The sequence below is a fragment of the Aquarana catesbeiana genome, linkage group LG05 (genome assembly GCF_042186555.1).
Source record: "Aquarana catesbeiana isolate 2022-GZ linkage group LG05, ASM4218655v1, whole genome shotgun sequence".
Taxonomy (NCBI): Eukaryota; Metazoa; Chordata; class Amphibia; order Anura; family Ranidae; genus Aquarana; species Aquarana catesbeiana.
The window spans coordinates 79,271,776-79,415,954 of NC_133328.1; positions in this window are offsets into that span (position 1 = coordinate 79,271,776).

Below are 144,179 nucleotides of genomic sequence, written 5' to 3' on the forward strand. Positions count from 1 at the left end.
CTCATGCCACTGTTTCCCTGCAGACAGGCTGGGAAAGAACTGGGTCATGTGACAGCTGTATATCAATTAGGAAAAAGGTACTTAGAAGGGTTTTTTTGTTAAAATAATTACAGTGCCGTCATCCATATTCAAAAATAGAAGGGACAATGTAAATTTAACAGCATGTATTTAGTATTACTTTAACTTTCATCATTACAAATGCCCATATTAATTATTGCAAATGTGCAATTGATTCTCTCTAGCTGACCCTAATGCCCTGTACACACGCTCGCACATTCTGACAACAACAAAATCCATCGGATTTTTTCAGACGGATGTTGGCTCAAACTTGTCTTGCATACACACGGTCACACAACGTTGATTGGAAATTCCGAACCTCAAGAACGCAGTGACATACAACACATACGGCGTGCCGAGAAAAAAGTTCTATAGCCAGTGCTGCTCTTCTGCTTGTTTCTGAGCTTGCGTGGCACTTTGTGCGTTGGAATTGTCTATTCATGATCAGAATTTACGCAAACGGATTTTGTTGTCGGAAAATTTTAGATCCAGCTCTCAAACTTTGTGTGTCGGAAATTCCGATGGAAAAAGTCCAATGGAGCCCACACACGGGCAGAAAGCTCCGATCGCACATTTTCCGTTGGAAAGTCCGACCGTGTGTACAGGGCAATAGACTTGCATTGAGATCAGACCAGCAGTAAAGCACCATTACTGTGCTGCATCAAGCTGGAAAACAAAATTGCAAAGGACATAAATTCCCTTTAAAAATATGTGTAATGAAACTCCAGGTGTCATGGCTGTTACAGGCCTAACAAAGCCTACCTAGGTTTAGAAAATGATGGCTGCCAGTTGGCTAACTTCTTCATTACTCAATTCAGGTATTTCTTTTACGCGTGCTTTGTTGAAAAATACATTCTCTTTTAACCTGCCAATTTCGTGTTAACCTGATGCTTTGCAAAATGTGATTTATAGCCGGGGTAATATAATAACAGACAAAAACATTTTAATTTATTAATGAAGTCTACTCTTCGAGAAAAAGATTGAATAGTCAATTGAACAACAGTTCACTAAAATACATTAACATTAGGTCAACTACTTTGCATTTCAAACAATATGCTCACATTTCCATGGAGGGTAATCTAAAACTGTATTTTTTTTCAGAGCAGCCAGTGCATCTTTATCTTAAAATTCCAAATGTTTTAACAATGGAAAATTGTTAAGAACTAGACAATTATTTTTCAGCATCAATTGATTAATGACTTAGTCTTGACACAGAGAAAGTATAGAACAAAGGAATCCATTATAATAATGCATAGGCATAAACTATCTTCATTAATTGGGTCTTTTAGCATTAGCTTCCCATAAAACAAAATATGCTATGAAGAAGACGGACAAATATTAACTTTAACTACATCCTAAGATGCCCGTGATGAAAGTGGAAGAGAAATAGTGCCGCACTCAATTAAAATACTTTCTCCATGCATGACTTGAAATGCTGGTACTTAGACAAAATAAAATGTCAAATGTATTTAAAGTGTATGTAAACCCTAACAATGGACTTGGCTGCTCCTTTTTGTCTGTTAAATATGTCCTTTAAAACATTTTGTTCTATATGTTTTATAAATGCAAACAAATACCTGTTGATCCTGCCAGAAATCTAGTTAAGTCATAACTTTCTGTGTACTATTTCCATGCTGACTATATCACTTATATTGTTCTAAGGACTACAGGACCCTGCACATCTAAGCTATGTAAAAGATGACAATGGGATTTTCCAGTATTCCTTTCCTGTTGTTGTTGTCATGATACAGAAAGGTGAGTGAAATATTGTCATCTTAGAACAGAAAGAATGTTACTCTCAGAATCAGAAGGTGAAGATAAAAACAAGAAAAAGATTGAAAAAAGAAAACTACTGCAGCCACTACATCTGGGGCTGGTAAGTTGCAAACAATATGTTTGTTTTTAGGTTTAGATACAGTTTAAAATTACTTCAGGTTTAGTGTTATAGGATGAGTTCCCCTTTGGGAATATGTTGCATGTTCCACTCGTTTTTTGGGTGAAACATGTGACATGTTCTCACTCTTGTCTATCCGATCTGCTACATCTAGTGATAGCAAGTGGGGGGGGGATCTTCTCCCCCTGCTCGCTGTCACTATTTGAAAAAAAAATGTGGCCGTGCAGGGCTCCGCCCGCCAGGCTGCATCATTCATGAATGGGGGAACTACAAGTCCATCAAGTCCAACCTATGTGTGATTATGTGTCAGTATTACATTGTATATCCCTGTATGTTGCGGTCATTCAGGTACTTATCTAATAGTTTCTTGAAGCTATCGATGCTCCCCACTGAGACCACCACCAGTGGAAGGGAATTCCACATCCTTGCCGCTCTTACAGTAAAGAACCCTCTACGTAATTTAAGGTTAAACCTCTTTTCTTCTAATTTTAATGAGTGGCCACGAGTCTTGTTAAACTCTTTTCTGCGAAAAAGTTTTATTCCTATTGTGGGGTCACCAGTACGGTATTTGTATATTGAAATCATATCCCCTCTCAAGTGTCTCTTCTCCAGAGAGAATAAGTTCAGTGCTCGCAACCTTTCCTCATAACTAAGATCCTCCAGACCCTTTATTAGCTTTGTTGCCCTTCTTTGTACTCACTCCATTTCCAGTACATCCTTCCTGAGGACTGGTGCCCAGAACTGGACAGCATACTCTAAGTGCGGCCGGACCAGAGTCTTGTAGAGCGGGAGAATTATTGTTTTATCTCTGAAGTTGATCCCCTTTTTAACGCATGCCAATATTCTGTTTGCTTTGTTAGCAGCAGCTTGGCATTGCATGCCATTGCTGAGCCTATCATCTACTAGGACCCCAAGGTTCTTTTCCATCCTAGATTCCCCCAGAGGTTCTCCCCCTAGTGTATAGATTGCATTCAGATTTTTGCCACCCAAATGCATTATTTTACATTTTTCTACATTGAACCTCATTTGCCATGTAGTTGCCCACCCCATTAATTTGTTCAGATCTTTTTGCAAGGTTTCCACATCCTGCTGAGAAGTTATTGCCCTGCTTAGCTTAGTATCGTCTGCAAATACAGAGATTGAACTGTTTATCCCATCCTCCAGGTCGTTTATGAACAAATTAAATAGGATTGATCCCAGCACAGAACCCTGGGGGACCCCACTACCCACCCCTGAGCATTCCGAGTACTCCCCATTTATCACCACCCTCTGAACTTGCCCTTGTAGCCAGTTTTCAATCCATGTACATGAATTGACCAATCCTATGGTCCATGCAAACGGACCTTATTTTGTACAGTAAACGTTTATGGGGAACTGTGTCAAATGCTTTTGCAAAATCCAGATACACCACGTCTACGGAGCTTCCTTTATCTAGCTGACAACTCACCTCCTCATAGAAGGTTAGTAGATTGGTTTGGCAAGAACGATTCTTCATGAATCCATGCTGATTACTGCTAATGATACCGTTCTCATTACTAAAATCTTGTATATAGTCCCTTATCATCCCCTCCAAGAGTTTACATACTATTGATGTTAGGCTAATTGGTCTGTAATTCCCAGGAATGTATTTTGGGCCCTTTTTAAATATTGGTGCTACATTGGCTTTTCTCCAATCAGCTGGTACCATTCCAGTCAGTAGACTGTCTGTAAAAATTAGGAACAACGGTCTGGCAATCACTTGACTGAGTTCCCTAAGTACCCTCGGATGCAAGCCGGTGATTTATTAATGTTAAGTTTCTCAAGTCTAATTTTAATTCTGTCCTCTGTTAACCATGGAGGTGCTTCCTGTGATGTGTCATGAGGATAAACACTGCAGTTTTGGTTACTGAAGCCCCCCAATTCCCTCCCATCTTTTGTAACCAGATGTCCTTCCTCATTCTTCATGGGGCCAATATGGTCTGTCCTCCCTTTTTTACTGTTTACATACTTAAAGAATTTCTTGGGATTTTTTTGCTCTCCTCCACTATGTGTCTTTCATGTTCTATCTTAGCTGTCCTAATTGCACCCTTACTTTTCTTGTTGCATTCTTTATAAAGTCTGAATGCTGATGATGATCCCTCAACCTTGTATTTTTTGAAGGCCTTCTCCTTTGCTTTTATATGCATTTTTACATTGGAATTAAGCCATCCATGACTTTTGTTCGCTTTTTTAACTTTATTACCCAATGGGATGCATTGGCTAATGCCCTTATTTAATATGCTCTTAATGCAAACCCATCTCTCCTCCGTGTTCTTTGTTCCTAATATTTTATCCCAATTTATGCCTTTTAGCAAGGTTTGTAGTTTAGGGAAGTTGGCTCTTTTGAAATTCAGTGTCTTTGTATTCCCTTTATGTTTCCTATTTGTGTGATTTATACTGAAACTAATTGACCTGTGATCGCTGTTACCTAAATTGCCCCGTACTTCCACATCCGTGATCAGGTCTGTATTGTTGATAATCAGTAGATCCAGTAATGCTTTATTTCTAGTTTGTGCGTCTACCATCTGACCCATAAAATTGTCCTGCAATGTTCTCAGTAAACTACCAGGTTACTGTTGAGTGCTCTAGGTTACTGTTGAGGCTCTTCCTGTCAATGTGTATCTGTCTGACCCTATGAGGTACGAGCAGACAGATACACTGATAAAACTGTGAGTGAACAAGAGAAAGGCCCCCAAATCTCGTCCTACTACCACTGCGCTCTGTATACTACAAATGTTCTAATGCTAGCTGCCACTTTAAAAATTGAAAGATAAAATCTGAGTCATCTCTAAGGTCAAAGCACAAGAAACAAAAAGATGAAGAGTGGCGCTACCCCCCTACAGTGGGGTTTGAGATGGGTGAACACACTCCCTCTAATATAGAAAGATCCTAAATCACAGTAGTTGAAAGTGGATTACCAATGTTCAATAATAGTAATCACACAAAAACATCAATTGCTTAATGTAATAGTTATTCCTAATGTGTTAAAAATAACCTAAAAGTGTAAAATATAATATAACATAACCTTAACATAAAGTGACATGTAAATTATTACAAGTGACACCCTGTGAACAGTGAGAAAAACCAATATTATAATAACAGAACCCTAGACCAATTGATCATAAAAATAGGAGAAAAACCTAACATACACAAATCATGTGCAAAATATACAATGGACAAATATGGAATAAAACATGTGAAATTATAAATATAATAAAGAGTGAGTCCACATCTGTTTAGAATGATGAAAAATAAATATATTGGATAGTGAAGAAAAAAGTTCATAAAGTGCAAGTGTCTTCAATCTGCAAATGCTGTTACACCATGTACACCACTCAATGCCGTGATTCCACTCCCCTGTGAAATGCTCACTCACCAGCTGATAAGGCCTCGCACTCTCGTGTTTGGCCGGAAACAACCTCAACCCACTATCATGGGGGTTATCATGCGACCACCGATATCCAAGGTTAAGTATGCTGAACACTTTTCCTTGAGAAAATGACTCCACATATAAAGGAAGAAATACTCCAAATAGCGTGATACCGTTTTTTCAAAACATTTAATCAAAACTAAAACTCACACATATACACTCACATGGTAATTAAAATCAACTTGGCACTTCACAGCAAATAGAACTGTATCACAGCAAAGTATAACATGGCATGCAGTAACACTAGCAAGGGCGGCCACAGCGGACCCAGGAAGTGTGGACACCGGCGATCGTCTCACCCGTTCACTGCTTACGATCTCAGCTGGTCCCCGCTCCGTCTCCCGTGAAATCTCCCTCTATCAGACTTGTACGATTGCCGCGTAGTCACGTGGGGCAGCAATTTGGAGTATTTCTTCCTTTATATGTGGAGTCATTTTCTCAAGGAAAAGTGTTCGGCATACTTAACAGTGGATATCGGTGGTCGCATGATAACCCCCATGATAGTGGGTTGAGGTTGTTTCCAGCCAAACACGAGAGTGTGAGGCCTTATCAGCTGGTGAGTGAGCATTTCACAGGGGAGTGGAATCACGGCATTGAGTGGTGTACACGGTGTAACAGCATTTGCAGATTGAAGACACTTGCACTTTATGAACTTTTTTCTTCACTATCCAATATATTTATTTTTCATCATTCTAAACAGATGTGGACTCACTCTTTATTATATTTTTCATTTCACATGTTTTATTCCATATTTGTCCATTGTATATTTTGCACATGATTTGTGTATGTTAGGTTTTTCTCCTATTTTTATGATCAATTGGTCTATGGTTCTGTTATTATAATATTGGTTTTTCTCACTGTTCACGGGGTGTCACTTGTAATAATTTACATGTCACTTTATGTTAAGGTTATGTTATATTATATTTTACACTTTTAGGTTATTTTTAACACATTAAATGTTTTGAAAAAACGGTATCACGCTATTACATTAAGCAATTGATGTTTTTGTGTGATTACTATTATTGAACATTGGTAATCCACTTTCAACTACTGTGATTTAGGATCTTTCTATATTAGAGGGAGTGTGTTCACCCACCTCAAACCCCACTGTAGGGGGGTAGCGCCACTCTTCATCTTTTTGTTTCTTGTGCTTTGACCTTAGATACACTGATAAGTCTGCAGGAGTCCTGCATGGCACCTGTGATCTGCTGAAAGGAGGGAACAAAGCCAAGCCACGCTGTGTGAGCCCACATGTCTGCCCCGAAACAAGTTCTTGCTAAGCTGATGCAAAAGAGGAGAAACTCGGATTGCTGGCGGAGACCCCAGAAAAGGAGGTTCGGGGGGTCAGTCTGTGCAAAACCATAGTTTGTTTATTATTTTAAAACATATAGATATATTTTAAAGGCATAGTAAACCATCCCATCTGCACCTTGTGTTTTTCACCTGCATAAGATGTACATTAAACATGTAGTGTCATGGTGTCCTTTGTTGCCCTGTATGCACAACCTATAGTAGAGTAAGCTTCACATTTCTGTGCCAGCAGTTTGTGTCTATGTACAAACTTGAGGGAGGCATGGCACTGCACAGGTTAATGTATAATCTTTGTCTGCAGTGTAAGAACTGACATTTCCTACATATCCCACAATCCCTGGGTCTAACTTGTTAAAGGAGGCTTTCAGATTCCGATAAGCCCCCCGCCCGCAGACTCCCAAAACCACCGGGCAAGGGTTGTGGGGATGAGGCCCTTGTCCCCATCAACATGGGGACAAGGTGCTTTGGGGGCTACCCCAAAGCACCCTCCCCATGTTGAGGGCATGTGGCCTGGTACGGTTCGGGGGGGTGCTCTCTCATCCCCCCTCTTTTCCTACGGCTTGCCAGGTTGCGTGCTCTGATAAGGGTAATGCGCCCTTACGTAACCGGGTGACCCTGCCCCCTCTGACGTCACAGGGAAAGCCATAGGGAAGTCCCCATCAAGCCCCTGTGCATCAGAGGGGGCGTGGTCACCGAGTGGCCCCGCCCTCCATTATATAAGAAGTGTCAGAAGAAGAGAAGCATCACACAGCGGGAGTCTCCCATATATGTGGAGCGGCCCAAGAACAAAGCGGGGAAGAAGACGCAGTGGAGCAAGATGCCGGACGAGAACACTGGAGCAAGAAGCAGAGGATTGGAGGAAGATGCAGAGGAAGAAGAAGATGGAGGAAGAAACCGAAGGAAGAAGGAAGGAAGAAGGAAGGAGACCCGAAGAAGATGGGAAGAAGTCTTTAAATAAAGGAATTGTCAAAAACTGTCTCTTGTCATTTTTAACATTTTTTGACACTTTTTTTGTCAAATGGTAGGGGTACTTTTGTACCCCATTACCATTTTACACAGGGGGGCGGGATCTGGGGGCCCCCTTGTTAAAGGGGGCTTCCAGATTCCGATATGCCCCCGCCCACAGACCCCCACAACCACCAGCCAAGGGTTGTGGGGATGAGGCCCTTGTCCTCATCAACATGGGGACAAGGTGCTTTGGGGGGCTACCTCAAAGCACCCTCCAATGTTGAGGGCATGTGGCCTGGTACGGTTCAGGAGGGGGGTCGCTCTCCTGTCCCCCCTCTGTTCCTGCGGCCTGCCAGGTTGCATGCTCGGATAAGGGTCTGGTATGGATTTTTGGGGGGACCCCACACCATTTTTTTTTAAATTTTGGCACGGGGTTCCCCTTAATCTCTATACCAGGCGGTATGGAATTTAGGGGGATCTCCACGCCATTTGTTTTTAAATTTTGGTTCAGGGTTCCCCTGTGGGGAAATCCCATGTCGTTTTTATCAATGAACTTTTATGTGTATTGTCGGACTGACAATTCATTAATAGCCGCGAGTAGTTTTAAATGACTTTTTTTCCTTTGAATTGTCATTTTGCTGTCAGACTGTTCTAAACACGGGAAACATGCGCCCCTTTACAGGCATACTATAGACACCCCCCAGGTACGAAATTTAAAGGAATATTACACTTTTATTGTTTCACTTTAAGCATTATTAAAATCACTGCTCCTGAAAAAACAGCTGTTTTTAAAACTTCCTTTTGCATTGATACATGTCCCCTGGGGCAGGACCCAGGTTCCAAAACACTTTTTATGACAACACCATGCATATAAGCCTTTAAAATTAGCACTTTTGATTTCTCCCATAGACTTTTAAAGGGTGTTCCGCGGCTTTCGAATTTGCCGCAAACACCCCAAATTGTTCGCTGTTCGGCGAACTGGCGAACAGCCGATGTTCGAGTCGAACATGAGTTTGACTCAAACTCAAAGCTCATCCCTACTCCTGATTAGCTGCCTAAGCCAGGCTGGTTCCCAATTGGCTGTGGGACGTTTTTCAGCCTCTCACCACTGAAAGAGGTGATCCATGTGACATCTGATGAGAGGGCTCTGGGACCCATTTTAGCCCAGGAACCACTTGGGGAACAGGAGTGCCTGGCCAGTACAATATATTCTCAGGAAGTGTTCTATGAGTAGAGAAACAGAATTGAGAACTTTCTGTGACTGCTATTACAGAGTCTGGGAGCTGAACTGTACTGTGTATGCCAAGAGAGTGTTAGCCTGGAAGCTTATGTTACAAGGCTCAGGGCTGGAAGAAGCCACAGGACTGTTGTTGTGACCTGCTGACCACAAGCTGTTGCCAGAGGATCTCTTCCGCCAGGTAAAGTGTGCTGCACCTGATTCACAGGGTTCAGGGACCAGGCTGTGGGCTGTTGCTATGCTTAACACTACTTAATGCAGTAAGGGAGGAGAGACTGTGCTTCTATTCCAGTGCTTTCCAGTTGCTCCCAGTGACCACGTGTTCCAGCTACCTGCTAAAGCTGCAGAGAGCTGGCTCAGGAGGAAGGACCCTTTCACCAACCACAGAGGAACCCCCCAGGACTTGAATCAGTCATCAATGGTGAGAGGTTTCCAGCCACCATCTTGTTTACTTTAGTGAGCACTCCCACGCAAGGGCCCCATAGCTGGCAAACTCTCTACATAGTCCCACTGGCCAGTGGTTAGGCAAGACAACTTTGCATTAGGCAGTAGGTAGGCTGTATTACCTTTGCAAAATGCCGTTTGTATTGCCGTACTGTGTTGGATTGTCATTATTCTGCAATTACAAAGCAGTATTGCTCACTAGCACCTGCCTAGTGCACAAACGAACAGTGACACCCTGTGTTGGGTGTCGCTTAACAAGGTGCTTCATTGCTATATTGTAAATTGTTGTTATTTAACCCATTCCTTTCAAGGACTTTACCATTAAATGAAGCCCATTTAAACCCCTTTGAGGTGTGTCAGTGTTCACGGGTCCAGGAAAGGGGTGAGTCATCACAGGTGTAGGGCAGAAGGGACCCAATAAAAATACCAGCGGCTCCTAGGGGGGGTTGGCGCTACACTTACCTGCCCGGTGTAATGGAATTGCACAGAGTGGCCACAAACCTCCTCTTCTCGGGTGCCCCGCTGGTGCTCCTGGCCCCTCCTCTCTGTCTGTTTCCCATGGGGCACTCGTGTGTGCTTGCTCCCGAGCCCCACTACTGCGTACATTGACACAGACAGCGGGACTCAGCCCTGTCCCCCGCTCCCTCATCACTGGCTTTGATTGACAGCCATGGGATTCAATAGCTCCAGGTGCCCCAGCAAAGCCAGTGAGACCCAGAAGTGAAGGAAGAGGAGAGCTGCAGATGCGCATGACGCTGGATTGAATGAGGGCTCAGGTAAGTATAAAGGGGGGTGAGGGGGGATGCTGATGCCTAAAAATTTTACCCTAATGCAAACAAACACAGGTAAAATAACTACCCTAATACCTAGTTAAAACAGTGAAAACATTTGAAAGTGTATAATGCCTTTAACAGCGTCATTATAATACATGTGGAACTATGGAAAAATTTGAAAATGACCTGTATGATACAGCCTATCATTATCATTCACACTAGAGGTGCACATCTTCACTGGTCTCACGATTCGATCTGATTACAATTATCCTGTCAATGATTCCATTCAATTCCGCGATTCACCACAATGCATCACGATTACTGCCCATGCGCCTTTTTTTTATTTTATCCATTCTTAAAAAAAGACAACACTCTCTGCATGTAGCAAAATCTAAACACAGCAGACAACTTAAAGAGTCGCTCCAGGCTCCCCCAAAATACTAGAGGAGATGGTCAGAGACTGCGGACATGATGCAAGAGATGGTCAGAGACTGCAGACATGGTACAAGAGATGGACAGAGGCTGCGGACATGATACAAGAGATGATCAGAGACTGCAGACATGATACAAGAGGTGGATAGGGACTGCGGACATGATACAAGAGATGGACAGAGACTGCAGACATGATACAAGAGATGATCAGAGACTACGGACATGATACAAGAGATGATCAGAGACCGTAGACATGATACAAGAGATGATCAGAGACTGCGGACATGATACAAGAGATGGACAGGGACTGCGGACATGATATAAGAGATGGACAGAGACTGCAGACATGATACAAGAGATGATCAGAGACTGCAGACATGATACAAGAGATGGACAGAGACTGCAGACATGATATGAGAGATGATCAGAGACTGCGGACATGATACAAGAGATGATCAGAGACTACAAAACATAGTAGTATTACCTGTTCATCCTGCCAGTATATCTGTTATTTTTAAATTTCGCATAACAGGACAAGCTCTCCAGCAAAACATTTAGCAATAGGTATTGGGAAAAACCTAATTATATGGTTTAAACATTTTTACCAAAAGAAGAAAAGACATGTTTCTATAACTGTACCATAATAGTGCCACCCTATACATTGTGCTGTGATATGATGACACTTAACAACACAAAAAACAAAAATATTAAAAAAATATAAAAAACTAAATAAGACCACCAAAATTGTGCTAACAAATATCAATAATTAATAGTCCATAAAAAAAAGGCCCATCAACTGAATCCGTGTTTTGGTTGTGGAATACCATACATAAGGCTATTACAATCTTCAATGTTCAACTTGCTATATACAGTATATCCACCACTTTGTGCACAAACTGCATGCAATTGATTGCTCCCTCCACCGGATGGACTTTAACCTTAGGCTTATGACCCCCACCTAAGTTGGGTCACAATGCATTGTGTCCCTCTTTTGGGGTCTGATATAGCTCTTTATCCCATTCCTGGATATGCAACATGTCTGGCCAACTTTACTTCATGCTGTTACTCCCAATAATGCCTGGCTGGTGACATTCTTGGTGATTCTCTTGTGCTCCTCATTTGCCAACTTAGCTTTAATCTTCTCAAGACATGCCTCAAGTTCTGGGTTTCGCTCTGGCAGTTCCACTACAGGTAGACAGATAATGAGCTGCTAGAAGACAGAGAGATTGCATACCTAGGAACGGTATAAAGAGCTATCTCGGCCTAAGGTGAGTCTATCCGGTGAAGGGACCACTCAATTGCACACAGTTTTTGCACAGTGGTGGATTTATATAGCAAGTTGAACACTAAAGATTGTAATATCCTTATGCATGGTATTCCACAACACGAACACAGATTCAATTAATGTGACTTTTTTATGGACTATTGCTTATTGATATTTGTTAGCACAATTTTGGTGGTTTTATTTTGTTTTTTGTATTTGTTTTATATTTTTAGTTTTTTTGTGTTAAGTGTCATTATATCACAGCACATTGGTTAGTGCGGCACTATTAAGGTATAGATAATAACACCAGCACATATGAGAGTGTGTAAAGTGTGAGCGATACACATTATAATTTTGAGGGTTATAAAACACACACATAGCAGCGCACAAGATTCTACCACATTTTGTTTCTATAACTGCTTTAAAGTGTTAGCTAAGGGTTAAGCCTTGCTCAATTGTCTCCGTCCCCACCCACCTCCTAGCACTGCCCACTTTTAGAGAACAGGGAATCAAGTATAATTTTGTTAGTATATACAACTAATTTGTATGGAATTTGTTGATAATAGTTCATAACAGCCCCAATGCATGCACGCACTTCATGTTGTGCACTACTATCCTGTGTCTGGTGGGTGAAAGATGAAATAAGTGCAAACAGGTGCTCTGAGCCATACAGCATAAAAAAGGCCATATTTTGGTGCCTGTAAGTTACAGGTCTTGCATACAGCAAGCTGCTAGCAGCTGGTAGAAATCAAGCAAGCTGAAATTCATAGTGTCTGCATGCATATTTATGTACATCCCAGCTGTGCTTGCATACAGGGATGGATGCGTCGTACGTCCCGGCATGCATACATCACTGAACGCAAGTATGGCTAGGGATGTGCATCAATATATGTGTACAACCACTGTGTATAGGGTTGCCACCTTTTCTTCAAGCCAAACCCGAACACTTTAGGGGCGCACGGCATGGCACCGCGGTGTGATTTTGCCACGATTGTCACCCGACAAATCGCGGCAAAGTCATGTAAACAGAATTGTGGGATGCCTGTCACCCAAAAGAAGTTTTGCTTTGTGATTGGAGTGCCATTATCCCCATTCCCTCCTATTACAAATCTTACTCCCCTACCAGCACAAATCCTCCTACCTCCAATACCCCCATGGCAGCCGAAAGGGGGTATCACAGGGCCCCAGCACACAGCGGGGCCCGGATAGCAGGGGGTTCAGAGTGGCGGGTGTGGGGGACAATTACAGAGGAGGGGGGACAATTACAGAGATTGGGGGGGCAATTAGAGGAGGGAGGCAATTACAGAGGAGGGGGGTGCAAGAGGGGGGCAATTACAGAGGAGGGGGTGCAAATACAGAGGAGGGGGGTAATTACAGTGATAGGGGGGCAATTAGAGGAGGGGGGTGCAAATACAGAGGAAGGGGTGCAAATACAGAGGAAGGGGGGCAATTACAGAGAAGGGGAGGGCAATTACAGAGGAGGGGGGTGCAAATACAGAGGAGGGGGGTGCAAATACAGAGGAGGGGGTGGCAAATACAGAGGAGGGGGGGCAAACACAGAGGAGTCAAAACATAAGGGAGAGAGAGGTGACAGGCAGCTGCTGGTGCAGAAGTTTTTAATAAAATAAATGCTTAAATACAATCCACTCACTCTTCATGTCAGAGCTGTATATGTCAGTCTGTGAAGTCGGCTCTCCCATTCTCTCCTCCAATCCACGCTTCTCTTATCACTGAATTGCTGGAGGAAACAGAGAGCCACGGGAAACTCATGTGAACTGTCAGCCTCTGATGATGGAGGCATGGTTAAGCCTCCGGAACGCTCTGATTGGTCACAGCATCCCAGGCTGACAGCTCACTGCAGTTTCCCCACGGCTCTGTATCCTTGACTTCCTCCAGAGATTCTGTGATAACAGCAGGATGGATCGGAGGGGAGAATGGGACAGCCGAATTCACAGACTGATATACACATCTCTGACATGGAGAGTGAGTGGATTGTTTGTTTTTAAGCATTTATTTTAATAAAAACTTCCGCACCAGCAGCTGCCTGTCGCCTCTCTCTCTCCCTTATGTTTTGATTGCTCTGTAATTGCTCCCCCTGCCGCTCTGATCCCCCTGCTGTCCAGGTCCCCCTGTGTGCTGGGGCTCGTAAAAGGAGGCCCCATGGTACCCTCTTTTAGCTGCAAATGTCCGGGTGTGAGGCAGAGGGAAACCTGGGCACAGCCCCCTAAACCTGTACTAAACCCGTACTGTTGGGTCAAAACCGGAGAGGTGGCAACCCTAACTGTGTATTTCAGTTTTCAGCTTCTACTAACTGTATGCAAGTTGTATGGCTCATTAGTACCGAAACATATACAGTTTTGATACTATACAGCTCTAAGCACCTGTGTGCATGAGCCCTTGGAGCGCAATATTATAGCAGCAGCAACAATAACCTCCACTGCCCCCAACAAAATGGACCCCCCAGTAACAATATATCTACCAGCAGTATTAATAGATTCACAAGCAGCAACAATCAATATCCCAGCTACAAAAATGCCCCCCCTCCACAACAAGAAATCTACCAGCAGTAACAATAGATTCACAAGCACCAGCAATAGATCCAACAGCAGCGGCAATCAATACCCCAGCAACAAAAATGGACCTCCCCAGCAACAAGAGATCTACCAGCAGTAACAATAGACTCCCAAGCACCAAAAATAGATCCACCAGAAGGGACAATCAGTTCCCCAGTAACAACAATTTGAACCCCCTAGCAGTAACAATAGCCTCCTCCAGCAGCAACAATAAATCCCTATTCCCTCCAATCCTATGCAACATTTACAATCATAGAGGTCTTGTCAATTGCTCATTTACATGTGAGGTTGGGGGTCAGTAAAACTCTGCAGCTGTCAGGATCACTTAGTGCTCCTGCTCCTCATTCCAGCATCTGTGTGTTGGCTGTTGTATTCCCCCTGTCTGTGTTCACCTGCAAGGTGATTGATCTGGTCAGTCACCTGATATAAGCAAACTGAACACTCTATCTCTTGCTTGTGATAGAGACAGAGTTACCTGCGTTGTTCTTGATCTAGCCTCCCGTTTGTCTGCCCTGCTTTGCTGTTGGATCGCCCTGTGCATGACCCGTATTGGATATTGGATCATTCACTGAACTTAGCCTGCCTTTTACCTAGACTGTCATTGGATTGGATATTGGACTATTCCCTGAACTCAGCCTGCCTTTTACCTGGACTGTCATAGAACCACGCTATCTGTCTGCTAAACTGCAAGTAGTTTGTTGTTGGCTCTGTTCGTGTCTGCCCTGGTGTGGTGGCCAGGCACTATAGCATTGTTTATAAGTCCTAGGGGGAACCAAGTACCGGTAGACCTGCTTGCCTTAAGGGAAAAGGGGCTGCTATAGGTGAAGCACACAGTAGCTAGCTATAGTGTCTGACCACCTGCATTGAGGTAGACGTGACATTCATGACAGCAGCAGAGCCATGCTTTTGGCCTCCCATCCAACTGCTACCCCTTTAGCTGCAGAGGCAGAGGCTGAGGGTGCACACATGCCATGGCCACATTGCTTTGCATTATTGCATATTATTACGTATATTGTATTAAACTAATGACATTCTCTATCAGCCTAGTTTTTTAACAGAGATCAGGATTGTCTCAGGATGTTTCCCAAACAAATGCCTTGGTAACAATGGGAACTGTTGGCAGTTGGCAGTTGGTTGTTAAGGTAAACAAGTTTGTAACCATTGTCAACAAACTGGTAAACAGCCTGACATATATAAGGGGTTGTCAGGCATAAACTGAGAGCCTCTTATCATGCCTTAACCACTTAAGGACTAGCCTCGTTTTGGATTTTAGGTGTTTACATGTTTAAAACAGGTTTTTCTGCTAGAAAATTACTTAGAACCCCCAAACATTATATATGGTTTTTCTTCTAACACCCTAGAGAATACAATGGCGGTCATTGCAATACTTTTTTTTGCACCGTATTTGCGCAGCGATCTTATAAGCGCACTTTTTTTGGAAAAAATTCACTTTTTTGAATAAAAAAATAAAACAACAGTAAAGTTATCCCAATTTTTTTTTATATTGTGAAATATAATGTTACGCCAAGTAAATTGATACCCAACATGTCATGCTTGAAAATTGCGCCCGCTCGTGGAATGGCGTCAAACTTTTACCCTCAAAAATCTCCATAGGCGACGTTTAAAAAATTCTACAGGTTGCATATTTTGCGCTACAGAGGAGGTCTAGGGCTAGAATTATTGCTCTCGCTCTACCGGTCACTGTGATACCTCACATGTGTGGTTTGACCACCGTTTTCATATGCGGGCGCTACTCGCGTATGCGTTCGCTTCTGCGCGCGAGCTCGTCGGGACAGGGGGGTTTTAAAAAATTTTTTTTTATTTTTATTATTTATTTTACAATATTTTATTTATTTTTACACTGTTTAAAAAAAAAAAAATTGTGTCATTTTTATTCCTATTACAAGGGATGTAAACATCCCTTGTAATAGAAAAAAGCATGGCAGGACCTCTTAAATATGAGATCTGGGGTCAAAAAGACCTCAGATCTCATATTTACACTAAAATGGAATTAAAAAAAAAAAAAAAAGTCATTTAGAAAAATTACATTTGAAAAAATATGCCTTTAAGAGGCGTGGACGGAAGTGACGTTTTGACGTCGCTTCCGCCCAACAGTGTCATGGAGACGAGTGAGCGCCATCTTGGCCTCACTCGTCTCCAGACACACCACAGAGGAGGACGCAATCGCCTCCGCCGCTACCGACGGCTCTGGTAAGCGTCGGAGGGCACCGGATCGCGGCGGGAGGGGGGGCCCTCTCCCGCCACCGATAAAAGTGATCTCGCGGCGAATCCGCCACAGGGACCACTTTTATCTGAAAGCCGGCCGCCGCACGAAAACGGGGATACCGGGGTTATGGCAGCTAGCTGCTGCCATAACAACGATATCCCCGTTCAAACTTAGGACGTACATCGTCGTGCGGCGGTCGGGAAGTGGTTAAACATCAAGGACAGTCTGTAAGACCAGAAGGCTCCATAATGCATTAACACCAAAAGACTCTCATCTGTAACCAGCCAAGAAGAAGGTATCTGATCTCCAGAAGAAGCCTGAGTTGTCAACGGAGATCACGAACACACAGTAACTGGAGTTAAGTAACTTTTAGGCATATTTCTACTGCTACAGACCATAGTTTATGCTTATTTGCTAGGCATCTTGCTTGATATATCTGTCAGTCTTGATACTGTATTCCTAATATTGTAAAAGTTTTGTATGTACAGCATTTTTGTTTAGTATAAGCACATCTACACACTGCAGAGGTCTGAGTTTCCTTGCTTATACCACAAAGTAACCTTGCTAGATAAATGCAAGCAAAACAATTGGGGGCATGTGCCGCAATCTGCGCTATAATTCAACTGAAGAAGACCTGTTTTTTTCCTGTGGTGTGTTGTGTAGCTTGTGCTAGGTAAAAATGCTGCTTAAGCTGTTTAGGAAAAGCAAGGCTGCAGAGGGTTCTGGTGGCCAGAAGGAAGTGTGCAGCTTACCCATCTGGGCCAGGGACAATGAGTGCTAGCCTCTTGCTAAAGAATTTGTAAAGTATGCTCCTCCCTAGAATATGACTTGGGGTGATAAAATCTCAGATCATTTTGTGGATTTTAGCCTTAAGGTGTTGGATTTAAGTTAAAAAGAGAATAGGACAGTGTCCACAGTGGGTTGGTACGTCCTTCATGTTCTCTATACTGAATCACAAAGGAGGGAGAAGGCAGAGGCAGAAGTTAAGGTATTAAAAGACCAGACAGCAGTTGCTTCAGAGTGTGTTCGTTCAACTGCTAGTCGGGCTGATGATTTGCAAGAACGGTGTGCAGCCTTCATGACCAAATCAGTTAATGCCTTAAGGAAAAGGAAGGGCCATAAATCTGTTAGTAAAGCCAAGGTACGTGCCCTTGTCACATCCCAAAACTAGGATTGTGAGGATGTTCTCTCCTCAAATGATAGTGAGGATGAGGAGATAGAGTTTGATGTTTCTGATGATGATTATCCAATCGGAAAGAAAAAGTGTGCCAGACCTCTCATTACTAAGCATAGCAAAAGGCAACATGATAGAGAGGATATGGCAGATGGGAAGGTGCATTATCGCAACCCCAGAGATGTGGAATTTGAAGACGTACGGGAATTTACACAAACTGAACTACATGAGCTGGCAAAACAATACAAACAAAGGTCCGGGGAGATCCCATTGAGTTGGCTCCTACGCTTGTTGGATGAAGGGGCAGACAGTGTTGTTTTGTCAGGTAAGGAAGCAGTGGCTGTTGGAGTGTTAACCCATGATCCACAGGCCATGCAAAAAACCCTGAGAGTTTAGTATGAATTTTTCACTGTTTTGCCCCGTACACACGGTCGGATTTTCCGACGGAAAATGTGTGATAGGACCTTGTTGTCGGAAATTCCGACCGTGTGTAGGCTCCATCACACATTTTCCATCGGATTTTCCGACACACAAAGTTTGAGAGCAGGATATAAAATTTTCCGACAACAAAATCCGTTGTCGGAAATTCCGATCATGTGTACACAAATCCGACGGACAAAGTGCCACGCATGCTCAGAATAAATAAAGAGATGAAAGCTATTGGCCACTGCCCCGTTTATAACCCGTACGTACGTGTTTTACATCACCGTGTTTAGAACGATCGGATTTTCCGACAACTTTGTGTGACCGTGTGTATGCAAGACAAGTTTGAGCCAACATCCGTCGGAAAAAATCCTAGGATTTTGTTGTCGGAATGTCCGAACAAAGTCCGACCGTGTGTACAGGGCATTAGACCTTTTGATAGATAGAATAGTCCAAGTGTACGCTAATCCTAGCAACCTGGAAAATACCTACTCTTGGAGAACAATAGTAGAGGGTATTTCCAGGTTACGTGAGTAACCTGTAGTAGAGTAGTGAGGTTGTATAACCGGATTAAATACTTGGAAAGAAGAAATAAATGGCTGCACATCCAGAACTCCTAAATGCCTTTTATTGTTCACAAGGATCACACCAAATACACCAACAAATAGTCACGTACGTGAGACTCCCCTAATCTCTAATAACACACCTTGAGCAGTAATTCTTTTTCTTGTTAGGAACACTACTCCTAGTGAAGATAAAATCAGCCTAGATTTATAGAAAACAGAACACACCCTTCCTGTTTTCCTCAAACCTCTTTTCTAATTCCCAAAACTGCACATTAACCAAAACCCCAATCCCTTTATCCTAAGGAGGAGTTAGAGAGAATCAGAAAAGAGGTTTGGGAGGTTCCTTATCCTTTATAAAGGGAAGGTGGGTCTCCTGTATAAGGATGAGCCGAACACCCCCCGGTTCGGTTCGCAGCAGAACGTGAGAACAGGCAAGAAATTTGTTCGCACATGCGAACACCATTGAAGTCTATGGGACACGAACGTGAAAAATCAAAAGTGCTAATTTTACAGGCTGGTATGCAAGTTATTGCCATTAAAAATGTTTGGGGACCCGGGTCTTGCCCCAGGGAACATGTATCAATGCAAAAAAAAAGTTTTAAAAACTGACCTTTTTCGGGAGCAGTGATTTTAATAATGCTTAAAGTGAAACAATACAAATGAAATATGCCTTCAAATATCATGCCTGGGGGTATTCTTAGTATGCCTGTAAAGTAGTGCATCTTTCTCATGTTTATAACAGTGCCACAGCAAAATCTTTCTAAAGGAAAAAATGTCATTTAAAACTGTAAAAGCTGTAATGTATTGTTAGATCCCGGCAATATAGATAAAAATTTTTTAAATATGGTGTGGATGTCAACCCCCAAAATCCATACCAGGCCCTTCAGGTCTGATATGGATATTAAGGGGAGCCCCGAACTCATTTTTTTTAAAAAGTGGCGTGGGGGTCCCTCAGGCCCCCAGGCACTATATACTCTGAACAGCAGTGTGTGTATATATATATATATATATATATATATATATATATATATATATATATATATATATTACATACTCTGCAGAAAATTGGGCCTTAGGTGTTGGTGGTACCAGAACACTGTAAGCCCTCACAATTACTCTTGTTGGGCACAGAAGCGGGCCCTGCTTTGAAATATTGTATCAAGGATTGTAATTACATGCCCCTGTTAAACAGGGGCAGAAAAATTGGGCCTTTGGTGGTGTTGGTGGTGCCACAACACTGTAAGCCCTCACAGATACTCTTGTTGGGCACAGGAACTGGTCATGCATTGAAATATTAGATCAACAATTGTAATTACATGCCTCTGTTAAACAGGGGCAGAAAAATTGGGCCTTGGGTGGTGGTGGTGGTGGCCCCCTAAACTAAAAATATTGTTGGAAGCTAGCATCATCAAGATTGAGGAGGAATAGAATAGTCAGCATAGGCTGTCTTGAAGGCAAATTCAATCCGTTACATCAGCATCAGGTGCTTGATAGCTGCTGATCCAAAACTAATTCATTTTTATGAATGTGAGCCTATCAACGGAGTCTGGGACAGGCGCACTCTTTGATCTGTTACAAACCCTCCAGCAGCACTGAATATGCGTTCAGAAAGCACACTGGATGCAGGAAAGGCCTGTAGCTCAATTGCATATTGAGCAAGTTCTGGCCAGTGGCCCATCCTCAAGACCCAGTAACCAAGTTGATGCTCTGTTGGAAAGGTCTCCAAGTCTGCTCTTGCCTCTAGATATTCCTACACCATGTAATGAAGACGCTGGCGATGGTTGCTTGAACTGATCAGACCTTGGCGCTGAGGAATGAAAAATTGTTGGCATCGGTCAGCCAGCCACCTTCGCCACCACTCTTCCTCTGACTGAATGAAGCCTCAGCAACACGTTGTCCAGCACCAGGAAATTGTAACCTTCCAGGGTCTCAAAATGCGTTGCACAAACCTTTCTTCAAGGCCTCTTGAAAATGTTTCATCCTCTACTCCCTCTGCGAAAGCAGGATGAGTTCTGCAACCTTACCCTTGTAACGTGGATCAAGAAGGGTTGCAAGCCAGTAAGGATCCATCTCCCTGATACCACTTATCCTAGGGTCCTTTTGCAGACTTTGCAGAATCATGGAGGCCATGCAGCGTAAGTTTGAAAAAGGCATTCGATTCTGAGTCCTCTGGGTCACTAAGGATCACATGATCCGTAACTACCTCCTCCCAGCCACGTACAACTCCTTAGGATTCTGCGGACTGAAAACCATCCCTTGAAGACTCTACATCCATGCTGACACAATCCTCCTCCTCCTCCACTTCCTCCTCTTCCTCCTCTTCTTCCTGTGTGTTTAGTGGGCCCGCATGAATGCTATCTGGATAAAGGGGACCTTGAGAGGTAAGGAAGTCCTCCTCTTTCTCCCACTTTTCTTCCTCAAGTGCCCTGTCCATGATTCCACGAAGCCTGTGCTCCAACAGGAAGACTAGAGGGATAGTGTCACTGATGCATGCATTGTCGCTGCTCACCATCCCTGCGGCCTCCTCAAATGGTGACAGGACAGTGCATGCATCCTTGATCAGTAGCCACTGGCGTGGCAAAAAGAAGCCACGCTCCCCTGACCCTGTCCTGGTGCCATACTCGCACAGGTACTCATTGATGGCCCTCTGCTGTGTGTGCAGCCACTGCAGCATTGCCAATATTGAGTTCCACCTGGTGGGCATGTCACAAAGCGGTGGGTGGGCAAGTTGCATTCCCTTTGAATGTCAGCCAGCTGAGCACTGGCATTGTATGACCGGCAGAAATTACCACAGACTTTCCTGGCCTGCCTCAGGAGATCCTGTAAGCCTGGGTACCTGCTAAAGAACTGCTGCACCACCAAATTCAGGGCGTGTGCCAAACATGGAACATGGGTCAAGGGTCCCTGTCGGAGGGCGGAGAGAAGGTTGGTGCCATTGTAGCATACAACCATTCCTGGCTGAAGCTGGCGTGGCATCAACCACCTCTGAGCCTGCCCCTGCAGAGCTGACAGAATCTCTGCCCAGTGGGGCTTCTGTCCCCTAGGCAGACCAACTCAAGCACCGCATGACATCTTTTAGCGTGACTGCTTGCGTAGCCCCTTGAATGCATAGGGAGCACCACTGGTTCAGAGGACAAATCTGCAGAAGAGGCCATATAGGAAGAAGAAGAGGAGGGGGTGGAGGAGAGATCTGTGGCAGAATAACCACTAGCATTTTGGAGGCATGGTGGCAGACCAAGCTCCAACAACACTGAACCCTGTCCTGCATCCTTCCCAGCTGCCAGCAGAGTTACCCAGTGTGCCATGAAGGAAAGGTAACGTCCCTGCCCATGCCTGCTGGACCATAAGTCAGTGGTAATATGAACCTTACTGCTGACCGCCCTGTCCAACTAAGCCAAAACATTGCTTTCCACATGCCGGGAGAGAGCCAGAATGGCCTTCCATGAAAAGAAATGTTGTGTTGGAACCTGCCATGAGGTATAGCACATTCCACAATTTCACGAAAGGGGGCAAAGTCTATCAGCTGAAAAGGCAGCAGTTGCAGAGCTAGCAATTAGGGACAAGCTAGCATTTAGACGCTGAGCATGTGGATGGCTGGGACTGAATTTTTTTTTATGGTTCAGCAACTGGGGTAGGGAAATTTGCCTACTAAAATCAGATAGTGGTGTACTGCTAGCAGATTGGCTGCAAGTACTTGGGACACCTATTACTATACCTTCATTCTTCTCAGTGCAAGTTTTTGAAAGGACTGGAGGTATAGTAGGGTTGGAGATCCCAGATGAGGAGCAAGGAGAAGTCCGCCTTTTTCTTTGATGTGGGTCTTTCAAGTGCTGTTGCCAACAGACTGCATGGCAGGTCGTCATATGTCTGGTCAAGCATGCGGTGCCCAAGTGGCTGCTGTTCTGGCCATGCTTGATCCGCTTCAGACATAGGTTGCAAACAGCAACGGTGCAATCTGCTGAACACATGTCGAAAAAAGGCCCACACTGAGGAACTTTTAAAAGTCAGCAGGGAGTCAGCAGCGCCCTGCACCTGTGGAGCTCTGCGGTGTGATGCAGTAGGATGGCTGCCCTTAAGCTGCCTCCTAGTGGACATCCTGCCTTGTTAAAGTTGTGCCTCCTCCTCCTCCTCTCTCTCAGGCACCCAAGTACAGTCAGTGACCTCATCATCCCCTTGCTCCTCGTCACTGGAGCAAGCTTGGCAGTATGCTTCAGCTGGGGAACATGACTGTCAGTTTCTTGTCCTTCTTAGGCACCTCCTCTCTCTAGGCTCACGTTACTCCCTTCCTCAACCTGGGAACCAACATTGGAGCCTTCAAATTGCTGCATATCCTTCAGCTGCATGTACCCGACAATGTGGTCGAATAATTCTGGGGACTCCTCCGTGTATGATGGTGGGCTACAGAAGGAGTGACTGTGGACAAGCAGCTGGTGGAATAGGCCGCTTTGGCAGCTGCGTTGGAAGGCAAACTACTCTGAGCCTGGGTGACAGAGGATGAGGAGGATGAGGAGGGCTTTGTTATTCACTCCACCAACTCTTCTGCATGTTGTGGCTCAATAACACAGCCAGTATCAAAAAGGACAAGCGTGCCCCATGGCCACCTGCAGAGGATGCACCATGTCCACAACCACCACTGTTGACTGTAGACACAGAGGCTGCTTGCCCTCTTTTAGTGGCCTGTGAGCATCTGCCTCTCCCTGGTGGCCTTCCGGACATGATGTATTTTTTGTTTTGCAACACCTCACTACACTGTATTAGATACTGTGTACACTGCCTGAAGTGTATTAGAAACTGTACACACTGTATTAGATACTGTGTACACCACCAGAAACGTAGTAGAAACTGTACTATGGCTGCATTGTATTGTGTACTGTGTACACCACCAAAAGTGTAGGAGAAACTGTACACACTGTATTAGATACTGTGTACACCACCTGCACTGTTTTAGAAACTGTACTATGGCTGCACTGTATTGTGTACTGTGTACACCACCAAAAGTGTAGTAGAAACTGTACACACTGTATTAGATACTGTGTACACCACCTGCACTGTTTTAGAAACTGTACTACGGCTGCACTGTATTGTGTACTGTGTACACCACCAGAAGTGTAGTAGAAACTTTACACACTGTATTAGATACTATGTACACCGCCTGCACTGTAATAGAAACTGCACTACGGCTGCACTGTATTGTGTACTGTGTATACCACCAGACGTGTAGTAGAAACTGTACACACTGTATTAGATACTGTATATACTGCCTGCACTATATTAGAAACTGTACTACAGCTGCACTGTAGTGTGTACTGTGTACACCACCAGAAAAGTACTAGAAACTGTACTACGGCTGCACTGTCTTGTGTACTGTGTACACCACCAGAAGTGCAGTAGAAACTGTACACACTGTATTAGATACTGTGTACACCACCTGAAGTGTATTAGAAACAGTACACCACCAAATGCATTGTAGATATAGGCTACACTGGATGCAGAATATATATATATATATATATATATATATATATATATATATATATACTCTGCATCCAGTGTAGCCTATATCTGTATGTATATATATATGTAATATGTATACATACACAAGACTGTATATATATATATATATACAGTGCCTTGCAAAAGTATTCACCCCCTTGGCTTTTACCTATTTTGTTACATTACAGTCTTTAGTTATTTTAATCTGAAGTATATGTGATGGATCAGAACACCATATTCTAAGTTGGTGAAGTATAATTAGAAAAATATATACATAAACTATTTTTCAAAAATAAAAAACTGATAATAGTGAAATGCTGCCCACTTGTGTGCAATCTAAGTGTAACATGATCTGTCATTACATATGCATAACTTTTTGAAAGGCCCCAGAGGCTGCAACACCTAAGCAAGAGGCACCACCAACCAAACACTGCCATGAAGACCAAGGAACTCTTCAAACAAGTAAGGGACAATGTTGTTGAGAAGTACAAGTCAGGGTTAGGTTATAAAAAAATCCAAATCTTTGATGATCCCTAGGAGCACCATTAACTCTATCATAACCAAATGGAAAGAACATAGCACAACAGCAAACCTGCCAAGAGATGGCCGCATACCAAAACTCAAGGACCGGCAAGGAAGGCATTAATCAGAGAGGCAACATAGAGACCTAAGGTAACCCTGGAGGACCTGCAGAGTTCCACAACAGAGACTGGAGTCATGGAAAGGTGGTGTGGGGAAGCAAGGAAGTCTGGGACTACATCTGGAAGGAAGTTCACTCTCGCACCATAAAAGTGGAGCACGTTGATGCACATGTGCCCTTGGTCCCAGATTTTGAGAACTAGAACAGAGAGGTAGAGGAAATTGCCAAAGTGAAAGCAGTTGTGCCAATTGATCCTGTCTTGATGAACTTGGCCAACTGGGCACACAAAAAACGTGCACATTTGGGGCAGAAAGCAACATATGAATGGGCACAGCAGAGAGGATTGCCTATATCCATGGACATGATAAAGACAGTAATAGGGAACTGTACAGTGTGTGGAGAAAAGTGACAATGGCCATTGCAAAAGTACTCCACCGGGTCAATTAAGAGGGGTGAGAGGCCTGCAGAGATCTAGCAGATTGACTTCATCTGTCCTCTTCCCCCGGGGAAACAATGGACTGAGATATTGTTGCTCTGCAGTGGACATCTATTCAGTACTTTTGGTTGTTCATCCTTGCAAACGTGCAGATCAAACCACAAGGCTTCAACTGCTCCAGAAACTTGTCCTTGCTTATGGTTGTCCCAAACAAGCAATGGACCAAAGACTCTGGAGTGGTTGTGCCACATCCCATACCATCCACAGGCAGCTAGTTTAAATGAAAGATACACTGGGCTATTGAAGGACCAGATACGCAAGCTTATACTCACACATACACTAAAGGGGTGGGATCAGGTCCTCACAGAGGAAGTCATATTGTTAAATACTAGGCCAATAGCCAAAAGCACACCATATGAGAGGATGGTTGGGGCTGATTCCACAGCTGGAGTGCAGAGTTCAGTATTTATGTAAGGTTCCTCAAAGAACAGGGCTTAACAGCTACCATGTTACTGCTTCCCATGACGTAGAAACTAAGAGTGACATATCTGTAGCTAAATCTTATCTAGGAATGAAAGGGAATCTGACAGGAAGGTTTGAAGTTATATTTGCTTTGGCAGATGAGCTTCAAGACAGTAGCTGGGACTTTGACGGGTTAGTGGATACTTCTCAGCAAGAGTGGAAAGTGAGGATACATAACATCAAACCTTTCAAAATAAACTGCAGTGATCTGCTGGGAACTATCAGTATATTTCCTCTCCTCCCTATTGATGTTCTTTGGGAGGGTCAGAAATGGATACAGGCAGGTGGCAAAGTGTTGGTCAGAGATCCAGGCAAGAAGTCACTTAGAGGAGATATTGTAGCTGAAGGGCCGGGGTCTACTGTTTATGTATTAGTAGAAGGAACAGATAATCCGCTTTGTTTTCAACTCTACAGGCTGTCTCCAATTTGATCCATAGGAAGACCAGAGAAAAGTGGTTACATGATGGACAGAATGATGGAAGGTTGCAAGAGCTGTGGAGAGCAAGGCTGTCAGGGAAGGTTCCATTGGCTGATGACACTGCCTGATAGTTGGCGTGCAGTACTATGGTCCACCAGCAGGTGTCTCTTGGCAGTCTGGAACTGCCAGGGGAGCTTTCCCCTGTTGGTAGTATTATGTGAAATTTGGGCTGCAGTACTGGCGTCCACCAGCTGCTGAATTCCCGTTGACGACCCTGGCCTGGCTCTGTTTATGATCTTGGTATTTCCCTTTACTTGTATATATTTGTCTGTTATTATTTGTAGTTTTCTGTTGGTGGTTGGTTGCACATTGTAGTTTATTGGAGGTGGTTGTATTTATTCACTTATATTAAATAAATCATTATATTTCACTTACACATGTTTGTGTTTCCTCTGTTGCAGTCCACACAGTTCTGGTCTTATCTGATACCTGACAAAGGCCTTTGATGTATTATAAGCCTGGACTTGTTTCTAAAAAAATTTAGAATAGACTTTCTAATAAACTTTTCAGTGGCAGAAATATGGGAGGGGGTTGCATTCAAGGAAAATTAATGTTTAGAATGTGTTTAGTAATTAAGAGATTTTCTGTGTGTAGTCTGAGAGAAAAATCAAGGGCGGAACATGTTGTATTTTTATATATATATATATATATATATATATATATATATATATATATATATATATATATATATATATATAATCTACATTGTATTAAACTAATTACTTTCTCTATCAGAATAGTTTTTTAACAGAGATCAGGATTTTCTGAGGATGTTTCCCTTGGTAACAATAGGAACTGTTGACAGTTGGGAGTTGTGTGTTAAGATAAACGAGTTTGTAACCATTGTCAACAAACTGGTAAACAACCTGACATATAAAAGGAGTTGTCAGGCATAAGCTGAGAGCCTCTTATCATGCCTTAAACACCAAGCACAGTCTGTAAGACCAGAAGGCTCCATAATGCATTAACACCAAAAGACTCTCGTCATCTGTAACCAGCCAAGGTACCTGATCTCCAAAAGAACAACCCTGAGTCTGAGTTTTTCAACGGAGATCACAAACACACAGTAACTGGAGTTAAGTAACTTTTAAGCATATTTCTACTGTTACAGACCATAGTTTCTGCTTATTTGCTAGGCATCTTGCTTGATATATCTGTCTTGATACTGTATTCCTAATATTGTAATAGTTTTGTATGTACAGCATTTTTGTATAGTAAAAGCACATTTACACACTGCAGAGGTCTGAGTTTCCTTGCTTATATCACAAAGTAACCTTGCTAGATAGACGCAAGCAAAACAACCACCTGTCAAATGCTCTCTGAAGAGCTCTCTAAAAACTCAGCCAAAAGGAGTCAGGACATTACCTTGCTCATCTGCCCACTAGCTCCGCACTTACCCCATCTAGGTTGCAGGCAGCTCCAGCTCCATCCTGTGTCTTCTCCTGGGTGGTTTCCTCCTCTGCAGCCAATACAGTCTTAAGACCCACTTCCTGATTGGCCAGGAGGAGAAACAGGAAGACATTAGCGAATATTAATTCGCTATTGTCACACAACTGGGTGCGCTCAGGGCACAGTGCTCTGCACCCCGAGCCCACCCTTTTTTAAAGCCAATTAGAGCCTCAGGCTCTAATCATGTGCTTCCAAAAAAAAAAAAAACATTGAAATCCATGAATCCAATGCCCTGCTCAGAGATTAGGGGCTGGGCGCATGGATTAGGGGGGAGGCGCCCCTGCACCCCTTATGGACAGCTGTCACTGGTTATGACCATATTACAGGAAGTGAAAAACAAATCTACTGACAGTCAACAGGAAAAAATTATGTTACAGGTGAACTTAATAAAAAAAACATTTTATGACTGCAGGATGTACAGTATGTCATTTTTTATTTTGCTCATAGTTTAAAGAATAAAAAAGTCCTGAAAATAAGTATTCTGGTAGTAAAGATGACCCGTACATTTTAGTTGTCAAGAGTAGATTGAAGAGGTTTACTACACTAAAGTCCTAACGCTTTAAAGTCCCCCAACATGGATTTACTGAGTGTGTGGATGACATATATAATCTGTTTTGCTGTTTCAGAAAGCTGAAGCAGAGAACCCCTGGGTCAGCTAGTTCCTTGTTATAAAGAACAAAACAAAGAGAAAATGGACATAATGATTTTAATATAAACTATTCCTTGGAATGTTCTGTTCTTGTATTAATGAACTGCAGTTTCAACAAAGCTTCTGACAAGGCCCTTTCATGGATAATAAATGGTGTCAAGACAAAAATGCAGAGTATGACATTAAAGCAAATTATACTTTATTGATTTCAGGTAAGATTGATGGTGGAATATGTATCTTGTACAGTACGTAGGAAAAGCAATTGCTCCATCTTTTCCTGTATAGTATCCCAAATTTTTCAATTAAAGCTGAAATTGAAAGGACAATACCAACAAAACTGAGATAAACTTCAAATCAGCTTTCAAAAATGATTTTTGGATGCAATAGGGGCTAACGCTTTCCTATGCTTTACCACATTGTGCAAAGCAACAGGTTCACTTTAAAGCCACTGTCCCCAATTGGAAAACTATTTAAAAAGTCCATCCTGCAAAGAAAATAATTCATATTTCCATGTCTTGCATCTGTAAGTGCCAGAAGTTTTGGATACCTGATTAATTTCTGTGCACAGTGATTCCTTCTGCTGGCCCTTATGTCATCACTAGGGATGAGGTTTGGTTTGACAGCAACCACAGGTTCAAGATGAATCTTGTGGGTTCGGGATTCATAATCCTGACAAATGTATGTGTAGATTTGCCTGGAGAATTTTTTTTAAATTCTTAATAAACTGCATAGCATTTGAACTATAGCCAGCAGTCTTATAAGGGCCAATAAAGGGCTTTTGGTTAAGCCAGCTTCCTCACTTCCTCAGAGTAAACATAGTGTCAATGAATTAAAGGCTGTTGCAGGAAAAGCATAGGGAAAGCTGACAACCTGCTTAGAAAGAGATTAGAGCTTTCCCTTTTGACAATCTACCCCTTTCCTGCATTTTTGTTCTTATTAATGCATAGTGCATTTTTTTGGCAAAGGTGAACTAACCCTTTAAGCCACAATCGGAAATGCTTTTTAGTGAAGTAAAGATTAAATACAAACAAATTGGAGCGCCAAAAAAACAAAGCAAAAAGACAATATAGAACATAAGAAATGCAGTGCATCAATAAAGTTAAGATTAAATACAAACAAATTGGAGAGCCAAAAAAACAAAGCAAAAAGACAATATAGAACATAAGCAATACAGTGCATCAATTAAAAGTCCATAAGTGAAGAGAATCCACAAAAGTGTCAGTGTGCCTTTAAGGAAATTGGTACACTCCACAACTGACCATTAAAAAAGTGCTTATTATCAGATTCTACCGTATTTCAATCTTCTGCCAGAAAAGTGCATCACCTTGTACACTGCCACCTCTACACACTCACCGACTTATGAGCTGCATAGAGAAAAGCAGCAAAACTCACACAAATCATCCAGAACTTGACAATGTGGGAGAATTACCTCTTCTAATAACATTCCTCTCCAGCAAGGGGCCACTGCACCATGAATGTATGAAACCTGGAAAGGATGCTCACCACTGTGTGTGACTTTGTATCCATTTCTTGTGGTCCTTGTACAGTAGAGCTCAGAAAGCTGGAGAGCCGCACTTTCAAACACTTTTGAATTAAATTGTGGGCCATTGTCAGTAATGATTTGCAGTGGTAGTCTCCACCTTGTGAACCATCCCTCCAAGCCGATGATGACAACTTTTGTGGTCATGACTTCTACTGTGGCCACCTCTGGCTAATTGTGTCATGTCATAAGCTAATAAACTGTATCTCTGATGTTTTGGTGCTACTGTAATTTCTACATATACAATTGAATTGTATTCAATGGGTCTTTTAGGAAATGTCTGACTTGTAATGGTTCCGCTGTTTTCTTCTAATATATGCCACTAAGCAAGAACATTTTAAAATTGTGAACTAAATTTTCTATTTGTAGTCTAAACCAGTGTTTCTTAACCTTTTTTCTGTTAAGGCACCTGTAGTCTCCTGGTCCAAAACTGGGGCTATAACGTAAATTTAGTTTGTGGCTGAGCTGTAAACAGCTTAGACTGATTGTACAGTTTATTGGTCTTTCCCTTATCTTAGTTGGTTGTGCATTTCTCACTGTCACCAGTAGGTGCCACTGGTACCCCAGGCCAGTATGAGAAGTACAACTAGGTTGAGCTATGAATATTTATTCTTCTTCCAGACAGCACAGTAGGAGATTCTTGGCCCCTGGTGCATCCTGGGAAAATATATTTATTTGGGCTGGGCCATGTGCTCAATCTCTCTTACATCAGGCCCTCCTGGCCTGAGGATATGCTGCTGCAGTGAGCTCTGCAAGTAGGCCCAGAAGCCTGTCTGGGACCTACTAATTCTGAGGTGGTCCTTAGGCTGTCTTGCCAGGAGTGGAGGAAGCCAAGCCAAGCTGAGAAGATCCAGGGGAGGACCCTTGCTAGAGAGAGCCAGAATGAAAGCTGGTCTCGCAGGAGGGCCTGGTGACTCGTTTGGAGGAAGCACCTACATCTAAAACCTGTTTGCAGTATCGCTGGGTCAGCTTAAAGGTTCTGGTACTGTCAAGCTGTTCTTTTTCTAGATCAAAGGAGTCTGTAAGTGATCTGCTACTGGTATCTGAGACCCCTAATCCTCTTTCCTACTACTTCCTTTCAAGTTCTGCATTAAAGCTTTGAAAATATCAAAAGTTACTAGCGCCCAGATTCTGTTCCAAACTCCCCATTATAGCTATGGACCATCCCTGTGGTAAATTCTGGCTTGCCCCTGCCCCTGGAGGTCCCTCCTTGCCTTCAGTAGACCAAGGGGGGTGCTACAAACCCTTTAAAATTATGCACGATCTCAAGGCACTAAACTAATTGTTTTATATAACACAGCAGCATCCAAACACATGGCCCACCAAACAGGTGATTTATTCCTTCATCTTTGCACACTGGTACTGACTAGTATTCCAGCATTTTTCTACTCCCTCCCTCTCCCCTACTCTCTGCTAATGGGACCCCAAAGAGGGGTGGGGGGGCAAACAACTCGGTCCTTACTTGGCAGTATGAATACAAAGCATATACAGTAAAAAAATTGAGCAGAGGCAGAAAAGAAAAAGAGGCAAAACAAGATGGCAAAAAAAAGCAAACAACAGTCAATGATAATAGTAGTCATACTGTGGAAGTTTAGCTGTGAAAGGTTACTCGTTCTTTTTGTCAGATTTATAACACAATTTCACGGTAATAAAACACAATTCCACTGTAAAAAAACTAAGTTTACATATCAGAAGGCACCTAAGACTCATAGAACAAGACAATATGGAATATAGTGTTTAGAGACATTTTGCCCAAAAACACAAACATTCTCCTGAGGGCCTTAGAGTACAGGTTATTGAATCAATACCCAAATATGTCCCTACTCCTGAGAGATTTCATGGGTTATGCCATTACAATACTTATTTAATTTATTCCTTGAGCACACTAGTCGCTAATGGAATAAATGAGGGGGTCAAAACAATAATTATAAACTGTTATCCGCAGGAAATATCCAAGGTTTTTCATAACTTTTGATATACATGATAATAATGGATAATGGAATAATTGTCTTTTTTATATCTTTTTTTATATCATATTTCAATATTCTGAATTTTTAATAATAGGATTTACATTTGGAGCCTTTTTACATATTTTGTGGTCATTCCACCACCATTATAGAGAATTTTACATCTATTTTTTTATTTTTATATTTTATACATTACTCCTAGTTTATCTTCCTCTCATGATAACTCCAATATTAACAGTGTTGCCCATTGAGTAAACTTTTATCTTTCTTGGCTTTTTTTATTTAATTATTCTTGTAAACTTCCTACTCAGCTGCTGCTACCTGTCAACTGCGCTTAGCCCTGTTTCTGTTTATATTATAAATTGTTGGAGATATTTGTTATTTTATCATTTTTATTTACCCTCAGTGGTAATATTGTATTCAATGCACCCTTTGTACCATTGCCATTTTTTATGTATATGATAATGTTCTGATGTGACTTTTGGTTCCTCAGGACAGCAGTCTTATAGCAGAGCAGTGTGCAGTCTGCAGACAGGCTTGAGAAAGGGGGTGAGTCCCCAGAAATGCATAATCGTGCCTGTTACACTTCTGTCAGTTCCATCCAGCTCAGAGCTATGCTCTTCTTCCTTCAATTCTAGTTAGCCTGACACCTGAGTGACTCAGCATGCCGTCTTCTGATCGGGCTCACATTGACACTTCTGCCTATCAGTTAGTATCTTCCTCAATCGAGGCTCAAACATACTTTTCTGTTTTAGATGTTCTTCTTTCCCCTTCTTTATCTGCTTACTCCCCTTCCCTTCACATTTGATCTTTGATGTTTGATCTGGGCCCGGGGTACCGAGTATATATCATTTTATATGATGTTACACGTTTTTTATTTTTTTTTTGTTTGAAAATTTGATTCATTTTCATTAGTTATTCTATGCCTCATTTTCATCTGGTCCCTTTGACTTTGAGGTCTCCCCGTTTGGGACCATTGGTGGATATTTTGTGTCATGTAATTTTATGTTGACCCCCCGTCCCACCCGGTGCAGGGGGGCCCCCCCCCTGGGATTTTCCAGTGGAGGGCCCTTTATTTTGCAGCCAATTTGTGGGAGCATCTGTGGTTGCCGAGACACCCTTTGATGCGCTCGGATCTTCGCCGCCCCACTTGGCTGCGCACCTGCGTCGGTGGGCCTTCACTGCAGGGCGCTTCTCCGTGTGGCTTATCTTCGGTATGCTGCATTGGGGGTGTATCCTGCAGTGGTGGCTCGGGATCTCCCTATGTGGTCCTGGGTTTGCCATGGATTCTGGATGTGTGTTGTTTACCTTTTGTTGACACTTGTACTTGTCATGGATAGGTTGCTAGGCAACCGGGCTATGCTACTGTCGCATTCCTCTGATGCATATGCGCATCTTAGACCCACAATAGACCCGGCTTTTTTGATTTAATTATTCTTGTAAACTTCCTACTCAACAGCTGCTACCTGTCTCCTGCGCTTAGCCCTATTTCTGTTTAAATTATAAATTGTTGGAGATATTTGTTATTTTATCATTTTTATTTACCCTCAATGGTAATATTGTAGTCAATGCACCCTTTGTACCATTGCCATTTTTTATGTATATGATAATGTTCTGATGTGACTTTTGGTTCCTTAGGACAGCAGTCTTATAGCAAATGCCCCCACGCACGGTTCAGGACACACTCTAGACCTCATCTTCAAACAGAATATGGACATCTACATATCTGACAACACACCACTACCATGGACGGATCACCATGCTATCAAATTTAAAATCACCACTAACACCACCCTCCAAAAACAGAAACATGCAACAACAACACACTGGAACAGATCTCAGAAGAAACTACACTCTGAAATCTTCAAAACCACACTATCAAACAAAATACCATTACTAAACTTAAACCTTTCAACGGAACAAACACTCAACTCCCTAAACAAGGCATTACTACAAACAGCAGATGCAGTGGCGCCAAAACGCAGAACACTAATCCGCAAAAAAAACTCAAGATGGTTTAATGGCACTCTCACCCTACTCAAGCAAGAACGCAGAAGAACTGAAAGAGCATGGAGAAGAAATCCTACCAAGGAACACCATACAAACTACAAAATACTCACTGTGAAATACCACAAAGCAATCTTCCAAGCCAAAAAAGAACATTTCTCGAACACCATCTCAACTGCCTTAAACCGGCCACGGGAACTCTTCACAATAGTCGCCCAGTCAATGAACCCAACTTGCTTAGAGCCCCCAGCAAATGATACTCAAGAATTTTGCAATGAGTTATCAAATTTCTTCATCGACAAAATCGACAACATTCGGAAATCAATTCAACAAAAAAAACAACCAACCTCACTCAACCAAAGCAAAAAGAGGATATCGACACGAACATCGCACAACCACCGGATTTCTCGTTGACCCCAATCACCATAGACACGACTAAAAACATTATCAGAAGCCTTCGAGACAGCTCATCACCAAACGACATCATTCCCACAAAACTTCTGAAAGAATGTTCCGACATCTTGGCCCCTACCATAACACACCTCATAAATCAATCGTTTAAAGAAGGGAATGTGCCAACCACCCTCAAGCAAGGCATCATCAAACCCCTGCTAAAGAAACCCAATCTCGACTCTAAAGACCCTAACCACCGCAGACCGATAACAAGCCTAAACACCATCTCCAAGATAATAGAGAAAGCAGTAGTACAACAGCTACAATACCACCTGGACACCCACCAACTCCTGGACCCTCTACAATCGGGCTTCCGCCCAGGCCATAGCACAGAAACAGCTCTGCTCAAAATATGGGACGATGCCCTTGAAGCAGCAGACGACGGAGAATCATGTCTCCTGGTACTGTTAGACCTCAGTGCAGCATTTGATACAGTGGATCACAATACTCTACTTACCCGCCTCGCAGAAGTAGCAGGAGCCACAGATTCTGGTCTAAAATGGTTTGCATTCTTCTTAGAGAACCGCTCTCAGAAAGTCAAACTAGGAGCATTCACCTCTGAAACCCGCACAATCTCCTGTGGAGTCCCTCAGGGTTCACCCTTGTCACCAGTACTATTCAACATCTACATCCGCCCACTCCTCAAAATCATCAAAAAATCGGACCTCCGCTTCCACTCATACGCTGATAATACCCAACTCTACCTTTGCATCACGGGACAAAAAGACCACCATCAGCAGTTAGAGAAATGCCTCACTTTGATAGATGACCATCAGCTCCCTCAAACTCAATGGTTCAAAAACGGAACTTCTTCTCCTACACGCTAACCAAAATCCCAAAATCAAGACCCCGTGGACACCTCCCACCATCTTTGGACAGACCATCTCTCCAAGCACCAAAGCCAAGAGTCTCGGAGTTATCTTCGACTCAGAAATGACAATGGATGCACAAATAGGATCAGTAGTTAGCGGATCCCACCATCTCCTCCGCCTGCTACGTAGACTCATCCCCTTCATCCCAGAAGAGGACAAAGCAGCAGTAGTTGGAACAATCATCAATTCATGACTCGACTACGCAAACTCACTCTACATAGGACTACCCCAATTTCAGCTTGCGCGCCTACAGGCCATTCAAAACACAGCGGCAAGACTGCTAACAGGAAAAAACCCTGGGAGTCCATCTCCCCATCCCTGAGGAGCCTACATTGGCTAAACGTAAAGAATCGGATCACATTCAAGACCCTCACCCACAAATGCATACAAGGAAACTCCCCTCAATACCTCTGAGATAAAAAAAAAACACTACTCACCCAATCGCAACCTTCGATCATCTAGCCAAAACTTCCTCCTCATTCCCAAATTCCGCTACAAAGCAAAGGGAGAACGAAGGTTCGCAGTCCAAGGACCTCGGCTATGGAACGCTCTTCCGACTAACATCCGCATGGAAGAAAACCATCTGGCCTTCAGGAAAAAACTCAAGACCTACCTCTTCTAAGAAGCTGACAACACAACACATTCAGTGCCTTGAGGCGATTCAGTTCGCATTTGCAGCGCTTTACAAATTATTCATTCATTCATTCGGAGCAGTGTACAGTCTGCAGACAGGCTTGAGAAAGGGGGTAAGTCCCCAGAAATGCATAATCGTTCCTGTTACACTTCTGTCAGTTCCATCCAGCTCAGAGCTATGCTCTTCTCCCTTCAATTCCAGTTAGCCTGACACCTAAGTGACTCAGTGTGCCGTCTTCTGATCTCACATTGACACTTCTGCCCATTAGTTAGTATCTTCCTCAATCAAGGCCCAAACTGCTAAGGGGGGCCTGCTAAGGGGATGCATCACTGCAGATATCTGAGAGACTAGAGCTAAATTATGAAAAAATGCTTGAATGCAACCTAATCTGGTAAAAGCCTGTGGGTATTTTTTCTTTTCAGGCAATTTACAGCACACATTAATTTTGGTAGCACAATTATCATTGTGAAATGTATTTGTCTTGTTAAAGAACATTATTGTTTATCAGTTTGTCATGAGTAAACTTCCACTTTAAGTAAATTAACCCTATTGAGTCACATCATTTAAGAGTGAAACCAGTCTTAAAGTCCCAAACTATGGCCTATATGTGTGCTATATAAGCATGCTGCATGCAGGTAAGATACAGTATTGTATGCACTATTTTTAAATAGTTCTTTAAATGGCATACATGGTTTCCGGGGTTACATTCTAACACAGCTACATTTAATCTCAGCCTCTTGTTCTGCTTCACCACAGCTAAACAAGCCTTAAAATATCGTTCTGCTACAGCATAACAATTTCATTGCTATGACCCCCGGAGTCTTACAAAATACAGTGGAACCGTAATTGTCAATTCTTTCTGTGCAATGTGTTACAGCTGACAGAGGTCAGTATTAGCTACCTGACCTTTGGCTGGTACTCAAAGTGGTAATATTTCTTCTTTACTTCACTGGATAAAATGCTAAATGAAATCAATGCTAGCCATACTTTGGTGAGAAGTAAAAAACAAACATGATCACAAAAAAAGTTATTTCAACTCTGCTACTGCTTTCACAAAAAAACTTCTTTATATTATTTATAAAATTTATATTTTTTATTTATAATTTTTCTCTGTCATAGCTTTCCCCACCTTGTTATCTCATCACTTCTTCTTCAATAACAGCAATCTTGATCTTCCTGATATATTTCCATAGTGTAAGCAGATTAAAAATTGAACAGTGAGAGGCAGACCTTCTGCAATAGCCATGGCAGGGGAGTGGACCTGGAGTTCTAGGCACAGGAATTCCGAGGAGATTTAAGAAAATAAAAGGTTCAACCCTCCACAATCTATCAAAACTGATAAATAAACCTTGTGTGGGCTGGAAAGAATCTAAAGATGTACTGTATATATAGTCTTTCTTTATTATGGTAGGGGATACAATATAATTTTATACATACAGTATATTTGCAGACAGTTAAATTTGAAATAATGATTAAAACATAATAATAATAATTAAAACTTTGTATTGACATTTTAGCAAACAGGTGGAGAGCTTAGGCCCTTTTCATATTTTTTTAAGTTTTTCTTTACCTCCTGGTGGAAAAGGATTGCTGTTTACAAAGCTTAACAGCTCAAGCTGAGGTTTAAACACACGTATTGCAGAGACTTTTCCCTCTTTCTCCACCATTCCTCCATATGTCTCCCTCTGAATGAGGTGCCAGTCAGAACCAGTGTGTCTGAGGTGCTGTCACTTTAGAAAATCAACAGAGGTTGATTTGCTAAAACTGGAGAGTGCAAAATCTGGTGCAGCTCTGCACAGAATTAAATTCAGCTTCCAGGATTTTTTTTTGTTTTTTTTTTGTTGCCAAAGCTTAAAGTGTTTGTTAACCCCCCAAAAATTCAGATCCTAGTCCCTTAAAATAGATTAAACAGCACAGTGCTTGTACTGTGTAATCTGCCCCTCTCTAAACTATAAAGAAACCTCCCTAAAACTGCCACTTCCTGTATCCCCTCTCTGTACTCACCAGGAAAATCAGGGCTGCTGAGCCCTGACCACCATGGTCAGTGCGTCCTTCCATCATACGCAGCTGTCCTCTCTGCTCTCCTCTCTCCCCCTCACCCCCTCCTCCTTGCCTGTTAGCTCCCTCTCTGTGTCTCTGTCTCTACCCCACTCCCCCACCGCTATTATTAAAAATAAAAAACCTATAATGGTCACTGCCAGCCCCTATATTAAAGCCTGGCATACCACACTATGTAAGTCATTTCTAAAAACGAGCATTGTAAATACCTATTTAGAGCTATCTTCAGGCTGGTCACTTGACTCACGACCGATTTACAGCTCCGAGACAGGGCTTCTGCAGTAGGCCACTTGATCTCCCCGGCTGACGTCAGAGGGAGATCTCAGCCTCTCCCGCAGAAGCCATGTATCAGAGCTGTAATGCGGCCGCGAGTCACATGACCGGCCTATAAATAGCTCTAAATAGGTATTTACAATGCTCATTTTTAGAAATGACTTACATAGTGTGGTATGCCAGGCTCTAATAGAGGGGCTGGCAGTGACCATGAATTTTGACTTAACAAACACTTTAATTGAACAAGCTGAAGTTAGAAGCTGATTGACTACCATGCAGAGCTGCACCAGATTTTGCACTGTCCAGTTTTAGTAAATCAACCCCATAGCATTCTGGGAATCCAGTGTCATAGATACACCCTGTAGTAAAGTGTATCTAACACCAATGCTATTTTCCGGATAGAGTGGAGATTGGAACACTTGCCAGCTTTTAAAGTTGTTCATATTCCCGGTGAGGAAAATCACCCTAGCTATTTCTCCTGGTGGTTGTTTTCACTGGCATTGACAGTGAGAAAAAAATCCACACCTTTGAGTTGTCATTGGACCAGGTATAGAGGAAAAATCTTCCAATGGGGACATTCGTTATGATGACAACTTTCTAATAATTGATATCCCTCACTTTGCAGAGATCTCTTCTCACTCCCCACTGCCATTATGGATCAGGCCATGAAGTATGATCTTCCCAGAGGGGCAGAGATCGCAATAAAAAAAAAAAAAAAAGGGTCTTAAACAATCCTTACTCTATTCAAAACTAAAATTGTAAAGTCAGATAAAGAAACTTGGGCTAAAAGTGGTAGCATTACCCGTAATAGCCGATACCATAGCCGATACCATTTGTTTTTTACATCAAAGAGGGGGCTTGATGTATTACTATGAACTTTAATTCTATTGTTTTTCTCATTTTTACTACCTACCTTGTTTGAAAGAAGTTTCCCAAGTTGGTCATTAGGTAGAGCCTACAATAATGTCTATTATATAGCTATACAACAAATATGCTGGTGATCTCATGGCTTTTGCTGCAGTATCTCATAATGGGCACTAGCTGTGCAACTAAATGTAGCAGAGGTCAAAGAGCTACTCGTCTAAATACGTTGTACAGTAATAGGGAGGTCCCAGTCACAGCAATATTCGGGAGCACTTGCTGGAGCCCTAGTGGTGGTGACTAAGGGAGTTAAAATACACCTCTGATCGCTAAATGACCCAGTGGCTTCATGGAAACTTCTTAATGTCTCTGGTATACTTGGAATTGCTGGGTTGGGGGACAGGGAGGCATTTTCCCCTTGGACCATTCTAAAAAGATATGCTGGGCTGATGTCCCTGAGTGGACATACTTCACCATTTTGGCATCAATCAGAGCTGAACCCACAGATAGTGGCATGTTGGGTGTTTTAAACCTACCTGCTTCCAGCACGAACTTTTGTCACCTTTGTGACTGAGTAATCATGTAACCAAATTCAAAGAGATGCAAAGTATGTAAAATATATAAACAGAGCTTAAAATGTTATTAAACCCAGTAATATGGAAATAGTTCCCCGCCCCCCCAGCAGTGCCAACAGCTTATAAATCTTTTTATATTAAAATACTGCCACTATATACCCTTTTGGCTGATACCGTGGTCATAAACTGCAAGGTTTGCCAGGGTGCTGAGTGTTCAAGTAGGAAGAGATTTCCACTATAGTCTGTGTCCTCATGCTGTTATGGGAGGTGGATCATCCATCAATCAAGATGTGACATCCCACCCACTGTGTTCTTTTTAGTTACTGGGCATGGAGGAGGAGGGAGGGACGAGGCTGTCATTTTGGATCTGTATACACGCCCAAATGTGTGATGTCAATACATGTGACCTAAAAAGCTCAGCTCAACAAGGAAATGTTCCCTCCAGCAATAGAGACCAAACTGAGCATGTGCAGCTTTGCTACTCTGACTATGTCTTATCCAGCCTTGCCAAGAGAGAACCTGCAAGAGGGGGAGGATCTGTCTATACAGGATCAAAGAGCCCTTTTACACAATACAGAGGATTAACCCCTCAAGTTCCACAGTGAGTATAACAAGTGAATATAACAAGCATGCTATTCTACATATACAGACAGATTTTACTGTTGTGGGTATAGTTACACTTTAAACTGGAAATACTTCAATGTGCAAAATAATAATAAATATACAATAAATTATCCAGGTATAAAAAACAAAAAGATAATAATACTAGGGCAGCATTGTGGCTAAGTGGTTAGCACTTCCACCTAGCATCAGTACTAGGGTCATCAGCTGCCTGGATTGTGCACGCTCTCCCTGTGCCTGCCTGGGTTTCCTCTGGGTACTCCAGTTTACCCCCACACACCAAAGACATGCTCTGTCTTTGGACTCTGCTCATTTGTGAGGCTGTTGGAACTCTCTCCAAGTGGAACTGGTCTAAGTGGTAAGTTAAAACAAGAGGGGGGACCTTGAGTGGAGAGTGAACAAGTCTTGCTTTTTGATTGCTGGGTTGCATTTTTGGGGCTTTTCCTTTTAGCTTTTCAATCACCTTTTTCTGTCACTTTTCAAACAGTTTTTTTTCCTTTGGTTCCTTCAGACTACCAATTAAGGGGGGTGGTTAATTGCTCACAGGTGCTTGAGGCCTATATAACCTTGTGTAGGACTCATAGTGATCCTTGAGGCGATTCAGTTCGCATTTGTAGCGCTTTACAAATCATTCATTCATTCATTCAAATCATTCATTCATTCATCCTGCTCATTTGTGAGGCTGTTGGAACTCTGTCCAAGTGGAACTGGTCTAAGTGGTGAGTTAAAACCAGAGGGGGGACCTTGAGTGGAGAGTGAACAAGTCTTGCTTTTTGATTGCTGGGTTGCATTTTTGGGGCTTTTCCTTTTAGCTTTTCAATCACCTCATAGTGAGCCTGCTCATTTGTGAGGCTGTTGGAACTCTGTCCAAGTGGAACTGGTCTAGGTGGCGAGTTAAAACCAGAGGGGGGACCTTGAATGGAGAGTGAACAAGTCTTGCTTTTTGATTGCTGAGTTGCATTTTGGGGGCTTTTCCTTTTAGCTTTTCAATCACCTTTTTCTGTCACTTCTTAAACATTTTTAAAATTTTTTTTCTTTGTTTCCTTCACACTACCAATTAACGGGAGTGGTTAATTGCTCACAGGTGCTTGAGGCTTATATAACCTTGTGTAGGACTCATAGTGAGCCTGCTCATTTGTGAGGCTGTTGGAACTCTGTCCAAGTGGAACTGGTCTGAGTGGTGAGTTAAAACCAGAGGGGGGACCTTGAGTGGAGAGTGAATAAGTCTTGCTTTTTAAATGCTGGGTTGCATTTTTGGGGCTTTTCCTTTTAGCTTTTCAATCACCTTTTTCTGTCACTTTTTAAACATTTTTTTTTCTTTGGTTCCTTCAGACTACCAATTAATGGGAGTGGTTAATTGCTCACAGGTGTTTGAGGCCTATATAACCTTGTGTAGGACTCATAGTGAGCCTGCTCATTTGTGAGGCTGTTGGAACTCTGTCCAAGTGGAACTGGTCTAAGTGGTGAGTTAAAACCAAAGGGGAGACCTTGAGTGGAGAGTGAACAAGTCTTGCTTTTTAATTGCTGGGTTGCATTTTTGGGGCTTTTCCTTTTAGCTTTTCAATCACCTTTTTCTGTCACTTTTTAAACAGTTTTTTTTTTCTTTGGTTCCTTCAGACTACCAATTAAGGGGAGTGGTTAATTGCTCACAGGTGCTTGAGGCCTATATAACCTTGTGTAGGACTCATTGTGAGCCTGCTCATTTGTGAGGCTGTTGGAACTCTGTCCAAGTGGAACTGGTCTAAGTGGTGAGTTAAAACCAGAGGGGGGACCTTGAGTGGAGAGTGAACAAGTCTTGCTTTTTGATTGCTGGGTTGCATTTTTGGGGCTTTTCCTTTTAGCTTTTCAATCACCTTTTTCTGTCACTTTTTAAACAGTTTTTTTTCTTTGGTTCCATCAGACTACCAATTAAGGGGAGTGGTTAATTGCTCACAGGTGCTTGAGGCCTATATAACCTTGTGTAGGACTCATAGTGAGCCTGCTCATTTGTGAGGCTGTTGGAACTCTGTCCAAGTGGAACTGGTCTAAGTGGTGAGTTAAAACCAGAGGGGGGACCTTGAGTGGAGAGTGATCAAGTCTTGCTTTTTGATTGCTGGGTTGCATTTTTGGGGCTTTTCCTTTTAGCTTTTCAATCACCTTTTTCTGTCACTTTTTAAACAGTTTTTTTTTCTTTGGTTCCTTCAGACTACCAATTAAGGGAAGTGGTTAATTGCTCACAGGTGCTTGAGGCCTATATAACCTTGTGTAGGACTCATAGTGAGCCTGCTCATTTGTGAGGCTGTTGGAACTCTGTCCAAGTGGAACTGGTCTAAGTGGTGAGTTAAAACCAGAGGGGGGACCTTGAGTGGAGAGTGAACAAGTCTTGCTTTTTGATTGCTGGGTTGCAATTTTGGGGCTTTTCCTTTTAGCTTTTCAATCATCTTTTCTGTCACTTTTTAAACATTTTTTTTTTTTGGTTCCTTCAGACTACCAATTAATGGGAGTGGTTAATTGCTTACAGGTGTTTGAGGCCTATATAACCTTGTGTAGGACTCATAGTGAGCCTGCTCATTTGTGAGGCTGTTGGAACTCTGTCCAAGTGGAATTGATCTAAGCGGTGAGTTAAAACCAGAGGGGGGACCTTGAGTGGAGAGTGAATAAGTCTTGCTTTTTGATTGCTGGGTTGCATTGTTGGGGCTTTTCCTTTTAGCTTTTCAATCACCTTTTTCTGTCACTTTTTAAACAGTTTTTTTTTCTTTGGTTCCTTCAGACTACCAATTAAGGGAAGTGGTTAATTGCTCACAGGTGCTTGAGGCCTATATAACCTTGTGTAGGACTCATAGTGAGCCTGCTCATTTGTGAGGCTGTTGGAACTCTGTCCAAGTGGAACTGGTCTAAGTGGTGAGTTAAAACCAGAGAGGGGACCTTGAGTGGAGAGTGAACAAGTCTTGCTTTTTGATTGCTGGGTTGCATTTTTGGGGCTTTTCCTTTTAGCTTTTCAATCACCTTTTTCTGTCACTTTTTAAACTGTTTTTTTTCTTTGGTTCCATCAGACTACCAATTAAGGGGAGTGGTTAATTGCTCACAGGTGTTGAGGCCTATATAACTTTGTGTAGGACTCATAGTAAGCCTGCTCATTTGTGAGGCTGTTGGAACTCTGTCCAAGTGGAACTGGTCTAAGTGGTGAGTTAAAACCAGAGCTTAAAACAGGAGGTTATAACAGGGGTCATAGTACCTGTATAGTGTTAGTACCTGAGTGTTGTCTGAGTAGTGTGTGTGGATCGTTAGTACTTGTGTATTGTGTACTGTATACTTGTGTATTGCGAGTGAACGTAGGTCTGCGAGTGCACGTAGGTCTGCAAGTGGCCTGTGAGTGCATGTAGGTCTGCGACTGTTCTGCGAGTGCACTTGGTCTGTGAGTACCTGTGTATTGTCTTGAGTATTAGTGCCAGAAAGCTAGTTGTTAGGTAATTTGGACAGGGTATAATCCCCAACCCTTACTAAATTTAATAGGTACGATGCCCGGCGGGGGTGGAGAGGCGACTCTTTGTACATCTTTCTGCATGTATGCGTTCCTTAATCATCCGATCGAGGGCGGATACTGCTGTGCAAAATGTAAGCACATTGTTTCCCTGGAAGCCCAGGTTCTGAATCTGGGCAAGCAACTGTCAGCACTGAGAAGTCCCTCCATACTAAAGGAGAGCCAGGAACGTACACGGCAGGGGCCAGCACAGAGGCGGGTGGAGACAAAGAGGTGCAGGCACTAGCAAAGAGTAGATGGGTGACAGTCAGGAAGGGAAGAGGGGGAAGTGCCAGGGAGGCCGATCCAGGACTGGAGCATCCCAATAAGTACACTCCATTGAGTGACATTGGTGAAACCAGTCAGGGACCAGCACTGCTGGAGCTGAGGGACTCTCCTAGCTGCCGGAGGAAGAACTCCTCCAGTGAGAGTGGGGGGGGCAGTGAAGGGAAAGGATAGACAGATTCTGGTGGTAGGGGACTCAATTCTTAGAAGGACAGAGAGGGCAATCTGTAACCAAGACCTGAAGCACCAAACAGTATGTTGTCTACCGGGCGCTCGGGTTTGGCACATCACGGATCTTGTGGACAGATTACTGGGAGGGGCTGGGGAAGACCCAGCTGTCATGGTGCACGTTGGCACCAATGACAAAGTCAGAGGCAGATGGAGTGTCCTAAAGAACGATTTTAGGGACTTAGGAGCTAAATTGAGGAAAAGGACCTCCAAGGTAGTATTTTCAGGAATACTACCGGTACATCAAGCCACACCAGAAAGGCAGAGGGAGATTAGGGAAGTAAACAAGTGGCTGAAGAGCTGGTTTAGTAAGGAGGGGTTTGGGTTCCTGGAGTACTGGGCCGACTTCTCAGTCGATAACCGGTACTATAGAAGGGACAGACTGCGCCTAAATGAGGAGGGTGCAGATCTGCTGGGAATGAAGATGGCCAAAAAGTTAGAGGGGTTTTTAAACTAGGCGATGGGGGGGGGGGGTCCGAAGGTGGAGATAGTCAGCGCGGAAGATATTCCAGAGGGTAGTATTGGGGGCATTAGTGGTAGGTTGACCAAAGCACAAAAACACAAGGTAAGTATAGTAGCAAGTCCTAGTTGCAATCTCGAAACACCCAATACGAGGACAATATGCGACTTTCTTGTTTATGCAACAGGTCAAATGGGTCTGGTAAGAGTGTTTATATTTTGTGAGCAAGGTGGCATGGAGCATATACTGATTTACCTATTGGAGCACATAGGTGTATTAAAGACACAGTACTTTTTTAGAATTCTATATTTGGACATGTTATTGGACACTGATTATTATTTTGCACATCGATTTACTTATTGGTAGATGTGGGTGAAGTAAAGAAACAGTATACATATTATTACCATAACTATTTTTGTTTTGCTACCATGCACAGCTACACCAGATTTTGCACTCTCCAGTTTTAGTAAATAAACCCCATTGTTTTAAAATCAAATTTGTATCAATAAGGCAATGATTTAAAACTGGACTCCAATATAATAGAAAACAACAACAACAAAACAACATATAATCCTGTTGGGTATTTGCTAAAAAAAACTATACAGGCAGTCCCCGGGTTACAAGGAAGATAGGGTTTGTAGGTTTGTTCTTAAATTGCATTTGTATGTAAGTTACAGGTACATTATTTAAGTGTAACTCCAGCCAAAAAAAATATTTTTAAGTTTTTTGGATAGCATAGGGAAAGGTTAACACCCCTGTAAAGTTTGTTTTGCTGTCTCTGTCCCTGTTTAGAAGATTTCATCTCACTATCTGTCCCTGTGACAATTGGATTTTGAAATTGTTGGGTTGGCGTGGAAACAAGAATTGGTGATAAAGCTTAAGTGGAGACACCTTTTTCCCATAATAACTTACAGGAGTGAATTTCACTTCCTAGGGGTAGATTTCTTCTCACTTCACTTTGAGTGAGGTACAAGACACGTGGTAAGAGAAATTATGCAAATTGTTTAATTGGCATAAAAACAAAGCATACCTCATAACATGTGATACATGATTGAACATGAGTATTTAAATCTATATACAAAACTATGGCATACAAAAAAGAAGAAATTCATATATGTATACATGCACGCATTTGAAATCACATTGTGTTCCATGAAAGTAGCTGGTATAAAAAGCCAAATGCTTGTTTTGGTAATGAAATAAAAAAAGGGTTATTGGATACAGATGAATCACAGTTGAGGTCAAGCTATGTGTTGGGAACATGATGGCATTGAATAGGCTTGACGCGTTTCATGGCCAGTTGCCATTAACCAGGAGAAAACGCATAGCATATCTGAAAAAAATGAAAAAAGATACCGAACAGGATCTGGTGTTTTGCCCTGATGGTAAGAAAAAATGGTAGGGACAAGGGGAAACAAGATGTGTATCTCCCTAGAATACTTACGTATAAATTGTTCTAAATAAGCAGTGTTCTTTCTTTTTTCAGTAAAAATTGTAAAAAGGACAACTGCAATAAAAACCTGACAAGAATATTCTAATCCTCTCCCATCAATTCTATTCTATTTTCAAAAAAGTTTTGCCTTTAGTTATACTTTAAAGTGTTTGTAAAGTATACATTTACAGTATTTTTTTTTAAAATAACAAACATGTTATACTTACCTGATCTGTGCAATGGTATTGCACAGAGTGGTCTTGAACCTCCTCTTCTGGGGTCCCCTGCCAGCACTCTTGGCTCCTCCTGTTCTTCGTCTGCCCCCATTGGAAGCTGCTTCTTATGGGGGCGCATGTGCGGACTCACTTCCGAGGTGGGCTGTGTTAGTCCATAGACGCAGAAAGCGTGGCTGGGCTCCACACCCTGCTTTCTGCTCACAGGATTTCAATGTGAATGCAGGGAGAGAAATGAGCCACAAGAGAAGGTTAGGTAATGGGCGGGGGGGGGGCAATACAAATATTGGGATAATTTTTTTACCTTAATGCAGGGAATTCATTAGGGTAAAAAATGTCCTGGCTTTAGAACCACTTCAATATGCAGTTAGATATTCAGTACTTTAATTGTATCTTCTTCCCACAATCCTGTGCACATCAGACTGCATTACCTAACTGCTTTGTAGTTGTGGGCAGGTTGAAATAGTCAGGTGCTGTCTCAGATGGAAGGGTAGGAGTTAAAGCCTTTCCTGGTTCTTTGGTCTTTTGGTGGGTTCTTCTCTGCTCCCACTAATCCTGTGGCGTATAACTATGGGACAGTGGTCAGGCAAGTGGAGAACCCCCCGGACAGGAAGTTAAAGAGAGCTCAGGGCTACCCCCTAAAAAGAGCCCCAGAGAAAAGGTTTTCCCCTTGCAGAAGAGAGAGATTGAGTACCCGTAAGGGAGAGAGATGGAGAATGACACCTGCGAGGAGCAGAAGGAGGACATCTATCAGCGTCAGAATGTGAAATCATCTGAATCTGGGATTCGCCCCGAAGACACCAGCACTGGTCTGTTGCCTCAGAAGGACTTGTACCTACATGGAGATGCCTGTTAAAATGTATCTGTGCTTGTACTACACCTTAGCAGGTATGCCAGAGCAGCACTCAAGTCTGTAGATAGAGTTAGGGAACTAGGAAAGAATAATGCCTTGATCTTTTGGACTGTAAGATGTCTATGTGCGCTTTCTTAAGTAAAGCATTTAAACTTTGTCCTTGCATGGACTGAAGTTACTAAATAGGAATATCGCAAGTAACTGGCACACAGATTGTGAGTGGGTCTTAACACATGCGGGGTATGAAGACATTGGTGTGGAATGGTGTAGTGTGAGGAAGACATAAATGGTTACCTAGCCACTTGCCGACCAGCCGCAGTTTTACTGCGGCAGAATGGCATGGCTGGGCGAAACGACGTTATGTAACGTCGCTTCACCCCGTGGCCACTAGGGGCACGCGCACGCCCTCTGCTCGCCCCCAGAGCCGATGTGAGTGCCCGGCGGTTGCGATCACTGCCGGGCTCCCGCAATCGCTGCTGACACACTGAGAACCGGGATCTGTGTGTGTAAACACACAGTTTCCGGTTCTCTGAGGGGAGAAGTGACTGATCGTCTGTTCATACAAAGTACGTCAGTCCCCTGGCCCCTTCAGTTAGAACACAGAGAGGGAACATAATTAACCCCTTGATCGCCCCCTAGTGGTTAACCCCTTCCCTGCCAGTGACATTTTTACAGTAATCAGTGCATTTTTATAGTACTGATCGCTGTATAAATGCCATTGGTTCCAGAAATCTGTCAAAAGTGTCTGATGTGTCTGCCATAATGTCGGAATCCCGATAAAAATTGCAAATCGCAGCCATTACTAGTAAAAAAAAATAATAATAAAAATGCCATAACACTATCCCCTATTTTGTAGACGCTATAACTTTTGCACACCAATCAATATACGCTTATTGCAATTTTTTTACCAAAAATATGTGGAAGAATACATATCGGCCTAAACTAAGGAAAAAAATTGATTTTTTATATATTTTTGGGGGATATTTATTATAGCAAAAAGTAAAAAATATTGCGTTTTTTTTTCAAAATTGTCGCTCTTTTTTTGTTCATAGCGCAAAAAATAAAAACCGCAGAGGTGAGCAAATACCACCAAAAGAAAGCTCTATTTGTATGGAAAAAAGGACGTCAATGTTGTTTGGGTGCAATGTCGCACGACCGCGCAATTGTCCGTTTAAGCGACGCAGTGCCGAATCGCAAAAAGTGCTCTGGTCAGGAAGGGGGTAAAATCTCTCGGGGCTGAAGTGGCTAGAGTGAAGTTTAAAAAGCAGCCTGTGGATAGCGTGTACATGTTCTAGGTGAAATGGCCTCTAGCAGTGAGGGAGATGTTGTCAGGACTCTTACCGCTAGTGGTCTGTCTCCCATGGCAATGGGAGTGGATTGCACCATCAAGGTTCCCATCCTGTACAGAGATACGAAGGTTCAAGAGGAATATTGAGTGCACATGTGGAGCCCACGTAGGGTGCACAGAGAGGCCCTTTCCCCTACTTGGAAGTAGTAGTAGAAAACATTGGACAGGTGGATGTGGACACTGCCTCAGTGTGTCCCTCATAAATGCAGATTACAGAGAAGGTGTACATTGTCACGGGGACCTGAGAGTTAACTGGAGAACAGTTACGATGTCAGCGTACATGGTGAACGTTCATCTCTAAAGAGTGAAAGGCCGTCTTAAAGTGTTACTAAACCCACAACAGTAAAATCTGTCTGTATATGCAGCATAGCATGCTTGTTATATTTACTGTGAAACTTAAGGGGTTAATCCTCTGTGTTGTGTAAAAAGGCTCTTTGGCCCTGTATTGACAGATCCTCCCCCTCCTGCTGGGTCTCTCTTGGCAAGGCCAGATAAGACACAGTGAGGATAGTCCTGCTGCACATGCTCAGTTTGGTCTCTATTGCTGGAGAGAACATTTCCTTGTTGAGCAGGTCACATGATATTGACATCACACATGTGGGTGTATATACAGATCCTAAATGACAGCCCAGTCCCACCCTCCTCCTCCATGCCCAGTAACTAAAAAAGAACACAGTGGGTGGGATGTCATATCTTGATTGATGGATGATCCGCCTCCCATAACAGCATGAGGACACAGGCTCTAGTGGAAATCTCCTCCTACCTGATCACTCATCACCCAGGTAGACCCTGCAGTTTATCACGTGACCGTGGTATACAGATCAGCCAAAAAGGTATATATTGGCAGTGTTTTAATGTAAAAAGAAGATTTGTAAGCTGTGGGCACTGTGGGGGGGGGGGGGGGTTGGATGAACTTTTTTCATATTACTGGGTTTAGTAACACTTTAAGGTTGAGTATTCTCTCATGACAGCCTTGTCCGTGTTCCAAGGTATTGATGAAGATGACATAAAACAAAGGTACCCCATATGTGTAGTAAAGTGACCCTGTAACAAAGTGGCTAACTTAGCCCAGAATAACCCACGCAAGGTAGGCCTTCCATATAACCCAGTATTTGGCGCCCAATTAATTAATGGGCAAACATGGAGGACGTGAATAACAACCTATCTATCCCTGCAGGCTCCACTTGCCAGCTGTCTGCCTACACCGTCTGACAGACAGGGTTTTCTGTATCACAAGACTGGCTAAACAGAATTAAAAATCTATTGACAGACAAAGCAGTTCATATATATTCATTTTGGCTGTATGTTTTGCTGTTTGCGTGCAGTTCAGGTTCAGGGTTATTCAAGTACACCACCCTTATGTCAATGAGAATAAAACTTGCATCCTCTGGGTTATTTTTTCAAAAAAACTAAACTACATTACTCCAAAAGTAGAGAAATGATATTCCTGACATTTCTTTTTAATAATAATAATAAACAGCAAAATGTATTGATCATAAGTAATGGAATATCAACAGAGGCCACGAGGGCTTCTTGGAACCTCTTTTGTTATGTCCATGTGCAAATGCTAAAGTTAATCTGTAAACCAATACGTACAGCTCAAGCAAAGATCATAAAGGCTTTGGGGTTTAGAAAATAATTGCAGACACTTAATTCAAATGCCAAAATAAAATTGCAGGAAAGAACCGAGTTTGTAAAGAAATAAAAGATCAATAGGTTCGGCTTCTTTCACTGAAGGGCTGTAATGATTCCGAGGAAAGGGGAGAACATAAAATGCACAATAACATAATGCAGAAAAGCTGAAAATTATATTATTGGATACTGTTTTGTGCTAACGTTTAATTAGAAATAAAAAGCCACTGGCCTTAACAGACAAAGAAACTGCTTTGGACCAGGGAACACATACAACTGGAGCCCAGATGAGAACTAAAAAGATATGGGGCATGCAGTAAATGTGAGATATACTGAACTCCAGGCAGATATAAAACACACAAATGTATACAGAGAATTATTTATTAAGAAAATCAATAAATTGGGAATTAAGTATTTCCAGTTAGACATACAAATGACAGCATATACACGGATTAGCCATAACATTATGACCACTCTGACAGGTAGCGTGAATAACATTGATTATCTTGTTTCAATGGCATCTGAAAGTGGGTGGCATATATTATATAGCAAGTACATGTTGTCCCTGAAGCTGATGTGTTGAAAGCAGAAAAAATAGGTGTAGCGGTGCACCCCGTGGGGTCGCAGCGTGTTTCAGCATCCACACCTCACCCTGCTTGGTCAGACATCCATTTTAGGCACACTTTCTGCAGTCAAGGAACAGTCTCTTGCTTGTTTTTGTTGTTTTTATTAGGGGATTAAACTTGGATGGGTAAAAGGGACTTGGGATGCCCAAACGATGAATCTTTATTAGTGGAAATAAAGGTCGTTGAATCTAAAATTGACAGTCTCTCTTACTTCACATCTCCTCCAGCACACTACTTGAGATCACTTGCTTTCCCCTACTGTCTAATTCTAGATTCCTGTCACCGTTAGCACATGGCTAGGCCTCACTCTGAATAAGTCCTAACATTTTACTAGTAGCTATTTGCAGGTGGGGGTCTGAAGTCCCCTCTGTGGTAGCAACCATTTTAGATGAAAAGGATAGTTGTGCTAACAGATACTTGGTGGACTATTGATCCCAGCAAGTCCAGTGCAAATCCTGCCAACCCTCCTGGCTACAGCGACTTGACTTCAACAACACCAGTCTCTTCCTCTGGCTTCACATCCAATCCTGGTATGTCTCTCCCTGAGCTTCTCACTGAGAGTTCCCCTCTTGCCCACCAATCCATAGCTCCCATTTTCTCCTCCAGTCCACAGATCCCCTCTTGTCCGCCGGTCCACTGCTCCTCTCTTGTCCACAGCTCTCCTCTTGTTTCCCAGTCCACAGCTCCCCTTTTCTCCCCCAGTCCATAGCTCACCTTTTCTCCTCCAGCCCACAGCTCCCCTCTTCTCTAACAGTCCAGAGCTCCTCTCTTCTCCCACAGTCCACAGCGCAGTTCTTCTTGCCCAATCCACAGCTCCCCTTTCTCCCTCAGTCCACAGTTCCCCTGTTGTCCACCAGTCTACAGCTCCCCTTTTTTTCCGCAGGCCACAGCTCCCCTTTTTCTCCTTCAGTCCACAGCTCCCCCTTTTCTTCTCCATTCCACAGCTCCCCTCTTGTCTCACAGTCCACAACTCCCCTGTTCTCCCCCATCCCACAGTTCCCCTCTTGTCCCCCAGTCCACTGTTCCCCTCTTGTCACCTAGTCCACAGCTCTCCTTTTCTGCTCCAGTCAGCAGCTGCCCTTTTCTCACCCAATCCACAGCTCCTCTTTTTCTCCTCCAGTCCACAGCTCCCCCTTTTCTTCTCCAGTCCACAGCTCCCCTCTTGTCTCACAGTCCACAACTCCCCTGTTCTTACCCAGCCCACAGTTCCCCTCTTGTCTCCCAGTCTACTGTTCCCCTCTTGTCACCTAGTCCACAGCTCTCCTTTTCTGCTCCAGTCCACAGCTGCCCTTTTCTCACCCAATCCACAGCTCCCATTTTTCTCCCACAGTGCACAGCTCCCCTCCTTTTCCCACAGTTTACAGTTAGACGCTGATTGGCTACCATGCACGGGTACACCAGATTTTGCACTCTCCAGTTTTAGCAAGTCAACCCCCATCTTGCATGTCAAAGGTCTTGAAAAAAACATCCTCTGTACAACAATTATCTGAAGTCAAATTTGAATTAAAAAGTTAAGCTGTTTGTGGATGGCGCCAAATCAGCAGGTGATCATACTTCTTGGACACACTTGGACTAAGGAGTTATGTCAATACATAAAACGCATTTGAAATAGAACAAGTATTGTTGTCACCCTAGGCTGCACTCTTGATTTGGACCACAAACACCAACCTCTTTCCTTTTCTCCACTACATAGAGGGCAGTTGCTTTTCATTTATAAACCTTATAAAACTGATAACATTGTTTAATATTTCATTTTGCAGTACAGAAAATGACAAGGCTACTCAGATTCTGACAGACCCAACAGGTGTTTTCCCTACTTGCAGAAAATGTACTTAGTCTAAAAAAAGAAAACAAATGCAGCCATCATTGGTCTGGACTGGTAGGTTGGAATAAATTAGATTTTTGTTCTTGGGTTTAGATGCATGTTAAGTATTCAGGTCTAACAGATTAAGGTAAGGATCAGGGCATGGGGGGGAAACCCTTTTTTAAACTTGTTTTCAAAAGCCCCACAGCAGATCTTAACACTCTTCCTCACTTTCAACTACCATTGCCACTTGGTCAGTATTTCATTAGCCAAGTGGGTGAATGGGCAGGGCAGGCAGCACTGGCAAACAAACTTAACTGCATGTTAAAGCCTAGTAAATCAGTCCAACCACACCTCTTTCCACATTCCCTGACCTCAGTCATTTTATCAAAGCTGAGGCTGGCAATGGCAGTCGTGTCCTAGAGAGGTGGAGGTTTAAGTTGAACTGTAGGTGTTCTCAGAGAGTTACTCACTTCTTTAGAATATGCTGTCAGCAGGACAGCCATCAAAAATTGTGGGGCCCCTTATACAGCTTTAGGCCTGCCAACCCCCCCGAGCCTGACCACCAACATCCAACATTCCTCAGGGTCCCGCCCACTGGCCGTCCCACCAAATCTGCCCACTAGCCATCCCACTAAGTCCTTCAGTATCTGAGCCCCCTCACACCTGTACGCTCTTAGCCACCTCACACCTGTACGCTCTCAGCCCCCCACACACCTGTACGCTCTCAGCCCCCTCACACCTGTACGCTCTCAGCCCCCTCACACCTGTACGCTCTCAGCCCCCTCACACCTGTACACTCTCAGTCCCCTCACACCTGTACGCTGTAAGCCCCCCTCACACCTGTACGCTCTCAGCCCCCCTGACACCTGTAGGCTTTCAGCCCCCTCACACCTGTACGCTCTCAGCCCCCCTCACACCTGTACGCTCTCAGCCCCCTCACACCTGTACGCTCTCAGCCCCCTCACACCTGTATGCTCTCAGCCCCCTCACACCTGTACACTCTCAGCCCCCCTCACACCTGTACGCTCTTAGACCCCTCACACCTGTACGCTCTCAGCCCTACTGACACCTGTACGCTCTCAGCCCCCTCACAACTGTACGGTCTCAGCCCCCCTCACACCTGTACGCTCTCAGCCCCTTCACACCTGTACGGTCTCAGCCCCCTCAAATCTGTACGCTCTCAGCCCCCTCACACCTGTACGCTCTCAGCCCCCTCACACCTGTACGCTGTAAGCCCCCCTCACACCTGTACGCTCTCAGCCCCCCTGACACCTGTACGCTTTCAGCCCCCTCACACCTGTACGCTCTCAGCCCCCCTCACACCTGTACGCTCTCAGCCCCCTCACACCTGTACGCTCTCAGCCCCCTCACACCTGTACATTCTCAGCCCCTTCACACCTGTACGCTCTCAGCCCCCCTCACACCTGTACGCTCTCAGCCCCCCTCACACCTGTACGCTTTCAGCCCCCCTCACACCTGTACGCTCACAGCCCCCTCACACCTGTATGCTGTCAGCCCCCTCACACCAGTATGCTCTCAGCCCCCCTCACACCTGTACGCTCTCAGCCCCCCTTACACCTGTACGCTCTCAGCCCCCTCACACCTGTATGCTCTCATCCCCCACACACCTGTACGCTCTCAGCTCCCTCACACCTGTACGCTCTCAGCCCCCTCACACCTGTACCTTCTCAGCCCCATCACACCTGTACGCTCTCAGCCCCCTCACACCTGTATGCTCTCAGCCCCCTCACACCTGTATGCTCTCAGCCCCACTCACACCTGTACGATTTCAGCCCCCTCACACCTGTACGCTCTCAGCCCCCTCACACCTGTATGCTCTCAGCATCCCCTCACACCTGTACGTCCTCAGCCCCCCTCACACCTGTATGCTCTCAGCCCCCTCACACCTGTACGCTCTCAGCCCCCCTCACACCTCACCTCACCCCTTCAGTCTCCTTCCGCATTACTAACTGACATATCACTATGGATGTCATACCACTTTCTCACACTAAATCTTTCTAAAACTAATCTTATAATATTTTTCTCCACCCGTGCCCTCATCTTTGAATTTTTCTTCTAGATTAATGATGCAACTCTCAGTCTCTTTCCTAATGCCAGGGTGTCAGATATAATCTTGGGCTCTGACCTTTCCTTTCAGCCCCCAAATTGTATGGACTTCACCTCCATAACATCCCTAAAATATGTCCCTTCTTTCATTCTTCAATGAAACCAGTAAGCTGCTCATTCACTCCCTGGTTATCTCTCTCCTTGACTATTGCAACTCCATTCTCGTAGGCCTACCTCTACACAAACTATCACCCCTCCAGTCTATGAATGCAGACTCATCTACCTTATCAACCTCTCAGTGTTCACCACCCTTCTCTGCCAATCATTTCACTGGCTTCTGATCACTCAATTAACAAAATTCCAAATACAAACAACAACATACAAAGCTGAGCACAACTCTGCCCCTGGTTACATCATCAATCTTGTCCCAGTATATCACCCAAACTTTCCTAAAACCTCCCTTGTCTCCTGCTCCCATGCTCCAAGACTTCTCCAGAGCTTCTCCCATCCTCTGGAACTCTCTATCTTAGTCTGTCTGGCTATCTCTTACTCTGTCCACTTTTAGGAGATCCCTGGAAAGTGATCGCTTCAGGGAAGCTTTACCTGCCTCCAACTAACAGCTGAACTTTTAATTCTTTCATCAGCTCATCCCTCACAGGTATTACCTTTTCTATCACCTGCCCTCCCTAGTTGATTGTAAACTCTCATGTGCTAACCTCTCCTAACCCTCTTGGATTGAATTGTATTGAAACTGTACTGTCTTCCTTTAACTTTAAAGTGCAAGCTGTTGCCACTATATAAATCCTGTATAATAGTAATTATAAGAACACCCACAAAAACAGCCATGGCCATTACTGCAAGTCCTTGTTTTGGCACATTTGAAAACCTAACTTTAGCGAAGATCACATGAGCAAGTGTTTTGACCATTATGGGGCTTGCACTGAACAAAACCTGGAGTATTTTTTCTAGGAAGGGTGAGTATTTTGGCACATCATTCATTATGCATTTATTTGTACCAGCAAGATTTCTAATGTAGCGTAATGACGTCACTGTAGATCCACTTTAAGTTAATCTGTTGAAGAGAAAGAGTACAGTATCAATGCCACATTCATTTTACTTGCTTTTATGTTGCATACACAGAATTATGTCCCGTACACACGGTCAGATTTTCCGATGGAAAATGTCCGATCGGAGCGTGTTGTCGGAAATTCCGACCGTGTGTGGGCTCCATCGGACATTTTCCATCGGATTTTCCGACACACAAAGTTTGAGAGCAGGCTATAAAATTTTCCGACAACAAAATCCGATCGCGTCAATTCCGATCGTGTGTGGCCTGTTTTACATTAACCACTTGCTTACTAGGCACTTAAACCCCCCTCCTATCCAGACCAATTTTCAGCTTTCAGTGCTCTCACACTTTGAATGACAATTACTCAGTCATGCAACACTGTACCCAAATTATTTTTTTGTCCTTTTTTTCATACAAATAGAGCTTTATTTTGGTGGTATTTGATCACCTCTGGGTTTTTTATTTTTTGCGCTATAAATGAAAAAAGACCGAAAATTTTGAAAAAAAACACATTTCTCCTAATTTCTGTGATAAAATTTTGCAAATTCGTAATTTTTCTTCATAAATTTTGGCCACAATTTATACTGCTACATATCTTTGGTAAAAATAACCAAAAATTGGTGGAAATTATTTGGTCTGTGTGAAAGTTTTAGAGTCTACAAGCTATGGTGCAAATCATAAAAAAATTATCACATCTGATGTATTGAGGCCTATCTCATTTCCTGAGACCCTAACAAGCCAGGAAAGTACAAATGCCCCCCAAATAACCCCTTTTTGGAAAGTAGACATTTCAATGTATTTAGCTAGAGGCATGATGAGTTATTTGAAGTTGTATTTTTTTCCCACAATTCTTTGCAAAATTGAGATTTTTTTTTTTTCCCCACAAAATTGTCATTGTAATAGCTTATTTCTCTCACATGGCATGTGTATACCACAAATGACACCCCAAAATACATTCTGCTACTCCTCCTGAGTATTATGATACCACATGTGTGTGACTTTTTCACTGCCTGGCCACATACAGAGGCCCAACATGCATGGAGCACCATCAGGTGTTCTAGGAGCATAAATTACACATTACATTTCTCAACCACCTATTACACTTTTGAAGGCGCTGGAGCACCAGGACAATGGAAACACCCACAAAATGACCCCATTTTGGAAAGCTAACACCCCAACGTATAATCTATGAGGCATAATGAGTCTTTTGAATGGTTTATTTTTTTCCAGAAGTTTTGGAAAATGTGGAAAAAAATGAAAACGCATTTTTTTTTACACAAAGTTGTCCGTTTATAAGATATTTCCAACACATAGCATTTAGATAGCAAAAATGACACCCCAAAATACATTCTGCTACTCCTCCTGAGTATTACGATACCACATGTGTGGGACTTTTTCACTGCCTGGCCACATACAGAGGCCCAACTTGCATGGAGCACCATCAGGTGTTCTGGGAGCATAAATTACACATAACATTTCTCAACCACCTATTACACTTTTGAAGGCCCTGGAGCACCAGGACAATGGAAACACCCACAAAATGACCCCATTTTGGAAATCTAACACCCCAACGTATAATTTGTGAGGCATAATGAGTCTTTTGAATGGTTCATTTTTTTCCAGAAGTTTTTGAAAAATGTGGGAAAAAAATGAAAACGCATTTTTTTTACACAAAGTTGTCCGTTTATAAGATATTTCCAACACATAGCATTTGGATAGCAAAAATGACACCCCAAAATACATTCTGCTACTCCTCCTGAGTATGGCGATACCACATGTGTGAGACTTCTACACAGCCTGGCCACATACAGAGATCCAACATGCAAGGAACACCGTCAGGTGTTCCAGGGACACATAGCATGCACATACCAAGAATTACACCCCAAAATACATTATGCTGAGCAAAGCGTAAACAAAAAAGATTACCTGTGGTTGTAGTAGCGCAGTTGTACACAGGAGGATAGCACTTGTCCAGGCAGCAGGCAGGGACTTGGTCAGCAGCGGCGAACACAATTGTCCAGGCAGCAGGCAGGGTTACTGTCCATATAAAGTCCAGGGTCAGTGCAGGCAGAGATATTGTCCGCAGTGCCAAAAATATTGGTCCTGGTAGTAGGCAGGTCCATGTGGTGTGGTCAGTGCAACAGGCAGAGGCATGACGGCAGTAAGTCCTACAGGCAGAAGTAGGGCCTCGTTCAGGACAGAATGGGGACAGGGGTAGAGGCTTCTCCCACCCAAATCTCTTTGAAGCCTCCGAGTCTCCAGACCCTAATCTAGGATTGAGAAAACAAAAAAAAAATGTTTTCTTCATCCAGAAAAACAATTCTGGAGTCCCTCACATATGTGAGACCCCTGTGTTGAATCCCACTAGTCCAGTATCAGGGTACAAGATCAGTCCAAGAGGCAGGCAAATATCATGGTCAAACAGTCCAGGGTCAGTTCCAGATCAGGCAGAGGTATGTACAGAATCGTTAGGCAGAAGCATGGTCGAATAACAGTCCAGGGTCAGTTCCAGATCAGGCAGAGGTATGTGCAGAATCGTTAGGCAGAAGCATGGTCGAATAACAGTCCAGGGTCAGTTCCAGTTCAGGCAGAGGTATGTACAGAATCGTTAGGCAGAAGCGTGGTCAAATAACAAGCCAGGGTCAGTTACAGAGGAGGCAGTGGCATAGGGGGTGTGAGGGTAAATTGCAGGAACGGAGGCTTACGTTTACCATACTTCACTAATAATTTAGTGAAGTATGGTAACGACGAAAACATTCACCTACGCAGAGGCCTGGTTCAGAAGGACATTGTGCACAATAATAAGATGTGTCTCTTCTGAATCCAGCTCTGGTAAACACCTTACATTTTTTTTGCCGTCGTTGGCCTGTTGGTTTGGGAGGGATCTTATCTGGAAAGTGGCGTTCGGAGAGTCGACTTAGAACATCTGATCGGATATTTTCTGGGGGGCCATTCGGCAATGTAAGGGCAGTGAAAACTTCCTCCTGGTAGCCAAGGAAGCGTTTGGGGTTTTGGGTGGAGTTACGATAAATGACATAAGAATGGCCAAATGAAAAAAATAAATTGCGACTTTCTTATACCAATGGTATGTCCGTCTTGTAGCAAGGTACAGTTCCAGCATCTGGTCATTCAAGTCGACTCCCCCCATAAACAAATTATAATCAAAGATGCATTTAGGTTTCTGTATGGGGCCATTTCTTCTGGGGATTTCAATGAAGGTATCATCGTGGATTGAAGACAACATGTACACATCTCTTTTGTCTCTCCACTTCACTGCCAAAATCTCGTTGTTTCGTAGACTCGCCGTTTCTCCTTTTCTCAATTTTTTATTGACCAGACTTTGAGGAAAGCCCTTCCGGTTCTTTTTAATGGTACCACATGCAGGCGTCTTCTTCCGATGAAGGTTGTGGAACAGGGGCAGAGATGTGTAGAAGTTATCTACGTACAGGTGGTAGCCTTTCTCCAGGAGGGGGTATGTGAGGTCCCAAACAATTTTCCCGCTTGATCCCAAGTAGTCTGGGCAATTAGGGGGTTGCAGCTGGGTGTCCTTCCCTTCGTACACTTTGAAGGCATACAAGTAACCTGTGACTCGGTCACATAATTTGTATACCTTCACCCCATAGCGGGCCCTTTTACTGGGAATATATTACTTTATTTTAAGCCTGCCACTAAACTTAACAAGGGACTCATCCACACATATGTTTTTGTCCGGGGTAAACAGCAGGGGGAATAGTGCAGAAAAATAATTTAAAAGTGGCCGAATTTTGAAAAGTCTATCATAGTTTGGGTCATTTCGGGGAGGGCACTGGGTATTGTCGTTGAAATGAAGAAACCTCAATATCATGAGGTATCTGTTTCTGGACATTACCTTGGAGTATACTGGCATGTGTTGGAGGATGTGGGTTGACCAATAGGACAGCAAAGTGGTTTTTTTTGTGAGTTCCATGTTAAATGTGAGCCCTAAAAAAACCTTCAACTCCTCCACCGTTAGGTCTCTCCATTCGTAGGGACGGGCATAGTAGGACGTTGGATTATTCGCAATGAATTGCTGTGCATAAAGGTTGCACTGGGCCACAATACTTGACAGCATGTCCTCCATAAAAAATACATTAAAAAAATCTATTGGGAAAAAATTCTCCGTGTTCACCTGGACTCCTGGCTGGGCAGTGAAAGGGGGAATGTTGGCTTCTCCTGAATTAGGAGGAAGCCACAAGGGGTTCTGCAGGGCATAGGGAAGGCTGGCATGGGTCCTTGGCCTTTCTTGCCGAGGCACTGCGGTGCTGGTGGATGGCACTGCCGTGCTGGTGGATGGGACTGCCGTGCTGGTGGATGGCACTGCCGTGCTGGTGGATGGGACTGCCGTGCTGGTGGATGGGACTGCCGTGCTGGTGGATGGGACTGCCGTGCTGGTAGATGCCACTGCCTCCCCACCAGAACGCCTTCGTTTGGCGGGCCGAATCTCTTCCTCCTCTGAGTCACTCAGTGTTCCACTACTGAGGACTGGCTCATAATTTATGTCCGACTCAGAATCGGCGTCGGAAAGGGAATCCGAAAAAGAGAGCTCCCCGTTGCTCTCGTCGGCCTGGGACAGTATTTGGTACGCCTCCTCGGCGGAAAAGCTTCTTTTGGCCATGGTTGCTAAGCCTGAACTGATGGGCACTGATGAGGCAGCACTGATGAGCACAGATGGGCACTGAGGTGGCACAGAGGGGCACTGATGAGGTGGAACAGATGTGCACTGATGAGGTGGAACAGATGTGCACTAATGAGGTGGAACAGATGTGCAGATGTGCACTGATGAGGTGGCACAGGTGGGCACTGATGAGGTGGCACAGGTGGGCACTGATGAGGTGGCACAGGTGGGCACTGATGAGGCGGCACAGGTGGGCACTGATGAGGTGGAACAGATGTGCACTGAGATTGCACAGATGTGCACTGATGAGGTGGCACAACTGGGCACTGATGGGACGGCACAGATGGGGCGGCACAGATGGAGCGGCACAGATGGGGCGGCACAGATGGAGCGGCACAGATGGGCACTGATGAGGCGGCACAGAAGTGTACTAATTGCACAGATGTGCACTGAGGCAGCACAGATGGGCACTGATTGGCACAGGTGGGCACTAATGAGGTGGCACAGGTGGGCACTGATGAGGTGGCACAGGTGGTCACTGATTGTGCAGATGTGCAGCTGGACACTGATCACCGCTGGGCAAACAGGTGGGCACCGATTGGCACAGGTGGGCACCGATTGGCACAGGTGGGCACCGATTGATGGTGCACTGTACTGATGGGGCACTGTAATGATGGGCACTGTTATGATGGGCACTGTGGGCACTGTAGGCACAGTAAATCACACTCACAGATTGCTGACAGATCTCTCTCTCCTCACATGCTGTCTCTGTGTGAGGAGAGAGAGCTGGCAATAAGAGATGATCTCAAATGTTTACATTTGAGATCATCTCTCATTGGAGGCAGCGATCGCGCTGTAAACGGCCGCTGTGATTGGCCGTTTACAGCGATCTGTGATTGGTTGTGTCCAAGGGACACGGCCAACACAGAATTTCCCCGTTGCGCGCACAGGGAGCGCAATTCTGACGGCCTCCCGGGAATTGACATCCGCGCTGAAGCCGTCATTCGGCTACGGCCGGATGTCAGGAGGTTAAAGATGAGTTCAAGGAAAACATGAAATACAAAATTAATGCAGCTCTGTAATCATTAATATTTCATTAAATGTATTTTTAAATACAAGCAGTGTAAGTACCTGATTGTAACCCTGTATCAGCCTCTTGTAGTCCCTGTACAACGCAGCTGGAGTGTGAGCAAAACAAGGAAACAATTAGTTCACGAGTGACAGAGAGATGAGCTCATCACCTTTCACTGTACAGTCACAGGCTGGGGAAATCCAGGACAACATGGACTCAGAAGAAATGGGTTGAACAATGCTGGCCATCAGACTGAGAACATGTGGTGCATCAAACATTTTTTGCAGGGGAAACCTCTGAAAATTTGCAGCAAAAGCTCTGTTTTATATTTTATATTTTTGTGAGCTATTCATTTAGCTTGTTACTTTTAACTGGAGTTCTGCTTTAGGAAACTCCCAACTTAGTTTACAAAGTTATTCCATTTTTGTAAAGGCCAAACCTGGACAGAAATTTTAAAGAATATCTTAAAACGTTATCTAGTGCTGGCAACAAACTGCCAAGGACCACTAAACTGCAAAATTGAAATTTTACCGCACTTTGCACTTCATTATTGCTCTTTGCACTACTTATTAAATCAGAAGGCTAGTGTTGTGTGCTATGTCCTGGTTACGCTAAGCAGCTATTGATCATGAAGAAAACAGATATTCTCTTACATATATTGCTCCCTGACTCTGACGCCCTGACGCAGAGGTAGGCAGAGAATACAGAAACAGAAGTTTAAGAAAAGTTTTGGCTTTGCATAAAACTCACTCTACTTGCAATATACTGTATAACTATGTTAGTAAAGTTTCATCTGAAGAATATTTGTATAGTCCCAATTTTTTTTTTTTTTTTTATCAGTTAACAACTTGACATCCGGAAGATTTCATGACCAGGCTATTCTTTGCAATACGGCACTGCGTTATTTTAACAGACAATTGCACAGTCATGCAATGCTGTGCCCAAATAAAATTAATGTCATTTTTTTCCCTACAAATAGAGCTTTCTTTTGTTGGTATTTGATCACCACTGTGTTTTTTATGTTTTGCGCTAGAAACAAAAAAAGACAGACAGTTTTGGAAAAAAACAAAATGTCTTTATAAATTTAGGGCAATATGTATTCTGCTTTTCAGTTTTTAGGAAAAAAATTCCATTATGCATATATTGATTGGTTTACGCAAACATTATAGTGTCTACAAGCTATGATATATATTTATGGATTTTTAATTTATTCATTTTTCTCTACTAGTAATGGCGGTGATCAGCGACTTATAGTGGGAATGCAATATTGCGGCGGTCAATTGGACACCAACTGACAATTTTGACAATTTGTGGGAGCCAGTGACACTAATACAGTGATCACTGCTAAAAATCTGCACTGCACTTTACTAATGACACTGGCTAGGAAGGGGTTAAACATCTAGGGCGATCAAAGGGTTAACTGTGTGCCTAGCCAATGTTTTTGTGTACTGTATGTGCTGCTTTTACTAGGGGAAGAGATGGATTTTAGTCCCTGCTTTGCAGGAACACAGAATCAATCTCCTCCCTCCTGTCAGAACGGCGATCTGTTGACAGTTGGCATTTATGCATGCATGGGGAACCCATGCATGTGCAGCAGGGCCGGCCCTATGATGGGACTCTGTGGGACCATCGGTTCCGAGCTGCACTTTCAGGGGGGCGGCAAACTGACGCCTGCAAGCCAGCTCGCTCCACTGCCTGTGAGAGAGTCCGGCGCCACTGCTGTTAGTGGTGACAGGGGCGGGTGGGTTAAACACTCTCTGCCCAGGGGGGAGCAGTCAGCGGATGAGTGAGAGGGCGGGCCAGTCGGCAGGTGAGCGGGCTTGCAGGCTAGTCAGTGAGCCAGCCGGCGGGGGAAGCAGAGAGATGACATCATCTCTCTGATGCCTGCCCTCACTCTGGGAAACAGCAAGTGACAATCCGCAACGTGTGGCAAGTGACAATCCGCAATGTGTGCCAGGTGATGTTGTGACAAGTGACAATCTGCAATGTGTGGCAGGTGACGTGACAAGGGACAATCCGGAATGTGTGGCAGGTGACATCATGGCAAGTGACAATCAGCAACGTGTGGCAGGTGACGTGGCAAGGGAAATCCGCAATGTGTGGCAGGTGACGTGGCAAAGGAAATCCGCAATGTGTGGCAGGTGACGTGACAATGTGGCAAGTGACAATCTGTAACATGTGGCAGGTAACGTGGCAAGGGACAATCCACAATGTGTGGCAGGTGACATGGTAAGTGAAAATCCGTAATGTGTGGTAGGTGACGTGGCAAGGGACAATCCGAAACGTGTAGCAGGTGACATGGCAAGTGACAATCTGCAACGTGTGGCAGGTGACAATGTGGCAATTGACAATCCACAATGTGTGGTAGGTGACTTGGCAAAGGACAATCCACAATGTGTGGCAGGTGACGTTGTGGCAAGGGACAATCCGCAACGTGTAGCAGGTGACATGGCAAGTGACAATCTGCAATGTGTGGCAGGTGATATGGCAAGTGACAATCCACAATGTGTGGCAGGTACCGTGGCAAGTGACAATCTGCAACGTGTGGCAAGTGATGTGGCAAGTGACAATCTGCAATGTGTGACAGGTGAAGTGGCAAGTGACAATACGCAATGTATGGCAGGTGACAATCCGCATCTGGCGCTGGAGTCCAAATCAAAACTAAGTACAAACACACATCACAAGTTGTATGAGACATAAAAGCCTGAGATGGACATGCCTTGCCAAGCCCTGATTAACCACTTACAGACCGGAAGGATTTGCCCCCTTAATGACCAGGCCATTTTTGCGATACGGCACTGCGTCGCTTTAACCGACAATTGCACAGTCGCGCGACGCTGTACACAAATACAATTATTATTATTATTATTATACAATATTTATATAGCGCCAACAGTTTATAAACAAAAAAACGCGTCAATTTTGACTTTTTGCTTTAATACATATCCCAAAAAAATTTCTTCTTTCATAGGCCAATATGTATTCTTCTACATATTTTTGGTAAAAAAACCTGCAAATTAGCGTGCATTAATTAGTTTGCGCAAAAGTTATAGCGTCTACAAAATAGGGGATAGATTTATGGCATTTTTATTATTTTTATTTTTTTACTAGTAATGGTGGTGATCTGCAATTTTTAGCAGAACTGTGACATTGTGGTGGATAGGGGGCGATCAAGCGGTTAAATGTGTTCCCTGGGAGGTGTTTCTAACTTTGGGGGGAAAGGACTGACTGCAGGAGGAGAGAAATCGCTGTTCCTAATCACTGTCAGAATGGGGATTTGTCTGTTTACATTGACAGATCCCCGTTCTGGCTCTCAGTGGAGCAATCGCGGGTGGCTGGCGGACATTGCGGCTGCTAGCCACGCACAGGTGCCTTTATACTTCTATATACATGTATAGAGCCCTGACAGGTCCTTTTATACTCCTATATACATGTATAGAGCCCTGACAGGTACTTTTATACTCTTATATACATGTATAGAGCCATGACAGGTCCTCTTTATACTCCTATAAACATGTGTAGAGCCATGACAGGTCCCCTTTATATTCCTTTACATGTATAGAGCCATGGCAGGTCCTCTTTATACTCCTATATACATGTATAGAGCCATGCCTCTTTATACTTCTATATACATGTATTGAGCTATGATAGGTTCTCTTTCTATCCTTATATGCACGTATAGAACCATGACAGGTCCTCTTTATAATTCTATATACATGTATTGAGCCATGACAGGTTCTCTTTCTATCCCTATATACATTAATAGAACCATGACAGGTCCTCTTTATACACCTATATACATGTATAGAGCCATGACAGGTTCTTTTTCTATCTCTATATACATGTAAAGAGCCATGACAAGTCCTCTTTATACACCTATATACAGTACATGTATAGAGCCATGACAGGTTCTCTTTATACTCCTACATACATGTATAGAGCCATGACAGGTCCTTTATATACTCCTATATACATGTATAGAGCCATGACATGTTCTCTTTCTACCCCTATATACATGTAAAGAGCCATGACAGGTCCTCTTTATACTACTATATACATATATAGAACCATGACAGGTCCTCTTTATACTCCTAAATACATGTATAGAGCCATGACAGGTCCTCTTTATACTCCTATATACATGTATAGAGCCATGACAGGTCCTCTTCATACTTCTATATACATGTATAGAGCCATGACAGGTCCTCTTTTTTTACTCCTATACATGTAGACCGCCATGAACAATCCCCTTTAGTTATCATGATATAAAATAATGAATGTGAGGGCCTTTTGGTGGTGGGCTTGATTTTTTTTGGGGGGGGGGCAGCATTTCATTCTTGGTCCCAGGCAGCACAATGTCTTGGGCAGGCCCTGGTGTGCAGCTGTGCTGCAAAGCTCTGCCAGGACATAAATCCCTGCACAGAATTTGAAAAAAAAAAAAAAAACACTATTCAAATGTGAGAGAGGAAGGGAGGAGCAGTGGCGTCTCCAGCTTTCACATTTGGGGGGGAACATGGGGGGACAGGGACAAAAGTAAGGGGGCAACTATAAAATGCTATTTTATATATATATATACATGTTCTGCAGTGAGCTCCCTTCCTACTGTATTGCCCCCCCCCCCCCCTCAGGGTGGCAGAAAACAAGAGATATATGTCACCTGCATACCAAGAAAATATAAGGGTCCAAAGCAGTGGGAGAACTAGCAGGATTGCAAAGGTTGTCTTGCCACCGGCCCCTGGTGTTCTGCCACTGTGGGGTTCCCCAGCCTCCTCTTGCTGTCCTGCCCCTGCTATTGACAGCGCTGGTCTGGCGTCTCTTGGAATTTACAGGCTGGTTCTCCTGTCCTAAGGGCGGGAGAATTCAGTCTGTTTTTTCAGTAACTGAGAATCCTGGTGGAGTCCTTCCTGCAACTCGCAGGTAGGTAGGAGAAGAATGCAGAGTGTCACAGAGATCTGCTGATTTTCCTTTGACTGTCCTGTCACAGGGTGAGGGTGGGGAGAGGACTTGTAAGTGAAAGTGAAACTACAGCAGAGAAAGAATAGTTCCCTTCCCCTGCCAGCAAAGACCGCTCTATGTGGCAAAGCTGTGTAAATCTCAGAACTGCATCAACAGAAATAAAATATGGTAGGTAGAACAGCTGTGATGTATGTATTTCCTCTGTATATTTACCTGTTTACTTGGAGTTCAGCTTTAATGGTGGCCCCACTAGCTGCTTATTCTTAGCCTCCCTTCACTTCCAGCCACCGTCTTTGACCACCAGGAGTTAAGTATGTATATTCAAAACATTATTTTTGATATTTGGATAGAGTAAAACCCCTGTCATTTTGGGGTTTTTTTTTGCTGTCTATTGGGGAGATGTTCTGTAGATGCATCAGAAAGTAAATGTAAAAAGAACTCTTCTTTTACACTAATGTCCTGATTCAAAGATATCCCATTACCTACAGTTCCTCTAACAATTGTAAAAAGTTGAAAAAGTTAACCAATATAAAGGGGGCTTTATATGCCCTTTAAGAAAATTACAGAATACTTATGGGATCATGTGATTCCTTGTCATGAACCAGGTAAGAGACCAAGATGACGAGGGCATCATCCTCTCTTGTTTCTCAGACCCTGGTAGTGGGACGGGAGGTGCTGAGGAGCAGAAGGAGCACAGAGATCTGAAGAAGTTGTTTGTAGGATCTCCAATGTAACAAAAAAAAAACAGAACCCACAGAAAGTCTAAAGGCAATCCGTACTAACTAATGTTGGAGGCTAAACAGAAATTCCAGCTCCACTGCACATTAGATTAGCAGTCATTCTGCGATGTCAGCAGGGAAGTGGCAGGGCAGCATATTGGAGATGCTCCTGAAAATATTAAAAATATATTTTTTTCTAAAAATACACTGAAATCATTATTAACGGACACAAACAAAACATAATTTACAAAAATGAACGTGCTCTGCATGGGTAAAGCACATGTTCAGTTTAAAGAAATTATAAAAGGTGAGAAATACAGAGGAAGCCATTTGTGATCATCTCCTGCAAACCTCTTGTTGCCTGGGTGCATGGCTACTATGTGCTTTATGAGTTTATACATGGAAACACGGCAGTAAAATAAAAGCCATAACCATTCCGGGTCATTTACTCAGGAAGGCATTGAATCTATTGGATCAGCAAGATAGGAAAGCAACTAGAATTTTTAGGAGTTAGACATCTCCCAGCACGTCTTTCTTTTAACTTTTACCCTCATTATTCAAAGGGCCTTCCTCCATAGGGATGGTGGTAGATCACATATTTTGCTATACACGCTTTTGGAGTGAAATCACACTGACGAGTCATTTACTATTTATTTGGGATTGTTATCACTGTACATATTGTCTATATGTAACATTGCACATTTTTACAGCAGTAAGGGAATATTGTGTCACCTATATCAGAGCTGCAATGTTTTCTTTATAATTTGTTGTATTGCCAGAATACCCACCTCTGTAATTCTCTTTTAAATTATGTAATTTTGCTCTGTATGGGAAGATTCTGTTCCTTGGCCAGTTAAAGCTAAACTCTAGTCAGTTATAAAACATGCAAATCAATTCAGTTCTGTAATCACAAATACATTATAAATGCATTTAATGTAAGTACCTGAATTTGACATGGCATCAGCCTGGGAGGAAAAATGTGCTGATAGGAGGAGAGCAGAGTGACAGACCTATCACTGTGCTGTTTCTCTTTTCATTGTCCAGTCACAAGATGGGGCAGGATCAGAACACTCTGGGCTGAAAGAAAGTGGTTTGAATTATTCTGGCCATCAGACTAAGGGCAAGATGTAGTGGACAAGAAGTACCGCAGGGAGAGTCAGAGCCAATGGAAAGACTCAGGAAATGAGTTGGTGTGTTGCAGAGCCTCATGGGAGATGTAGTCTTAAAGGGGCACTGCACCATCTTTGTCTAAAGAAACTTATGGCTCCTGGACTTCAGTTATCACAAACCCCTGTAAGAGGAGGATAGCTACATTGATTTCCCAGGCAGACTTGCCCAGAGCAAGTCAGTCCTGGGAAGAGAGCGGTGGGGACAGACCAGCAGTCAGAGTCTGTGCCTCACAGCCAAGGAACCAAAGCAATTAAAGAGGAGCTGTTGCTGTACCTGCTCCCACACATCAGGGAAAGGGGATGGACCTGCACCCGAGCCTGCCGGAGCTTCCTTCAGAAACTGAGTTGAGAGAGAGAAACACTGCAGGGTGTAAGCTGAAAGACTCCAACCTGTGTAAGGATCTGGAACCTGATCGCTGGGAGCCGCAAGTCTCCTAAGAGGTGGTAAAATGAACTAAATGCTCTAACCACCCTCCACACATGGTTAGCCAAACCAGTGATTTCTCACATTTAGCGGCTCAGCCTTTGGGATTGATTAGCATTCTTAAAGGGACAGTGCACCACCTAAAGAAGGGCTCCACCGAAAGCCAGCCAATGTTAACTATTAAGTGCCAGGTACTTTTGCCAAATCCAGGGGTATACCCACTCTAAATCAAACTCTATCTGCCAAGTTAAAATTGCAGTACCTTAGCATCGTAGGCATCGTGTACTCGCCTAAGCTGCCACCATGTTCCTTTGGAGTTGGGTGGTCAAGGTTGGTAAAAATGTATCCAGACCACTAGTTTTTACCACCTCTATGAGAGACACCCTATGATGTCCTGCACTGTTTAAAAAAGCTCAGATGTAGTTTTTCAAGTCCATTTAAACGATTGTGTGTGGGCTTCACCAGACCTTCAGCGGACTTTTCCAGTCGCAAATCTGATGGACTTTAGACTTGGAACATGCTTCAAATCTGCCGGACCCAGAAATCCGCTCGTCTGTATGCTAGTCCGACAGACAAAAAACGACGCTAGGGCAGCTATTGGCTACTGGCTATCAACTTCCTTATTTTAGTCCGGTGTACGTCATCACGTACGAATCCGTCGGACTTTGGTGTGATCGTGTGTAGGCAAGTCCGTTTGTTAAAAAGTCAGTCGGAAGTCCGTCAAAAGTCCGTCGAAAGTCCTCTGGAAAGTCTATCGGACCAGTCCGGTCAAAAAGTCCGCCCGTGTGTACGCGGCCTTAGAAGTAGGGATGAGCTCTGGTGTCTTTGGGTGTTTGGATCCTAGTCTGAACCCATCTGAGTGAGCCTACTAGGAAGTGCACTGAGCCAATAATAAATGGCTGAGGCATTCCCACATTCCCACAATTGCCATGTATACACCCCTTCTATACGTACGACTGTGGGGCTGTGAATGATGCCCCAGCTGCAGATCTTTGGCCAAGTACAGGTGACAGCTTTTTAGCGGGGTCACTCAGGTGGGTTTGAACTAGGATCCAAACACATCTGAGCTAATCCCTATTAAAACAGGCCATAGATAGTGCAATTTCCTTTCCTGCAAACGCTGAATGCAGGAAAAACAATCGATTGATTCCCCCATCAACACAGACAGTGTTGTGTTCTCCCATGGAGGGGGGGGGGGCTCAGTAGATTGTTTTAAGAAAGGCCTGGATTCTTTCCTAAATGCGCATAATATAACTGGATACTAATATTACCTATTTATAGGTAATGTTGATCCAGGGAATATCCAATTACCACTTGGGGGATCAGAAAGGAATTTTCCTCTGCTGGAGCAAATTAGATCATGTCTTATTGTTTTTTTTTTGTATTTTTTTTTGGCTTCTCTTGGATCACATGTTGGTATTGGATAATGAATATGAAGGGTTTCTATTTGTGTGTGTTTTTTTAACTATGTACCTATGTAATGCACAGTGATTATTGCTAGTGGCTTTAGGTGCTGGCAATAATAGCATGAAAAATCCAACAGGCTGGTCGTACCCAAATTGATCGATTGATCACCTTGGGTACAATCAGCCCATACATGGTTTCAATAGTCTATGGCTGGCTTTAGGAGGTGGAAAAGACAGGTTTAAACTCAACTGGTCAGCTTGACTCAAAAGTCAAGATTTTCATATCTCAATTGTTTATATTAGTGTTTCTCAATTTTTTCAGTCAAGGCACCCTTTAAAAAATTATGGACAGTCTCGAGGCTCCCCATTCTAAAATGTAAAAAATATTCTAATGCCCTGTACACACGGTCGGACTTCCCAACAGAAAATGTGCGATCGGAGCTTGTTATCGGAAATTCAGACCGTGTGTGGGCTCCATCTGACTTTTTCCATCGTAATTTCCAACACACAAAGTTTGAGAGCAGGCTATAAAACTTTCTGACAACAAAATCCGTTCGCGTAAATTCCGACCGTGTGTAGACAATTCCGACGCACAAAGTGCCACGCATGCTCAGCATAAATTCTGAGACAGAACTGCTCGGTCTGGTAAAATTAGCGTTCGTAATGGATATAGCATTTTCGTCACGCTGCAATGTTTTAAATTGTTTAATGCAGCACACTCTCTTCTTTTTTATAATGCTAGAAGAATGAAGTTGTTTTGCTGCTCATATTCACACAGACTTCTAACAAACTTCTTTCTTTATTATTTCTCGTGATTTCATGAATATAATATTTGTATTCGTCAAATCTACCAAATTTTTTTTTGGTTTTACGTTTTTATATTTTTTATAATTTGTTGTTTGTTTTTTAATCAAGATCTCCTGTTTTTGTTAATTTTTTTTTTTTTTTTGGTGATTTCCATAACCACAACACCATTATTATCTTGTATTTTTGAATCTCAAGGAGGTTGGTGTTGGTGTCTCTTGTTAATTTTACATTGTCTTTTTGAAATGTACCTGCCTACTCACAAACAAACTGTCCTATTTGAAGTAAAACATGCAGGCAAGTATTTGTGAAAAATAAACAGCCATTTATTCTGGGTCATAACAAAATAAAGAGGAAGGCAACGCTGGATAAACTTGTGAAATTTGCGAAGCCTTTGTACTCCAGGGCACACATCAATAATTTTACAGTCAAAATTGGTGGCCTGAGGAGTCCTTAAAATAGGGAGCAGAAACCGGTCTAGGACTAAAAGAGATCAGGAACAGCAGCAGATGACATATATGTCCCCAGGCTGTGGTACTACAACAGCCTGCATCTTTTTGCCAGACCAGACTGAACCCAGGCCATCACTCTCTTGTCTTCCTTAGACGCTTCCTTCCAGGCTGTGGCTCTGGGGTTGGAGGTGTGGCAGGAGGTGGAGGAGGACCTGGAGGAGGAGGACCATGGCTGAACTCACAAACGTGGCTTTGGCTTGTGAGTTGGCCCCTCAACCCCTTAATAAGGGCTTATAAGATGAGATACTCACATATTAAGCGTTGGCCCGCCTCCATTTCCAGCATTTTTCAGGCTGTAATATAGGCAAAGTCCTCTTGAACACTGGGGGGGTTTCTGAGGGCCGCAGTAGCCTTCCAAAATAGGCCAATTGCTGCCTCCTCCAGATTACTCCTCTTCCTGACACTTTTTTGTGGAAGGCGGAGGGGAGGGACCAGGCTACTGGGCCCGGCCACCTCCTGGCTGCCACTTACCCCCGCTACCTCCTGGCTGAGGCTTTCCTGTGTATGAAAAAGGGACATCGTTTTAGTTTTTGGTTCATCAATCACACACAATTTTCATCTCATGACTGTTGAAAATGGAATGTTAATAAATAGAAAAGACTTCATTCTGACCCCAGCATTTTTCATTCTTATCACAATCATTTGTGGCCACTACTGTCTATTGATATGTAAAACACTTTGTGAAATCAGAAATTAGTTATCAAAACTAATATATATATTTAACATCATTAATTTGACAAACAGAAATATTTAGAACAATGCTATTCCTTGCTCAAGCTGGGCTCCTCCACATATTGCTGCCTGGAAGGCCCAGGTTGGACGTCAAAAGCCTCAGCTGAGGTGGAAGGAAGCGTGGAAGGAAGACTGGAGAGTGCTGGCCTGGGTTCTCTCTGGTCTGCCAGAAAATGAAGTCTGTCATAGTACCACAGCCTGGGGAGATAAAGGTCATCTGCTGCAGCTGCTGATATCAGGGAATCCTGGACCTTCTTGTGCTCCCTAAGATAAGTACTCCTCATGCCACCAATTAGGGCCTTCAAATAGGGGATGTCTGCCGTGGGGATCACCGGCTTCACAAATTGCACCAATTGATCCAGCGCCACCTTCCCCTTTATTTTATTCTTATAATTGGGGTGGTTTACCTGCCACAAAGGGCAGCTCCCTTAACATATCAATGAATATTGGCATAAAGTCATGATCATTGACTAGATCCATTTTCTCTGCAAGACACAACACAAGACAAACCCTAATGTCAGGCTAAACTCTCCTAATCTTGTCCCAATATAGCCCTCAATCTATAAGCAGTATAGGCCCAAGTTAAAATTGTACCTTCGTTATCACGATCGTCACTTTCGATACTCCTTCCTCCGCTCACAGATCGTACGTACGACGCATGCGTGTTACGCTTTATATACACTGACATGTGTAAAACTCCGCCCGGCCCTGACATTCTTTCTAGTCTATTCCCCGCCCCTTCTCTTTCAGTGCAGTGGGGGAGAGCACATGGCGGAGACACAGCAGGTGCATGATAATTCCAGCAACGAGGAGGAGGAAAGCCCGGAGCCAGAAACGTCACGATCCCACAGGCGATTTAAAGCCTCAAATATGGCCTTTGTAGAGATGGTGGAGATGATGGACATCTTGAAAAGGGCCGACTATGATGGGAAGTATGGACCTTACTCCAACCCAAATGTCAGAAAGGCCAAGATCATGGCTAAAGTTGAGTGAAGAGTCTGCACAGGAATTAAGGGAGCGCGATCAGTATAGAAGGATCAGGAGAGTGCTGCAAAAAAGTAAGTAGTTGTCCTGTGTTCCTATTCTTTCTTTGTATTACGTTTGTGCTGCTCCATGTGCTTTTCTTTACTGTTGTACAGTTTAAAATGGCAACTTTCATGTCCATGGGCACATTAATCGTTCGTAGGAAACATTGTTCGTTCGCCCACTAAAATACGATGTTTTGGCCAGATGCAGTTCAATGCATTTTTTCTGGCCTACTTCTATTAAAAAAAGTTTGTTGTCTAGATGGGTTTGTAACTAGAATGAAATGCAAACTTGATTCTGTGTGATGAGAGGACACTCAGCAGCTGTTTACACATCTGGATGCAGGAGCACTAGTGTGGGACACAAGAACAAACTTGTTATTAGGGTGTCCCACACAGGTGCTCCAGTGAATAATATAGGGGTGTCTCCATCTGTGAAGCTTGCACAAAACAGGTAAGTATTCCAGCTTTACAAAGGTAAACAAATAAATTCTTCAGCTTGGAACTCTGCCAAACAGACAGTTGTACAACACTTCCAAGCAATGTTTCATATTCTTATTTCTGCCCTTAAATATCTTTGTGCTAAGTATACCTATTTTTTCACATAGGGGGAAAAGACTCGGAGGGCACCACTCATCAGAGGAGACCAGGGACTCCCCACCTCAGGAAGAAGGGGAAATCCCCCAAACCCAACCAGAGGAGGAGGAGGGATATGTTGTTGAAATTGGCGAAATTGTCACCACAACAGGTGAGTGTCTGCGACCACAGCTTCAGGTAATAGATGGATGCCTGCATATTTATAATAGATGGTGTGTTTTTTTTTTTTAGGTGATGGGGATGTTGTGGAAGGAGGTCATTTCACCAGTGAAAGTGCCCAGATCCTCATCGGGGAGATAATGGGCTGCAATAGGGATTTAGAAAACCTAAAGCAAAACATCAGTGATGTTCAAAACAAAATGAAGAACATCATTGATGTTTTAGGGAGACTCTAAAACACCCAAAAATCCCTAACTTTTTGCTTGTTTATTTTTGTTTTTATGACTAATTTTTTACATATTTTAAAAGCCAAATTTTGAAGATGCACACAGTGTGTCAACATGTGCTATCTGCCATCACGGAAGATCATGTACGCATTTTGTGGGTGCAACCCCTTCCTCAATAATAAAGTAGGCGAGAGGAAGGGGTTGCACCCCCAAAACACGTCCATTGATCCCCCATGATGAGACCTAGCACATGTTGACATTAGGCATGGGATCAGGAGGGAAATCTCCATTTTGAATCCCAATTTGTGTGCATTTTCAAAATTTGGCTTTTACAGGGGTGACTTCACCTCATCTGATGAAGGCAATATCAAACACAGTTTGTACATATTCATGTCTGATATTGCCTTCACTTTATTAAAGTTGAACTTTGTAAGTTCCAGAGTTGTGTATTGTTTTATGGTTTTAAACATGCCTGTTTTACCTATAAAAGGTGATTTCTACTTATAATGTGACCTAAAAAAATGTTATACAACCAACATGTTGGTTTATTCAAAAACCCTTTTATAAACGCACAATGTGTGGCTTCTTCTTTCAATGCTCAAAAGCAGTTTTTGGAGTAAAGTTGTTTTTTTCCATGACAATTGGTGTTATTTACTAAAGGCAAATCTACTTTGCACTACAAGTGCAGTTTCAGTGCAGTCTCAAGTGTACTTGTAGTGCAAAGTGGATTTGCCTTTAGTAAATAACACCCACACTGCTTTATAATTTTACACAATCACACCATTTTCATGACTCCCCAAATTTCGGTCATGGTGCTGAAAATGATGAATATTTTTGTCAGTAATGCATTACATACATTAACAACAAAAACAAGGTGTGTGTGTGTGTAGCAGACTCACAACATAATAATAATAGTTAGCCGAAGAAGAGATTGTCACCTCATGTCTCAAAGAAATTTGGTTTGCACTGTTGAAATAAAAGGCCAAAAAAATATACCATTAAAAGATAACCGAGGAGACAGCTAAAAGAAAGCCAAGCAGTAAATCAAAGCAAATATTAGTTCAGTTTCAAATATATTTTTATTTAAAAAATGTCTCAGACATTGTCTGGCATATCGATGGCCCCCCTACCCACAAAGTATTCAAGGTATCTTAAATGGACCTCGCGGGCACTCTGGGGGGCAAGCCAGGACAGCCAGTTTCAAGCTCCGTCAGGGTTGGTTAATTCAGAATTTCGGCCTCAGGCCTAACTGAGGCAGCATAGTTCACAGAATTTCGCCTTAAAAAATTGTGGAGAACACAGCAAGACAGGATGATGTAATTGAGTTTATATTCCGCCATGTGTATGGGTGTAAGAAATAGGCGGAATCAGCTGGCCATTATTCCAAATGTGTTCTCCACCACTCTTATGGCTCTGGCTTGACGGTAATTAAAAACCCTCTGGTCCGGGGTGAGGATCCTCATAGGGAATGGCCGCATAAGATGGTCCCCCAGTGCAAACGCTTCATCTGCAACGAAGATGAATGGGAGTCCTTCCGCATTGTCTTCTGGAGGTGGCAAACCCAAGCTGCTATTCTGGAGATGCCTGTAGAACTCGGTCTGGGTGATGACTCCACCATGCGACATCCGGCCATTCTTTCCCACATCCACATAGAGGAACTCGTAAGTAGCCAACACCACCGTCAACATCACAATACTATTGAACCCCTTGTAGTTGTAATAGTATGACCCCGAGTTGAGGGGTGGGACGATGTGGACGTGTTTCCCATCAATTGCCCCTCCGCAGTTGGGAAAGTCCCAACTTTTGGCAAAGTGGGAGGCCACAGTCTGCCATTCCTGTGGCGTTGAAGCAAACTGTTGAGTCAAACAAGAAAAAAAAATGAGTAATTTTGCACACAAACATTGAAGCAGATTAGACACAAACATTCTTGGCCAAAATCACTATAACATTTATTTTAGGGAGTATTTAAAGGCAAAAGTATATGGTCCACCTATCAGATGTCTCACCCCCTCTGATGGCCCATTGTAAAAAATTTAGGGGGGGAGATGTTTTGGACAGGTAACCCTCTCCACTTCATTGAGAGATGAATGCATAAATAAAGTGAATTACTTTGGCCAGTCCCTCCTTACTTACACTATTGTCAGCCCACTGGACAGGTAAGAAGTGTCAGAATACAAATATATAAATACACACTGTCCAAATTGGAGCACAATTACCTATCAAGATAATAATAGGAGAAAAAAAACTTTAAACAGTACCATTTGAAAGTATTCAGGCAGGCCATGGCACTACATACTTTGGGGAATTCATCCATAAATCTCACCACAAAAGAGGTAGGTATATAGTGCTATGGGTTTGGCAAAGTCAGCAGATAGAGGATTGGTATCCGTTGACTTAGCGGTTGGGGGGAGGGGGGTTCCAAATGTTTTTGGGATCCCAAAAAAAAGCCTCTGGCACTCTGCCTGAATTTAAGGACAAAAATAACATTTGTACATATTTTTGGGGGTGTTTAGGGTAAAGCACTACTATGGAGCTGACAAAATACATTGTTAAGTGACTAGACTAGGTGGATATAGGTCCAGGAGAGCATGCTGGGTAGGTAAGTGAAGGCAAATATGCATGAAGGACAAAAAACAAACTTAAAAAAATTCCAGCATACATGAGGATAAAGAGGAAATTCACAGCATATTACAATCATGGTAATTAGGGAATGATAAAAGAAATACAATACATTAGCAAACATTAAATACATATAATGAGATTTTAAAGGGGAAATCTTACCTTAATATAGTCCATCTGCAGGACCTGGATGATGGCAGAACAGGTCTCTGGGATAATGACCCCCAGAGCCTGGGGGGAGATGCCTGTCAAGAACTTGAGGTCCTGCAGGATTCTCCCCATCGCCAAGTACCACAACGTGGTGACTAGCCTCTGCTCCGGAGTGATGGCTTGCCGCATGCAGGTATCCTGCCTGCTGATATAAGGGGTCAGCAAAGCCAACAAATGGTGAAAAACGGGGTCCGTCATCTGGAGAAAGTTCCTGAAATCATCAGGATTATTCTCACGGATCTCACGGAGCAAAGGCATGTGACAGAATTGGTCACACTGGAGCAACCAATTCTTGGTCCATGAACTCCTCCTCGCCTTGTTCATGGACTGGGCTTGTGTCAAAGTAAGAACCCCAATACCAAGTCCCCGCACAGCACGAACTCTACGATGAGTACGTACACGCAACATGGCTTCAAAATGGTCGGCTGGTCAGAACGAAGTAACAGAACACACTGAAGAACAGCAAGGCCGAGCGGACAAGAATGCACTGAATAATTAAATACGAACTCACTGCACACACTGAAGACCAGATACAAACCCACAAGCACAAACTGAACAGCAGAAAAACGATCTGTAAACCACGAGTCTGAAAAGCGCGAATCGTCTCTCACCAAACTTTTACTAACACGAGATTAGCAAAAGGAGCCCAAAGGGTGGCGCGCTTGGTATTGAACTGCCCTTTTATAGTCCAGTTGTATGTGTTGTACGTCACCGCATTCTTGACGTTCGGAAATTCTGAACGTCTTTGTGCGACCGTGTGTATGCAAGACAAGTTTGAGCCAACATCCGTCGGAAAAAATCTGATGGATTTTGTTGTCGGAATGTCCGATCAATGTCCAATCGTGTGTACAGGGCATAATAGTTTTACATAATGCAGCAACATCCACACAAGTAGGACACCCAACTTTAGAGGTGATTTATTCTTCCAAAGCAAATACGAACTGGTAAAGACTAGTATTCCAATGTTTCTCTTCTCCATCAGTTTTTCTCCATCACTCAGCCAATGTGACCCCAACACTGATGGAGAGGGGCAGGGTCAAACAAGGATGCTATGCAGTTGTTAGGATGCCGGCAGCTAGAAGGTTGTAATGGTGCACAATGAAAACCTGTGGGTTTGTGTAACTAAAAGGCAGGCTTCATCCACACGCTGAGTTGTATACAATTTTTGGGCAATTTTTAGGCATTTTGCCAAGGCATACCTGAAGAAGCCCCAAGTTACCGCAAGGTGCCTAGGCACCTTGGCTAAAAAAGGCTGGTCTATATCTTTGAATTTACTGTTTGGTTTGTCCTACTATTTTCAGTGAAGATAACCTCGGCTCAGGCTTTTTTTTTCTTATGCTCAATTTGAATTGTCCAGATTTGTGATTAATTTATTTAAAGTGCAAATTCCAATGAAGAGAATTGCAGTGAGCTCATCATATGCTGGAGAATTTGAAAAAAAAAAAAAAAGAAAAAAGCGTCCCCTTCACATCATGGGATATTTCACCCCATCTCACTTCACACTTTAGTAAATGAGGTCCTAAGAAAATATACTTTTCTCTCCTCTAATTTGTGCTAAAATAGCATTAAATAAGCTAAAACTATGCCATTTCCTTAATCAGCGCAAAGTTATCATGGAAGGATGCAACCATTAAGAAAATGGTCCTGTCTTTGGGGAGGCTGTAGGAGTTAATATGAATTATTCACAGCACAGTCAAGGTGTCTAATGATGTGAAACGGGAAAAACGCAAAGAGCAGAAAATTAAATGTGGCTTATATAAGTAAGACGATAGGTGGTAGTGTTCCCATACAAAAATGTTTATTATTTTGAATTATTTTGCCTAAAAAGAGGCCTAACTTCTATTCATGTCTATCCACTCTTTTGTTTATTCCAGGGTTTGAACTTAATTATGCAGATACTACATCTGATGTTCCTGCTGCAGGTAGTAGATTTGATGCTGGAAAGAGGACGGAATGGATTTCTCTTACAGTATGTAAACAGAAGTGCTGTGTGCTTTTCCTAGTGATCACTAAGGAGAGGAAAAAAAGTGGACATGTTGCTCACTAGATTCCAGCACCAATTTTTCTAGCATAATGTAGAATAAGTAATTATGTTAGAAACAACTGCCAATTCTACTTCTGAAGTTATATAAACTATTACAACTAAATGTAGCAACATTTTTGTTTTAGGACTGCAGTTTCTTGTTATATGATACTGTTCTGCACATCCCTTAGCAACTTTTTTTTAGCATAACTAAAGTCCTATATAATTATCTCCCCTCCAGCAATAGGACATCCTGGCCAGAACTAACTGGTCCTTGTCTGTGTTTGGCATCTTTGGCCATCTTTTTCACATGAGTCCCACGCATATGCACAGGATTAATTAATTCCATCATGAAGGCATACTGAGCTCAGTGTACATTCAAAAGATGTTTGCGAACCGGCAACTAAGAAAGTTTTATAGCAGACAAGACTTAGGGGTGTATATTAAAAAAAAAAAAACAGAGCTATTTGTCCTGCAAAACTGCATATACTGTACTTTCAAATGTTTCATTCAAATAATGTACCATGTATGTACATTCAAATGTTTCCCTCTATGTTGGATGTTCTTCATTCATAAGAATAGTGTAAATGAGGAAAAGACTGCATTATGGCCATTAGCTGGAGCTGATGATCATCAACAATAATTATTTACTATGATCGTCAGCTCCAATTAGTGGCTATAAGGTGGTATTTTCCTGATTCATGTTATTCTGATGAACCTGTGAAGAAAGAGGCTTATAGGTATAGGAGGGTGTAACCTCCTCAACTAAGCATATAAGTTGCAAAGTATACCAATGATTGTATGTAGGCCATGAGTTATCTAAAATAGTGGCAACTTCTCAAGAGATACATATAACGGTAATATAACGCATATAGCAATAATACTCAAAACTGTGGGGTGTCAATATAAAAGGGGGAACTTAGGTGAGTAGACTGAGATTGAGAAGAGGAGAAGGGACCAGGAACGCGTAGTGGGATATGAGCAGCAGTCTCTGGTAATTGCAATGCATTAGTGAAGTCCGCAGATAAGAGTTTGGGGGGTCTGAGCCCCACTGTTAATGGGAAGAGCGTGAGTGAGAAGTTGTCCCAGCAGTTAGGCATAGGTCAGATGAGTGGTGTTGATCTGGAGTCCCATAGCCAAGGGTTCCATTGTTTGAAGAATTTGGGTAGAGTTAAATAAGATTTGGCAAACTGGAATTCCATTAAGCAGTGGTCGTTTAGGGTTGTGATGACCATTTGTGGAGTGGGAGGTTTAGGGTTTTCCCAGCAACGTGCCAGGAATAATCAGAAACATGGCTATTCAGATTTTAAGTTGTATGAGAAATAATACTATAGAATGTCGATCCTGCAAGAATTTAATTATCCTTCTGGATTGGGGGGAAGGGGGCGGGGGGTTTCTTTTCCTGTTAAGACCAACTGGACCATCCTTTATTAGGGTTTTTTGCCTTCCTCTGGTTCAACAGTTGCTTTATGGTCCTAAGTAGGGTTGGGCATAAAAGAGACATTTTGGTAAAGTTTTGCCATTTTGATGAATGCATTTAGGTCAATGAGAATTGCAACATTATGATGGTTTTTGGTGGTTTTGAAGACTTTTATAAATGTTCCAGAGGGTCATGGAAGTTCCTTTTAATTATGCTGGATCTGTCCTGAAGCAAAAAAAAATGTCAATTGTTAGCTTCATTATTTTAAATTTTTTCATAGGAGTGTGCTGTATGACTTTCTAAGTGACACCCGTGTCTAGAAACACTACAATTTCATTATGTACACTGTAAAAAGGAAAAAAAGAATTATAGACAGTGAAAAAAAAATAAAACAAAGTACCTAAGCCCCCCCTCAAAGAAACAATTCCCTCTAAATAAATTCTACCTAAGTAGCTCAGTGAGACTAGGTTGAACTTGATAGACATGTTTTTAAATGTAACTATACATTATAACCTCCCCCAGTACAAAGGAATCATGCTACAGACTAAACTAAAAAAGTTATTTTTACTAGCACAAGGTAAATAAAAATATACAAATGTGTAAATACAAAAATGTATAACAACTTTATTAGGTGTATCTAATTGTAATAGAACTAGAGTCACTATAGAAAACTGCAAAAAAAATATACAATGCAATATATTTTTAGATACCTTAAATATTTTGGCCCCAGGGCACTATAAAATGTTACACTTAGCCTTTTACCGAATGTTTGAGTAGGCACAGAATATATAAACAGATGCTACATTGACTGCATGTTGCTGCAGAATTATTTATAAGCTGACCTTACACATATGACTTTGTCACCATCTGGGCAGATACACTGTAAACATCCATGCCTGAAGTCCCCATTTCTTGTTACAGACCTTGCTCACTTAGTGAATTTCAAAGAATTTTCCTGGCATGCACCAACATTTGCACATTGGTACTCCCTACTGCTGCCTGTCATACCTTTCATTGTTACACTTTGTGTGCAAAAACATTTAGAGCAGCCTTTCATGTTAGAAAGCCATTCCGCCATGTCCTGCAGCCCTCTCCTCCCCACCCTATCACATAACATAAAATCTAATAGAGGAAGTGTTCTATACCACTCACTTCCTCCACAGGCTTCTGTATGCTAGCGCTGGCATCCAGGGCATGTGCCCGATGCCCCACATCTGTTTGATGGGTGCCCGGGACTAGGTTCAGATGTCGGCATTTAATGGGGGATTCCAGAGGCAGCCTCTACCCCACCTACTGCCTGTCGGGTCTGTGTAGCACAGAGCTGAGTGAAGTGCTCTGAAACTCCTCCTCGGCTTTGTGCTACACAGATCTGACAGGCGGAGCTGCAGGGATGAGACTGCAGTAAGTAGGCTTAGAAAAACAAAAAGCCCCTTCTGCCTTATAGAACAGAGTCAGCTGCACTGCTCTAATGCTGCTGCAGGTGAGGAAGCTGCACAGGGAAAGGGGAGAGGAAGAGGGGGCCGGTTGTGCAGAGAGACTGTGAAGAAGTTGTGGATGTTCTGCAGAGGTCAGAGCTGGGGGGGTACAGATTGTGCAAAGGATGAGCTGTGGACACACGGAAGAGGGTGAACTGTGGATGAGATAAGAGAAGATAACCTGTGGATGGGGTTGGCGGGCTATGTAGGGGGGACGAGGGTTAGTTATGGACAAGGGGGACAGGGTGAACTATGGATGAGAGGAGAGAAGGTGACCTGTGGATGGGGGGCTGAGCTGTGGACAGGGTGGGAGAGGGTGAGCTGTGAATAGGGAGAGAAGGTGGGCTGTGGGTGGGGGAGGTGAGTTGTGGACAGGGGGAAAAGAAGGTGAGCCTTGACCACACCCATCATTTGGCAACACTTTACTTCTCTTTCCTGAGGAATGGCGCAAATGGGGGTGGGGTTGGGGGCGGGAGTTGACTGCAGAGGGTGGGTTGCTGCGCTCATGAGAAAAAAGCCCTGCATAAAAGAATAAAGAATATAGTGTATCTAGCATATGTGTTTCACTTCCCTTCTCCATAAGAAAAAAAAATGTTTCAGTCACAATCAGGAAACAGAAAAAATAATAATACACAAGTGGTTAAAAGTAAAATGCCGCCTACACTGGTGCTAGCTGGAAAAGTGCCTTCTTATTTTCATAGTCAGTGTAGTGGTCCCATATATTAGTGGCCAATGGGAGAAAGACCAGTTATAATAATAGTCAGTGGGAGAAGGACACCCTTTAAAGGTTAACCACTGGGTAAACAGTAATACAGCTAAAAAAATAATAGATATCAGCTGTTAATGGGAGTTAGAAACTCTTCATTACTCAAGGAACTTCTAACAACCTCTGAAGGAACCTCAGGGTTCCACAGAACCCTGGCTGAGAAACCTTGATTTTGAGCAAGTGTCAAACCAATGGCCGCAGGCCGAATTTGGCTCCCCAGGCCATTCCATGTGGCACTCGTACCCAGGGCTTTTTTTCACCCTGTATGTGGCAGAACTCCATTCCAACACCTCCAGCTCTCGTCCTCCGCTCCCCACTGTCACTTGTAAACACAGAAGCCTTCTGTGTTTACAAGGAAAGCTTTCCTCCAGGTGGCTCGCACAGATCCCTGCCTTTCCTCCATTCACGTGGGAGACAAGGGAGAAACAGAGAGAGTTGCAGTGTGGGAGTAGGAACCTACACGGCTGAGAGGTAGTAGAGCTGGGCCGGGTAGATGAGATGTGAGGAAGTTTTTGGGGAGGGGGGGTTGGGATGGAGAGGTGAGGTGGGGGCTTTGGAAGGAGATGTGCACAGAGGTGGGGATGGGAGAGAGTGGTGCAGAGGTCAAAGCCAAAGGAGGGGTGGAAGTGTGATGTGGACAACCTGTGAAAGAGGGTAGAACCCTGCACACTGTGCATAGCACACCCCTAAACCCTGCATTCTGTATATGGCACACTCCTACGTACAGAGTTCAGCGCACCTCTGAACTCTGTACATAGTGCACCCCTGAACTCTGTGTATTTGTGAACACTCTGCGAACATTTTGTGTATAGGGCACCCCTGACCCTGTCTGCACATTACGCACCCCAGGTGCATAATTTATTGCCCCTTTGGGATCCTCCCACTGTTAATGCAATTTGGCCACACACACCATTCAATGTGGTTCATCAGGGGGGTGTAGTTAAGGTCCCACACCTATTCTTTGAGAACAAAAGCACTGGATAAATATATATATTCTTACAGATACAACCGGCCCTTTGAGGGCAACCATAATGCTGATGCGGCCCACAATTAAATTGAGTTTGACACCCCTGATTTAGAGAATTTAAAATAAATCTGAAAAAAATGTATGCGGGCTTCGATTTGGGTATCTAGTTACTCATAAAAAGGGTAGAAGAGCTTTTGTGTCTTACAGAAGCTCATGTATACTCTTTAGTCGCAGCATGTGCTATTCTAATAAAAAAGAAAAAAACAGTCACAACATTATTATTATTTTTTTTACATTGTTCCTACAGTGAGAAACAATTTTCTGCACTCAAAATAGAAAAATAAAAGAATTGCGCTAATAAAATGTGCATATGACATATAACACATAAATGAAAAAGTCATATGGAAGAGGATAAATGCAGAGAACACCTGCATGTAATCCACAATAGTGTCCCATTGAATGAAAAAGAAAGACAAATAAATAAATGAAGTAGTGACTTCAAAACACCCATAAATGATCAAAAAAAGTCCAAGTGATAAACAATAATAATCCGTGACAACAGAGGAAGATCCACCACCGAGAATGAGGGGGGTTACTTCTTACCGGATAGCCATGACCCCCCACCACAGAGGATCACAGCAAGCAGGTAAACTTTAAACAGGTTATAAGGACTTGTGTCAGCATCCACTAGGGGTCTTCACACCGTCAGCAATAGCAGCAGCAAAACTCATGGCAGAGGTTCACCATAAAACACAGAAAGGAGCTCACATAGCGTAAAACCATCGAGATTTATTAAAAAACATATACATAAATGAACACTTACAAAATCCAAAGTATAAAACAGCCTGAAGTCCGGTTCCTTGGCCACAGGAAACACGGACAAACCCGTCCTACTGGAATACAGCACAGATTGGAGGTGACGTCAGCGCGTCATCTGGCTCCGCCCTACGCGTTTCGTGACATCATCACATCTTCCAGGGGCAGTGATATTATATTATTAGTCGTTCACATATTTCATAGTGCAGTTTTTATCACAATTTTCTTCTGCACTCAAAATGACAGCACCACGGACCTGGGCAGCTGCTTGGAGCTAATTTCCTGTTGATATAGGCACTCTACCAGAAATACACCACCAAAGAGCCCTTTCACCATACACCCTTGACAGCCAGGTGTAACCGGACTAGGCAATGTCCGAGGACTGGTAGAAGCTGTGTAAACACGGATCACTGGCCTTTAAAAATAAATTCCAGAAAGGTATAAACATCTTATACAACACAGGTGTGTATCTCTTCAAAAAAATAATGTATTATAACATACAACTAGTATAAGTACCTTAGCCAGCCTTCTGTAATCTCTTGTACAGAAGCACTCAGACAGGTAAGGGAGGTAAGTAAATCAGCTCTGCCGCACGGACATGTGCTATCAGAGAATACACTAACAGGGAAGGAGCAGAGATGATGACTTATTGGTTTTGTTTTCCCTTTATTGTTCAATAAGCAACCTGAAGCTGGGGGGTGATAGCAAGGTATTCTAATGCTAGAACCCCATTCACACCTTAGCATTTTGTCGCTTGATTCCCAAAACACAACAACGCTCAAGTTGAAAAATCCCATTAATCTCAATAGGCCAGTTTACACCTGAACACAGTGACACTTGTTGCCTTGTCAAGTGAAGCTGGAAAGCATACAGGAACTTTTTGGGGGGCTGAATTGCACGTTTTTGGGCTTTAATATTAGCCCATTGAAATGTTTATGGGGCTGAAACACACAATTCTTCTCTTGTACCACAAGTAGCATGTAACAACACACAAAAACATGCAGACATGTACAAAAATGCTTACAAAATGACCTGCCTACGTTCACCCCTAACGTGAATGGGGCCTCACAGAAAAAGTGGTGTCACCCTATTGGCTGTGCTGCATAGCTGAGGTGTTTCAATCAAAAAAGGGAAAGGACAGAATTACAAATTCTTTGGCAAACAGAACATTTCACATGTCAAACAAATACAAAAAGATTACCAACCAGCCAGCGACCAACCAGATTGACCTGTCTAACAATATATGTTAAGAACAGGGGTTTAGTCTGCTCACATTTGCAAATACATGCGTAAGCTGCAGGCCCTTTCAAGGTACCCTGTTTTCTATAGTCCCTAACTCTAACTTTTGTGTCTCCACAATGGGAGCACATGCATTTTAAAGGATAGGCAGAGGGCAGAGTTCTATATTTGTCAGGCAACGCATGTGCTGGTGTTCAGTGTGCCCCTGTACTTTTAAGGAGGAGTGGGCTCCCTCCAGGCTCACCTGCCCTCTGCCTATTCATTTAAATGCATGTACTCCCACTATGGAGACTCAGAAGTTAGAGTTAGGCCTGTAGCTTACGCTTGTTTTTGCAAATGTGTGCAGACAAAATCTCGGTTCTTAATGCATATTGTTAGACAGGTCAATTTGGTTGGTCTCTGGCTGGTTGGTAAGTTTGAGCTTGGAAATCTCTTTGTATTTATTTGACATACATTGCCCTTCCAGTGCTCCTTGCTGTAAAGACCAGTTATAGGTGGGAGCAGTGACCACTTGTTTGTAAAACCTTTTTACATATGTGTATTTCAAGTCTATTTAGCTGTTTAGCTGGTGTTCATGTTTATTAGACTCAATTTACTAAGCTATAAAATTGTTATTTTAAACAATGTCTGCTACTAGGTTTTGAAAATAATGCCAGCCATGACAAACTTTAAATTACAGATTGGTGGGTTGAGATTATTGCGTCAAATATACAAATGTGGGTTGTATTTTGTATTGTAAAGCTGCTTTTTAGAACCATTCTAGCATGGAAGGATTTTTTTTTTACAGGACAAGGTACATGTAGTGCTTTGCTCAATGTTTCTAAGTACTTTCTAACCCTAGTTATGACTGACCTGCCCTCTCCCCCTTCTGCCAAAGCCAGTCCAATAGCAACTCTGAAGGAGACGGTTGATTCATAGCCGTAGCTTTTCTCAGCTGTGTGCATTTTCCTGAAACAAGCAATGGCAAGAGAAATGCAGAGACAGGGGCGACCTATCAGGCTCTGCACTCCTCTTGCCGATGCTTGTCTGTGCAAAGTTCTCGCGGCTGAGACAAGCTGCAGCTATGAATCAGCTGTGTCCTTCTTGGTTGTTGCGTACCTCCCAAATTTTTGAGATGGGAACAAGGGAGAACTATTACCAAAAAATATGTAGGCAGAGGACAACCCCCATGCCACGCCCCCTTAAAGGAGAAGTATACAAAAAAATTAATAGTTATACCCACAAGTACCTTTTTTTTTATCACTACTATTTCTTTATAATGGAATTTTGAAATTTACAAATGCAGCAAATTAGAAATTGGATGAAAGGTTTAGCACTGGGAAACACTTTTTGAAAGGTAAAACATGCATTTTATACACAACTATATATATCAGACCAAAATGAGGGACAAATGAAGAGGAAAGAGGGACAGAGGGACTTTGTTCCAAATCAGGGACCGTCCCTCTAAATCAGGAACAATTGTGAGCTATGCTGTTGTTGAATCGACAGTGGCAGGAATAGAGGGAGGCAGGTCAATACTCATAATTAGGGTTAGATGGCACTTAGAAACATGGGGCAAATGACTACATGTACTTTGTTCCATAGGGAACAAAACTGTAAAACATTTATAATGATAGATCATCTTTAAAGCTACAATCTATTGTTTTGTATAGAGAGCACGTTGCAATGTGACATACTTAATGAAATTAAATATTTAATAGATGGACCTGACACATTTGTGCAATGTTTGCTAAGATGCTTGCAAAGAACATAACTGACCTGGAGAGATTTTTTTTTTCAATAAAATTGGAATCGCACTTTAAAGAGCAGTTATCTTTTATGATAATCTAAAATGAATGTGGCAGTGGACAGCATCAGTATTTTTTTTTATTTTTAATAATTGATTTTTTTACAATTTAATTTGCTTTTAATTTTTTTTTCACAATGCTTTTTGGGGGGAGGGGGTTGGGGCAGTGGACAGTATTGGTAGGGCAGGGGAGAGTGGTGTCAGTAGTTTATTTTATTTTTTTACACTTTTTCATTTTTTAGATTTTTTTTTACAATATTTTTTTAAATATTTTTTGGGGACTTTGGGACACATTCCCCAGTCCCTTTCTCAGCACTAAAGATGAATGAACAGGAGACAGAGGCTCCTGTTCATTCATAAACTGAGCAGAGTAAACACGGTTTACTCTGCTCAGTAATCACAGGACAAAGGAGCGAACTTGCTCATTGTGTCCAATTACTAGTTCCTCCCCCCCCGCAACCAGCGGGAGAGGACAGGAGCTGGCTACGGGGGGCGAGGGGGGATGGAGGAGAACATGGGGGGCAGAGAAGGACATGAATGGGGCCGGGGAAGGAGCACTCAAAACAGCTGGGAATGATCGGTGCAGCAGGAGGGACAGCTGTGAACACCGATCTCCCTGTATAGCTTTTTAGCTGACAGCCACAGGAGGGAGAGAAGGAGAAGTGGCTGTCAGCTAAATATCGATACAAAGGAAGTTGGTGTTCACAGCTGTTCCCCGCTGCAACGATCATTCCCGGGAGTTCACGAGGCGCTTGCGGGTGTGCAGGAGACGCCGCAGAAATGCGGCAGTCTCCCGCACCTCGTGGGAGACTTGAGATATCTCATTTATATTTACTAAAATAATTGCATTTCCATGTTCTGTGTACTGTGGGGGACCAGATATAGTGAATGCAGGGTCCTGGGTTTAGTAACACTTTAAAGTTACCCTTTCGAGCACATTACGCGGGCATGGTCCACTGTTGTCAGTATCAGAAAACCTGCCCTGAGGAATGCCATCCAGCCATCACTGGAATCATCTGGAGATTATCTGCCCTAATATGCAAAGAACATGGAAATGAGTTGAAAACAAGTAAAAAAAAAAAAAAAAAAAGAAAAAAAGATGATTGTGTATGATACACAGTGCTATAGCAATCTAAATATCATTTGGTGAGGGTTTAATTCTAATTTAATATTTGATTTAGTGTAAGAAAAACTGTGCAATGTACAATGTGGTATTGTTAAGAGTATTGTTTGAATGCTCCACTACCTATTCTAGAAACCCAAATAAGACATCATTAGGGATTGTAATGCTGACAGCAAGAATATGATTGACAAGTTTAGGAATACATCGCAGATTCTCACATTTAATGGCTGGTTGTAAAAAAAAAAAAATAGAAGAAATTTCTGTTGTTAATCCTTGATCAATAGAAAAATGTAAAGAACTATGATCTTTTAGATATCTTTTTTTCCATCTTCATCCTTCTGTTCTCTGTTTCTTTACTCCCCTTCTAGTTTCCTCCCTTTTACATATTTGCTCAAATATGTTTAAACCAGACAAGAACTCCAGGCAAATACATAAGACTCTAATTATTGTGACTCTGTATTTATAAATCATTAAGTGTAAATACCTGAATTGTATCTGGCATCAGCCCATTGCAGTTGTAGAGCAGGGCTCAGAGTGGGAGAGAAAAAAGCAGCACATGGCTGATAGGAGGAGAAAGCAGAGTGCTATGGAAATTAGTTATTCACCATTCTGCTACCCCCCCCCCCCCCCACTGTCCAGTTACAGGCTTTTTATTAGTTTGTTTTATTTTATTTTTTTCTTCTACTTAGGTTCTGCCTTAATGCAATAGTTAAATGTAACTAGAAACTATATTTAAAGATATTGCAAAGGTTATTTTTTTTTTATTGTTAACTTACTTGCTCTGTGCAATGGTTTTGCACAGAGCAGCCCCATTCCTCCTATTCTCGGGTCCCCTGCCAGTGCTCCTAGCTTCTTGGTCAGACTGGATGACTCACAGAGGAAGGTCTCTGAGGCTTCCCCCGGGATCTAGAAGTTTGAAGAAACTTCTAGAAGTTAGTGGGCAAAGGAGGGTTGATCTTCATGCTTGAGGGAGCTTGGCCAATCCCCAGGCAGAGGGCTTGGCAGGTTAGCTGAGACAGCCCTTAAATATTGATGAGTGATGCAAGCAGGGGAGTTGGGTGGAAGATGGAGTTCTGAGGAGGCTGTTGGTGGCCCAGGAGGGATCCCCTAGGTTTAGGAGGATTTCTAACACCAGGCTTGGCTCGGGCTGGCTTAAGAAGACCCTTACAGCATTACGGTTTGTCTAGGAGTCTCACCTGAGAAGCGGTGGGAGCAAGGAGGATGGAATGAGTACATTAGCACACCCAGGGATTTTCAAGAGGAGAGACTGCCACATGTAGCTAGCTTTCTAAAAGGACAGTGTTGTGCTTAACCTATTTTATCCTTGCTAAGGTGATCTTCAGAGCAGCCAGGAGGGCTGGTAGTGCCTGCAAGCAGTGGGGCTGGGAGCAGCTCTACGTCTAGAGAGGATAAACCCCTGCATGCAGTTTGCCTCATTTTGTTTGTGCTAGTACCAAGAGGGGCTGAGAGTTTCTAGTCTGTATAGGATTTTTGCTGTTGATCCACAAAAGACTGTGTGCTTACAGGAAGGAAAGCAGTCCAGAATCTTTTGTACAGAGGAAGAAAGTTGTCCCCATTTGCCAATTAGTTGGACATCCCATAAATCCTTTCACCCTATCCATGTATTACCCTTAATAAAGCATCAAAACAAATCCAAGGGACTAATTTCTTGTGTGTGGATGCAAGCGGAGAATTCATGTTGCCTGGCTGTGCAGGAGTAGGGGAGCCGGTCACCAGAAGCCCCTGCGAGGGTAGTGCTACACTTGCCGTGGGGGCACACACATAGCAGGGCTCTGTCCCACCCCCTGCTTCCTCATCAATGGCTGTGATTGACAGCAGTGGGAGCCAATGGCTGTTTCTGAGCCAATGTGGAGGGAGAGAGCCGAGAGAGCCTTGTGCACATCACTGGATCGAGATCGGGCTCAGGTATGTTTTATCTAGCAGGGACTGCAGGGGGAGCTGCATAAGGAAGTTTTTTTTACTTTACTGCATAAAATGCGGTATGGTAAAAAATCCTACTGCTTTTCAACCACTTTAATTTATAAAGACAAGGGCCATTGTTTTTCTTAACATTTTTGTTTTCACTTGCCCATGTCTTAACATCTAGATAGTGTGATTGGCTCAGGACAGGAGGGAGCTGTCAGAGAGGGCTGGAGCAGGCCCTGGGCAGGAAGGAGCGCTCATCCTGTGCTCCAACCTACTCTATGTACTCCTAAGGATGTAGGGTTTGGAAGTGTTTGCTATTATCCTTCTTCGATAAGGATAGTACAGGCTACCATTTTATTTGCATTAGATGTGATTAAGTCTCATATTTGCATAGTCACCTAAGAAACAGTCAACTGTTAAAAATATTAACAAATCTGTATAGTGGAGAAAAGTCACTGAGCACTTGCTCAGGGATGCTCTGCTGCCACATACAATTACCTGGGACAAGACACTGCAGCATCAGGAAAGAGTAAGCAGAAAACATGCACCTGTTCAATAACCCATAGCCCGGTAATTTTCCAGCCCTTTGTTATTCGAACTGCTTACACTTACACACCTTCATTACATCCCTCCTTGCCATCATTTGCTGTCTGTCACATCTATTGATTGTGCTCGAACTGCCATTTAAATAGATTTTTTTTTCCTTTAGAAAGAAAAAAGAAACTGATATCCATAGACTGAATTGGTTTAATTCACCTAGAACCCTCCACAAACAGCAAACCGATGTTTCTTACAGCAAAGCCTTGAGCAAGTAAACTGCAGATTGTCAGTCTGCTTGCTGCTGTATGTTGCTGGAAAATGTCAAAGTGCCAGTCTCTTTCCTTGTGGATTGTATATTAATTGTGATGTTGCCAGGGGTCTCTAAAAACCAGCAAGGTGATCACAAAGACCTCTTTTTCTGTCTTCCCTACTACCGTTGCTACAGTAACCTGTGCCAAGATTTATTTTTTTGACTGAAGCGTGAAGTGCCCCATTATTTCTACAACCATTTCTAATATCCAGCAAAAAGACAGAACTCTTATCTAGCATTATTGAGAAATATAGCGGGACAGACACACTGATAGGTAAAGAGTTACACAGACCGATAGATAGATAGATAGATAGATAGATAGATAGATAGATAGATAGATAGATAGATATTTAAAGTGGTTCTAAAACCTTAAATTTTTTTTACCTTAATGCATTAAGGCCAAAAACCTTCTAAGCTGCAGGATCCCCCCAGCCCCCCCCCCCCCCCCCCTATACTTAGCTAAGCCCTATCCAGTGATGTGTACAAGAACATCATAACCGCATTTGTGAGGTTAGGCACTGATGCGGACAAGAAGGCCTGGCTCGCATTCTCCACTCTAATTCATTCAAAAAGGTGTTCTATTGGGTTGAGGTCAGGACTCTGTGTAGGCCAGTCAAGTTCTTCCACCCCAAACTCACTCATCCATGTCTTTATGGACCTTGCTTTGTGCACTGGTCCAGATCATTTGGTGGAGGGTAGATTATGCTACGGGGTTGTATTTCAGGGGTTGGGCTTGGCCCCTTAGTTCAAGTTAAGGCAACTCTTAAGGCGTTAGCATACCAAGACATTTTGGACAATTTTATGCTCCCAACTTTGTGGGAACAATTTGGGGATGGTGCCTTCCTGTTCCAACATGACTGCACACTAATGCACAAAGCAAGATCCATAAAGACATGAATGAGCGAATTTGGGGTGGAGGAACTTGACCAGCCTGGCCTGAAAGAATGGTCAGTTATTCCCATAGACACACTCCTATATCTTTTGGACAGTCTTCCCAGAAGAGTTGAAGTTGTTATAGCTGCAAAGGGTGGGCCACCTCTATATTGAACCCTACGGGGCTAAGACTGGGATGCCATTAAAGTTTGTGTGCGTGTAAAGACAGGTGTCCTAATACTTTTGGTAATATAGTATATATATATATATATATATATATATATATATATAAAAATATGTATTTAAAAAAAAAAAAAGAAATGTTAAAACACTTGCCCTAATGTCACTCTGAAGACATGCTGGTAGGTTAATTGGCTTCTGTCCAAAATTGGCCCTAGTATATGAATGTGAGTTGGGGACCTTGGATTGTAGGCTCCTTGAGGGTAGGTGTGAGTGTGCGATGTATGTGTGGTGCTCTGCGTAAAACTGACGGCGCTATATGGGTACCTTAAATAAATATTAATATAATAGATGAGCATCTTAATGAGACACAATGTACAGGGATAGGGACAATTGTAGACACGCACCCATACTTACTCAGGTTGAACTGGGTGGACTGGTGTCTTTATTCAACCTTGCTAACTTTGTAACTATGTGAATGGCTTTAGGCATACACTTAGATATGCCCGGTGTGAAAACATATTATTTTTTAAAATTTGTATTATTTATTTATGTTTCCTATTTTAATTATGGTTAGTGCTCTTCTGAACTGAGTTTTCTCATTAGATGAGAAAAAAAATTACCCAGCTCTCGCTGTCGCATGCATGAAGGAGTCACTATTTGTGTGGTCCTACTCTAACCTATATGAGGTCACAAACTGGAAAACATTAATTACAGAAAGAGTTTATAGTTAGGTTCATTGTGTTTTTCAATTACTGACCCACCTGCATGTACCTCCCTCTGCTAGTTACAAATTGACTTGAACAGCTGTCACATTCAGTTTTGTTCTCTATTTAGTACAAACACACAATAGGGTTCCTTTAGCTGAGTCTGGGCTCCTTCTGGGCTCCTTCTGTGCTGCTCCACCCACAAGTAGAGATTCGTCAAACATCGAAATAGATTTTACAGTGGTGTGTTGATTTGATTGTGTGGCTTTGCATATATAAATAACCATGCTAGTGGAAAAACAATACTAGTATGAAGCTGCCAGCACGCTATGAGTTATTTACAATAGCCAAAAACTGATTTAATCAAAGTGCTGCACCTCTATAGATTTATAAATAACATTGATTAAAAATTGATCAATGAATCAACCCAAATATATGCATACTCCAGTGAGTAAATAAACATTCAGTGCAAAAAAGTTCATGCAATAACAAAGTATAAGTGAATCCAAGATCCCATGCCAAGGATGTCTCTGCCACCAGACAAACACTTCAAGTGGTTTACCAGATACATATGACTCTCAAGTTATAGAGAAGTCACATATTGTGCAGTATGGATATATCAGCTATTATACCAGATCTCTCCCTCTCCATCAGCATCCAGATGGACACCCCAAAGGGAAAAGACTTCACAAGTGCTTACCAACACTTGCTCAACACATACTGGTATATCAAAAAAGAAGGGAGACCAAACACTATAAATATTGTTAAATCACATAAAAATATTTATTAGTGTAATTATTCTTTAATTAGTATATATTTATAAGTAAATGCACTTACAAATTTTTAAAAACAAGCAGCACTAGCACATTTACAGTCTCCAAACCCGAAAGGGGTACATGATGACATCACAACGTATAGCCCTGGGAGGCAGAAGATGTCATTGTGATGTCAAGTATCTGTTATGTGTTAGGGTGTTTTCACACCATACTGCACATAAAAATACACTGCAACACACTAAAAATGCATGTGCCATATTGCACATTTTTATGCAAATTGCATTTTCAAGTGCATTGCACTGCATTTATATGTGTTGGCATGCAATTTAATGTTCACACTTGATGAGCATTTTTCAGTCTTATTGCCCCCAAACTCCATCCAAGACCCTTATCTTGCAAGAGGTTGTGGAATGGATTTTGAAAGAGAACCCCAGGCCAAGATATAGCTATGAAAAATCACATGGGATCCCCCTAACAATTGAAACAAGATCCTATGGGTTTGGTATGGATTTAAAAGGGTGTTCCCCCATCCCAGCATGCAGACTAGCTGTTCAGGAAAGTGGGGGGGGGGGTGAACGTGTGTCCTCTGCCTTCCTGAACCACACCAGGCCATATGCCCTCAAAGTGGGCGGGACCTTGTCAGGAAGAATTCCCTGTAAAAGCACCTTATTTCCATGTTGATGAGGACAAAGGCCTCTTCCCCACAACCCTGGAGTGGTAGTTGTGGGGATCTGCAAGCAAAGGGCTTTTTAGAATTTGGAAGCCCACTTTAGAATAAGGAATAAGGGAACTCCCAGATATCTGCCCCTTCCCCCATGTGAATTATTAATGGGTGCATATTATCCTTGATTACTTATTCACTTTAACAGAAATTACAGAAACAAAGATGCACCTTGATAAAGTATTTTATTAGTTTTGACCTTTTTTAACCTCACCAAAAGAAAGTGGTCCCACAATGTCAGGCAAACCTCTATAGCAGATACACAGCATCCGCCAACCCTCACTATAATCTTGCAACATATGAAAGTGCTACAGTTTTTATCTGAAAATATACAAAAGGTCAGTAGACTGTTCCATTGCAATGAAATGCATACACGTTGCATTATAATGCTATACACTGCTCTACACATGTACACAACCTTAAGGTGTGAACAAAGGACATAGAAAACGATTGTTCTCTATGTTCCCTTGTAGTGACCTGCATTTATCCAGTGTGGAAGAATATAGGATATGGCATAAATGAGCTCTTAGATATACAGTAGTTTGGACCAGAGTCAACTGTTGCGGCAGGATGGGGACATCTTTTATTGTTCTACTGTGAACTGCATTACTGGCATGTTCATTCTGTCTGCTAGTTTTTTTAATTAATTTGAAAGGCTGTGACTTTCTGTATTTTTCTCTAGCATTCATAGTCCCACATGGACTTTCTTTTATTGTTTTTTCATTATATAATAGCCATATTTTCTCCTGGAAATTAAAGTGTTATTCCATTCAAAACATTTTCTTGAATGAAGTGAAGAAGGGTTAGAGTTCTCTCAGGCTTTAACTGCTGTCAGTATCTGTTAAAATGAAGGTGCTTGCTGGTGGACATGTGATGTGATCATTCTTCAAAAAAAGCTTTTCAGACGATATTGAGGATCTGTGGTGTGCTGGCAAATATGAATGTTGCTGGTGGACTATAAGACTTCAATTGGCTCCTGAGGATTTCGGACACTCCTTCCATTTATCCTGGTGCCAACAAATAAACCTTCCTAAAGCTTCATGTGCACATAGCCTACTTTGACAGGAAAATGCATAAAAAATCGCGCCACAATCTTACCACCATTTTGCTATGTTTTGCAGCCGACGGTCAAAACGTTCCCATCCTGAACATGATCCTTCCGTGTTCAGGAGAGGGCAGTTGAAGCTCCCCTAAACACAGCAGCTCCAAAACTCTGCTAAAAGCCTATGGGGGTTATTTACGAAAGGCAAATCCACTTTGCACTGAAAGAGCACTTGGTAGTGCAGTCGCTCTAAATCTGAGGGGTAGATCTGAAATGAGTGGAAGCTCTGCTGATTTTATCATCCAATCATGTGCAAGCTAAAATGCTGTTTTTTATTTTACTTGCATGTCCCCCTCGGATCTACAGCGACTTCACTTCCAAGTGCACTTTCAAGTGCACTTGCAGTGCAAAGTGGATTTGCCTTTAGTAAATAACCCCCTATGTGTATATAGACACATGGGGAGTTGATTTACTAAAGACAAATCCACTCTGCACTACAAATGCACTTGAAAGTGCAGTTGCTGTAAATCTGAGGGGAAGATCTGAAATCAGGGGAAGCTCTGCTGATTTTATCATCCAATCATGTACAAGCAAAAATGCAGTTTTTTTATTCTCCTTGCATGACCCCCTCAGATCTACAGCGACTGCACTACCAAGTGCACTTTCAGTGCACTTGTAGTGCAAAGTGGATTTGCCTTTAGTAAATAAACCCCATAGGCGTTTATGGAGTTGAGTTTAGGAGCTTTGGTAAAAAACGCCAAAAGTTCCTAAACTCAAGCTTAAGAGTTGTAGTGTACATGAATGTGCCTTAATCTCACATTATTTTATTTTTTTTTCCACATAAAGGTTACATTAATTTAAGTAGTACACAAATAATGGTCATATACACACAAAATAACACAAAGAGCACTAAATGAAATAAAATAAACTACCCTAAATATTGTACATCCCTCTAAAAACTTTTAAATAAATAAAATAAAAATAAAAAAGAATAGCTCAATGGGCAAAAACGAAAACTAAAATTCACACTTCTCTGAAATTTTGGAGACAAAGATTTCGGTTTTACCTAAATCACTCCTTCCATCGTTTACTATCTGGGCACAACTGCAGACTTTTTGTTTACATATAAAAAACAGCTTGACTTAAAAAAAACATGAAATGTAATGCTTCTAGAAACACAGCGTATTCTGATATTTAGTGGCAAAATCTTAAAAAAAAAAAAAAAAGCTGTTCGGAGAAGTAATTAGAAGTGGACATTAGCACACTGGTATTACAGCAGATAGGGAAGCTTTTGATCATGTAGGAAGAGAAGATATCCTGAGGGAAGCATCTGTGAGATTGGGCACAGAGTGTACAGCTGCAATAGCGCCATCTGTGTTTGTTGAAGAAAAACAAGACAGCATACTAGTGAGACAAAGGATTCAGATACTGCTGAAAAGTGCTATTTGAAATGATGCTGGAAATTTTCATTTAAATTGTGTTATGTTGCTTTTTTTTTTTTGTTAAAAAAAATAAAGTAAAAAAAATAATGAGAGTCTGCTTTTAACACAAAAACAGGTTAGTAATATTTGGAAGAAGCTTCCATAACTCTCAGGAGCTATTTAAAATAAACTGCACTCTTAGGCCAAATGCACACTTGAGTGACCAGCTGTCCATTCCTGACTGTGGTAGGGGGCAGTGTGGTGCTCAATTTTTTTTCCTTACAAACTTTATTAGAAGTGTACAAATGTACACTTCATTAATGTCGCTGTACAGCAGCAAGATATGCTGCACTGCTGTACGGTGCCATGCAATTCGGTACAGCACGCTGCGATAAAAAGCAACATGTCTGTTGTCCATTGCCGTGTGAATGGGACACGCAAGGTTTTTTGACAGACAGACAGACAGATATTAAAAAAATATAAAAAATATATAAAAAGGTAAAAATGAATGCAGCTTTGTATTCATTATGATTATTGCATCATTATGTTTTTTAAATGCAAGTGTGATGGTCACTGAGGTCAATTAACTTCACAGTTAACTCTACACAAATTAAAAAGCTGCCACCATGTGTTTTTTTAATGGAAACACACACCATTTGCAATATCTACTATAGCAATTCTGACTTCTAAGAAAAAAAAATTGTAATATACTGTACACTGTCACAGCAGACAGGAATATAACAGAGGTTCCAAATATAGTAACATTCTTCAAAAAGACAGAAGTTCTGGTTAAAGGGGTTGTAAAGGTACATGCTTTTTCACCTTAATGCATTCTGTGCATTAAGGTGTAAAAACATCCGATGATTAGCGGCCCCCCAGCCCCCCCGTTTACTTACCTGAGCCCTTGAAAGTCCCGTGTCCTGAATGTGCTGGCTTCTCGACTGGGCTTCTCGGCTCTTCTTGGCTCATTCATTGGATGATTGATAGCAGCGCAGCTATTGGTTCCCGCTGCTGTCAATCAAATTAATAATGCGGCGCGCCGGGGGCAGGGCCGAGTGATACAGTCGGCGGCTATAGCCACCGACTGTATCACTGTATCAGGGTAGCGTGCCCACACATGCACACTGCAGTGCAAATCACATGCAATGTCCGTACGATGTCCGTGCGATGCAATTTCAGCCATACAGATAGTATGGCTGATATCAGATCGCATTCAGACAAAACACGCACAGGACCCTTTTTTTGGTCTGGACCAGAATCGGATCGCATTGGTGTTCACAACTATGCGATCCAATTCCTGTCCGAACTGTCAGTTCACAGTGCGATATGCGAGCTGAAATGAGGGTGTCATTAACATTGTATGACACTCCCCAGCAGTTTGCATATGGCAGTGTAAACTGCCGTGCGAGTCGAGTGCGATGCGGGAACCTGCAGTGGATTTGCAGGGTTCCCGCATTGTACATGTGTGAACCAGCACTTAGTGCATAAGAGATAAGGCTTAATAACGTTAAAATATAATTTAAAGCTTAACTCCAGGATAGGTAATCACAAAAGCCATGTCCATTTTTACCAGAATTTTGATGTGGTTGTGTATTTCATAGTTGCCAACCACCCGCAGCATTTTTTTACTGACAAAACATCAAAAATTTACTGACAGAGCACAATTTTTTTACTGACAACCTGAAAAATGACATAACTCCTATTAAAAACGAAGACAATCGATGTTTAAAAAGTTTAAACACAATAAGGAAATACTGATAACACCCATTACAAGTATTTTGCCTGGTTTACCCTTAAAAATTCAACACAGCATGACAAATTATCAGTCCCTGATAATTCAAGGCAGTTGTAAAAATCACAGATTTTTACAAACTGTCTGTAAATTTACTGATGGTTGGCAACACTGGTGTATATCTTTCAAATTTGTATAGTAATCTAGTGTGAAATTTTGCCTCTGTGCAGGAGCTTCCTGTTATAAAAAGACCGGTCATTTCTGTTCCCTCTCCTTGTGCAGGGTGACTGGTCTTGTATCTGCCCCCTCCTGTAGTTTTTTGCAGGCATCATGTAGTGGGTGGACCTGCTGGGTCCCTCCCACAGCTCTGTTCTCTGACAGTCTACTACAGCATAGTGATAATGTCACTGCTACTTTGATAAGGTATTAACCTTTATGGTTTGGAAAGGTATTTGGGTCACCCAACATAAATGTATTTCCTTTGTGGTTATTAAGGAGTATATTAAGAAAAAAAATTGTGTATGGAGTCAGCTTTAAAGTGGCTGTAAAGGCTCAAGGTTTTTAACCTTTATGCATTTTCTGTGTGCAGCAGCCTCCCCCAACCCCCCTAATACTTACCTGTGCTCCATCTCGATCCAGTAATGTGCATGAGAGCAGCGGCTCTCCCGGGTCTCTTCCTCCTCATTGGCTGAATAATCACAGCCAGTGAGCCAATGAGGAGAGAGCGGGAGCAGGGCTGAGCCACGCTCTGTGTGTGAATAGACAAATAGAGCAGCAGCTCAGGAGCAAGTCTGTTCAGGTGCCCCCATAGCAAGCTCCTATTATGGGGTCACTCGGCAAGAGGGAGGGGCAAGGAGCACCGGCAGAGGATCTGAGAAGAGGAGGATTGGTACTGCTCTGTGCAAAACCACTGTACAGAACAGGTAAGTATGACATGTTTGTTATTTAAAAAAATAATATAAACTGCCTTTTTTTTAACTTTAATTAAAGAAACAGAAAAATGGTGAATTTAAATATATTTACAGAAAAAAGCAATATACAAAAAGACAATAATAGCCACAGCAATATAAGTGGGATTACAATGGTTGTAAATGCTGAAGGTTCTATGCATGAATTTAAAAAAAAACCTTCTGGATGCCGTTCCTCCCAAAGCCCCCCTAATACTCACCTGAGCCCCCTCTCTATCCAGCGATGTGCACAAGAGCCTCTGCTGTCCCGGGACCCCCTCTCCTCATTGGCTGAGACAGCAAACACTGCTAGTGAGCCAATAAGGACAGAACGGGAGGCAAGGTGGCTCTATATGTCTTATGGCTTGCTATAGGGGGCACTGGTCAAGGGGGAGGAGCAAGGAGCACCGACAGGGGACCCAAGAAGAAGAGGATCAGGCCAACTCTGTGCAAAACCACTGCACAGAGCAGGTGAATATTACATGTTTGTTTTTTTGTTTTTTGTTTTTAAAAAGCAGAACCCCTTTAATACCACTTTAAAAAAGCACCTATACAGTAATTCTAGAGTCCAGTCAATGTAGCATAATCTGATAAGGTGCTAAAATATTCATGGCACAATATAGAGCTTTGATCAATAGGCTGTTGGCTTGCAAAATGTCAGACTATTGGATTCATTAGTTAGGACCTGGATTATGATGAAACCTGGAATGTTTTAGCACATTTTTTACATTAGTCATTAAAAGGTGATTAATGGTATTTAATATTATGGTTAGAGGCTTTGTAGGCCTGCATGGCTAATAACTGACCATCTTGTTCTGACTGTTCAAGGTAGGGATGAACTCCATGTTCGGGTCGAACCAGGGGCGGACTGACAACACTCGGGGCCCCGGTCCCAATAAAGCAAGGGCCCCCTGTCAAGACCCGCCCATGACCCACCCCTGACCCCACCCATGGCTCACCCCTGACCCCGCTCCTACATTTTGAACAAAGTACAATTTCTACCTTTTTTTTATGGGACCTGGAGAGGGGTCTCTCTAACAGTGTCCGTTAGAGAGAGTCCCCCGCAGGTCCCATTAGAGACTACAAAGGGGTATCATGGGACCTGGAGGGGGGCCTCTTTCTAACGGAGTATACAGTGAACACCTTCATTCACTCTGGTCCTCATGGGTCTACCTCCTTGTGCCATGACTCTCACCCCTGCCCCAACCCAACCTGGCACCCTACTGTGGCTGGCTAACTGGCTCCCTGGTGTGGGTGGGTCACCATGGGTGGCTGGCTGGCTTTGCTGTGGGTGGGTCTCCGTGGGTGGTTTCATGGCACCCTGGTCCTGCTGTGGGTGGCTGTTGTGTCCTCTCCTCTTCCGCCGTTTGGGGCACTGTTTGCCGAGGTGAGGGAGGGACTTGGAGGGAATATGCGGCCCCTATCCGGGACGGTAAAACTAGAAGGTTTGCAGCAGGCCCAGTGCGCAGCGGCATGTGGCGCAATGGGTAATGACATTGTGTGCGGGTCCATTTCTGTTTCCATTTGAGAGCCTATGTTGGAAAGAGCCCCCCCATCAATGCAGCCTCACCAGTGCTCATGAAAGCAGCCTCACCAGTGCATGGGGGTTAGAGAGGAGAGCTTCCGGATCACACAGAGCGGGTATCTCTTGCTGTGACACCTGGCGGCCGCTGTCATCCAATGTCCCACCTCTTTTGATAGATGTCACACGTCCCCTGGCATTGGACCAGTGTGATGTCTGTCAAATGAGCCAGGGGGCGGGACATCAGATGACAGCGGCCGCCAGGTGTCACAGCAAGAGATACCCGCTCTGTGTGATCCGGAAGATCTCCTCTCTAACCCCCATGCAGGATGGAGGATGGAGCTGGGATGAGATCTGTGATTTAGGAGGGGGGGTTAAAGGATGATATGTGCCACGGATGCTTTTCGGGGGGGGGGTAAGAAGAGCCTGGGCAGGTAACATGTGCCATGGGATGCTTTTCAAGGGGGGGGGAGAAGGGCCTGGGCAGGTAACATGTGCCACGGGATGCTTTTGGGGGGGGTGAGAAGGGCCTGGGCAGGTAACATGTGCCACGGGATGCTTTTCGGGGGGGTGAGAAGGGCCTGGGCAGGTAACAATTGTGCTGCCAGGAGTGATTCTAGGGAGGGGAAGGGGGGTGGGGGATAGGATATGTGCTAGGTGGTGTTTTGAGAGGGGAGAGGAATTGTGCTGGGGGGTGGTCAAACTTCAAATCTGCCCCCCTTCTTCTAATACAAGTCCTCTCTAACCCAAAACACCCGCCCCCCCCCGCTTTCCTATACATCACCCCCCTTCCCCTCCCTAGAATCACTTCTGGCAGCACGATTGTTACCTGCCCAGGCCCTTTTCGCCCCCCTTCCAAGACTCTTGTTACAGACCTCTTTTGGCAGGTGTCCTTGCTCCCCTGCTCTTGCTCCCGGCCTGTGTGCGTGAATGTAAGAGCCGAGGAGGAGGCTGTTTGTCAGTGTCTCTACTCTCTGCCTCACTCCCTCGTCCCTCCTCCCCCACGCTCCCGCACATCGCATGCAGCTGAGGGATAGCAGAAGGGAAAAAGGGAGCCGCGGCGCCCAGTGTCAATCCGACTCAGAGCCTGGTGTCACCCATGGTCGCCCCTCCTTTAATAGCGACATCAGCAGCGCTGGGGCCCGGGTGAGCCCGAAACGATGGTCGCAGGGGCACGCGGGAGCACTGAGAGTTCCAGCAGGTAGCGCTGGCGGGCCCCTTTCAGGGGCCGGGCCCTCGGTCCGCGGCCGAACTGACCGACTGGTCAATCCGCCCCTGGGTCGAACATAAGTTCGACTCGAACATTGGTTGTTTGCCCATTCGATGAACAGCGAACATTATAGAGCGTTCGTGGAAAATTTGAGGGCCACGGAATGCCCCAAGATCACAGTGCATTGCTGTATAATGATTGGCCAAAGCATTCACCTGACCTGCATGCTTTGGCCAATCACAGCGCGTTCTGCTAAGAGAGCCATGTTTGGCCAATGGCATGGTGCCTTTGGCCAATCATGGCTCAGGGAGACTAAGTGCACTCCCCATACTATATAAGGCTGCTTACACGGCGGCCGTGTGTAGCGTTGTTGGCGTGGACAGAGAGATAGCGTGATTTAGATTAAGCAGGCAGGTTGTTCAGTTAGTGGTAGTGTATTTGATTGATACAGATATAGATAGAGCTATATATGTATGTATGTATGTATGTATGTATGTTTATATATATATATATAGATAGATAGATAGATAGATAGATAGATAGATAGATCGATCGATCGATAGATCGATCGATCTATCTATCTATATAAAATGCTGCATTTAGCATAGACCATATATTCAGTGTTTACTTGATATTCAGCCCATGCAGGCAGTATATATATATATATATATATATATATATATATATATATATATATATATATATATATACTCTGCATCCAGTGTAGCTTATATCTACAGTGCATTCGGTGGTGTACTGTTTCTAATAAACTTTAGGAGGTGTACACAGTAGCTAATAGCTGTGCAAGCGGTGTACACAATATGTAATACAGTGTGTACAGTTTCTACTACTTTTCTGGTGGTGTACACAATATCTAATACAGTGTGTACAGTTTCTACTACATTTCTGGTGGTGTACTCAATACAGTGCAGCCATAGTACAGTTTCTACTACTTTTCGGGTGATATACACAGTATCTAATACAGTGTGTACAGTTTCTACTACACTTCTGGTGGTGTACACAGTACAAAATAAAGTGCAGCCGTAGTACAGTTTCTAATACAGTGCCGGCGATGTACACAGTATCTAATACAGTGTGTACAGTTTCTACTGCACTTCTGGTGGTTTAAACAGTATACAATACAGTGCAGCCGTTGTACAGTTGCTAATATAGTGCAGGTGGTGTACACAATATCTAATACAGTGTGTACAGTTTCTACTACACTTGTGGTGTACACAATACAGTGTAGCCGTAACACAGTTTCTGCTACTTTTCTGGTGATGTACACAATATCTAATACAGTGCGTACAGTTTCTAATACACCTCAGGCGGTGTACACAGCATCTAATGTGTGGTGTTGCAAAACAAAAATTACATCATGTCTGGAAGGCCACCAAGGAGAGGCAAACGCTCACAGGCCAATAAAAGGGGGCAAGCAGCCTCTGTGTCTACAGTCAACAGTGGTGGTCGTGGACATGGTGAATCCTCTGCAGGTGGCCATAGGGCATGCTTGTCCTTTTTTTCTGCTGCTGGCTGTGTTATTGAGCCAGAACATGCAGAAGTGTTGGTGGACTGGATAACAAAGCTGTCCTCATCCTCCTCATCCTCTGTCACCCAAGCTCAGAGTAGTTTGCCTTCCAATGCAGCTGCCAAAACGGCCTATTCCACCGGCTCCTTGTCCACAGTCATTCCTTCCATAGCCCCACCATCATGCATGGAGGAGTCCACAGAATTATTCAACCACGGTGTCGGGTACATGCTGCTGGAGGATGTGCAGCGATTGGAAGGCTCTTATGTTGGTTCCCAGGTTGAGGAAGGGAGTAACGTGAGCCTAGAGAGAGGGGGTGCCCAAGAAGGACAAGAAACTGGCAGTCATGTTCTCCCAGCTGCAGCATACTGCCTTGTTTGCTCCAGTGAGGAGGGAGGGGATGATGAGGTCACTGACTGTACTTGGGTGCCTGAGAGAAGAGAGGAGGAGGCACAACTCCAACGAAGCAGGATGTCCTCTAGGGGGTAGCCACCCTATTGTATCATACCGCAGAGCTCTGCAGGTGCAGGGGGCTGCTGACTCCCCGCTGACTGTAGTAATATGACTGAACAGAGGTTTCTCCATCTTGTGCGGCAATAGAGTCATATGATTTCATATATCTTAACAGGCATATTCAGACTCTAGTTAAGTCAACTAGTTCTGTTTTTCAGCTTTATAACAGGTTTTCTATATAGCATACATATAAGAAAATATAGCTTGCGTAAGCAGTTTTATTCCGTACCGTCTAAATAAAGAATTGTGGCTCAATACGTCTGGGCCCCTTTCCTGTGTAATGAGACATGAAACAGGGAAGCAGAACTCATGACTATGAGTCATGAAAGCAGATGGCATAATTAATGATATGCAATGATATGTAATGATGTGAAATGTACACCTCTGTATTAACCACGCCCATCTTCCATATAATGATTGGTTAATGATAACGTATATAAGTTGTATACCCGTCCAGAATTAAAACAGATAGCTTTGAACAAGCTATCTCCTCAGTACTGAGAGGGTCTTGTGAGTGTGGTAATTGCTGTGATTATACCTAGCTGGTCTTGTCAGGTATACGGAAATACTGTTTGAATTCCCTTCACTGACTTTTAAAAGTTCCTCGGTGTGGGGCTTTTTTATGACACGTGTGTAGCAGATCGCACCATTGTTGTTGGCAACCTATGTCTGAAGCGGATCAAGCATGGCCAGAACAGCAGCTGCTTTGGCATCACATGCTTGACCAGACATATGACCACCTGCCATGCAGTCCGTTGGCAACAGCACTTGAAAGACCCACATCAAAGAAAAAGGCAGACTTCTCCTTGCTCCTCATCTGGGATCTTCAACCCTACTATACCTCCAGTCCTCTCAAAAACCGGCACTGAGAGGAATTAAGGTATAGTAATAGGTGTCCCAAGTACGTGCAGCCAATCTGCTAGCAGTACACCACCATCTGATTTTAGCAGGCACATATCTTACCCCAGTTGCTGAACCATAAAAGAAATTTGATCCCAGCCATCCACATGCTTAGCGTCTAAATGTTAGCTTGGCCAAATTGTTAGCACTGCTGCCTTTTCAAGTGGTAGACTTTGTCCCTTTTCGTGAATTTGTGGAATGTGCTGTACCTCAGTGGCAGGTTCCAAAACGCCATTTCTTTTCACTGAAGGCCATTCCGACTCTCTACTGACATGTGCAAGGCAATGTTTTGGCCTCGCTGGACAGGGCGGTCAACAGTAAGGTTCATATTACCGCTGACTCATGGTCCAGCAGGCATGGGCAGGGATGTTACCTTTCCTTCACGGCACACTGGGTAACTCTGCTGACAGCTGGGAAGGATGCAGGACAGGGTTCAGTGTTGTTGGAGCTTGTTCTGCCCCATGCCTCCAAAATGCTAGTGGTGATTCTGCCACAGCTCTCTCCTCCACCCCCTCCTCTTCTTCTTCCTCTATGGCCTCTTTTGCAGATTTGTCCTCTGAACCAGAGGTGCTCCCTAAGCATTCAAGAGTCTATGCAAGCAGTCAGGCTAAAAGATGCCATGCGGTGCTTGATTTGGTCTGCCTAGGGGACAGGAGTCACACTGGGGCAGAGATTCTGTCAGCTCTGCAGGAGCAGGTTCAGAGGTGGTTGACGCCACGCCAGCTTCAGCAAGGAATGGTTGTATGCGACAACCTTCTCTCCGCCCTCCAACAGGGACACTTGACCCATGTTCCATGTTTGACACACATCTTGAATTTGGTGGTGCAGCGGTTCTTGAGCATGTACCCAGGCTTACAGGATCGCCTGAGGCAGACCAGAAAAGTCTGCAGTCATTTCCGCTGGTCATACAGTGCCAGTGCTCGGCTGGCAGACATTCAAAGGGAATGCAACCTGCCCACCAACCGCCTCGTTTGTGACATGCCCATCCAGTGGAACTCAAGGTTGTCAATGCTGCAGCGGCTGCACACACAGCAAAGGGCCCTCAATGAGTACCTGTGCAAGTATGGCACCAGGACAGGGTCAGGGGAGCTTGGCTTCTTTTCGCTACGCCAGTGGCTACTGACCAAGGATGAATGCATTGTCTTGTCATCATTTAAGGAGGCCACAAGGATGGTGAGCAGTGACAATGAATGCATCAGTGACACTGTCCCTCTAGTCTTCCTGTTGGAGCACATGCTTTGTGGAATCATGGACAGGGCACTTGAGGCATTACAGCGGGAGGAAGGGGAGGACTTCCTTACCTCTCAAGACCCCCTTTATCCAGATAGTATTCCTGCGGGCCTGCCAAACACTCAGGAAGAAGAGGAGGAGGTGGAGGAGGAGGATTGTGAAAGCATGGATGTAGAGGATAACACTCAGCAGCAGTCTTCAAGGGATGGTTTTCAGTCCCCAGAAACCCAAGGAGTTGTACGTGGCTGGGAGGCGGTAGTTACGGATCATGTGATCCTTAGTGACCCAGAGGACTCAGAATCAAATGCCTCTGCAAACTTACGCTGCATTGCCTCCCTGATTCTGAAAAACCTGCAAAAGGACCCTAGTATTTGTGATATCAGGGAGAGGGATCATTACTGGCTGGCAACCCGTCTTGATCCACCTTATAAGGGTAAGGTTGCAGAACTCATCCTGCCTTTGCAGAGAAACATCTTTGGGAGGCCTTGCATTTCCAGACCTTGGGAGATTACAATTTCCTGGTGCTGGACAACATGTTGCTGAGGCTTTCTTTCAGTCAGAGGAAGAGCGGTGGAGAAGGTAGCAGGCTGACTGATGCCTTTAGACAATTTTGCAGTCCTCAGTGCCAAGGTCTGCATTACATGGTTCAAGCAATCATCACCAGTGTCTGCATTACATGGTACAGGAATATTTAGGGGCAAGAGCAGACTTGGAGAACTTTCCAACAGAGCATCAACTGGGTTACTGAGTCTTGAGGATGGACTGCTGTCCAAAACTTGCTCAATATGCAATTGAGCTACTGGCCTGTCCTGCATCTAGCGTGCTTTCTGAAAGCACATTCAGTGCTGCTGGAGGGTTTGTAATGAATCAAAGAGTGCGCCTGTCCACAGACTCCATTGATAGGCTCACATTCATAAAAATGAATCAGTCTTAGATCAGCAGCTATCAAGCACCTGATGCTGATGTAACTGATTTAATTTGCTATGGATGTGGGATCCCTTGAAGACTGCCTATGCTGACTATCCTATTCCTCCTCAATCTTGATAATGCTCGCTTTAAACAATATTTTTGGTTTAGGGCACCACCACCACCCAAGGCCCAATTTTTCTGTCTCTGTTTAACAGGGGCATGTAATTACTATTTTCAATCTAATATTTCACAGCAGGGCCCGTTCCTGCGCCCAACAAGAGTATCTGTGAGGGGTTACAGTGTTGTGGCACCACCACCACCACCCAAGGCCCAATTTTTCTGCCCCTGTTTAACAGAGGCATGTAATTACAATTCTTGATATAATATTTCACAGCAGGGCCCGTTCCTGCTCCCAACAAAAGTATCTGTGTTACAGTGTTGTGGCACCACCACCCAATGCCCAATTGTTCTGCCCCTGTTTAACAGGGGCATGTAATTACAATTCTTGATATAATATTTCACAGCATGGCCTGTTCCTGCGCCCAACAAGAGTAACTGTGAGGGCTTATAGTGTTCTGGTAGCACCAACACCTAAGGCCCAATTTTCTGCACAGTATATAGGTCAGGCCGTATAGTATATACTGTATACTGCTTTTCAGAGTATATAGTGCCTGGGGAACCCCCACGCCATTTTTTAAAAAAGTTCGGTGCGGGGTTCCCCTTAATATCCATACCAGACCTGAAGGGCCTGGTAATAATTTTGGGGGTGACATCCATGCCGTTTTTTTTTTTTTTTTTGTATTTTTATCTATATTGCTATTATCTAGTTTTCAATTAAAATTTTTCCTTTAGAAATGTCATTTTGCTGTGGCACTGTTATAAACATGGGAAAGATGCGTTACTTTACAGGCATACTAAGGACACCCCCCAGGCACGATATTTAAAGGAATAATTTGTTTTTATTGTTTCACTTTAAGCATTATTAATATCACTGCTCCCAAAAAAACAACCTATTTTAAAACTTTTTTTGCGTTGATACATGTCCCCTTGGGCAGGACCTGGGTCCCCAAACACTTTTTATGGCAATAACTTGCATATAAGCCTTTAAAATTAGCACTTTTGATTTTTCATGTTCGTGTCCCATAGACTTTAACAGTGTTCGCGTGTTCAAACAAATTTTTTGCCTGTTCGCATGTTCTGCTGTAAACTGAACTGGGGGGTGTTCGGCTCATCCCTAGTTCAGTGTACAGGGGGCTTATGAGGACCTAGGTCATATAAGTGTGACAATGATGAGAAATATGATTATGTTGAGAAATATATATCAGGGGTAATGTTACAAGATAACATTATTAATTATGTACTCAATCATTGGCAAACTAAAGGCAGGGGTTATATAAACTAGAAAAACAAATCGCTGATTTCTTTCATATTGGGTGGTCACAATTTTTTCCAGAGAATAAAACACACAACATGATTGGTTGCTTTATGGCCAGTTTTGTGGAGGTCCTGTTTGTTTGGCCGTTGGAACATCACATGACCGTTGGTCACCTGTGACGCCGTCAAACCCGGAAGTCACGCCTTACATTACCGCTAATCAGCTGTTTTACTTGATTATCATTTGTAATATATAAAGCGCAGTGGATGGGAGGCAAATTCATACCCCAGCAGAAGTCTTTGAGGACGAAACGCGTCGGTTTCTTGTGTTTTTACCCCCACCATCACCTACTGCGCTAAACTTTTATATATTTTTTTGCTTTTTGAGCCGAGTTTTTACTGCCCATATCTGTATTTTTTGGAAAATATCCCCTTTGATACTAATAAACGTTACAACGTTTTAAAAAAAAGGATTTACACTATTTGGAAGTTTTTTCTTTTATTTGCCTATCCATATGGATGGTCGCTGAGGAAGTGATCTCTCCGACTGATTACCGAGGCTGAACATTGAAGACTCCTGATTCCGGTCTAGCCTTTCCAGGCACACGTCATCCGGTGACATCTGATGAGACCCTGTCCTGGATCACCATACGGTTCGCTGTATTACACCGCTTGACGGTACAAGCTCTTTTGACTCACCGCCAAGGGCCTGTGAGTCCACCTTGTCTGGTAAGGGCATTTTATGCTTATTCCTTTGGGTTAATACCACCATACCAAGAGAACAATCCATCTATATGCAAGGACACTCCCATCAGTTCGCATTTACTTTATATGAGGACTGTTTGCACCCAGGCTGTCACGAAGTTAACTGAGACCATCCCATTGTTTAGTGACGGACTTTAAGTATTTGCACATACTCACTACTCTAATGGACCCATGGTTTTATACCTTGGCTTTGTCCTGATGAACACGTTAATTTTGGGTTAACCCTCATTACACTGTTGTAAATTTTTTTCATATACTCATTGTGATTGATCTTTGAGTCACTTTTAGAAGGGGTTACTCCATATATAATTGATACATTGGACATGGATATGTTTTTCACCGCTTGCATGTGTTTTCACATCTGTTCATCCAATTTTTTTATTTTTATTTTTGTTTATTTGTCCTTATGGTGTTTTATGAAGAGACTTCATTATCTCTCTACACATTCTATAAAACCATCACTAGTTCATTTGGTACACACTTTAGGGTCTGGTACCTTTCCTTTAGATACCATTGTTATTTGATCAACAACACTACTTTTTAGCGCCACACCTTATTTTACTTTATACATTCAAGATAGTCAGGTTGTTGTGTTAGCTGCTTCACTATATATTCTTTTAGGAGTTGGCGCAATTTTTTATTTTATCTCAGATAATATGTTATATTGTAATATTTTAGGTATCTACTTTTATTTTTAGAGCTATATGGCAATGAACTTATATCTGATAATATAATATTTAAAGGATAAGTTCACCTTTAGTAACATGTTATATGGTACACCTGTATTTAGGGTGTAACATGTAAAATACAGCAAGCACCTGCAACCCCCACCCTTGTGACAGTGTGTGGGGGTTCCTCTCCCCACACCTGCTGTAAGATTTTGAAAACAGCACCATAGAAGATGACTTGTAGTTCTCAATGCCCTACCAGAGCGATCATCAGCACCCTAGTAGTTCACTGACACTTCCTGCAGCTGAGTAACTGTCTGGCCATACAGAGGCAAGGGCAGACAGTTGTCGGCAGTGTCTGTAAGAGCCTGATATTGCACCCAAGATCCACTGATCACTATGCAATGCTTTGCAGAAAAATTATAATAATAATACATTTTTTTAACCTGCAAAATCATGTACATTTATTATTTTTGGACTAAAGATGAACTTAACCTTTAATACTGAATGTAATTTTCTCCATGACTATAGAGGTACTTTATCCTTCATAAAAGAAATAGAGGGTTGCTATTACTGATTTCCTTCTGAAAATATAAAGTTACCCTGGTACCGTGTTGATCCTCTAGTTTTTTAAGGGTTTTAAGTTACCAACATACAATAAGTATGCAGATCAGGCGGTGCAGATTCAGTTTAATTTTACTTGCTGTGTGTTTGTTCTAGGTGCACCTCCGAAAGTAACAAGGGCCTAAGTTAGACAACTAACATTTTCAGAATTTCAACAATGGCATCTCTCATATTTGGGGAATTTTTGGCCTAAGCAGTATCCTGAAAAATCTACCATTGCCATGAAAAACAGCAGTAACTTTCTGACATGTGACTACATCTCGTCACTCCTGTCCTATAGCCTCATACCTGTATAGCTGCAAGATCATGTAAGATGCCTCTGTCCCTGTGGGTTGATTTACTAAAAACCGGTGAGTGCAAAATCTAGTGCAGCTGTGCATGATAGCCAATCAGCTTGTAACTTCAGCTTGTTCAATTAAACTTTGAAAAAAAAAACAGAAGCTGACGGGTTCCAATGCACAGCTGCACCAGATTTTTCACTCTCCAGTTTTAGTAAATCAACCCCTTCACTGTAAGTTTCTCAAAAATGAGGACCTGCAATGTAACCTTTTTTGGGTACCACTTCCACAGTACATGTACTCTTTTGCAATTTGTTTCAAATGTATTGTATTAATTTAAAAACAATAGCAAGATTGTGGCTCCTTAAATCTTATCTTGTTTCAAAAGTCCTCTATAACCTTCATTCTCTTCATTTAGAGAATACAGTTCATTGTATCATCCACTGAGATCTGACTTTACACCCTTGACATTTTGGCTGTACATCTCATGTTCAATCTCTGTAGCAAATCATTTCCAACTAAATATAATCCTGATCCTTGTTTTTTGGAAGCTTTGTCTAAATATTCAGGGCTTTGCTCTTTATTCTGTTGGCCAGGTCTCATAATAGCCACAGTGTTTGCCTTTCTGCCTGTTACACTTCAAAGCTTGAGCCTGTTTACAAATCAGGATTACTTACATTGGCACCTGCTGAATCCAGGTGTTCTAACAGTATCCAAATACTCTGTCCGCAACCTTTTTTAATGTGTGTAATTGTTTTTATATGCTTGTGCATACTTGTGCTAATAAAGATAGTGTTTTACATTTTTACTGATAATTGGAATCACAACTATAGTTTAGTTTTACCTGTTTTAGTTTTTAGTTTTTTAGTTTTACAACATCCTAACACTTTATTCTGTAAACCTTTGTCTCATGCATGTAGGCAAAGGACTTAGTTAGCCAAAATTCTATAGGTATATAGGAATACTAAGGTGTGGCTTTTCACTTAACTTAACATTTTGGGTATTATTTGTAAATAATATGTGAAGGCAGCTTCACATTGTATCTAGTTGCAGCAACCATTTGGACCTCTTTCATAAAGAAATATGTAGGTACTCTTTCTCTAGTAGTGATAAGTAGAGTAATTTTGCAGAAATGTATTTTGCTAACTGGTAGCAGTACTAAAAGCAGACCTTCCAAGAAAATGGAAGGTTCACTTTATCCATGGCCCTCATGCTAAAAACATAAATATTGCTAACATAAGTTTTTTCAATAAAAAATACTTACCTTATCCACAGCTTCCACCACTGTGCCTCACTGCTCCAGAGAAGCTTGATGCTCAAAATTCTGCGAGATTGCAGGATTTTGGGCATCCTGCAACGGGCTGGTGCACATTTTCATGGGATTTTGAGCACCAAAGGCCACTATATAGTGGAACTAAACCCTCCCATCCTCCTATCTGCCAAGGACAGTGACATCTTAGTAGACATGTGCAATTTGTGTTGGTCCCAATGCAAATTCAACGAATTTTGTTGAAATCCGTTAAAATTTGTTTTGTTTATTCATTTTCTAATGAATTCCGAATTCTCAGAATGATTAGAATACGGATCGTTCGAAAAATGATCGACCGATTTGAATTTTTTGTGAAGAATAACTGGTTGTTAATCAGCAGGCCGGGAAGCCGGCTGCTGCATCTTTAACAACCCATGACTCATCAGCTGTCAGCGGGCTTCCCCACTGACAGCTAAAATGTAAACAAAACAATGCAGCAATACAAAAATGTTAAAAAAAATAGTGTGGGGGTCCCCACCAATCCTTACCAGAACCTTATTCGATCAGGCAGCCCGGCAGGTCAAGAAGGGGGGGCTCCATGGGAGGAGCCAGTGACGAGCAGTTCTGTGTGCACACTGTTGGCGTGTGAGGAGATCCCAGCTGTTAGCTGTATGCAACTGACCTTACCATATGCGATTTATTCTGCTGAAAAGTGTGAGTGAATTTTTACCCTTAGTTTATAGGGATTACATATCACACTGCCTGCACAATGGTCTTTCCTTTTTTGTTGTTTCATACTGTGGAAGTTCTTTGAAAGCTGGAAGCCAGCCCATGCTAATGAGCAGCTGAATATATGAGCAAGCCAGCTATCACTGGGGATTATTCATTGAAACCTGTCTATGTTCATCAAATCACCAAAGACGTTATATTTTTTCACAGCAGTATGCTGTCCTATTGAGATACCTGTGCACTGTGGTTCATCACATTAATATATCTCATCTTTATTTTTTCTCTTTTTAATTGTGTTCAGTAATTTATTATCACATTGATATTTAGTTATAGGATTTTGTTATGGTGAAGGATCTCTCTTTACATTGGCAACTATCTATGCACCTAAGAATTGACCTCTGAACTTTCTTCAAAAAGTAATCAGAAAGATCCAGCGTATCAAAAAAGGATACTTAGTTATCTGTGGGGACTTTAATGTTTTACCAGAGGCCTCTATGGATACATCCAATCCTAACCCAAGACATGGCCAAATTCATCCTCAAGAATGCCTTGTACAATGTGTGACGTTGCCATCACCCTACAGATGGTGGATACACCTTCTGCTCTTTAGTTCATAATACCTATACACGCATAGACAATTTTCTGGTAGACAAATGGATACTACAAAAATATGCGAGTCTGACATAAAAGCTATAACTTGGTCCGATCACCCTCCTGTTAGCATTACAATAACTAATCCAACATCCCCTCCACCCTTCAAAATATGGAGGGCTAACACTACTGTAATGAAGTCATCTCCAAATAAAAAAACACCTTGAAGAGTTCTTCCAAAACATTGTGGATTCTGTGTCAGACTCAACTATGTTATGGAATGCCCATAAAGCATTCATACGGGGGGTCTTAATACAACTGAGTTCACAAGCTAAAAAGAGGAAGGTGCAGTGTTTAGACCAAATTAAAAAACAAATCACATCACTCGACTCCCAAAACCAAGCCAACCCATGTCAGGCTAAATTACACAAACTCCTGGCACTACGTCAAGAACTATGATCCCTTTTATTAGAGTCATTCGTCAAGAATCAATGCAAATTTTTTTTGCGACCAACAACAAAGTAAAGTGGTGGCACTCCGCATTAGAGGCCAACAAATGAAATCTAAAATACCCTTTATCATACACTCAACTATTAAAGTTAAACTGACCAATCCACAAGCGATAGCCGATGCTTTTAGTAGCTACTATGACAGCCTCTACATTCTACAACATCAAACACGATGCAGCCACACCACATTCCACAAAAGCAGATATAGATAAATTCCTACAACAAAAAAAATCCCTTCTCTATCATCAGACCAACTACAAATACTTAATACCCCATTCATAGTCGTAGAAGTAATCACAGCAATCAAATTGCTACCTAATAACAAATCACCCGGCTCTGATGGGTTACCAGGGGAATATTACAAGCAATTTCAGGATATTCTAGCTCCCCATCTATGCCAAACATTTCATAGCGCTGCCTCTTCCTCTGCTTTTCCAAATAAAATGTTAAAAGCATTGGTGATAACATTACCTAAGCCTGGCAAAGATCCTGATACACCACAAAATTTTAGGCCAATTTCCCTTTTAAACAATGACATAAAGCTTTACACCAAGGTCATTGCCAGCCGGCTAGTGGATATCCTACCATCCCTTATCCACAAGGACCAAGCAGGTTTTACGAAAGGGAGACAATCGTCAGATGCCACCTGGCGGTTGGTAAATATTATTCATTTTGCTGAGAGAACACCTTCATGCTCCTATCTTTGGATGCAGAAAAGGCGTTTGATAGAGTAAATTGGGCCTATCTGCAAGCGGTCCTAAACAAATTTGGGTTCCAAGACAGAATACTATCAGCTATCACAGAACTGTACTCAGCCTCTACGGCACAAGTGTATGTAGAAGAAATGCTTTCACGTCCATTCTCCATTACAGATGGTACCAGGCAGGGGTGCCCCCTGTCTCCCCTAATCTTCAACCTAGTCATGGAACCATTTGCAGAGAGAATAAGGAGTGACCCGGCCATATCTGGAGTTACAATAGGAACATCAACACATTAAATAGGCCTCTTTGCAGATGATGTCTATCTTATGATAACAAACCCAACTTCATCCCTGCCACATATACACCCGATCCTCTGAGATTTCGGAAAGATTTCATACTATAAAATTAATGAGTCCAAATCCCACATTCTTAAAATCGGAATGGATGGAATCTCGTGAATTCTCCTAGAATCCTCATACCCCTACCCTTGGAAGGATTCAAGGATTGACTATCTGGGTATTACACTCACCAAAAGTATAAAACACCTATTTAGCAGAAATGTCCTTCCCTTCAAACAACAATTTAATCAAGAACTGGAATTCCCAGGTAAATTTTAGTTCTCCTAGACTGGACGCCTCACGGTATTTAAAATGCTGGCACAATTAAAGGACTGGTTTAGACTAGGAATGGGCGAACGGTTTGGCCCGAGCATAAGTTCGGGCTGAACTTTCGTTGTTCAGACGTTCAGCGAACAGCCGAACAAACGGGTCGTTCAACTATTCGGCCCCCCGAACCAACCACAATGCATTGCTGCACTGAACAGTACATTGCAAGCCCTGATTGGCTGAAGCAGTGAAAGCTTCAGCCAATCAGGGCACAGAGCACTGTCAGAGTCATGATTGGACACTGTCATCATGATTTTTTCCAATCATGGCTCATTCCCGCCCCACAGTATAAAAGTGATACAAGGTAGAGGAGACATTGGTGGAAGTGGCAGCAGAGGAGCCACGCTGCATAGAGGGATGCCTCATTGCTGGCAGGACATCCGGATCTGAGTTCACTTATGTGCCCAGTTTGCTTGCTATCCATCGCGCTGTATAGAGGGATGCTTCACTGCTAACTGCATTCCCGGATTTTGGTCTATTGACGTGCATGTTGTGCTTGCAATCTGGTAAGCGTGCATTTTAGGTGGTGGAGGATCACTGTGAGGTGTGTTTCCATTTCCTACCTTTCCACATTGGCCCTTATGAAGAGCTATTAGGGTATTCCCCTATCTCCCTAGAAGATTCTCTGGATTTCTGACTTATGGACTTTGATATATAATATTATTTTGTACACTTACGTTTTGATGAATTTTGATGTCTTTGGATATTTTGTATTTTGCATGAATTGATTTTTATGCACTTATTATCATTCATGGTATAGAGCAGTTTTTTCTTTGTTTTCCACAATATAAAAGTATTCTTTTAATACCAGCCATTTTCAGTGTGATTTTGGCATGTAGAGAGATAGAACTGGGCTCTGTTCAGTGCTTTTACTTAGTTAGTGTGCTATACTGTTCTATTTTGCTTCAGTTGTCAGTGTGGAATATTAGTTTAGTGTCAGTCTAGGGATAGTGTGAGTGCAGTGAGGAGGACCATTATTCAGCTTGGCATAGTGTGCAGCTAGAGTAGGGACAGCTCAGATAGTTTCACTGTAGTGTAGTGTGACTGTGTCATTCATACATACATTAGTGTAGAGTAGGGACAGCTCAGATTGTTTTGGTGTAGTGTAGTGAGACCGTGTCAGTAATTTTGACATTAGTGTATAGCTAGAGTAGGGACAGTTCAGATAGCATCAGTGTAGTAACGGGTGAACACCGTCTATTTGATTGCGTTACTGCCAGTTTAACGCCATTTAATTCTGTGTGTGTTACTGCCAGTTTAACGCCATATAGTTTTGTGTGCGTTACTGCCAGTTTAACGCCATTTACTTCTGTGTGCGTTACTGCCAGTTTAACGCCATTTACTTCTGTGTGCGTTACTGCCAGTTTAACGCCATATAGTGCTGTGTGCGTTACTACTAGTTTAACACCATATAGTTCTGTGGGCATTACTGCCAGTTTAATGCCATATAGTTCTGTGTGCGTTACTGCCAGTTTAACGCCATATCGTTTTGTGTGCGTTACTGCCAGTTTAACGCCATATAGTTTTGTATGTGTTACTGCCAGTTTAACGCCATATAGGTCTGTGTGCGTTACTGCCAGTTTAAAGCCATATAGTTCTTTGCGTTACTGCAAGTTTAACGCCATTTACTTCTGTGTATGTTACTGCAATTTTAACGCCATCTACTTCTGTGCGTGTTACTGCAAGTTTAATGCCATATAGTTCTGTCCATCATGTTTGGCGCATTATATTGCAGTATGTTATAATGTATCTGTGGAGTGTGTCTGTGTAGTGTGAGTACTCAAGTTAAAGTGCACCAAACACCACTTTACATTGATTAAAGTGCATCTATGTACATATTTCCACTTCTTCTTTACATTTCCTTATAAGCACTGCCCCCTCCCTCCTAATAATGTCTGGGAGGACAACAAAGAGAGGCAGACGTCCCCTTGGCACTGTAAGGGGGCCAGCAACAAATGCGTCCACAGACAAAGGTGGACATGGTGGTCAGTCCTCAGGCAAGGCATCATTTCCTCTGTTTAGTGAGTTTGCCAGTGCTTTCCAGCCACAGCATGCAGAGGAGGTGGTGAACTGGCTTACTAAACCTTCCTCATCCTCTGTCACGCAAGCAGAGACAAGTGTGCAGCCCCCTGCAGTTGCCTTCTTGTCCAGATCTATTTCTGCCATAGCCCCAACATCAGCCATGGAGGAGTCAGCTGAGTTATTTGACCACAGCGTTAGCCACTTGCTCCTTGATGATGCCCAGCCATTACTGGATTCAGATGTTGGTTCTGAGGTTGAGGATGACAGGAACATGAGCCTAGAGAGAGGGGAGAACACTGGTAGATAAATTGGCATTCATGTTTCCCCAGCCGCAGTGTATTGCCAAGTTGTCTCCAGTTGTAATGATGATGATGGAGGAAATGGAGATGATGATGATGAGGTCCCTCATGCGACTTGGGTGCCAGATAGAGCAGAGGAGGAAACTGAAGGTGAGGGGTCACAACCCCAAGGAGGCCGACATCAAGAAAGAGTAGAGAGCAGCCACCCTAATCCATCACATTCTGCAGCTGTTACCTCCCGGCCCACTCCCCAAAGCTCAGCTGTCTGGGCCTTTTTCAGCACATCTGCAGCAGATCACACTGTTGCTATCTGCAAACTGTGTCTCGGGCACATCAAATGTGGCAAAAACATCAGCCACTTGGGTACCATATTCTTAACAAAACATTTAACGTCCCTCCTCCTCCTTACCCACTTCAGTCTGCCCCTGCTATACCGAGTCATTACCTCTCAGCAGCCTCCACTGACAGGGATGATGGTATAGCACAGGGTGTCCCAGGTCCTAGCAGCACATCTGCCAGCAGCACACCACCAGCGGTAGACTAGCCAGCAAATTTCTCTGCCCAATCTGCTGCAGGAAAAAAAATACAGTCCCTGCCACCCACATGCCCAGCGTCTAAATGCAAGCTTGTCAAAGCTGTTGTCTCTCCAACTTCTGCCTTTCAGCCTGGTGGATTCTGCCCCTTTCTGTGAATTTGCACAATGTTACCACAATGGCAGGTTCTCAGTCGCTACTACTTTTCACGTAAGGCCGTTCCATCCCCACACCATCACGTGGAAGGGAATGTTCTATCATCGTTGGGCAAGACAGTCAGCCGTAAAATCCACCTTACTGCTGACATGTGGTCCAGCAAGCATGGGTAGGGACGATATATTTGTTCCCAGCACACTGGGTAATGCTGCTTGCAACTCAAAAGGATGCAGGACAGGGCTCGGTGCTGCAGCTTATTGTGTCCCCACGTCTCCATGCAGCTGGTAACTTTAAGGGCACAAGTGTGTAAAACTACAAAAATATAAAAAATGGGTTTTTTTGAAATTTTATTATTATCATACAAAAAACACAAGAAGTAAACATGAAAGTTTAAAAGCAAGTCTGATTTAGACATACATCTCAAATAAAATACACCATATTGGATCCTATCCTGCAGTCTCTTAAGATAACTCCCCTAACTTAATATAAACAATTCAACCATTCATTCCAATTAGGAACAAAAAAAGAAAACTTCCCCTGATGTAGAGTGACGGAGAAGTATGAAGTTGGGGTTGGAAGAGTATTGCAGGTCTGGTGTTCCAAGGTGGTATAGACTCTAATTGCTCTACATGTTTCACGTTGACAAAGAACGCTTCTTCAGGAGCTAGAGGTTCTATTAAAAATACATATAGACAAAGAGAACATGTATCATAAACAAAGTAAACTATTATCAAAAATATAAATTGCAGTTAAGTACATATAACAAATATATTGAGGATTCCGTCCCCCTATAGCGAAGCAAGGCAGAGGCCCTACAAAAGATTATGGTCTCAAAAAGAAGGACAACTGGTTGAATTGTTTATATTAAGTTAGGGGAGTTATCTTAAGAGACTGCAGGATAGGATCCAATATGGTGTATTTTATTTGAGATGTATGTCTAAATCAGACTTGCTTTTAAACTTTCATGTTTACTTCTTGTGTTTTTTGTATGATAATAATAAAATTTCAAAAAACCCCATTTTTTTTATATTTTTGTAGTTTAACACACTTATGCCCTCAAAGTCCCATTATTTAGTCCCTTGATGCCTACACTATATTGTTGGGGACGTTGGCACAAATGACTATTAAGTACCTACAGAGTCACCCTGTATGCTAAGGTACTTTAGTACTAGGACCTCCTTTTTTCACTATCCATGCAGCTGGTGGTGATGATGCCAGACCTGTGAGCTCTACCCCCTCCTCCTCTGCCACCTCCATGCCCTCCTCTGAAGAATTGTCCTATGAAGTTCAGGTACCCCCTAAGCGTTCAAAGGGCTATTCCCAGAGTCAGGCTAAATGGTGCCATGCAGTGCTTCAGCTGTGTGCCTGGCACATGTGCTCAATTTGGTGGTGCAGCATTTCCTAAATAAGTACCCAGGGTTGTGCTAAATGTGCTAAAGCTGGCCAGAAGAGTCTGTAGCCATTTCAGGTGGTCATATACAACCAGTGCTCGGTTGGATGAAATTCAGTGGGAAATCCACCTGCCCGTAAACTGCCTTATTTGTGACATGCCCACCAGGTGGAACTCGACTTTGTCAATGCTGCAGCAGCTATACATGCAGCAGAAGGCCATCAAAGAGTACCTGTGCGAATATGGCGCAACGGCAGGCTCAGGACGCCTCTGCTTTTTTTCCCACGCCAATGGCTGATCATTAAGGATGCATGCACTGTATTGTCACCATTTGAGGAGGCCACAAGGGTGGTGAGCTGTGACAGTGCATGCATCAGTGACACAATCCCTGTGGTGTGTCTGCTGGAGTAGACTCTGCATGGCATTATGGACAGGGCACCGGAGGCAGAGCAGCAGGAGGAAGAGGAGGACTTCCTTTCCTCTCAAGGCCCACTTTATCCAGACACCATCATTCCCATGTCACAGAACACGCAGGAGAAGAGAGGGGAGGAGAATGAGGAGGAGGATTCTGGCACTTTCATAGGCTTTGAATAAGAGGAAGACATGCGTCAATCTGTAAGCGATGGCTTTTCAAATCCAGAACACTTGGGAGTAGTACGTGGCTGGGAGGAGGAAGTTCCAGATGCTGTCATCCTGAGTGAGCAGCCTCATGTTTCAAAGCCTGCAAAAGGACCCAAGAATACGTGGCATAAAGGAGAAGGATGATTAACCCTCCTTGACCACCGTTATAAGGGGAAGGTCTCAGAACTCATCCCGTCCCCACAGAGAGTGCAGAAGATAAAATCTCTTGAGGACACATTAAAGAGGACTTTATTGAATATTTCTCCTGACTCCAGTAGGTTACAGTGTTGTGAGCAATGTAGTTTTGAGTCTTCTGTTGGTCAAGAGAGGAGTGTTGGAGAAGGCGTCCACCTAAGTGAGGCATTTCGGAATTTTGTTAGTCCTCACCGCTCAGGGCTGTCAGCTTCCACATCCCATCGGCAGCGTCTGCATCAAATGGTGGACGATTGCCTCAGGGCCAAAACAGAGTTGGAGAGCTTTCCAGCTGACTATCCACTGACTTACTGGGTCATGAGAATAGACCACTGGCCAGAACTTGCTCGGTATGCTATTGAGTTGTTGGGCTGCCCTGTATCCAGCGTGCTTTCAGAATGGACATTCAGTGCTGCAGGAGGTTTTGTTACTGATCATAGAACGCGTCTATCCACAGACTCCGTGGACCGTTTCACTTTTATAAAAATGAATCAGTCCTGGATTATCCTGGATTCAGCTATGAAGCCCCTGATGCCGATGTCACTGAATAAGTCTTTTTGGGATGTGGAATCTCTGCAGGACTTCGAGGCTGCCTAGCTTTGAGGGTGTTCAATCATTTCACCTGGAAGAATGTTTTTGGTATAGGTTTCATGGGCACAATTAACACCCAAAGACCAATTTTCAGCACCTGTTTGACAGGTGCATATTATTGCAATTTTTTTTGCCTTCATCAAGAGTACCTCGATAGGGTTACGGTGGGAAGGTGCCACCGACAACCAAAGACCAATTTTTCTGCACCTGTTTGACAGGTGCATTTTTTTTGCATTTTTTTTACAGCAAGGCCAATTCTTGCTTTCATCAAGAGTACCTCTGTAGGGTTTCGGTGGGAAGGCGCCACCAACACCCAAATACCAATTTTTCTGCACCTGTTTGACAGGTGTATATCATTGCAACTTTTTACAGCAAGGCCAATTCTTGCTTTAATCAAGATTACCTCTATAGGTTTACGGTGGGAAGGCGCCACCGACATCCAAAGACCAATTTTTACACACCCATTACTTCTATACACAAATGACACCATAATGTATGCAAAAAATCTCTAATCTTGTTCCCAGTGCACTACATTGTGGTCTCATCATACACAATGGCTCCCCAGCTGTTGCTGAGCAAAATAAAGGCAGCTTGCAGGGATTTTTTTAAATTTTTTGGCTTTATAAATTCAACTATTGCTGCAGCAGATTCTAGACATGGTACACATCTGCATGGTACACATCTGCCAATTTACAGGTAGACTAAGGGGACCCCCCTGGCACTATATTGGAAGGAATTTTTCATTTGTATGGTTTCACTTTAAAAATCAAAAAATCACTGCTCATTTAAAATGATGTTTTTCACAAACATTCTTCATTATTGATTCATGTGCCCCAGGGCAGGACCCGGATCCCTATAACCATTGTATGCCCAATTACTTGCATATAAGCCTTCAAAATGGGCATTTTTGATTTTTGACGTTTGGGTCCCATTGACTTTAATGGGGTTTGTTATTCGGGTCTGAACTTTCACGGTGTTCAAAAGTTCTGGTGCAAACCGAACAGGGGTCCGTTTGGCCCATCCCTCGTTTAGACCATTCCCATCTACGATATGGGGAAATATAGAACGAGTCACAGTACAATTCAATAACCTACGTCTATGGCTATGCAGCAGACGCCCTGGATCCAAGATTCCCTCTCACTATTCACCCACTATTAAAACCTCAGCACAGGCCTAGTGGAGACTTTTGACATCCACTTGGAATGATACTTCTTTATTGGAGTTAAAACACCCAATCACTATTCTGAAATACCTAATTCCAGATATTCGCTTAAATAACTCGCTCAATGAAATGGAAAGAACACTTGACATACTATTCAACAAAGGAACCTTTAAATCCTTTGATCGACTAGTCCTGGAATACAATATACATCCAACAGACTTCTATCAGTACAAAAAAGGTCACTGCCCCCTCCTATAACTGGTCTTCACAGCAAGGAGCACTGGAAGGGCATACGCATGTCAAATAAAACCAAAGAATTTCCAAGCTCAACTTACCAACCAGCCTGCGACCAACCAAATTAACTGGTCTAAAAGTATGTGTTAAAAACAGGGGTTTAGTTGCACACATTTGCAAATACCTGCGTAAGGTGCAGGCCACGGCAAGGCGCCCTGTATCCTGCAGACCCTAACTCTAACTTTGAAGAATCTCCACAATGGGAGCACATGTATTCTGATTGACAGATGAAGGCAGATGATTGGAGGGAGCACAACCCTCCTTAAAGGCGCACGAACACACTGAACACTCAGCACATTGCACGATGGCAGCAAAGGTGTCAGCGCGTTGTCTGACCAATATGTCAACAATACAAAAAACGTTCACTGCCTTCACCTATAGCTGGTCTTCACAGCAAGGAGCACTGGAAAGGCAAACGCATGTCAAATAAAACCAAAGAATTTCCAAGCTCAACTTACCAACCAGCGTGCTCCCACTGTAGAGACTCTTCAAAGTTAGGATCTGCAGGATACAGGGTGCCTTGCCATGGCCTGCAGCTTACGCAGGTATTTGCAAATTTGTGCAACTAAATCCCTGTTTTTAACGTATGCTGTAAAGCCTCATACACACGATCGGACTTCCATCGGACTTTTCCGTGGATTTTTGTCAGAATGGGCGTTGGTCGTGAACTTTTTCTGCATACATACGGCAGAACATTTTCAGCCAAATTTCACCAAATCATGTGGTTTTTCAGATCTTTACCGCCACCATTTGGGCAACTTCTGCTATTGTTGGTTGATGTTTAGCATTGGTTCTGAGCATGAGTGTTTGTACTTTGGACTTTAGTCCGATGGACTTGTGTACACATGATTGGATTATCCTCCATCGGACATTTGTTGTCGAAAAGTTTGAGAGCATGCACAGTGAACATTTGTCCGTTGAAAAAGCAACAACAATTGTCCGATGGAGCATACAGACAGTCGGATTGTCCGATAAAACAGGTCTATTGGACCGCTGTTGTTGAAAAGTCCGATTGTGTGTATGGGCCTTTAGACAAGTTAATTTGGTTGGTTGAAGGCTGGTTGGCAAGTTGAGCTTGGAAATTCTTTGGTTTTATTTGACATGCGTTTGCCCTTCCAGTGCTCCTTGCTGTGAAGACCAGTTATAGGTGGGGGCAGTGACCTTTTTTTGTATTGTTGACATATTGGTCAGGCAACGCACTGACATCTTTGCTGCCATTGTGCAATGTGCTGGGTGTTCAGTGTGTTCCTGCGCCTTTAGGGAGGGTTGTGCTCCCTCCAGTCATCTGCCCTTCATCGATCCATCAGAAAACATGTGCTCCCACTGTGGAGACTCTTCAAAGTTAGAGTTAGGGTCTGCAGGATACAGGGTGCCTTGCCATAGCCTGCAGCTTACGCATGTATTTGCAAATGTGTGCAACTAAACCCCTGTTTTTGACGCATACTGTTAGACAGGTTAATTCAGTTGGTCGCAGGCTGGATGGTAATTTGAGCTTGAAAATTCTTTGGTTTTATTTGACAGACTTCTATCAGTACCTGCAAATACACAACTGTATTAGACAAAACCCGCAGATCAAATCCACCATCCAAAACAGGCAAATGACTACCTACACTAAACTCACATAGAAAGAAAGGTATATCACTGTTCTATTCCACACTTTGGGAAAAAGCCGCATTCACAAAACTTTCCCCCATGATCAAATGGGAAAGAGATTTACAATGCCAATTCCCCCAAACCAATGGAAAAAGGCACTCAATGCTACTTATAAAGCCACCTCATGCACTGCACTATGGGAACTAACCCAAAAATGAACCCAAAGATGGTACCTAACCCCATCAGTTTTAGCCCACTATAAAGAGAATGCCTCCCCACTCTGCTGGAGGAACTGTGCATGGTCAAACAGTAACCCTCCTACACATAATGTGGGAATGCCCCATATACAACATTTCTGGACAGAGGTCTTTTATATCATCAACACTATGGTAAGCCCCAGACTTAGCCATTCTTAATCTGAATAGTGACCAAGTACCCCCGGATGGGAGGAAAGTAGTAACACATATAATTTTAGCAGCCAGACTCTCAATAACAATATTATGGAAAATGCCCTCACCACCAAAAATGCTTGATGTTGTTAACATGATCCAAACACACTGCACATATGAATTCTTATTGACAACTGATAGGGAGAACTATCAAAAAGAAAGGGCAGCATGGCTGGTGTGGACCAAGTGTTATGAGAAATACACTAGTTGACTCCTTGATTAAATGGGAAACAAAATAGTTAGTTTAATTAATTTAGTTCATTGTTTCGTTATACTGTACAATATAATGCTTCACTATTGCCTATAGATGTGATAGTAGGATATGTACATTGCCTATGTAGGTAACTGCACCTATGTACTTGACAGTGTTCCTCTTTCTAAAGTTGATAAACCAAGTAAAATACATATACCTTAATTCAAAGGTTGGCTGAATTGCCTCCCACCCTTGGGTTCCCAGATGGGGTGTCTAGGTGGGATAGTCAATACTCTTATTGTACATTTAGCACTAATACTGCATCCACTGTTCAAGTTAAACTATGACTCATGTTATGACATTGATCTTGTAAGTAACCCTCCATTATATGTCCTAATGTATAACAGAAAGTACCAATGTTTACTTACCCTTTTGTACTTTTCTTAAAAAAAAAAAACAATAAAAATATTGAAATTTCTAAAAATATCGCTCTTTTAAACATTTGCATAACTATATTGGGATTTACAAAATCAACAGTACCACTTTTTCCTCTGGTTTTCATTTAATACATGCTAGTCCAAGGTCTGAATCCAGGCACTGCCAAGCAATCAACATTTTCATAAAGAGGTCAGCTATAGTATCCATCTTATTTCTCTCACAATGGGCAAGAAGGGTTGTCTTACCAACAAATCCCTAAAATGATTATAGTTTTACAGCTCAAATCAAAATTTCCTAGAAACTGTAATACAGAAAGGTCCTCACCACCCACTAGCTCCCACCCTGGCATCTGGAGGCCTCCTGCCCTAGTAGTATTTACAGAGGTTTGTGGACTAAAGTCTGACCATTTATTTAACGGGTTGTGGGCACTGGGCATGCTACAAATGCCCAAAAAAGCCCCATGTGTAGTATTCTCTGTCTTTCTGTGATACTGCCTCTGCCCTCTTTACACTTACTGGCAATTCCTATTGGTCAAATGACAGCTGGGTATTGCTGTGTAAATACAACAGCTGTAATATTCACTGCTTGCAAAAAACAATCAGTTTAGCGCAAACCTCCTTTCTCTATTCCCGCTGTTAACCTAGATTCTGATCCCTTAGTAGAACAAGCAGCCAAGCACCGGGTATTTTCAGCCAGATGCATCAAATCTCACTCAGTCCTCAGACAGTAATCCGGCAGATAGTGTCTTATTTGTTGTTTTATTTGTTTGTAGAACTAAGATAGAGTTTGGCAAAAACCTCTATGATGCCCAGAACTAAACAACTGAGGACACTATCATGGAACAGTTAACCAAAATAGAGCAGAATCTTCTGTACAGATAGTAGCAACAGCTCAGCACAGGGGGGCTTCCCCTAAGGGTGCAGGCCTTGCAGCAGGTCTGGAACAGTCCCTCTAGCAAAAAGGGATGTAAAGGCAACAATCTATCTCCTGAGAATTCTCTAAGGCCTGCTCACTGTGACCCAGGCAATATGAAGGCCTTCTTTCAGCTTCAGTTGATGCTGGCATAAAGCATCCCAGGAAGATCCCCTCTGGGTGTTGCCTTGGGTGTTCCTGCGACTTTATGGGTGATCCTTCAGCCTCTTTGGTTAGCTAGAATCATTCAGGACTTCTGAAAGCTTCTTCTAAGCCTTAGAAGGTTTTACATTTTCCAGACTGGGTCACTCTTCAGCAGGCAAAGGACCCTGCTACTCTCTGCTCTCAGCCTTATATACATCTCTCAGCCCCCTGCTGGTCACTCTTCTCGACCAGGGATTGGCTGAGTCTGTATACAGGGCCAGCTCAGACTCTGCCCTCTCTTGCTCCCTATGTTTCCATAAAGTTCTGAAAAGACAGGGGGAGACAGGCAAGCCTGCAGCTGCAGAACCCAGAGTAGACAAAAAGCATTCTACAAACTCCACTGGCTACAGCAGAGCCTAAACAACTAACTTTACCTCTCACTACCCTAACACCTGTCTAGGAGGGTGCTACATTTGTAAACATTGTTCAGATATGGGAAGTAAGGCTATAGTGGCAGATAGGACAGATTTTGTGAAAATAATAAAATAATGTTTGGGACAGTATACACAGAAGCAGCAGCGATTCATCATATCTTTTAAAAAAAAAAAAAAGTACAGTGCAGCATTCAAGTAAGTGCATCCAAACCACTTAGGTGTAAAAATAAAATGAAGCATATTTGCTTACAGTTTAATTGCATTCTCAGTTTACATGATGTGTTTCCCAGATTATCACCAAGATTGCCTCTATACTTCCTGCATCTCCTTCCTGATAACCCCATGATTCCTAGTAGGCCCAGTTTTAATGTACTTGTTCTTATTCAGGCTGTGGTAGGATGTTCAGAGTTATGTGATAAGTCCATAGCTAACTACAGTGATGCCTACAAAAACAGGAGGCCCGGCAGAGAGTTTCTGAGGATTGTGTCCAAGACTGGCCCAAACTATCTGCAAAAGACAGAAATGATCAGAGTAATAAAAATCTATATGTATATGTGTTTACTTATATGTGAGTTGATGATCGTGTAGGGTAAAGCACCTGGTGTAGTTCCACAGTTTGGCCATTAATATGTGAACCATGACTAGTAGATCCACCTGGGTTAAGTGTCAGCCCTGTCTCTGGCAGTATTAGAACAACTTGGGTAAGGGATAGATGATGAATAGCCCTGTGAAAGGACCTGGGAGGGAAATAAGACTGGCCATTGTATGTAGGGCAATGTTCTCTATTCCCACAAACATAGCACCATAAATGTGGAAGACCAGAACTGTTTTAGCCTCCCCTTAGGGGAGAAGCCAGAAGATTGCCGTACCTTTGAAATGGGATTGTTATCATTCCTCAGAGGGATGTTGGTTGGAGAGAGGATAAGTTAAAGTGATGTCCAGATAGGATAGTGTGTTAGAGGACCATGGGTATGTGAACTGGGATTGTAAGGAAGTTTTCAAGGTTCTATTAATGTTAATACCCAATATGCTAGATTTTGTTTCATTGACTTTGTAAAGGCAAACTATGTTGAACTTGTTGAGGATCTGGTGTACTGCTGGCAGTGATCTAGCAGGGCCATCTAATGTCAGAATAATGTCATCCGCAAAAAGTGTTATAAGGTAATGTTCTTCCCCCACCTGTATCCCTTTGATGACACTATGGGACCTAATTTTCTCCGCAAGGGGTTCCATCACCAAAGCAAAAATGAGCAGAGACAGGGGACAGCCCTCCTTTAGAGAATTGATCATGTAAAATCAATCATCCTTTGTGACGAGGAGTTTTGCTGGATTACTCCATTGGTATGAGATGTGGTGGTTCCTCAGAGGTTTCGTTATGATGGCTAGTTGTCTGCGTTGCTGCGTGGTGTGTGCCGACAAGTCAATGAACAGCGAGAGCGTCTGCAAGTGTTCTGGTAGTTGATCAACATTTCTAAAGGCCGCCATTAGTTTCTCCTTGGTAGGAAAAAAATGAATGTGGGCTATCGTATCCCTGGGCAGATGAGCGGGGATGTGTTTAGGTTTTGGTAGCCTGTGTATGCGCTCAATTAGTAAATCCTCTAGCAGGAGGTCAGGCAGTGCAGCCTTCATCACGTCTGTGAAGAAGGTCATTAGGTCAGGATTTGTAATCACTTCAGGGATTCCTCGAATTTTAACATTGCTGCATCTGGAGCGATCCTCCAGGTCTGCGATTTTTGTTTTCATCCAAGTGATTTCATCCACATGAGTGTTATGAGCATCTATCAACTCATTAAAAGTAGAAGCAAAGTCACCCATTTTATGTTCAACATGTGTAACACGCTCCCCAATTTCCCTCACTTCTGACTTGGATATAATATCTGCATGGGGTGTGCTTCTCAGAGATACCAACATATCTTTTAATGTGGTGTCTAGTACTGGTTGGTTTACTGTGGGGAATTCAGTGATGGAATCCTGCAGTTCTCTGGTGTCATCTAGAGAGCCTGTCATGTCACTCACCTCCATTGCTGGATCTGGTGTATCCTGATGTTTGTGCTTAGCTTTCACTGGGCTGGACGAACAGGAGGAGGACTGGGAGGCTCTGCCATTTGCCTGCTGTGGGTGAGAGAAGTCTGGGGAGAAGTGCTGCAGGCTCTTCTCTGTGGCGCTGGGGAAGCCACGCTTGTGCTGCTGAGATCCGCCGGTGCCATCTTGGCTGGAGAAGCGACGGGGCTGAGGATAGAGTCCGTCATTCTTCTTGATGGATTCCGGTCCTTTCATTTTTGGGTTATGTAGCGGAGAGATGCCCGACCCGATGTGGGTTATTCTCGCTGTTTTATAGGGCGCTGGACGTTCATCAAATGCTCCGGCGAGCTGGCTGTCTTCAAGTGGCCATCTCCTTCGCTAACCGGCCACGCCCCCTGTCCCATAGACTTTAACGGTGTTCACATGTTCGCACAATTTTTTTGTCTTTTTGCATGTTCTGGTGCGAACTGAACGGGGGGTGTTCAGCTCTTCCCTAGTTTCACAGTGAGATTGGATTTTGTATGGGACTCTATCACAAGATTGGACACTTATGTTATCTTTGATGCATGTATGATTTTTTTTACAGATTTTTGGCCTTTATTTTACCTACATTTGAATGTTTTATTATATGTATGGAGCACTTAAGGGCAACCACAAAAACTGTGGGTCAGAGACCCTCACACCACTCTCCCTCTGTGTCTCCTTGTTAACAGGCCATGTAGTCAGAGGGGCCCCTCTCTAGTCTCTGGTGTCCTTCAGCTGTCTAGTGAGAAGGAGGATACAGGCTGTAATGGTAGGGTACCTTACTCGCTCCTGTAACAGCCCTGGGACAGCGAGTGGTCAGGATCACTACTAGGCGTTGCGGAACAGGTAGATCCCCACAGCTGATTTGACAGCTTCAGGTTATCACAGGAGCAGCAGAGCAGTGCAGAACACTGACTAGCTCAGTACATCAATCTGGGGAGGGATCCAGCAGTTCTCTGTAAGGTATCAGCCTTTCAGCTACTTCTAGCAGCAAACCCGCAAACAACTTTTCTCACTCCTCAGCAACACTTCACTTGTTGTTGGCAATCTTCAACTCCCCTGGCTCTTTCCGAGGCATTTTAATTTATACCCCCCTTCTTTGGCTCCTCCTGCTCTCAGATACTTTGGGTCTAGTAGTTCTTTTGTCCAGCAATAATAATTATATCTCAGACTACATCTCCCAGCATTCAGCATTCCAAGTTCAAAAACTCAAAAGTTCTGGTTACAGGTGGATGGCACAGGAGGCGGCAAATGTTACATGCTCTGTTTTAGAAAGATTTAGTTTGAGGAAGTGGTGTGACATCCATGTTGATATGTCAGTTAATAAGATAGTATTGCTAGAGGAGACTGAATGAGTAAGCTAAAGAATAGAGGGATAGATTTGTGCGTCATCAGCATAGAGGGGGTATTGGAAACCATGAGAGGTTATCAAGTGACCAAAAAAGGGGGTTTAGATAAAAAAGGGAATGGGCTCAAGAACAGAGGCTTGAGGGACCCCTACAGAAAGAGGAAGTGGAGAGGAGGAAACAGATTTGTAGATAACAATGAAGGAGAACTGTGATAGATAGGAGGATAACCATAAAATAGCAGAATCTTGGAGGCCAAGGTAGTAGAGGTAATTTAGGAGTCGCGGGTGATCAACAGTATCAAAGGCTGCAGAAAGGTCTAGTAGTAAGTGTATGGAATAGTGGCCGTTGGCTTTAGTGGTTAGTAAATCAGCAGTAAGTTTTAGTAGGGCAGTTTCTGTGGAGTGCTGTGAGCGAAAGTCAGACTGTAAGGGATCAAGAAGGTTGTTTTCAGTGAAGTAGGAGCTCAGATGGCTGAAAACTAAGTGTTCTAAAAGTTTAGAGTTAAATGGGAGCAAGGAGATGGCTCTTACGTTGCTCGGCCTGGTAGGGTCCAGTGAAGGCTGTTTAAGTATGGGGGTGATCTGTGCATGCTTTAGAGGTGAAGGTAGAGATTGATGTGAGATGTGCATGAGATAGCATAGGATAGAGGAAGAGGCTGTAGTAGTACTAGTGAAGTAACAGGGTTCAGTGGAGGTGAGTGCCTGAAAAAGTTTGGTAACCTCTTCTGCAGTAGCCGCATCAAAAGAGGAAAGTACTGAATGCGCTTCTAGACAGGGTATATTAAGTGGGAAGATATCTGTACAGTGGAGATCAGCTCACGGCCCATAGCACAGCCCATAGCAGAAAAGTAAAAATAGCTTTGGTCCATAGGGGGTGTATAGTTTTGAGAGCTGAAGTGATTCAACTTGTTGTTGGTCATTCTGTAACACCAGACCTTTTACGTATAGGTTGTGTTGCAGACAAGGTCTGTAATTTTACTCTTAGTCCAGGAAAATTTAGAACCTGTCAGGGGGTTGATAACACCAAAACGATTTGAGCATCTATATATATACAAAATCAACAAACTATGTAATATGATTGCCTACCTAAACAGTCCACTCTAACTTTATCTAACCTTATGTGAAAAATTAAACCTGAGCCAAAATAAGACTGTATGTGGCTATTTCAAAATTAAGCATTGCATCACAAAAATTGTATCGGTATTATTCCATGGTGTAGGTAAGTTGGACCTGTCTTTCTTTGTAGACTTTAGAAAACAAGAGCACCAAACAACAGGTCTTCCTTAACATGAGCAACCGTAAACTTCATAACTCCCTACACCTCTGACATCTTTGAGTTTAAACATTTCTACCTGCTATAACCTTATTTAAACAATTAAGCTTTTTATGTGCACCTGATTCTGGGAATAATCTGTCACTGAAGACCTAGACCAGTAGTTGTCAACATATAAGAGATAAGGGTCCCCAACTGTGACCCCTGAAGGGGCTATACATTAAAGTGATATTAAAGGTTTTTTTTATTTTTTATTATTTTTAATAATAAACATGTTATACTTGCATGCTCTGTGCAATGATATTGCACAGAGCAGCCCCAACCTCTTCTAGGGTCCCCCTGGCACTCTTGGCTCCTCCCCCTTGATCAGTGCCCCCCAGTAGTAGCAAGCCACTTGCTATAGGGGCACTGGTGTAGGCTTGCTCCCAAGCCCCGCTCTATGCGTCCAAAAGACACATAGAGCTGCAGCTCCGCCTTGCCCCCCACTCTCTCCTCATTGGCTCACTGGCTGTTATTGACAGCAGTGGGAGCCAACAGCTCTTGCTGCTGCATCTCAGCCAATGAGCAGAGAGGAGCCTGGGACAGCTGAGGCTCCTGTGCATATCACTGGATCGAGAGGGGGCTCATGTGAGTATGCATTGAATACATGATGGTAAAACACCTTCAGCCTTTATAACCACTTGAAAAACTGAGGAGATGGCCAAAGGCTGAAGACATGCTATAGGTATTTTTGAAGATTGTATATCTGCTACAGAAGACAGTGAGAGCCCTTTCACACTCATACATTTTTCTTGAATTTTACCTTGCAAGAAGAATACAAGAAAAATGTTTCCCTTTAAATCCTATGGGACTCTTCACACCACTGCACTACAGGGGTGGTGCATTTTGAAAAGTCCTGTATGTTGCATCTTTGGCATAGTTTTGAAAATCACACCAAAAAGGCAGCTTGAAATGAATTGATATCACTGTAATATTGATTTGCAATTTTGGTACATTTTTGAGTCACATGTCCATTTTTCGCAGGTGCAGGCAACCTAAAAATGCATCAGAACACACAGGAAACGCATCTGAAACACAGCAAAATCCCCCTCTTTTTTTTCTCTTTTTCTTTTACTTTCTCTGCCTTTTTCTTTTTTTTTTCTTTGCTATGTATCCTAATGGTTAAAGGTATGGGGATGCAAAGGTCGATGCACACATATAAAATTGAATGACAAACCAGCTAAAATTGAGTTTTTTTTATTTGCTTGTGAGACCAAATCAGAATTTGTGGTGTTAGACTTCCATATGTGACTAAGGGGGTTATTTACAAAAGGCAAATTCACTTTGCACTGCAAGTGCACGTGAAAGTGCTTTTGGAAGTGCAGTCGCTCTAAATCTGAAGGGTAGATCTGAAATGAGTGGAAGCTCTGCTGATTTTATCATCCAATCATGTGCTAGCTAAAATGCTGTTTTTTATTTTCCTTGCATGTCCCCCGCAGATCTACAGCGACTTTACTTCCAAGGGCACTTGCAGTGCAAAGTGGGTTTTCCTTTATTAAATAACCCCCACAGTGTATCATAAAAAATGGTTCAATAAAGCCTGGGAAAAAAGAAAAACAAAACAAATTTGTGTTTATACCACAATTTTGCTACAGAGCAGTGTCTAAAGGGGCCTTAGGGACTGGGGAGATGTTAAACAAGACTGCTAGAGAGATCACTGCCCTTTTGCAAAATAATACTCTCAATTCAACAACTGGGATCTGCAAAGGGTTGTACAGCAAGTACCAGAGGGTTGCAGGTAGCCCCCAGCTACAGGTTGGGTACCAAAAGACTAGTCTTTTTGGACTTAAATGTTAAACTCTCCTGGAGCTAAGCTTCAAGCAGCCACTATCCCACCATCCAATGAAATTGCCTCGGTCGACAGTAAGTGTTTCAATTGCCTTCCAAATAAAGAATATAAAATAAAAAAAAATAAAAAATACTATTTAAAGTCATAATTTGTCATTTGACTGTCTTCTTATCCTGAATGGAGTTTGCCTTTAAACAATACATTTTTTTAAGGAGGGCCACATCTTTAATTCCCTTTTTGTTAACTGCATTCACTGTTTCATTAGATGTAGTGACCCAGCTCGACCAGAAATACTCTAATGAAATACAACAGACTAATAAATGAGGTGAATTAAGTAGTGTCTGGGAAAACAGTTCATTAGGAGTATTTTGGTTTGTATTCCACACTGTCATTATTTTCAACACAAATAAAATCACTTGACAGAACCTGAGCCTTTATAAGATACCGAAGGTCAGCAAAGTCATAAAAGCAGTGGACACTTGTTTCTCAGTGTTCCTGCAAATTAAAGTTTCATGGATGTGCACTGAAATTTACAGCTGAGGTCAAGGCGCTAGTAATATATAGGCAGGAAGCCATGTTTCTGACAAAAGATTGATGATCACAGCATGGACATTACAGTTTTACTATCTGGTCCAGTAAATAGAATAATGTATATACTTCAATTTTTAAAGTCTTAATAATTAATATTCACACCTATATTAGTTTGGAAGAGGAAACTTTGTGTGCTGCATAGCTGGACTGTTTTAGTCAAAGACAAGGGTCAGTATGTTCACTATATGATATTGTTATATTGTCTTACATATTTGCATAAAATGCAGTTAGATATCCTTAAAGCGGTATTAAACCCAAAACCAAAATTCTAATTTACTGCAGCTTACCAATCATTAGATGCGGTGGCTGAAATATATTTTTTTGGCTTGTTTCCCTCTGTTTTCCCCTGGTGATATGGCCAGTAACACACCTCCCGTATTAGAGTGCCCCACTCTGGACATAGGAGGCACATTTGGACAAAAGCAATGTCAGTCTGGTAGAGGGGAGTGTTATGCCCTGTACACGCGGGTGGACTTTTCAGCAACAAAGGTCCGACAGTCTTTCCGACGGACTTTTGACGGACCTTTGACGGACTTCCGACGGACTTTCGAACGAACGGATTTGCCTACACACGATCACACCAAAGTCCAACTGACGTACGACCGGACTAAAATAAGGAAGTTCGTAGCCAGTAGCCAATAGTTGCCCTAGTGTCGGTTTTCGCCCGTCGGACTAGCATACAGACGAGTGGATTTCTCGATAGGAACTGGGTCCAGCGGAGTTCCGACGTAAAGATTTGAAACATGTTCCAAATCTAAAGTCCGTCAGATTTTCGACAGAAACAGTCCGCTGAAGGTCTGATGAAGTCCACACACGGTCGGATTGTCCGCCGGATTTGGTCCATTAGACCAGTCCGGTCGAAAAGTCCACTCGTGTGAACAGGGCATTTAGATGTACTAGCAAATTTAAAATGGTTGTAAAGCCTTAGGGTTTTTTACCTTAAAGTGTTTGCTACCCTAAAAAAAAAAAAAAAAAATGGATCCTGTACCTTTAAAGCATTTTATACAGCACAATGCCTGTGCTGTGTAATTTGGAATCCTCAACTGGGGGAATCTTTCTTTCCCCCTTTGGATGCCCGTTTTGTTGCACTTAGTGACGATTTCTGGCTGTTGTTGTCTCCTCCGGGCACTCGAGGGAGCTCCCTCCCCTCACGCCGACACTAGCGCTTTGGGACTTGGGGTGGACAGGCAGGGTGGGGACGTGGGGACGCTTGCGCAGCATGACCTTGCATGGCATCGGCAGGATGGGAGGCATTTAAGGCTAGCTGGAAACCACGAGGAGAGACAAATACTTCCTACAGGACCTCGGGTATTTAGCACTAATATCTTTCTATCGCCCACTACAAAGCATTACCCGGTGGCTATTATTATAGCATGGGATTATAGGATGGATTTTTTGTGAAGCATCCTTTTACTCTGTATCTTTTGTTTTGCTGGTTTTTATATCCAGCTTACGTGGATTATATATACTCTCTTCTAGATTATGTGCTGAGTGTCCCCAAATAGGAGTTTCTCATCCTCCTGTTCACCTCTTTTGCAAATTAGACTCTGTAAGTGTAAATTCTATTTTTAGGCACTTGTTGCAATATTTATTATAAGATACTGTATCTTCTCTTTTGATTGAAATACAATTTTTGTTGCTGGTTCTTTCATACCTCCTATGATTGCCTGCAGTCTGGTTTCTGGTCTTATGGTGTCTGCCTGACCCCCTGAACCATTATCAATTGCAATATATCTTGCAATATATATTGGGGTAAGTGGGGACATTTTTGAGATATGTATACACACATATGATAAATATTTAATAAAATAGATACGGTATTTTAACTATAAAACTGTGATAATATATGTATTATGTTTTTTGGTAGAAGGCTCTGATATTTATTTGGACAGCGTCCCCTGAGGAAGCCCCTTTGTAGGGCGAAACATGTTGGAAACTACACTATCGTGTTGTACCTTTAAGGACTGTACTGTATGAGTCTTTTCTAATGCAACTGCGTTGTTTTCATGCATTAATAAAATGTAGACTTTTTACCAAAAAAAAATGTTTCTATTGATTTAACATGCACCTTAAAAAAAATCCCACAAATCTTCATTATACAAAGTAATTTGGCCCTCTCTATCACCTGAAATACCTGGCTGATCCTGCCTGATTCTGCCCTGCCCCCCCCCCCCCCGTAAACTGACCACAGTTTATCATGGATGCTGAGATCTGACACCGTGGTCAGTTTACGTGCCTTCATCATCCACAGCTCTCCTGTGTCCTCCTCTATCCTCTCCTCCGTCCTCTCCCCCTCCCCTCTCCACCTGTCAGCTCCGTGTCTGTGCTCGCCCCCCCATGCTGAATTTACAGTTCATTTTTACACTATCCTCTCCGTTTAATAATGTAAGCTACCCCTGTGTATGTGCCTTATAGAAATAAGCTGCTATATACCTGATTTCAGAGTGTAGCTCAGTGCTCACTTGACTGGCTGTCTCTCTCCTCCCCCCTCCTCCCCTCCTGACTGACTTCAGTGGGGGATTCTCTGCACCACCCGCTGCAGCTGTCAGGCTGAGAAAGGACAGAGCTGGCTGGTCATGTGAGCGCCGAGCGGCGCTCTGAAATCAGGTATATAGCTGCATTTTTTTTTACAAAGCACAGTCACTGGGGCACCTTACATTATTAAACAGAGAGAACTGTATAAAGTGTATATAGTGGCTTAACAAACATTTTAATGCATTCTATGTATTAGGGTAAAACAGGGGCGCTAAACCTTTTGAAGAGCTAGGGCTACTTAACCACTTCAGCCCCAGAAGAATTTACCCCCTTCCTGACCAGAGCACTTTTTACAATTTGGCACTGCGTCACTTTAATGCAATGCTGTACCCAAACGAAATTTGCGTCCTTTTCTTCCCACAAATAGAGCTTTTTTTTATGGTATTTGATCACCTCTGCGGTTTTCATTTTTTTGCGCTATAAATGGAAAAAGACCGAAAATTTTGAAAAAAATGATATTTTCTACTTTTTGTTTTAAAAAAAAAAATCCAATAAACTCAATTTTAGTCATACATTTAGGGCAAAATGTATTCAGCCACATGTCTTTGGCAGTTTATGACTGCCTATCTCATTTCTTGAGGTGCTAAAATGGCAGGGCAGTACAAAACCCCCCCAAATGACCTCATTTTGTAAAGCAGACACCCCAAGGAAATTGCTGAGAGGCATGTTGAGCCCATTGAATATTATTTTTTTTTGTCCCAAGTGATTGAATAATGACAAAAAAAAAAGAAAATTTACAAAAAGTTGTCACTAAATGATATATTGCTCACACAGGCCATGGGCATATGTGAAATTGCACCCCAAAATACATTTAGCTGCTTCTCCTGAGTACGGGGATACCACATGTGTCTGACTTTTTGGGAGCCTAGCCGCGTACGGGGCCCCGAAACCCAAGCACCGCCTTCAGGATTGCTAAGGGCATAAATTTTTGATTTCACTCCTCACTACCTATCACAGTTTTGAAGGCCATAAAATGCCCAGATGGCACAAACCCCCCCCCCCCCCCCAAATGACCCCATTTTGGAAAGTAGACACCCCAAGCTATTTGCTGAGAGGCATGTTGAGTCCATGGAATATTTTATATTTTGACACAAGTTGCGGGAATGTGACAATTTTTTTTTTGCACAAAGTTGTCACTAAATGATATATTGCTCAAACATGCCATGGGCATATATGGAATTACACCCCAAAATACATTCTGCTGCTTCTCCTGAGTATGGGGATACCACATCTGTGGGACTTTTTGGGAGCCTAACCACGTACGGGGCCCCGAAAACCAAGCACCGCCTTCAGGATTTCTAAGGGCGCAAAGTTTTGATTTCACTCCTCACTACCTATCACAGTTTTGAAGGCCATAAAATGCCCAGATGGCACAAACCCCCCCCCCCAAATGACCCCATTTTGGAAAGTAGACACCCCAAGCTATTTGCTGAGAGGCATGTTGAGTCCATGGAATATTTTATATTTTGACACAAGTTGCGGGAATGTGACAATTTTTTTTTTGCACAAAGTTGTCACTAAATGATATATTGCTCAAACATGCCATGGGCATATGTGGAATTACACCCCAAAATACATTCTGCTGCTTCTCCTGAGTATGGGGATACCACATCTGTGGGACTTTTTGGGAGCCTAACCACGTACGGGGCCCCGAAAACCAAGCACCGCCTTCAGGAATTCTAAGGGCGCAAAGTTTTGATTTCACTCCTCACTACCTATCACAGTTTTGAAGGCCATAAAATGCCCAGATGGCACAAACCCCACCAAATAACCCCATTTTGGAAAGTAGACACCCCAAGCTATTTGCTGAGAGGCATGTTGAGTCCATGGAATATTTTATATTTTGACAAAAGTTGCGGGAAAGTGACAATTTTTTTTTTTTTTTTGCACAAAGTTGTCACTAAATGATAAATTGCTCAAACATACCATGGGCATATGTGGAATTACACCCTAAAATACATTCTGCTGCTTCTCCTGAGTACGGGGATACCACATGTGTAGGACTTTTTGGGGGCCTAACTGCATACGGGCCCCCAAAAACCAATCACCACCTTCAGGATTTCTAAGGGCGTAAATTTTTCATTCACTCCTCACTACCTATCACATTTTCGAAGGCCATAAAATGCCAAGATAGCTCACCCCCCCCAAATGACCCCATTTTGGAAAGTAGACACCCCAAACTATTTGCTGAGAGGCATGGCAAGTATTTTGCAGCTCTCATTTGTTTTTGAAAATTAAGAAAGACAAGAAATTTTTTTTTTTCTTTTTTCAATTTTCAAAGCTTTCTGACAAAAAGTGAGGTCTGCAAAATACTCACTATACCTCTCAGCAAATAGCTTGGGGTGTCTACTTTCCAAAATAGGGTCATTTGGGGGGTTTTGTGCCACCTGGGCATTCCATGGCCTCCGAAACTGTGATCGGCAGTGAGGAGTGAAATCAAAAATTTACGCCCTTAGAAAGCCTGAAGGTGGTGCTTGGTTTTCGGGGTCCCGTACGCGGCTAGGCTCCCAAAAAGTCTCACACATGTGGTATCCCCGTACTCAGGAGAAGCAACAGAATGTATTTTGGGGTGTAATTTCACATATTCCCATGGCATGTTTGGGCAATATATCATTTAGTGACAACTTTATGCATAAAAAAAATTGTCTCTTTCCCGCAACTTGTGTCACAATATAAAATATTCCATGGACTCGACATGCCTCTCAGCAAATAGCTTGGGGTGTCTACTTTCCAAAATGGGGTAGTTTGGGGGGGTTTTGAACTGTCCTGGCATTTTATGCACAACATTTACAAGTTAATGTCACACATCACCGACTCTTCTAACCACTTGAAGACAAAGCCCATTCTGACACTTTTTGTTTACATGAAAAAATTATTTTTTTTTGCAAGAAAATTACTTTTAACCCCCAAACATTATATATTTTTTTAAAGCAAATGCCCTACAGATTAAAATGGTGGGTGTTTCATTTTTTTTCACACAGTATTTGCGCAACGATTTTTCAAACGCATTTTTTTGGGAAAAAACACACTTTTTTAAATTTTAATGCACTAAAACACACTATATTGCCCAAATGTTTGATGAAATAAAAAAGATGATCTTAGGCCGAGTACATGTATACCAAACATGACATGCTTTAAAATTGCGCACAAATGTGCAGTGGCAACAAACTAAATACATTTTTAAAAGCCTTTGAAAGCCTTTACAGGTTACCACTTTAGATTTACAGAGGAGGTCTACTGCTAAAATTACTGCCCTCGATCTGACCTTCGCGGTGATACCTCACATGCATGGTGCAATTGCTGTTTACATTTGACGCGAGACCGACGCTTGTGTTTGCCTTTGCATGTTTGCCTTTATCTTGTTTTTAAACTGTTCCTTTCATTTTTTTTTGTTTTTATCATTTTTATAGTTATCTCAGGGAATGTAAATATCCCCTATTATAGCAATAGGTAGTGACAGGTACTCTTTTTTGAAAAAATTGGGGTCTATTAGACCCTAGATCTCTCCTCTGCCCTCAAAGCATCTGACCACACCAAGATCGGTGTGATAAAATGCTTTCCCAATTTCCCAATGGCGCTGTTTACATCCAGCGAAATCTAAGTCATGAAATGCTCGTAGCTTCCGGTTTCTTAGGCCATAGAGATGTTTGGAGCCATTCTGGTCTCTGATCAGCTCTATGGTCAGCTGGCTGAATCAACAGCTACATTCTCAGGTTCCCTGTTGGGACAGGAGAGCCAGAGAAAAACATGGAAGGCTGTGGGGGGGGGCATTCCCTCCCACTGCTTGTAAAAGCAGTCTAGAGGCTAATTAGCCACTAGGATTGCTTTTACATGAAAGCCGACTGCTGGCTGAAAAGAATGATACCAAGATGATACCTAAACCTGCAGGCATCATTCTAGTATAACCACTCAAAGTCCAGCAACATACCAGATTGATTGGTGGGTATGCCCACCATTAGAATACCTCCCTTCATCCACCCACTTCTAATGATGGGCATACATGCATCGTTTATATATGTCGAAGCATGGGGGCATCCTCCCGCAAAAGGTAGGAGCAAATCGCTCCTCCGCCCACTGCTGCCCCCACGCTTCGGCATATATGCTGAAGTATGTAACTGTGGTTGTGAAATCACCTCCGACAGCGCTGGAGTCACGGCTTTATGTATCGTGGGAGCAAACGCTGTTGCTGTCAAGATAAATAAATCCGCGCTGCAACTGAATGGTGTACCTGCTAAGCAAATGATGGTTAACAACAAAACAAAGTAACATTACAGTATAACAGTAAGACTTACCATACCTGCAAAGCAAATACAAAAAAAAACATAATAAAAAATAAAACATTTAACACAACCTGTGCCTAAAAATATATATATGCCGAAGCATGGGGACATCCTCCCGCAAAAGGTAGGAGCAAATCGCTCCTCCGTCCACTGCTGCCCCCACGCTTCAGCATATATGCTGAAGTATGTAACTGTGGTGGTGGTGAAATCACCTCCGACAGCGCTGGAGTCACGGCTTTATGTATCGTGGGAGCAAATGCTGTTGCTGTCAAGATAAATAAATCCACGCTGCAACTGAATGGCATACCTGCTAAGCAAATGATGGTTAACAATAAAACAAAGTAACATTACAGTATAACAGTAAGACTTAGCATAGCTGCAAAGCAAATACAAAAAAAAAATAGTAAAAAATAAAACATTTAACGCAACCTGTGCCTAAAATATATATATGCCGAAGCATGGGGGCATCCTCCCACAAAAGGTAGGAGCAAATCGCTCCTCCGCCCACTGCTGCCCCCACGCTTCGGCATATATGCTGAAGTATGTAACTGTGGTGGTGAAATCACCTCCGACAGCGCTGGAGTCACAGCTTTATGTATCGTGGGAACAAACGCTGTTGCTGTCAAGATAAATAAATCTGCTCTGCAGCTGAATGGCGTACCTGAAAACAAAAAAATGGTTAACAATAAAACACAGTAAACCGTAAAGTATAAAAAAATTGCATAACAAAAAAGCAAACATGATAAAAACATAATAACAATAACACATTGCAGAATAGAATACAGTAAAAAAGAGCAGAACAATAGAGAGACAACAATAAAACGACAACTATTTTTTTTTTTTTTTTTTATATTTTTTGGGGGTTTTTTTTTTTGTTTTTTTACTTTTTTTTTTGTTTTTTTTTTGTTTTTTTTTACACTTTTCTTTGTAAGCTTAATAACTGTAACCGTTTCCAGGTTCGGGTCTCTCAAAATGCGATGGCATCTTGGGAGACCCTGTGAAAGTTTGTCCTAGTCTGTGCAGTGCTGTACCCTACGCTAAAACTCAACTAGTGTATGGTAGCGTTCAAAACATTCACCAATGCAAAGACCAGGATTGTCAGGACAGGAGGGACAATAATAGCGGGTGTCATGCCTATATCCGCGCTTTCTGCAGACACAGCATTTTCTTTGGGGGGCTCGTTGGGTAGGGGTACGCGGGAGGACATAAGGAAAATGCCTCTCATGCAGCTGGCTTACTGCATTTGGATTGGGAAGGTGAGGTGGAGCACCGTCTGGAAACAGAAGGGCTCTGACGATCTCTTCCTGGAATTTAAGGAAGGATCCAGTCCGTCCTGAAGCTCTGTATAGCACATGAGCGTTCAGCAAAGCCAATTGAAATAAGTATACACACACTTTTTTATACCAGCGTCTGGCCTTACGGGCAACTAGGTACAGCGCCAACAACTGGTCGTTGAGGTCCACCCCTCCCATATTGAGGTTATATTCGTGGACACAGAGGGGTTTCTCCACAACACCAGTCGCCGTAGTAATTTGGACCGTCATGTCTGCATGAAGGGAGGTAAGAACGAAAACATTCTTATTATCCCTCCACTTCATAGCGAGCAAATTATTACACTGCAAGCAGGCTCTCTCCCCCAGCCTAAGACGGGAATCTACAAGCCGCTGGGGAAAGCCCCGGCGATTAGGTCGCACGGTGCCACATGCTCCAATCTGCTGATCAAAAAGGTGACTAAAAAGTGGCACGCTCGTGTAATAATTGTCCACATATAAGTGGTACCCCTTTCCGAATAAGGGTGACACCAAGTCCCACACAATCTTGCCAGAGCTTCCTATGTAGTCAGGGCAGTTTGTCGGCTCTACGTGACTATCTTTGCCCTCGTAAACCATAAAACTACATGTATAGCCTGTGGCCCTGTCACAGAGCTTATACATCTTGACCCCGTATCTGGCACGCTTGCTGGGAAGGTACTGTTTGAATGACAAGCGGCCAGAAAACGTAATCAGGGACTCATCAATGCAGACAACTTGATGGGGAGTAAACAAGTCTGCAAAACGTTGGTTGAAGTGGTTTACGAGGGGCTGAATTTTGTAGAGCCGATCGTATCCAGGGTCTCCACGAGGACAACAGAGTTCATTGTTGTTGAAGTGCATGAACCGCAAAATCTGCTCGTATCGTGCCCTGGCCATGGAAGCAGAGAACACAGGCATATGGTGAATTGGGTCAGTGGACCAATATGACCGCAACTCACTCTTTTTGGTTATGCCCATGAGGAAGGAAAGGCCCAGAAAGATCTTAAATTCGGAAACTGTAATTGGTTTCCAATCTCTAAGGGAGGACTGGGGAATAGTGGCGATGTGTTGACCAGCGTACAAATTGCTTTGGTCCACAATAGATCTATAGAGATCTTCGGTGAAAAACAGCGAATAAAAATCAAGTGGCGTAAAATCAACTGTTTCCACATGAATGCCGGGTTGGCCAGTGAATGGGGGAAGTACGGGTGCTGCAGAAGTGGTGGGTTCCGAATTCGGATTGGCGAATGCAGCAGGAAGGGCAATATGGGCACGACGGGCCTGTGTTCGTCTTCTTGGTGGCAGCGGGACACTACTTGTGCTTGCCACCTCACCAGCTAGAACTGCACTTATGGGACTCGCCACGTCACCAAGTGTTACTGCAGTGCTGGATGTACGACCAGGGTGTACTAGGCCGCTGGTGCTTGCCAGCTCACCAGAAGGAATAGCGGCACTAGTAATTCTCTGTTCCAAATGAGGGACCTGTGGTTCTTGCACCTCAACAGCAGGGGAAGAAGATTGGGGTCTGACTTTGGCAGGAACCACAACTCCGTCGTCAGAGCTATCTGTCATGGAGCCGCTGCTGTCTACAGGTTCGTATTCTGAGCCTGAATCTGACAGATGAGTGACTTCCTCTTCACTATCTGTCATGCTCAGAAACGTGTAGGCCTCTTCACTAGTGTACCTTCGATTTGCCATTTTGGGCT